Source organism: Hippocampus zosterae, chromosome 14 (assembly GCF_025434085.1).
Source record: "Hippocampus zosterae strain Florida chromosome 14, ASM2543408v3, whole genome shotgun sequence".
NCBI classification, from domain to species: Eukaryota; Metazoa; Chordata; class Actinopteri; order Syngnathiformes; family Syngnathidae; genus Hippocampus; species Hippocampus zosterae.
Window position 1 is genome coordinate 17955478 of NC_067464.1, and position 141582 is coordinate 18097059.

General features: G+C 41.5%; 10 protein-coding genes across 19 annotated transcripts; 6 read left to right on the forward strand and 4 right to left on the reverse strand.

The window, feature by feature from the left end:
• The first annotated feature begins 2595 nt into the window (after positions 1-2595).
• nrde2 (NRDE-2, necessary for RNA interference, domain containing) lies at positions 2596-14580 on the forward strand. Its single transcript, XM_052085669.1, has 19 exons — positions 2596-2700; positions 3658-3760; positions 4146-4319; positions 4453-4593; positions 4730-4989; positions 6223-6449; positions 7056-7280; positions 7384-7573; positions 8538-8671; positions 9048-9168; positions 9264-9436; positions 9544-9715; positions 10428-10648; positions 10723-11215; positions 12076-12446; positions 12536-12675; positions 12837-12978; positions 13964-14035; positions 14203-14580. Exons 1-19 carry the CDS (start codon positions 2640-2642, stop codon positions 14326-14328), a joined length of 3546 nt encoding a protein of 1181 aa, XP_051941629.1. The 5' UTR covers positions 2596-2639; the 3' UTR covers positions 14329-14580.
• Positions 14581-15988: 1408 nt separating this feature from the next.
• On the forward strand, positions 15989-24984 carry LOC127614525 (calmodulin-like). The gene is made up of 6 exons (XM_052085876.1): positions 15989-16129; positions 22594-22624; positions 24252-24395; positions 24464-24570; positions 24639-24774; positions 24869-24984. Exons 1-6 carry the CDS (start codon positions 16127-16129, stop codon positions 24895-24897), a joined length of 450 nt encoding a protein of 149 aa, XP_051941836.1. The 5' UTR covers positions 15989-16126; the 3' UTR covers positions 24898-24984.
• Positions 24985-28486: 3502 nt separating this feature from the next.
• Positions 28487-60110, reverse strand: ttc7b (tetratricopeptide repeat domain 7B). Of its 3 annotated transcripts, none has more exons than XM_052085695.1 (22): positions 59876-60110; positions 55782-55936; positions 55101-55176; positions 54912-55004; positions 50508-50671; positions 50124-50245; positions 49205-49283; positions 48803-48978; positions 48564-48627; positions 47439-47576; positions 45633-45821; positions 45422-45539; positions 44071-44128; positions 42709-42781; positions 42380-42540; positions 42167-42283; positions 41975-42072; positions 39830-40060; positions 33453-33593; positions 32688-32890; positions 31127-31200; positions 28487-30643 (listed from the first exon to the last, which is right to left on the reverse strand). In XM_052085695.1, the coding sequence occupies exons 1-22, from the start codon at positions 59994-59996 to the stop codon at positions 30496-30498; spliced, it is 2799 nt and encodes a 932-aa protein (XP_051941655.1). In that variant the 5' UTR covers positions 59997-60110; the 3' UTR covers positions 28487-30495. The 3 variants fall into 3 exon arrangements, with proteins under 3 accessions (XP_051941655.1, XP_051941656.1, XP_051941657.1); XM_052085696.1 differs by lacking the exon at positions 39830-40060 and adding an exon at positions 36516-36566 and having other exon boundaries at positions 59876-60109; XM_052085697.1 differs by lacking the exon at positions 39830-40060 and having other exon boundaries at positions 59876-60108.
• Positions 60111-61113: 1003 nt separating this feature from the next.
• On the forward strand, positions 61114-64364 carry fam177a1 (family with sequence similarity 177 member A1). The gene is made up of 5 exons (XM_052085865.1): positions 61114-61281; positions 61685-61864; positions 62089-62155; positions 63538-63635; positions 63724-64364. The coding sequence occupies exons 1-5, from the start codon at positions 61150-61152 to the stop codon at positions 63937-63939; spliced, it is 693 nt and encodes a 230-aa protein (XP_051941825.1). The 5' UTR covers positions 61114-61149; the 3' UTR covers positions 63940-64364.
• A 1030-nt stretch (positions 64365-65394) lies between these two features.
• ppp2r3c (protein phosphatase 2, regulatory subunit B'', gamma) lies at positions 65395-77083 on the reverse strand. Its single transcript, XM_052085792.1, has 13 exons — positions 76867-77083; positions 76652-76776; positions 76257-76361; positions 75714-75826; positions 74458-74555; positions 72918-72988; positions 70708-70840; positions 69817-69872; positions 69235-69310; positions 68890-69026; positions 67090-67227; positions 66888-66947; positions 65395-66813 (listed from the first exon to the last, which is right to left on the reverse strand). The coding sequence occupies exons 1-13, from the start codon at positions 76931-76933 to the stop codon at positions 66619-66621; spliced, it is 1374 nt and encodes a 457-aa protein (XP_051941752.1). The 5' UTR covers positions 76934-77083; the 3' UTR covers positions 65395-66618.
• Positions 77084-77188: 105 nt separating this feature from the next.
• On the forward strand, positions 77189-89458 carry prorp (protein only RNase P catalytic subunit). 2 transcript variants are annotated; one of them, XR_007966513.1, is made up of 11 exons: positions 77189-77898; positions 78106-78244; positions 78372-78606; positions 78734-79020; positions 81381-81428; positions 81542-81674; positions 84475-84585; positions 85822-85970; positions 86061-86259; positions 86330-87095; positions 87178-89458. XR_007966513.1 is itself a non-coding variant. In XM_052085752.1 (10 exons), the coding sequence occupies exons 1-10, from the start codon at positions 77496-77498 to the stop codon at positions 86456-86458; spliced, it is 1833 nt and encodes a 610-aa protein (XP_051941712.1). In that variant the 5' UTR covers positions 77189-77495; the 3' UTR covers positions 86459-89458. The 2 variants fall into 2 exon arrangements, 1 of the variants encoding a protein (XP_051941712.1); XM_052085752.1 differs by having other exon boundaries at positions 86330-89458.
• Positions 89447-94993, reverse strand: nfkbiab (nuclear factor of kappa light polypeptide gene enhancer in B-cells inhibitor, alpha b). Its single transcript, XM_052085841.1, has 6 exons — positions 94645-94993; positions 92865-92970; positions 92547-92757; positions 91453-91541; positions 91079-91339; positions 89447-90972 (listed from the first exon to the last, which is right to left on the reverse strand). Exons 1-6 carry the CDS (start codon positions 94893-94895, stop codon positions 90937-90939), a joined length of 954 nt encoding a protein of 317 aa, XP_051941801.1. The 5' UTR covers positions 94896-94993; the 3' UTR covers positions 89447-90936.
• Positions 94994-98936: 3943 nt separating this feature from the next.
• Positions 98937-102690, forward strand: trmt61b (tRNA methyltransferase 61B). 4 transcript variants are annotated; one of them, XM_052085770.1, is made up of 7 exons: positions 98937-99900; positions 100750-100852; positions 101494-101684; positions 101790-101881; positions 102138-102340; positions 102409-102477; positions 102567-102690. In XM_052085770.1, the coding sequence occupies exons 1-7, from the start codon at positions 99109-99111 to the stop codon at positions 102599-102601; spliced, it is 1485 nt and encodes a 494-aa protein (XP_051941730.1). In that variant the 5' UTR covers positions 98937-99108; the 3' UTR covers positions 102602-102690. The 4 variants fall into 4 exon arrangements, with proteins under 4 accessions (XP_051941730.1, XP_051941729.1, XP_051941728.1 ...); XM_052085769.1 differs by having other exon boundaries at positions 102138-102339; positions 102402-102477; XM_052085768.1 differs by lacking the exon at positions 102567-102690 and having other exon boundaries at positions 102409-102558.
• Positions 102691-103100: 410 nt separating this feature from the next.
• Positions 103101-108737, reverse strand: spdya (speedy/RINGO cell cycle regulator family member A). Of its 2 annotated transcripts, none has more exons than XM_052085849.1 (7): positions 108560-108737; positions 107052-107296; positions 106929-106987; positions 106767-106852; positions 104889-105060; positions 104424-104733; positions 103101-103546 (listed from the first exon to the last, which is right to left on the reverse strand). In XM_052085849.1, the coding sequence occupies exons 2-7, from the start codon at positions 107260-107262 to the stop codon at positions 103503-103505; spliced, it is 882 nt and encodes a 293-aa protein (XP_051941809.1). In that variant the 5' UTR covers positions 107263-107296; positions 108560-108737; the 3' UTR covers positions 103101-103502. The 2 variants fall into 2 exon arrangements, with proteins under 2 accessions (XP_051941809.1, XP_051941808.1); XM_052085848.1 differs by lacking the exon at positions 108560-108737 and adding an exon at positions 108022-108295.
• Positions 108738-110669: 1932 nt separating this feature from the next.
• Positions 110670-115976, forward strand: pcare1 (photoreceptor cilium actin regulator 1). 3 transcript variants are annotated; one of them, XR_007966498.1, is made up of 3 exons: positions 110670-114331; positions 115116-115215; positions 115438-115976. XR_007966498.1 is itself a non-coding variant. In XM_052085670.1 (2 exons), exons 1-2 carry the CDS (start codon positions 111003-111005, stop codon positions 115559-115561), a joined length of 3453 nt encoding a protein of 1150 aa, XP_051941630.1. In that variant the 5' UTR covers positions 110672-111002; the 3' UTR covers positions 115562-115976. The 3 variants fall into 3 exon arrangements, 1 of the variants encoding a protein (XP_051941630.1); XR_007966499.1 differs by having other exon boundaries at positions 115116-115210; XM_052085670.1 differs by lacking the exon at positions 115116-115215 and having other exon boundaries at positions 110672-114331.
• The last annotated feature ends 25606 nt before the right edge of the window (positions 115977-141582 follow it).

Sequence of the window (141582 nt, forward strand, 5' to 3'; positions counted from 1 at the left end):
TGTGATTTGCGGACAAACTTGATTATGGATGCTCAGTTTTCATTTATCAGCGTCAACTGGAAAAAGGATAGTTTCCACCTATCCATAGTCAAATTGAATGAAATTCTTTGGCTATATACTTATTTTATACCACTGCAGATTTGATCAGTAAATTTCATTTATCCTCCTTTAATTTCTCCATTTCCTTTTGTGATCCTCATGTGATCCTATAATGTAGACCCTCAAATACAATTACTTTCCTATACTATACTTCAAGGAATATCATACTTAGTCATGAGTCATTAAACCGCCACCATCTAGTCAAAATGTTTTCGAGGACAGTTCCATTGCAGTGGCATCGATACTGCTGGTACGCCGACACAAGGTCATTCATCTTGATCTTGGTCTTTTTAAACTCCACCTCCCAGTGTAACTTAAAAGCATGTTAGAATTAATGACGACAATGCAGGGGTTGTGGCCACAAGGTTGCCCCCAAGGACAACACAAAAGCTCTGCGGACCTGTTGTAAAAATCAGCTCACCAGGAAAGTTGTAAAGGTGATCACTTGAAAAGGTAAACATTTACAGACTTATAGAAATAGAAATAAAGTGATCTATATGATACTTATGTTTCCTAATTATTGTGATAAAACCTTTTAAGATGACTACTGTCGATATGTTAAAATCAATTTTAATAAGACACATCATAATACAACTACTAAAGGCACAGTATCAGTCAAAAGTTTGGAAGCACCCTCTAATTGTGGGACGAATAAAGGATATCTTATCTTATCTTAATTAATTGTAGATTTCTCGTAAGCCATCAGCATTATGATGAAATATTGATGGAATTATTTGGTAAACCAAAAATGTTACTCAAAGTTATGTTTTATAATTGAGATTCTTCAAAGTAAGTACAGGTATCCTTTGTCTGGATCACAGCTTTGTACATATTGGTAATATCTCAGTCAGCTTTATGATGTGGTGGATGATGCTTAATGACTGTGAATTACTTTTACTTCACAGCTGTGCATTATCAGGCCTCTTAATGTGGTTGAGACCATTTAGATTTGAAGTGATTTGTTTCCAAACTTTTTGACTAGTACTGTACTCTAATTTCAGTGTGTGTCACACCCCCTGAACTGAGAGCAAGCCAATTGCAGAGCACACATAGCGGAATCAACTAACCATTCGCACTCTCAATCACAACTAAGGACAATTAGAGTGATAAATCAACCCTTGCATGTACAAATAACTGACATCAGGAGTTTTTTTTTCTCAAGTGTTTTTATCAGTCTCTAAGCATGAAAATAAAATAATGGCAGTGGCAGTGGATGGCAACACACATACGGGTCCATATGTCTGGTTGATCCACAAGTGTAACATTAAGATGAATAAAAGAGAAAACAACATTTGATTAGCTGTCTACTCTAGTAACTGCTGCCCTCCAAATAAACCAATAAAAAATAGTACCACTGATCTAAGCTGAGCTCCAAGCCTTTTATAGTTTATTACCAATTGTTGATGAATATGTAGCAGAAAATCATAAAACATAAGGTTTATTCAAGAATTTGAAAGACAAAATGTCGTTCAATTCTAGAATGATGTGTGTGTGTGTGTGTGTATACGTATTCCGATGCGTTTTATCCTCACGTTCTGGAGCCTATCCCAGCTATCTTCCGCATTGGGCGGGGGACACCCTGAACTGGTTGCCAGCCAATCGCAAGGCAAAGACAAACAACCATCTGCACCCACACTCACACCTAGGGACAATTTAGCAAACTTTTTGGCTCGGGGGCCACATTGACTTTTAAAATTTGACAGAAGGGCCAGCACAAGCTACGGTACATTAAAAAAATGCATTTGTTGACAGTCCATATCAAAACCAACAGAACAAAAGCATGAATGTACTGTATTAACATACTTTTTTAAAAGACAACATCGTTGTTGATGACCTATTTTAGCCTGTGCATTGCTGCAGATGGGTTGTGATCAGACCAGTAGAAGTAGAGCGATACAGAGGTCCAAGGTGGTCGATAAGATCCCTCCCCCCTGGGTTCTGCAACTTCAAGTCAATGCGCCACCTGGCGGTGAAATGTCCGTCATTACAAGTCCAAATAAAATGAATGCAATCATTTACATCGAACCTTAATTGTGGACCAACCTTCGGTGGGCCGGATTAAAAAGACCAACGGGTCGGATCTGGCCCGCGGGCCGTAGTTTGCCCACCTCTGATTTATAGTGATCACTTAACGTACGATGCATGCTTTTAGAACGTTGGAGGAAACCAGAAATCCATGCAGGCACGGGTAGAAACTCCACACCGGGAGGCCGGGGCAGGAATCAAACCGTGCTCGTCTGCCCTGTGAGGTCCACACGCTAACCAGTTGATCACCGTGCCACCCCATTTCCAATTTCAATAAAAAAAAATTCTCGATTTGCTTCTCAAAGGAGCATTTTGTGCCCACGTTATGTTTCTATGAGTTCAACATTTAAATTTAAAAATTATTGACCGATCTGTGCCTTTACTTCTTCGTGTTTCATGCTGCTGCCCCGGAAGTCGACCACGGCTAAACTGAAGTTGATTGGATTTGTTTTTGTCGCGCCATAACTACGTCATTTTCCAGCGACCATACGCTCCCAATCAACACAGACCAAAATATGGCACTGTTTCCAGCCTTTGCAGGAGTAACCAACGACAAAGTTGAAGATACATCCAATGGTAATAATGTCTTCATATTCGACGAGTTACATTTGTGCATTTATATTTGTTGTTACATTATAAGAATTACTAAGTGAACGGCGAACTTTACTTTTCAGTTCAGGGTTGTGAAATGACAGTGCTGATGGGTGAAACAATTATGTCCATCTCATTGTCATATTTATACGTTGTGTTAATATTTTACCATCATATTTATTCGGTTGTGTTAATATTTTACCATGTTATGTCGATGTTAATCCATTCAAGGCACACGTTGATGTTAGTAGTACAGTAGCTGCTGGCAAGTGCAACTTTGTTTGAATTTCACCAAAAAGTACTAATACAACGTACTGTGTGTAGTATATCAATTCGCAGAGTTGGGAGTAGTCACATACTGTCTTGCAAGGCGTAAGTCTGAAGACTTAACCTTAAAATTTTGCTCAAGTCCCAAGTTCCTGTCGGGAAAATCAATCAATTCAAATCGAGGTCCCATTAAATTTGCAGCAAGACGAGTCAAGTCGTTTACTTGGGTAAGCAAGTCTTAAGTTATACAGTCATGGTCAGTCACAGCATTATTCGAACATTAGCCTCTTGGCTCAGCATTTGCATTTAGTCTTTAGCTGTACTAATAATTGTCAATCTCATCAGTTTTTGTTAATGGACCAAGTCAGTCTCTGTATTCTGTATTACTATGTCTTCTCAATTTAAAGTCATGAAGTTCAAGTCAAAGTCGTGCTGAATGTTTCGTTAGCTGTAGCCAAGCCATCCCAAATCCTAAAATGTTTAAATCTGACGATTTGGGATTCCTTCAACTCCGTCACCTAATAATTTCAGCTAATAATTTGCTGTACTAACCAGACTGATGGTTTTCAGAAAACTGTATTTTGAATTGTTTGTGATACTACACTACATGTCAATACAGAGTGATTACTTTTCGAGTCTGCTCTAACACTTTTTTTGTTTCATTTCCTCATTTAGAACTGAAATGGCTAAACAATAAGAGTTTTCAGACCAGTGATGCTCTGTCTCTTCATAGTAGCTTCTTGGAGACGAGAAATGAGGGGCTACACAAAGGCTTGAGGTAAAATTTTTGGAGCAGTTGTACGTAAAGTAAAAATGTAAGTGGTGCTGAAAAAGGATGGATGGATCATCATTAGATGTCTGTAAATAGAATACGTACTTTTGTTTTATCCTACACAATGCATTAAATTATTGTGTTTATCCCTAACTTGTAAACAAAATACATCCAAATAAAGAGCAGGTCTTTTTTATCTACAAACAAATTGTGGAAGTCGTTTGTTTCGAGTTTTAGGCAGAATGAATTTTGAAAAGTGTCCTTTTCGTTTCTGACTATTATGCAATAGCTTTATATTGTCTTCTACTTTCTCCCTTTCATCATTTTGCTGCTGTAAATTGGGAATTTCTCCATTGTGATACAAATAAAGATTATCTTATCTTATATTCAGTTTAGACAGGAAAGATGAAGACACTGTGCCATCGAAGAAGAAAAAGAAGCATGAAAAGCATGGGAAAAAAAGAAAAAAACACAGAGAAAAAGATAAAAGGTCAACAGAAAGCAGTGGATCAGACTCTGAACCAATCTTTCCAAGCGATCTCAAGCGGAAACAAGAAACAGACCGGTATGCACATCACCATTTGTGGTTTGGTTAAATTCTACGTTTTGGATGACGTCCCTTCAGTTTGAATTCAAACAATCGTCCACATTGACTGCTGACGTCTTTGTTTATGGTATGTGACTTCTTGAAAATACAGTCCACAGGCTGCTGCAATTCCAAGTTCTTTCTCATGGTTGGATGACATCCCGTCGCCCACAGCACAACCATTCTGTGTGGATTGTAAATCTGATGCGTCCAACTGGACGTACAAGTCTCTGTACAGAGGAGATGTAGCAAGGTAACGTGCACGCAAAATGTTCCAAGTTAAAGCCATTTGAACAGTAAGGCCTTGTTCTGATTGATCTGAACATTTTATTGTCAACACTGTCTTTTACAAATGACCAGAAGTTTTTCGTTCAAAACTGTTATTGCAGGTATAAGAGGAAAGGTAATTCATCACTGGGTTTGGATCCTCGCAGACAAGAAATACGCTGGGAGGACACGAAAAAGAAACATAAAGGGGGCGACAAGAAGAAAGGAACAGACAGATATTTTTTTCCGGCGTGTCGTCTGCTGCTCAGGTCTCAGCCACCTCTCCAGACATTACCAAGAGTTTGTGAAAGCAGTGATGTCACCAACTCCAATACTTTTCTCCCACTGGAAGACATTGTCGGGGAAAGAGAAGGACAGCCAGGTAAGAAATTCAGCCAAACTGTGGAGAAATATCATATGGTATCATATTTACAAAAATCATCACGGTAGTTTAATTTCCATGTAAACCTCGAAAATGGAATGATCTCAAGGTTGCACAATTCAGCAGTAACTGAAAGCGATGTAGGAAAGTGAGAAACACGTACCTCCTGGCTTCCTCACTAAGATTGCTAAGTTGACAATAGTAGTAGTAAAAAGAAGAATGGAGAACACCAGAAGGGTTTCTCACCTACAAAGGAAGAGCGGTCAGGGGATTTAAGTGAGACAGACCCCTCCTGCTGCATAGTCTCTGCATGTGAAGAGTTTTTATATACCGTGTGTATATATATATATATATAAATAACTTCTAATAATGACAGGAAATTCTGTTCTGTTTTACAATAATGTGTTGATTTCATCGTATTCATTCGTAGAATTTGTTTGGGGCCGGTTGGGCCAGCATCAGAGATCGAGTGAGCCAACACATAGTCCCGTAGTGGCCACTGTTAATATCAATCCCTGGTCATTATCAAAGTTGGGGTTGTGAACTTTTATTGTTTTTACATGACATTTTAACAGCGTCATCTGTCATTTATATTCAGTTGTTGGACAGTAAGAATAAGAATATTTGATCTTGTGCAATTTCTACACATATCCTGTACAGTTACTAAAGATTTTATGGTGGTGACTGTTGGACCTTGGAACCACTTTGTTCTATCATGTGATGTGAAAATACATTCTAAATAAAAAAGAAATTGGAGGTCCACATTTGTAGATTGCCATCTTCTTCGATAGTTGGATTATGTTCAACCTTCAAGGTTCCACTTTATGGTCAAACCTTTAAAATGGCCATTGCATTCCTGTTACTGTGCGTGATTTCATGTGGCTTCCCAGTAACATATTAGAAAGCTGCAACTATTCCCCGACACAAATTGCCTAATCTCACTCAAGGCAATATTTAGCAGATTATATGCAACAATTAATTGGGGGAAAACGGTTCTTTTAGTGTCAAATAATCTCATTGTGCAAAATCACAAATGCCTTTGAACAGCGAATGAGCCCCATCGCGAGATCAGTTTCTCAACAAGGGTAGGACAGTCCCGCAACATGTTTTCCAAGACAGGGTAAACCTACTGCACTGTTTGTTTTGTTGGTTATTTTGTTTTGCGTGTACCTGGACCATTCTGACTACATTCTCATCATCTCTCCTATGATGGGTTTCACCGTACTGCAACAGGTGGCAGAGCGCAAATCTCATCAGTGAATCCGCTTGGTGTGTACGACTCCACCACTGCCCTCTGGCTGCAGGGGAAGGGAAAGCAGGACCCGACAGATCACGACAATCACAACTCGGAGACGGGACAAGAAGCTAAACATTTGACCAGTCAGACTGAAGAGTTCAACAGGAAATTGAGAGAGCAACCCGAGGACACCCAGCTCTGGCTGAAATTCATTAGATATCAAGTAGGAAGACTCACCTTTTGAACAAACAGATTGTTTTTGTCTGGTCTGATGCTGCCGTTTGGGGTCAGAAGTTTGCATATTCTGATGATGAGCATGAATCTCATCTTCAATATCTCAAATTTATAATGATTCTTTGACACTGTTCTTCATCCAGGGTGGAATAACATGTTGTGTGAGCTTTTTTGGCAAGTTTCATTTCAACCAGACATCTTTCAAATGACTATTTTGCATCGATCCCTTTTCTTTGTTTGGCCTCCTACTTTTATGCACTTGAAGAACATTTCGTCTCTTATTGACCTCTTTATACTTCTTCCACTATTGTTTGTAAGCACAAACATACCACAACACAGCATCTGAGTCACTGGGGTGACACAAACGTAATAATTGATTAAACATTTATTTGGATTCACCGTCGTAACAGCCCTGAGGGAATCCTGAAAAACAAAGTGACCGTTGACAAAAACGAGTTTGACATCCCCGATTTAAGCCCTTAGTTCTGACAACTCACGTATTGATCTGTTTGCTCTCCTAACTAATTAAACCTTTGATCAGGTCACAGCCATGAAACATTAAATTACAAACCATATCTTGTCTGTTCTGTTATAGGATGAGTTGAGTGCCGCAGTTTTCGGAGGTGAGGAAGAGCAACAGGGCAAAGAGTTATTGGAGCGTCGCAAGTCTTCGTACAAAGCCGTGCTGGAGAAAAAGCTCAGCATTGCCGAGCGTGCCGTGGCAACTAACCCTGGCTGTGTGGCTCTGCAGCGGGAGAGGCTCAGGATCTGCCAAGAGCTTTGGGAACCATCAGCTCTGGCTAAAGAATGGAAGAAACTGGTTCGATTATTGTCCTTGCGTTGAAATATTATTCAGTGTTTTCACCTTAGAACATAGATTCTTAATAAATGAGGCAAACTCCTTTTTTAATGGTTTGTTTTAGGTCTTTCTCCACCCAAATAGTGGCCCTTTGTGGAGGGAGTATCTTCTTTTCACCCAGAGCTACTTCAGCAACTTCAGTGTGTCAAAAGTGAACTCGGCTTATGGGAAGTGTCTCAGCATGCTGAGTGCAGTCCGGGATGGCAGCATGGTGTCCCACCCAGCCCTGCCAGGGATTGAAGAGGATATGCTAGGTAACATGCTTGGACCGCTACTAACGACCCTCTGGTCGAGGATTACTACATGGTTTACTAAATAAGAATTAAAAAAAAATTGTTAGGCCTCTGGAATGCTTTGCCTCCCGTCAAATGTGAAATTAAACAATAGCCTAATGGTAACAATAGCCAGTGGTAAATTGCGCAATGTAAGCAGGCAGTGTTTTTGTTTAAAAAAAAAAAAATAGGTGGGATGAGCAGGTTAGAGTAAGCTAACAGTGTTATCTTTTCGTAAGCGAAACTTACAGTATGTGATTGCTCGATCAAGTTGTTGACATGGAGCCTGGTGGTATCAGCTGGTATGTCCATATGTCACATACAGTACATGCAGTATACTTTGGCGTATGAACTCGTGGCTGCACAATTTACAAGGCTCTCATTGGGCCTCATTCGCTAATAAATGCATTTCCAAGTGTGAGATCAAGGCAAACATGCACAATCTGCTCGTAGCGGAAAAACGGTGCATACACTATATTGGCACATAAAAATGCACTTGAACAGCATCGGGGTGAGGTGAAGGTCGTCAGACGTGTCCTTCACGGTAATATAGAACATTAGTGTAGTTATTCGAAAAGGGCAGATTGAAGTTATTGTTAAAATTGTGATTATTGATTTCATAAATGATTGCAGTTTCAATACTTGTGCATCTTGTGTAAAAAGCTCTGTGCTTGCCTTTTTTTGATGGCTGAGGCATCATTATTTGTGTGTACACATGGTCTGAGGTGGTTCTAAATTTTATTTTTAAATGTTTTTTGCAGAACATACACAAATTCAAGTACAAAGAGATCGATGAATCATAGATTTGTGCACAGGCACAGTTTATGAATGAGGCCCGGCTCATCTAGTAAATGGCCAGCTAGCATGAGATTTGCTGGTGATGTAATCATGAGTGCTTCTCTGCTCATTGGAAGTAATTGATGTATGATCCTTTGTCATCCTTCAGATATCTTCACCAAGCAGTGTCATTTCCTCCGTCAGTCCGGTCACTCCGAGAAGGCACTCGCTCTCTTTCAATCCATGATCGACTTTACGTTCTTCAAGCCTGACAGTGTACGACAACTTTCCACCAAGCAACAGGTAAACGCACAAATAAAGCACATTGCACATTAGCATGCCGGAATTAACAATACAAGCAATCTGTGTGTAACGATGGTGTCACACGTACCAGCCAGGACTGAGTTCGATCTCACACAGCACCATCCTCACTGGTTAAGAGTTGGCACACTGGCGGCATAATAAACAACACTACTCGTATTTTGCAGTGCTCCTGTTGTTTGCTTTTGCAAATAAATACTTCAGACATATCATGCCATTCCACAAAATACACCCATTTTACGCAGGATTTTTTTTTTCTATTCTGGTGCACTTTAGACCCCCACCCCATACCCATGGCACACATATTGCACATGTCAAAAACAGCCTTTGCCTTCAGTGTATGTGTTGATGTGTGCAGGCTGACTTCTTTGAACCATTTTGGGATAGCGGGGAGGCAAGAGTTGGTGAGTTTGATGCAAGAGGTTGGAAAGCGTGGATGGTCCAACAGGAGCGAGGAGGATGGGTGCAGCCCTGTCCAGGTTAATACAACACATTACATCTCACCTTGGGAAAAAGGTGGTTATGATTTGTATGCCAGCGGCATGACATCTGCTGTGTCTGTGTTTGTTCACAGTGGAAGACGAGGAAGAGGAGGAGGAAGAGGAGGAGGTGAAGGACCGCAGCCAGCCACGGTGGACCGTGTGGCTGGATGTAGAGTCATCTCGGGAAGCTGCGCATTGGTTGCCTTGGAGACCTGAAAAAGCCAAGGGCCAATCAGAAGATGACTGTGAGGACCCAGAGAGACAGGTAAGATGAATTACTGCATTCGGTCTGTCGCTAACATATTATCATATGCACCACTGAAATTACAACCGTGATAATTTTTAACTCCTGGTCTGTCTCTCAATCTGAAGGTGCTGTTCGATGACATCGGCCCTTCTCTCATTTGCCTGTCCTCACCAGAGCTTCAGCTCCGCTTCCTTCTCCATTTCCTGTCATTTCTCGGGCTTCCAGTGGACACCGTGCTATCTGCTGGCTTGTGTCATCCTGGCCTGCTCATGGAGGACCTTTCTCTGCTCACTCAGGGTGAATATACTGTATAGTTAGGTCCCGAAGTAACAAGTACTACAACTATAAATTTGAAGAAAAAAAGTGTTCAGTGTTTTTACTTTTATTCAAAAGGTTTCACAAATTGAAATACTGTATATCATTGGCCATTAATATTCACAGCATTGCACGTTTTCCACATATTATGTTCCAGCCTCATCCCAAAATTGAAGTCATTTTTTTTTTTTGGGAGGGGGGTCGCTTATTTATTAAAAACAAAAAACACCACATTTTCACATCCTTTGCACAATCCTTTGTTGATGCACCGTTAGCAGTAATTACAGCCTCAAATCTTGGGGGGATAAGATGCCACTCCTTTGACCTGTCGGAACCGTTCAAGGATGATTAGTGGAAACGTGATTACCTCAGCTCAGTTTTGAGCTTTGTGGCAAAGATTTTGAATACTTAATGTGCATGTGATTTATTAGTTTTTTTAATACATTTGCAAACATTTAAAAAGATCTATTGTCATTATGGATTATTGTGTGTAGAATTTTGAGAAACAGAAATCATTTTTTTTCCGCTTTGGAATGAGGCTTGAACATAAAACATGAGAAAAGTGAAGCGCTGTGACTACTTTTGCATAGACACTGCATCACAAAGGAAGTTGAATTCAATTGTTTTGAATGTGTGTTCCAACATGAGGAGGAAGGACACATGAATTCAACCCTGTGCCACTAATTCATTTTAGGTAGCGACTCCCGACGATCTCTGACTTTCCACAACCTGCCAAGCCTCGGGATGAACTCTGTGGGTCACATGACCACACTCCAAGGAACCAGGAAATGGGCAGGACTTGGAAAGCAGGGCGAGAAGTTTGTCAACGCAATGTTCAATATGCTCCTACCTGTTCTTCCATCTGACCAACGAGCTGTCCTGTCGCTCAGCCGGATGCAGTATGAGAAACTCAAGGTGGGGACTTTTACTTGGTGAACCTTTTGAGAATCCAATTCAATAATCGTTTCATCGCTTGATATTTGTTCCAGGTGTTTCGTTGCACGCACGGCAACAAAAAACGTTTACGCTCTCAGAGCAAAATCAGCAAGCGGATTGCCAAATCACTGCTCAAAGAACCAGAAAACCGCTCATCCTTGGCAATGTGGCGAGAATTCGCCCACTTAGAGTGGATGCTCGGCAACATCGAAGAGGCTCGGAAGGTGTTTTCTGCATCCACGGCATTGGGTGGGGCTAAGGGGCTGTGTCACCCCTCCCTTTGTGAGCTTTGCCTGCTGTGGGCTCAACTCGAGGTGGAGGATGGAGAAAGTGGGCCAGGAGGGGTTCCCACCGACAGGGGTGCATCTACCGCTGTTTGTGTGCTCACCACACTGACAGAGGGGCACGCCTTGTCGCCTTCTTCGTTATCACAGCCCGTCTCCCCGGTGGCCATCCTGAAGGCCAGGAGGTCTTACGAACAAGCTCTGACTGCCGCTTTGTCTGCATTAAATCAAGACCTCTGCAATCCTCAAGCCGACAAAAAAAGTAAGCACCCACAGAAAATTCTAAAAGATAATGGCTGTTTTTTTAACAGGACCATGTTGGATATTGAGAATTTCTCACGGTATACTTTTACAGTCCCCTCCAAATGATATTGGAACAGCATGGTCAATTCATTTGTTTTTGTTGTATACGGAAGACATTTGGGTTTCAGATCAAAAGATGAAAATGAGACAAACGTTCAAGATCCCAGTCACACTCTTTTGATCAGAGAAGAAGACAACCGCAGTCTCAGACCCAACACAGCAGACGCTTTCAAAGACATGTGAAGACTTTATTCTTTACACATTAAATAGCACTCTCCTTAGTTTGTAAAGTGTAGGCAAGGATTACATTTAGATTTTATATGCAAATGTGTAAATAATTTTAAAATTCCTTTCTTTCTAAATCTCGTTTAAGCTTAAAGTGCATTACTATATTTTTCAATACCAATTACTTGTTAAGGCTTTGTGCCTTTGTACAATCAGTGGGACCAGTTGCAATTCATATATGTGAATGATAAAAGTAAATTGCATATTTGTCTAAGGAATTCTGAGGTGCCTCATTAATTTTTTTGTAAAAGATATGTTCAACATTTTCCAAATGTCCTTGTGCTTCTTTAGATCAAAACAAAGGAAAGACATATTTTGGTTAATTATAGCAGAGTATGGTATAATTGTAATGGTCCGGCCCACTTGACATCTACCGAGCCCGTATGTGGCCCACAACGTGAAATGAGTTTGACCCTCCTGGTGTAGGTACTATAGTAGTAATCTGAAATACCAGTAAAAATGTCGACGTTCTGAAGAAAGTGCATTTTTTAAACTTTGTGTGTGACTGATGTTGTGTCATTATTACACACCAAGGTCACGTGGATGTCCAAGAAGAGAAGCTGAGATTGAAAGGGCTGCTAGGCTGCTATGCTCTGTTCCAGTACCTCACCATGGGCATCAAGGCGGCAAATGCAGTCTACAGCCAGGCCAGAGAGCGGATGGACGAACTCTACCGCACAATAACGTCTGACCAGAACTCTCGCGCTGATGCAGACCACTCTGGCAGCAACCTGTTAGTTAGCAAGTTAGCTTACGAGTGTGAGATGGTGGCGGTGCAGCAGGCGTCGTTGCTCAAGTACCACATGAGCGTGAGTGCATTTCCACTAGCGACACTGAGAGACACACTCACCTCTGCCCTTTCGACATGGCCAAGCAGTGCCCCCCTCTGGAGCATCTATGTACAGGTAAAACCATGCGAATTTCACTTGGTAAATTCTAAACAATGCTCCACCCACGTGCTTTTTCTCCTTCTTTCACATGTGACCTGTTTCAGGTGGAGAACCGTTACCATAGTGCTGGCCGGGCACGTCGCTTTTTTCACTCCGTAACAAGGGACAACGATAGTGTTGTGCCACGGCTCTTTGCTATTGTTGCTGAACAACAAAGGAAGCAACTGGTGGATGCAGCACAGAGGTAGGAGTGGAGAAAAAAATCAAGGGAAGCACGCAGGGTGTTACTTTCACTTTCCAACAACGTATTTTGAAAAAGGGCTGAATTGTCTCAGCTGATAATGACAATTTTTGAAATAATTCATTCTTTGCCCATTGTGTGTCAAATATTTATGGCAACCATAGATCCTGCGACAAAAGCGCGGCCTTGAGTCTCCTGCCAGAGAATGGTCTCAGCAACCGTATCCGTGGACTGTTCGAAAGCGCCATCGGATCCGAGAGGGGCATTCACTGTCCCTTACTTTGGAGGATGTACATTCACTACCTGGTGAGATGACAAATATTCCAAAGGCCACCTATATGAATTGGCCTAGTAAAACGGAAGGATACAGTGTCATGTTTGCGCCACAGTTTGGGGTTTGAATGTCATGGAGTTTGGATGATCTCCCCATTCTTCATGGATTTTTTTTTTCCTCCCACATCCTGAAAAAATGCACACATTAGGTTCAATCAAGGTTCTAAATTGTCCACGTGAATGTGACTTAGAATTATTGTATGTCTTTATTTTCCCTGTGATTGGCTGACAACCACTCCAGGGCCTACCCCAACACCCAAATGAGGACAAATGGTATAGAAAATGGATCGATGGATGGTTTCTTTTGTATTGAATGTATTATTCAAGAGTGGGCGGCCCGTTGGTCGAGGGGTTAGCGAGTCGACCTCACAGTACAGAGGTACCGCGTTCGATTCCAGCTGCGGCCTTCCTGTGTGGAGTTTGCATGTTCTCCCCATGCCTGTGTGGGTTTTCTCCGGGTACTCCGGTTTCCTCCCACATTCCAAAAACATGCATGGCAGGCTGATTGAACACTCTAAATTGTCCCGAGGTGTGAGTGTGGACGCAGCTGGTTGTTCGTTTCTGTGTGCCCTGCGATTGGCTGGCAACCGGTTCAGGGTGTCCCCCGCCGACTGCCCGAAGACAGCTGGGATAGGCTGCAGCATGCCCCGCGACCCTTGTGAGGATAAAGCGGATCAGAAAATGGATGTTTGGATGGATCATTCAAGAGATTTCAACGATTGGAGTGTTATGCTGGTTGAGAAGAATAAACATTTAATTTAGCAACAGTGGGTACATTTTTTGGCGATAATTTGGCTCCATCATTTTTCAAAAATGATTCAATTAACCCCCTTTCCCATTTTGGGGCGAACATTCGCGAAGGTAGCGAACGTTGCCAAACATTCTCCAGATGCTCGCCAGACATTTTAGTGAGTTGACTAAAAAGGTGTAAAATGTGTAAAATTGTGTGTATTTGTAGGTGTCAGAAGGTAAGATGGATAACGCCAAGGGGCTCTTCTACAAAGCCTTGCAGAATATTCCTTGGCTGAAGGTATGTCACAGGCAGGACCTGTCTTCTTTTTTCCTAATGCAAAGTAAAAGCAGTTGAACCAGCGTGCATTAACTCTTTCATGCACCCTGTAACCTGATAACATGATAAGCTGTCCACCGCTGTCTCTGAAAATGGTGTTATACATTGAAAAATGTTTGTTTCACCAGGGCTTGTACATGGATGCAGTGCAGCTATTTCCTGAGAATATCCAGGAGTTTGTTGACCTGATGACAGAGAAAGAGCTGCGAGTTCGATTGCCATTAGAAGAACTTGACATACTGCTGGAAGACTGAAATATACTCCCCGCCAAAACTATCATTGGATAGTCCAGCAGGAGAAAGACGTTGCATTGATTTCGCCAGATGAATGTGAATGCTAGTCTCTTCCTGGACTTGAGAGGAGTAAACTAAATTTAAAAAAAACAAAACAAAACATTTTAGCTGTTTTTTTAGTTGATATTTTCAATAAATATCATTTTGTTTATAATTTGTATATGAAGTCTTGATGTTTGAATTGATGAATTAAAGTGTGATTTTGTTTCTGAAGTCTCTTCTAAATCACTCTTATTTCCTGTCCTGTTGTGTCTCTGGTCTTGACACAAAGTAGACCGAAGTCCACAGAGTGGAACGATGTTGTCCTCCTTGGGTATGACGCTCCCCGTCCATAATTCCTCTCTTGACCGCTAGGTGCCGCCAATTTTAACCTCAACCGTTCCGCGACGAGCAGTCTTGTTAAAATGTTGAGCAGTGAAATGATTGGATTGGTCGGCAGGGGTCCAAAGAATTTAGTTTGTGTGCCTACGTAGACAAACTTCTTTGTTTTATGTAATGAAGGATTAATTCCAAATTACACTCAGGCCAGTAACTACTAAATTTACATTGGTGGTGCTATCATGGTCAGTATGTTAACCAAATGTCCATCACCTGGTAATTTAGTGAGAATTATATTACGCGTTCATGATCGTGACTTTTTTAGATTAGTCAAATTGCATATCATACTGTATATTAATCAGATATTGCTTAATATGTGTAGTATCTTTATTATTTGACCTTCAGGATCTTTATTATCAACACTTTTCGATCATTACATTTATCAGCACCATATACAATTACTTAAGTCATTTTACCTGTAAACACATACTCCCAGTGAGGACAGTGTCATGAAAAACATCACATCAGTCACACTACACTACTCACTGAATTGTCTATAAAAAGTCCATCTCCAAAAATATCTTAGCTTACACCAGAGTCGGCTGATATTAAAACAGACAATTGGATGAAGGATTTACAGGAGCTGGACCAAGAGCCTGGGGGAGAACTGGAGGTGAGCCGGGAGCCAGGCTGGAGGCAGACTGGAAGCAAGCTGAGGACAAGCTTGGGATGTGCTGGAAATGAATCAAGGTTCTGGAAAAGTGCTGATGAAGGGAACGCTATGCTGTTGCGAGGCTAAGAGAAGCAGCCTAGACCTGATCCTTGGTACAAATACCTGAACTCCAGATTTTGAAAGACATTCAGGAGCAAATGAAATTCCTTCTCTTGTGTGGTTTTTGATGTCCTTCCTTGAAGATAAATGAACACGACTTGAGTAAAAAGTTGTTTTTGTGAATTGCTAATCGGGTTTACGCCCTGGTGACCCCATAAATTCCAACAATGCCATACAGTAAATATAGCAGCCTGGCAGTGAATATGAATTAGAGTTGTGAAGATCAACAGCAGTGTGAAGGCAACGGCACAATTTATGGGCATGACGGAAGTACGGGTGGAGCAGATACACCTGCAGTTGGCAACAGCAGCAGAGGCGGAGATTAATTAAAAGTGGCTTTCAGTTGACGTTTTGCTTTGGTTTTGTTTGCTTATTTATTTGATTATTTTTTTAAATACAAGCTCGGTTGTCTTGGCTGATTCGCACTTTGTACCAGTTGGTGGCGGTAATGCACATCGTTTTCCAACCGCCGTAAAAGTCAATTAGAAGAACAGAATCAGTGCGGAGGAATACGTCCGAGTGTGGTGGAGTGATTCGACTCACCTTTCAGAGCAGACGCCCCATTTGCTCTCCGCTGCCAGACAACCACGCACAAGTGCACCGCCACCAATGGTGAGTATGAGTGAACTTTTACACTTGCGGGAACTGCGTGAATGCCGGCAAAGCCTAGCAAAGCTAACATCAAGATCTCGTTCGGGATAATGCAATAAGTTAGATAGTTTACAGCAGGGCCATTAAAAAAACGTCCTTGTTCTAGTGCAGGGGTGTCAAACTCATTTTTGGAATTACGTCTTCCCCCTGAGGGCCGTTACGACAGTGAAACCGAATAAATGTTTAATCATCACATTGTATTATTACTTGTACACACACACACACACACACACACACACACAAAACAATGGCTCATTTGTTGTGAAGTCAGTCAAACGATTTGTTCAATTAATTTTCAAGTGAGTGTAAACCGCGAAATTTGAGATTTTAGTACAGATTTAAGCAAGGGTCATGGAAGTTGACACATATGATTTGCTTTCGCGGGCCACATAAAATGATGTGGTGGGCCGGATCTGGCCCCCGGGCCTTGACTTTGATACGATTGTTCAAGTGGTATGATCTTTTGTTGTATTGACGATTTGGTCAATATCAGTGGTTGCTACTGCGCTCATGTGTGTGCACGCACACACACACACACACGCACACACACAGTGCAGCTCCTCCAGTTTTCTTGGACTCGTGTTTAAAGTATAAATAGGAACCTGCAAATCAAGGTGTCGTGATGACACTCCTTGTGTAGACTTGATGGCATTAAGGTGAAGTTGAGCATATTCAATTGTGGTACAGTATTTGAGGCGCTGCCGGTTTGAATTCCTTTTAAGCGACTAATGTTCCATGGTTTAACATACCTAAAAATGACTCCCCCCAAACCGGTTTGGTTAAAACTGGAGTAGTTTGGCAAAGCCTCTTCAAAACCAGTTGGACAAGTGCAGCAAAACTACTTTACACCGGACTGATTCTGCCTTTATGTAACTGATGTAGACTAGAATGTGTCAGATATTGATATTTTCTTTGTTGGAATTGTGTTTACACCAAATCTATTAACACACCGGATTGGTTTCATTTCTAAAAGTCTATGGTCAGTAAAACTGATTATTTTCCACTCTGTGTAATTGTCCATGAGTATTCAAGGGAATGATAATTGAGGCTCTGAAGAAAAAGATGTGAGCTATTCTAGAATGTTGCTTGATGTAAAAAGTCCCCAAGCATATAACATGAAGTGAGTAATCTTCATTCCAGGCGCAATGACTCATTGCTTGCTTTTTGTCTACTTCTTTAATGACCACTTGTAACATTATTGTATAGAACAAAACCAAAAAAAAGAGTTGTACATCAGAGATTTTAGTTCACGTTTCCTCCTTTTTTGAACAGCTTTGTACTGCTTTACGGTGTACTGGTGACACACTTGAATTTTCCCTCTGGGATCAATGAAGGATTATCTTAAAACTGTTGCAAAACCATCAAGAATGTCAGCAGTGTTTTCAATAACGTGTGGCCGTTTCAGGGTGGACCTTGCCTTCCTCCCAAAGACAGCTAGGATAGGCCCCAACACGCCTGTGATCCTTGCAAGGATGAGCCGTTCAGGGAATGGATGCTTGCATGTAGGGTGTTATATATATATAGTTTTATATATATATATATATATATATATATATATATATATATATATATATATATATATATAATAAGTCTTTCATATCAGTTGATATCAAAAAATATATAGATAGATTTTTTTTCAATCTGCAAATTAAGGCCAAGGAGGAAAAAAGGCTTCATTCTATTTTAAAATATTATAATTAATCTGAATTTGGAGGTCACCACAACTATAAGAGAGTCAAAAGAACTGGCCAATTTAAAGATTCATAAACGTCTTGAGAAACATAATGTGCTGAGCCAATCACAATCTACATATTTCATATCAATATAAAATTTTTCCCAACTTTTTAAAATAAGAAAAACAATTACATTGATTAAAGATGAAATAAATAAAAAAACCCACAGCTATTATGAGGAAAAATACCATTCAGAAAAGTTGGTCGTAAAACACACTTTTGTGCTCCAAATTTCTTCTTTGGTGCTTGTAATGGTGGCACAAATCTACCATCAAATCGTGACCTCTGCCTAGAGCACACAGAATGATGGGGTCGACGTTTGCTTCCTGATTTGAAAATAAAAAAATAGTGATATTATTTTGCATGCAATTTCTGTTGCTATTCATCAGGTGTTTAGTGAGATATACATTATTATTATTATTGTTATTATTATTGAATATATAATATAATCTATATTACCGGTATATACCCGTGGTTAGCACGTCGGCTTCACAGTGCAGAGGTACTAAGTTTGATTCCACTCCCTGTGTGGAGTTTGCATGTTCTCCCCGGGCCTGCGTGGGTTTTCTCCGGGTGCTCCGGTTTCCTCCCACATTCCAAAAACATGCATGGCAGGCTGATTGAACACTCTAAATTGTTCCCAGGTGTGAGTGTGAGCGCGGATGGTCGTTCGTCTATGTGTGCACTGTGATTGGCTGGCGACCGGTTCAGGGTGTATTCCGCCTACTGCCCGAAGACAGCTGGGATGGGCTCCAGCACCCCCCGCGAACCTTGTGAGGATAAAGTGGATCGGAAAATGGGTGGATGGATGTTTTGTAAATGTCATTTACTCCATGTTAATGTGGAAATACCGCCACCCAAGCGATGGTGATGGACTTGTCAGAATAGCTCAGCTGCACATTCGGTCATTTTTTTTACTTCTTACTATTACATTCCGTTTACGTCTCCAACTTTGTAACCAAAAAAAGAGAAGAAAAGGCGGGACTGGCTACTGGTCACCGTGTCTGGTCGAGGAAAAATGCTCATGGCTCCCTGCTGGCCATTGTAATATCATGATTCTCAATCACATAGTCCAGCACTCCCCTGCAACCCTTGTGAGGATTAAGCAGATCAGAAAATTGATGGATGGATATCGCTCAGCCAGAGATGGATGGATGTTTAACATTCCTGTCATCCATTGTGTCTGCGTGCGCGTACGTGTACGTACGCAGGTAGGAGCGAGTTAGGTCCTATATAGTACAACAAAAATGTATTTATCGACAGAGTGCACATCAGTGGTGCACCTGTGCACGTCAAATTTGATTGCGCCAGTGCATATTTGCGTACCAAGCACATTGCCGCTCACTCAGCGTGCCTGCAGTCAGGATGACATCCAGTGGGAAAGGTGAAGTCAGGCCAGCCGCCGCAACGATTATTTCAAAATAAAAGCGCTGAGATCCATTGCCCTTGTGCCAATTCGCGTGGTGGCATGGCTTCACTTGGTCACTTGCCCGGGAGTCGTCAACGAGACAGTCGTTTGCGCCGCGGCCTTGGCAGTCTCTCAAGATTTTTTTTAAGCGAAAGAATTGTGCCGTTCCACACCGCAAGTCAGGGGTGGGCGATTCTTTGCGGCCTTGCAAGACACCAAAGCTTGTCGAGGGACACACGCCTACAGTAACGTGCTATCTACGTATCCTCAATTGTGTAAACTATAAATGGTATGTCTTTTTGGAAAGCAGTAAGCCACTTTTTAATAAACCGAGCCATAAATTCATCTGTATTATAATAAACAATATCAGATATTTTGGTCTTGTAGGTTCGGCTTCTGCTAATGTAAAGACTAATGAAGCATGAATTCATATGAATAACAAGATTTTTTTTAAATCTGAGTTATTAATTTACTAAAAACTTTGAGTTCTTGACTTGGCAGTCTCTTTTTTTAAACATTTATTCTACCATTTCGCAATCTTAAAAAAAAAAAGGAAACTCACGTGCAACAAACAAACTCAACACAGAGGAAAAAATGCAAATACAATGATTATGATTATGATGCTCATAATAATGATAATAATAAATGAAGGACCAAGATGCTACATTAAAACAATAATGCCAAAATTGACTGAATCAAGACAGTATGCCACAAACGACATATTCTTACAACCGATCTGCCTCATTGATTGAATATGCGCACCATATTTATCATCATTTCTCACCCAGATCGTTTTGAAGGCTCGTGCACCGTGTCAATGTCATCGGCTCCACAACAAATGCAGAATGTGCTTTACAATGTTAAAACAAAAAACAAAAACATGTAAATTGCACTTTTAATGCGGACGCCGTATAAATAAATAAAATATTCATTTGTTTAAAAATATAAAGCTTACCCCTCTCTCTCTCTCTATCTCTCTCTCTCTCTCTCTCTCTCTCTCTCTCGGGCGATATCTTGAACCCTTTCAGAGACAGCGGTTACTAGAGTGGACATCTTGTCATCTTATCAGGTTACCGGGTGTATGAAAGGGTTAATCTGGCAACACTGTCGACATGTTGCCGCTCTTTGTTGGTTTGCATTGCTGACATGCGTGCGCATCAAAATAAAAGCAGCGCCTATTTGACATTTTAGTCTGACATGCCACAGAGACGGCTGACGGGGGGCTGATGTGGCCAGCGGGTTCTACTTTGCTCGCATGTGCACTGTGTCTTTGAGGTCGGTGGATTGGGAAAAAAAATGAGCACCAGATAAGAACTTTTGGTGCTGATTTGAGAAGCAAAACAAAATAGTTGAATTGCAATCCTGGCTCCAGCACCCCCGCGACCCTAGTGAGGATCGAGCGGCTCGGAAGATGAATGAATGAATAAATGAATGAATGAATCCTGCTTTTCGAGCACTTTGCCGGCATCCCGACCTATTTGATGTCCACCTGTCGCTCTTTTACACTCCCTTCGACCTGCGCGCGGCACAGGCGCGGCTGTGATGGGCTTTGACGGGGGCCCGAATGGACGGCGGCAGTGTCGGGTGCCCACTAGTATCGAGTTTCTTTCCGCAGCGTGTTTAGCAGCTCCGATTACCCATCAACCGATCCACTCCAGGAGATCCAACTGACGCTCATCTCTTGTGAACGGCAACACAGTTGAGACGGAGGTGACGGCTTTGACTGTGCCGTCATCCTCCGTCCAAGTTTGACGGCCACGGGCAGGTCAGATGCAGCCCAGACAGGAAAACGGCCTTTGCGCTCAAGGCCAGAAACGAGCTTCTGTCGAGCGGGCGAATGTCCGCAGAGTGGAAGGAGCAGCTATTCTGAAGAATTCCAAGTCAAGTCGGGTCTTGCAAGGATCCGGCGTTGCCATTCACTTGCCTGTCAGCCACTCTGAATGCCCAAAACTTGCCATTCGAGGATCCTTCCTGCCCTTCTTCCGACCTCATGATGCTGCCTAAAAACATCACGCTCTACCCGATAGGGGATGAGTTTGTCAGCCTGCGGTCTGTCTACAACCTCTTGGATGAGCAGCAGCACTTCTACGCGCAACTCCTCCAACAACAGGAGAGGAACTACAGGGCCTTCCTCCAGATCCTCATGGAGTGCTCGTCCGGCCGCGTGGACGCTCTGGTCCGAGAGATGCGGGACACCAGGAACGACCTGCGCGTGGCCAAAGACGAACTCGCCGAGGTGAAAAAGCAGCTGGGCCGTTCGAATAAGCGGGCGGAGTGCCTGGCCGAGAGCTTGGTGGCCACGCGGGCAGCGCTGGATGGCCTGAGCGGCAAAAGCGGAGGCGCGGGATCCAAGCCGCGGAAAGGAGGAGGCGGCTTACGACAAAGTGGCCTCGGCAAGCAAAAAAGCGAACCCAAAGCGCTGAAGTTGGTGACGGACCTCGCCGATCTGCACTTTGAGGGACTGAAGGTTGTGCTTGCTGTTTACTCGGTCACCACATATTTCATGGGAGAAAAATGTCACGGCACAACCACTTCGCAAAACAATGCAAAAAAAAAAAGTGGATATACAAGTTCATGATGTACCTTCTGTCATCTCGTTCCAAGAACATTTGATTAATCTGCCTGTTACTATATGTGGTTGTCAGAGAAAAGTGAGCTAAAAATGTTTTTTTTTTAAATTTGAATTTTTTTTCGGGGGGGGGGGGGGGTCAAAATAACTGACATTGGATAACGTCCCGCGGCACAGCTGATGATCACACAAAAATGTGCCACGGCACACACTGGTTGAGAATCACTGCTCTGGTTAGCCACGACTAATTGTTTGGCTCTGTCGGTCGGCACGATGGAAAGAAATGTTTATCACTAAACGCTGTTGCGTGCCCGCGTCTCGACGATACTCTGCGACGTATCGCCGCACCAAAAGCCTGTCTGCCCTTCTTGCTCGTTCTTGGCCTGCTCTGAATTTGGTCTGGAGAATATTTTGAGGGTCTCCACAATTTCTCATCCAAAGCCGGCTGCGATCGGCTTCGCCTTATCTGCAGTCTCGATGAAGACGAGCACAAGAGAAAACGAAAGAAACCTGTCCAACTTCAACTTCATGGCTGTTGTTTTGTAAACACCCAAACTGACAGTCGAAAAGTCCGTTTGACTTCAAAGGGTGCAGTGCGTATTGGCCTACTTGAAACCAAGATCACGTCTAGACATTGTGGGTTGAAAGTAGACGGGAATATTTTTGTGAAGGGTAATAATGGATTCATATCTCTAATGGTGCCTTTTTTTTGTAGGCTGACCAACTAACAGAGGACCAGATCGCCGGTAAGAAAGCACTCCTTTCATACATTCAAGTTTGTCAAGCTAACGACCGTATTTTCCGCACTATAAGGCGTTTCGGAGTATAAGGCACATCTTAAATGACTGGCCTAGTTTAAATTTTTTTCAAATATAGCGTGCGCCGCATTCTAAGGCACATAGAATAGAAGCTACTATAGTGGCTGCGGTTGCATTATGCCTCCACTAGATGGAGCTACGCTAAAGGGAATGCAATACAATACTTTTTTTTTAATAAAGCGCTTTCACAACCGCTGCAGTTGTAACAAAGCGCTTTACAGAACATTTAAAATACTACGTCCAAGAAATCCGAATATTGATCCATATGTAAGTCGTATCGGATTACAAGGCACACTGTCCGCTTATTGAGAAAATTGGATGTGTTTGGATACGCCTTTATAGTGAGGAAAATACAGTACTGAGTGCAAGTGAATTTGACAAAACATTTTTGGTAACAAAAAAACAAACAAAACAAACTGCTTTGACAGTGCTTTTGAAGAAATAATAAAATTAAATTGCATCTTTGTTTTTTTTTAAGCTGTCTAAAAACGCAATTACACGAGGGTGAAAAGAGCTAAACATTTTGGACAAGTGATCTCTCTCTTTCTCTTTCTTAACCAATCATTCCACCCCCCCCCCCCCCAAAAAAAATAATTTAATGAGCAAACCGCTTTTGTAAATAAATAAAACAAAGTGAATTTGGGATAGGAGAAGTGAACTAATCTCTTTTCGTCAATGGACGCTACAGCTTCGTGTTTGCTTTCAAATCTTCGCTTGTAGCAGACGTGTGCACATTTTCAGCATGACGTCTCTGATCCATTGCTGAAAGGACACTTTGATCCTCTCCTCTTATCTATAACTGCTTCAGACAACAAAGTGTATGCAGAAAAGTGGTGAAGATTGCACGATTGTCTGTGTCCTGTGTTGTGTTATTTTTGTCATTTTGACTTCAAAATGGCGCCGCGAGATTGGCTGCCTTTCCAGCAGCTCCTATATTTTGTTGTTCTACACAAATACAACACAAATCGTCAGGTGTTTAACAAAGGACATAAATACAGCTCAAAATGTGACAAACAACGATAAACATAAGCATTTTCGCAGCACCTTCGCATGCTAATTAGCTTGTTAACACCGATTTAGCATCGTCGCTACGTCGTTAGCAATACTATAAGCTAGCGAATTTCCAATAACAACAATTGAGGGAAAACAATCTCTGAAACACATTTCTAAATAATGATAAACACGAGCAGACTTTAAGCCATTGCTTTTTAAGGTGAAACGACAGGAATATAACTGTTGCAACGACCATGGTCAGACTTTCTGTAATGACTCGTCTGTTGAAACATGACGTCTGCTACCCACAATGCACCGCAATAACTAAATGAATATTCTAAACGGAATTACTATTAATGAAATGGCCCAAAACTTTTACTGTGGGCAGAACACTCGTTCTTCCTTTCAAAACTTTGCTGCTGTGAATTGGGAATGTCTCCATTGCGAGACTAATAGAGGGTTTCTTATCTTATCTTATCTTATTTCCAATGGCAAAGTATTGTGCGAACCGATGATTGGCTTTTTGAAGCGAGGTTTGACGCCTTCCTCGCCTCGTGCGCAGAGTTCAAGGAGGCCTTCTCCCTGTTCGACAAGGACGGAGATGGCACCATCACCACAAAGGAGCTCGGCACCGTCATGAGGTCGCTGGGTCAGAACCCCACAGAGGCCGAACTCCAGGATATGATCAACGAGGTGGATGCCGACGGTACGCCGCCGCCCCATGTCGCCATTTGTCTTCTTTCTTCGTTGCATCATACGTGATTTGGTGCGAAGGCAACGGGACGATCGACTTCCCCGAGTTCTTGACGATGATGGCCAGAAAGATGAAAGACACCGACAGCGAGGAGGAGATCAAGGAGGCGTTCAGGGTCTTTGACAAGGCGAGTCCGTCTTGCGCTCCTCCATCGTCTTCCGCCGCTCACGTGTGCTCGCGCGTGCGACTCGACAGGACGGCAACGGCTACATCAGCGCGGCGGAACTGCGTCATGTGATGACTAATCTGGGCGAGAAGCTGACGGATGAGGAAGTGGACGAGATGATCAGAGAAGCGGACTTGGACAGTGACGGACAGGTCAACTATGAAGGTACACTGTCCCGTTTTGCGACTCTCATTTGCGATATGGCACCAGTCTCAATTTTTGATATTGTCTTGTGGTATGTTTGTTTGTGTGTTTCCAGAGTTTGTCACGATGATGACTTCCAAATGAAGCAGATGCGCAGAAACAAAGAATATGTCGAATGTTTCACTTACCTCTTCTTGCAAAAAAATAAAAAATAAAATACATTTGCACGTACACTTCTGTATAGGCAACTTGGAAATGAGTGCCCGCATACATCAGATTTGTCCATATTTAACCAGCTCTAAAAACTGTTGGGGAGAGAGTGGCCATTCTCTTCCTTCGCGTGTTCGTTAATTTCGGATGATGAGGATGTTGGTTATCCAAATGCAGGCTGGAGTCAATGAACAGTTCCTTCAAAGGGTTTAATTTATTTTTCTGCAGTTTACGAATCGATTTGGGCTCCTGAGGTTTCCAGATTTCAGTCAGGAACCGTAGAAGAAGCACAGTCATGAGATTACATAGCGACAATATGATAATGAGAGGCGGGGAGGTACGCCTCTCATGCAAATCCCAGAAACAAAGAAAGTAACATGTCATCTGACCCGGTGTGGCTGGAAGAAGTTGGGAGTGGTGAGGTGAGACCGGACCACCACTACCAACCATGGTGCGATGGCAGGAACACAGGTACTTGAGATAACAGTTCCTCTTTTGATGTTAAACATGTCCGATGGATGGATGGGGAGGGGGGGGGGGCTAGAAGTGGTGAGGGTCGAGGGGCACTATAGGTAATTGTAAACGCAGTGAGCAGGAAATACCTTCAACAGCATTCTACATTCTTTATTTCTTTCAAATCCAACTAACAGAGAGGAATAATACCTTCACTCATTCACTCCCAAAGACGTTTTTAAACGTCTTTCCAGACTTGGTCCAGAATCGGCTGATACTGAATGAGTTAACAATCCCTCTCTTGATCACAATTGATATTGTGATCACAAAATCATCTGCGTCAATATCTATCTTGCGCAAAGCACAAGAACTGTCAAACAAATTACAACAGGAAATAACAGTCTTAGCGAAGCCTGACGCCAAACCCCACATCAATGGAGGAGTGGAGACCAAAATGACCAGTGTCATCAGTAGGATATATGTTATTGGCTCTGGGCAGCATGATAACTTTGTATTGGTTTCATATCCAGTGTCCCTCCGAACATCATTTTGAGGTTGGAGATGTTTCTCGGGTGAAAAGGTTAACTTGCAAGCATGAGGAGAAGAAGCAGGGTCTGGGCGTTCCCAGGGCTGGCATGGGAAAGTTGTGCAACATGTCCAAACATGGACAGAATACACACTTCAAAACGAAAGCGACACATGCACCGGCTTGTTGCTCCCGTCGGCCCGCTTTGTGTTTTTCATGCATGCGGCTTTCCACGGGCTAGTGGCAGGATGAGTCGGGCCACATGCACTTGAGTCATACTGGAGAAAGAATTCTTATCAGATTCTGCTTGTGGTGTTGATCGAAAAGTCGATCTGAGGTCCAAAACGTTTTGGTTCCGCTGTTTTAGGAAGTTGGCAATATTTTCACTGCAACACGTTGAACGATTTAGCATAAACGCTTGTAAGTTGGGGAAAAATCTTGTGATTTTTGTTTTTCATTTTAACGCATGTGTCGTAGATTAATTCGTTTTTATTTTTAATCTTTTTTTGGGGGGGCGGAATAAAGTTTTTTCATGTGGTCTTAAATGCTTAGTCCAGTAAAATATGGTGTCTATCCTTTCAATTTATTCCGAATGACAATACTGTACTTGTGTTTATCAATAACGCCCCCCCCACACACAAAACATGGATTTTTGAATTTTCATGGAAAATTTTAATAGAACACACACAATTGAAAAGTGCAAGCAATATAAAGTTACTGTAATATAAGGAATATAAATGATATTTTTATCTACTTTGATCCATTTAAAATATTAAATTATTGTACTTTTTCTTCCCTCGAGTTAAAAATCCTTCATTTTGATATTTTGAATTATAGTCTATGGACGGGTCATGACCGTAGGGAAATAACACCAAGTGTTACCCGAGAGTTGAGTGGGGGAGCGTGTGCGTGATTGACACCGTGGGACAAAGGCTTGTCAGTGCTGTGAAATCCTCTGATAAAAGACACACAAAGGATGACGGACACGCACGCATAGGCACAAACTCACTTGAGAGACAAAACTGCGGTCAAGCCAGCCTCCCACTCGCAAAATTGAAGTCAAGTGAGCCGCCACTGCGATTGCCAGTGTTCTGCATTACGGTGGTGTGTCGCCAGCGAGCGGCGTTGGCCACCTTCAAAATAAAAGAGCCACCACTCATGCATAAACGTCATTTGTTCGGGTTAAAATAAATTAATATACGTGTAAAATAAGCAATTTCTTGGCTGTCAGCACAAAAAGTGTTCTCAAGTGGAGATAGAAAATAAAGTCAATGGTAATTACACATCAATTTCATCTGATATGTTGACATTTTCGGCCGTTTTGAAAAAATTCCTAAAAATCGAAAATTTGGTATTCCGTGAGGGCTGTAGGTCTGGGGATAACCACAGCTCGCCGGCTTTCCAACGTGATACCTCCCGTCCGGATCTGATTATGCATTTGGGAATAAGAGGCCTCTAAAATGTGTCAAGGTCACCTGGGTCCCAACAAGTTGATGTGAACATGTTGATATTTTCGGCCGTTTTGAAAAAATTCCTAAAAATTGAAAGTTTGTTATCCCGTGAGGGCTCTAAGTCTGGTTATAACTATATATAACTACAGCTCTCCGGCTTTCCAACGTGACACCTCCCGTCCAAATCTGATTATGCATTTGAGAATAAGAGGCCTGGGTCCCTTGCCACATTTCAGAGGCCTCTTATTCCTTAATGCATAATCATTCCCTAACGCTTGAATGAAGTGTTTTTATTCAAAGAGTAGAACAGTCAGGGTATGTGTTATTTATACTGGGAAAAACAAAAAAGCATATGATATACATTTCTGAATTATTGTTTTAGTGCAGTAGTTTCTTAATGTGAAGTAAATCAACACTCAACAGGCATGACATGGCACGGAACACAAGTTGAGCATAGAAGTCAATCACTGAGTGCAGAAAAAGCGGTAATCTCTGCAGTGATAATTTTACCGGCAGTGAGTCCCAGGGACTCGCTGATCAGAAAAGTATGAGTCCCATTATGCATTGAGAGTCCCAAATTTCAAATAAGTAGACCATTTCAGACTTTTTTGCGAGTGGAGGCTGGCTTGACCGCAGTGATACATTCATTCATTCATCTTCCGAGCCGCTTGATCCTCACTAGGGTCGCGGGGGGTGCTGGAGCCTATCCCAGCTGTCTTCGGGCAGTAGGCGGGGGACACCCAGAATCGGTTGCCAGCCAATCGCAGGGCACACAGAAACAAACTACCATTCACACTCACACTCACACCTAGGGACAATTTAGAGTGTTCAATCAGCCTGCCATGCATGTTTTTGGAATGTGGGAGGAAACCGGAGCACCCGGAGAAAACCCACGCAGGCCCGGGGAGAATATGCAAACTCCACACAGGGAGGCCGGAGCTGGAATCAAACCCGCTACCTCTGCACTGTGAAGCCGACGTGCTAACCACTGGACTACCTGGCTGCCCGCAGTGATACAAACCCTTCAAAATGAATTCAACATTAAAACACTTCAAAATGAATTCACTGACTCAAAAACACTCAAGAGACCAACTTGACTTTTATACGTTTATCGTTCCTCATTCATGAAAGCATAAAGGGCACAACACTGAGCCACAAGCCGAATTCGTACACATTCCTCTTACATCAATCATCTGAGTAAAATCACGCTCTGTGAAGAAAATAGAATTTGAATTTACTTTTGAAAATAATAATACACATGGCACTATACAATATACAACCATTATACATTGTTGTGAAAACAAAAACCGAACGACGTTTACAGCAGGTGCAGTGGTTGCATGACGACTTTGACATTTTCCCCCAAAACTTTTAAGTTGTCACTCCATTTAGTGACTGCTGTGACCAACTATTAAAAATAAACAACAAATCAAAATAAATGTAAAAGAATGACGCACACCGTGATCCTCATTTTAACACCATTCTTATTTCTCAGTGTTGGTAATCAGCACTGGTAATGATTTGTGTTCCTAAAAACATAATTGTGGGTTGTGCTCACAATGTCAGCACACTTAAATAAGATAAAAAAAAATTGTGTGTGATTTGCTTGGTACGCAAATGTTCAGTGCCAATCAAATTTTGTGTACACTACGAGCATCCATGTTTATTTACACCACGAGAACATAAATGTTGCTTCTGTGATCAACCGGTGATATGAAACTCGGGCCTGTAACGTAGCTGTGCACAGGGTAGGCACGTTGCCATCGGCTGGAGCTTCAGGTCGAGTTCCGGTTTAATCTCATTTTAATCTTGGCAAATAAATGCAACTACCTTATTGCTGTAAAGTGAGACGAATGGCAAAGGGAAGATGAACAACATACAAGGAACATTTGTATCAAACAACTGGGAAATGTAAACGTGATTATGCTTAAAAAAATTCTAGGTACGGTGAGGTCTTAACTTTTGAGTTTGATATCTTCCATGACTACGCTTTTATCTGACATCGCAAATCATCTTTCCCCACTGAAATAAATGGAAATGCCAATAATGTTTCAAGCCCTGACCACACACACACAAAAAGGGGTTTCAACGAGAAAAATGGCACTTTACAGCATCGACATAATTAAATAGATTGTAACGAAAGAGGTTCAGCATCAAGACATCATGCCTGCATTCAATGGGCCCCCTTTCTGGTGTGCGGCCTTGGCCACGAGGGGGCGCGCAGAATAAATACAGTACTGTACTGTACAGAAAATGACGGCCACAACTAATGCTTAGTTCGAGGAAGGCGGTCAAAATTTTGCGACCTCAAACCGGAGGCAAAGACCGTGGAACGCAAAATATAATTTACAAGACTATGAACATATATTTTGCTTTATTTATTTAATATCTCATTAATCCAGTTATTCAAAATAACTTCAGGGAACATGGAACTTGGATTTTGAGAGGGAATAATTAATCATTCTCCCATCCATTTTCTAAACCGTTTATCCTCCTGAGCAAAACGCTGCTTGCTACCAATTTTCGCCGCGACTGAAGAAAAAAATAAAAATAAATTGGCTGATCGATGTATGTCAAAACACTGCTTAATCAGGTCACTTGTATGTGGAAGGACTTGCGTTGCAATACCGTGAAAAAGCAATGTGTCGTGTAAATGCAAATTGGATTCAAGCCAGCTCTCAGTGGCAAGCAGCATGTGAATATCTGTGCGCATGCGTGTTTACGCGCATGCATGGCCTGATGTATCAAATCGCTTGGCGTGGAAACTGGTGTCAACAAGACATACACACTTGTGTTCCTTGTATTTGCTGTCAGTGCTTCAACTATTTCAAGTACAGCATGTGAATGACCTAAACACCATTTCAAGTCTTGTTCTTCATGTAGGAAATGTCAGAGTCAAAATGCACCAGAAACAAGACCACAAACACAAGACAAAACAGCATCACCAGAGGTGGTCACAGCAAGGCATGATGGGAAGGGGGAGACCTGGTCATTTGCCTCGAATGTGTGTGTGTGTGTGAGATGCAGGCGTACTGCGTGTTTGGTGTGTTTCTCAGAGGTCCATTTTTGTGTTCCAGTATGCTACCACTGTGTGTGTATGTTTTATAGTGCTCTTGGAATGATGGTGAAGGGGAGGATGGGGCTGCTGGCCTCCAGCTCCAAAGCGGTGAGGAAACACTCGGTGGCGGCGGCGGCGTTCCCTTGAGCCTGCAACACCTCACCAAGGCTGTTCCACACGTCATGAGCCGTACTGAGTACAAAAAGAGATATGTCAAGTAGTAGAGAAAATGACATATCGATGTTTAGAACGATGTACAGCGGTAACCTTAAAATTTGAATCAAATGGTCATGGCTGAACTGAAATTGGACAGGAAACAAAAACTGACTCGGTTGTGTAATTTACCAGGCTTGAAACTTAAATAACATTCAGCAACAATCAAACAACCGCCACTACACGGAGTATCCCACCCAATGACATGATCAGAAAGGCTGGGTGATGATGCTGAGCCACTTTACAAGTGATGGCCGACGTGTGGCCGCCTGAAAACACAATCATGCGGACACAGCTGGAGATAAGTCCTTTAGCGCCATCTTGTGGTATTTCTGAGTACAGTCTAAAACCTCTGTTTGGCAGAGCGTCAATTCCTGTCAGAATTTAGTGGCACGGCTTGGGCTTGGTCATTATCCCGGGAGACAGAAGTGCTTCCCTGGACACCGACATGCAGACACCTACCTGTTGACCTGCACGGCATCCCTCAGGACTTTTTCCGACAGACTGTAGCGTTGCAGCTGGTGGAGAATAAGACCCTGAGGATGGCAGAAAATGTGCATATTGACTTTGTCACATCTGCGATATGCATACATGTTAAGTACCATATTTCTTGCTGGGGATGTTTATCTACTCAACTTACAGGCTTTATTTTAAGTGTCACACTATTTATATTCATCAGCGTGGGGGATAATCAGTCTGTAGCAGACCTAACCTGATCCAAGTGTAACACATGGCGGTTAAAATAAATAAATAATTAAATAATAATAATTACAGCTAACCGGTGGCACGAGCTGCTATTTTTTTTGCCACGGCGTTTATTTGAAGTGAAGCGTATTTGTTTGAGAGGGAGACACATCCGTGCATCAATTGAGGCGACACACCCAATCTAGTTATGCTTGTTATGAAAATCAAAAGCTAGTCAACTGATTCCCGCCAAGCTTGTGTACGGGGCCACTGCCCAAACATTTGCGAGAGATATCTTTATCATGGTTGTCGACAACAAATGGAGGGTAATAGATGATCACATTAAGATAAGATAAGAAAACCTTTATTAGTCTCGCAATGGAGAAATTCTTGATTCACAGCAGCAAAGTTATGAAAGGAAGAAGTAGAACAACAAAATATAGGAGCTGCTGGAAAGGCAGCCACTCACGCGGCGAACACAACATTACCAAGTATACAAGCATTCATACTTACAGTAGGAATGGTTGGTATTTAACCTACAGGAAGTGAAAAGTTTTCAATGAATCTGACATGCTTGTTTTTGAAATCCTCAAAACTCACTTGTATTCTTTGGCGTTTGACTCAGCATGACTTAGATTTGCTATTGGTTTTACTGCTTGGTGCTTTCTACCGCCTTATTACTTATTACTTATTACTGATTCGTCTTACTGTTTATTGTATATGTTAAATCGCTCCATGTACAGCACTTTGTATGCAGCGATGGCTGTTTGAAAGTGCTCTATAAATACTGTTGACTTGACTTGACTTGACTTGAAATGAGGGAGAAAGCCAGAGTATCCAGAGGACAACGAGCAGGGGCAAGAACACCGTTTCCCGCCGTTTCCAAACTAAGCTGGGAGTGGACCCTACCACGATCTATCTGCATGATTGTTTGTTGCCCTTGCCGTTCAACACGGTGGCTAACTGGGATGAAACTTAAAAAGTATGGCAGCAATTGTAACGTCGTGTTTCACAGCAGCTGGAAGGTTCATGGTTTAGGTCTCGGCCCCCTTTCAGGAATCCTGATGCATCTTTGAGCGACATAATCAATCTCAGTTGCTCTGAGTGCCGGATTGTAATTATGAGGAAGAGCTGGTGGGGAGTTCTCCCAATTGTATACAGCTCTATCCCTCGGTGAATGAGACAATCTTTTAAAGACTCCCACAGGATGCAGGCTAAATTACATAGGGGCCTGCAGACACTTCAGACAAAAACGGGACACACACATGAACACTAGTTAAAGACAGTAGCGCAATCGAGTGTGTGTGTGTGTGTGTGTGTGTGTGCAAACATATCTTACCAGTCTCTGCATGGTTTTGACATGCGTGGGGTTGATGGACAGCGCTTCTTCATACCAGCGCTTCGCCTCGTCTATGTTGCCCCTCAGCTCTGCAATCTGCCCCCTCATAAACAGGACGTTATGCGATGTGGGAAAGAGGTTGGCGGCTTCTTGAGTGCAGGCTGATGCCTCGGCGGGCTTCGACATGCCGATGTAGACCTCAGCTGTTGGAGACAAAGATGGGAAGGAATTTTAAAATGTGACTTTAAACAGCGAGCAGTAAGGCTAACATTCCAATTCAGTCTTGTCTTGGATCAAGTTTATTTTTCTGTTTCGCCCACGTTAGGGTTCGTTATGGCTGTTGCTCTTCGTGGCATACGTGTGCATGTATGTGCGTCTCTCTCTCTCTCTCTCTCTACACCAGTGGTGGCCAACCAGTCAGAGACGAAGAGCCATTTTTTTTACTGAGTTACAGCAAAGAGCCACATCATACCCCTTCCTCGCGCACACACACACACTTTTTTGGCCAAAGATCGACTTTTGAAGCGACCAACTTCTCACGAACGACCTGATCGCCCACGTGCAAGCATATACACACACACGCGCGCGCACGCACACGCACACTTTTTAAACCAAAGAAATCCTTGAAAAAACGAGTATGAATCTCCAATAAGTATTTTCCACGAAAAACTAAATCTGTTACTAAGTGAATCCACAGGTGCTGAACGGTGAGTTTGTGGGGGGGTCCACTGGAGTGTGACATCAAGTAACAGTAGATGTAAGTACCTGCATGCAGCCAGATCTGAGCCAGAGTCAACCAGGGGTGCAGGGGACCGTGCTTAGGGGCACTACTCTGCAAGGAGGAAGCCACCTCAGACAATGCCTGCTCCACACGACTTGCCGCTATGGATGTAGCATGCACAGAACCTGGAAGGAGGCGGTTAGATACAATTATCACAAGAGATTCTTTCTTCAAATTAAGGAGAAGGCAATTTAATGAAGTCGCTATGTGCCATGGTTTTACTCAAAATTCCAACCCAAGTGTACTGCCAATGTTTTAAAAACATATTAGTGGGGGAAACGGAAATAGTTTGTTTGAATAATATCACCATGGCACACAGTTTCCTATTTGTGAACTTACAGCCTTTCATCAGTACACAGCATTTCACACTCTGCAACACACACCTCAGTGTTAAGATGAAGTGAGCTAATTTCTGCACCCCACCATGCAGCCACACCAAATACATTGTACAGAGAATAGTAGGTGAAACAAGTGCTCTTTTGTTACAGCAGGTGAGATTGCATTAGGCACACAAAGTAGCCGCCAGCGCACAGGCGACTGGTGAAAGCCCCGAAGAACCATTTTAAACATTCAGTGGCGTTTAAAAAAACACAACTAAATCTCGTCGTAGTTTTGGTGGCCCTTTTTAGGAGAGGATAACAGTGATAGGAGAACAGTATTATGAGAATCAAACAGAATTACACTCTAAGCAGAAAAGATTACGCTGTTGGACTTTTGTTCAGCTTTACCAAATTCTTCCATCGTGCCAGTTGGGGATGGTTGCCAGTAGCCCCGTGACTGATCAACGTTGACGAAGCAATCTTTAGCGCAACTACTGCTTTTTATGTTGGCAGGTTATACCTTTCCCATACCCGCTGACTTGAGAGGAACATACTGTTGCCTACTTGTTGCATACAAAGGAGTTTGAGTTGGGCCTTGTGTGACTGTTGTTGTGTCTCAGTCTATTGGTTTACCCTCTTCGACAAGGAACACAAAGTGAGGGTGACGCTCGCTTTGTTTTCAAGTTGCATTACATGAGTGTTTTTTGGTTTTTTTAATACTTGTGTAACAGTTGCTGTTAAAAAAATGTTCGTGGTTAATTGATGATTCTTCCTATCCTGGAGCTACGCACACTTTCGTTTGTGACGAATTGAGGTTTCCAGATGCATTTCTATACTTTCCAGTTGACACCATTTCGTCCTTTGCATTTCCAAACAGTGACACTTGTGGCACAGACTCACACGTAAATGTTTGCGGCTAACACAAAAACACATGCAAAAGCTGCTAAATCAATTAAAGGAATACACTGACTCGGGGAAAAAAAATTGGATAGTTTTGGTTTAGTGTCTTTTTTGCAGTGAAATGTATTTAAATAGATGGTTGAAAGCATAACAAATCATTTTCATATTCATATCCAATGCATGGGTTGAATTCCAAATTCCTCAACAATCTTAAAACACTGGATTGTTGAAAATCAAGATAGAATTGCTCATCAATTAAAAAAAAAAAAACATTTTTCATTTGGTTCTGTTAGAAACATAGTATTTCTGTTAGAAACATAGTATCATGTAGAGCGACATCTTTCTGAATCAGATCCTCCATTAAGATCTGAATGCATCTTTCACCACAATCTAAGAAAATCTGAAAAAATAAAAAATAAAAAATCACTCACAAGTGCTACACCATACAGGCATGAACGATAGAGTGTTCGACACAGTTTTTTTTCCATAACAACATCAAAAAATTACATCAACGCATTTAGTAATTGGATCGTGCTTTTTTGTTTTTAAATCAATAAGTCACTGTATTCCTTTAAAACAAATACAACTACTGTAACTGAATCTGCACAAGACCTCTCGTTGTGCAGCAACCAGCTGAGAGCAAGTAAAAGCTGATGATGTGGACACAACAGCCACTTTATTTGGTACACATGTTTAACTGCTTCTCGCATCAAAATTGTCATCAGCCAATCTCATGACTAAAGCTGAGTGCATTCAAACTGCACTGTTCAACGAACTGGTACTTTGGCCATAATTGACGAGAACTTACTCATACCGCAGAAGAGTGGCCAAGCAAGTAGATCGACAGTGTATAAGTTTGAAGAAAATAATCTTGAACAACTTAGAAAATGTTGTTCATTCTCTAGGCCAGAGATCGGCAACCCAAAATGTTGGAAGAGCCATATAGGACAAAAAAAAAACAAATATGTCTGCAGCCACAAAAAATTTAAAAGCCTTCTATAAAACTTACAATGAGGGATGCACATGTCGTATGTATGTAGGAGACGCGGAATTGTTTGTTATTCATTCCTTTGGTGTGTGTTCACAAACGCCCACATCGAATTTATTTTGTGATTCCCTCGCTTGATTTTTTTGTTTTGGTGCATTATTTTCGCTTTTCTTAGAGTCAGTGAAGTGATCATTAATTTCCATTTTTCGGATACTGTCTTTGAACGCCTCTCAAGTCGAACGAGAAGAGAGAAGGCACAGAGTCGGACGCAGACGTGTCTGTGTTTGTCGAGACCGTTAAAAGCATAAATAAAGTGTACGTTTTAAAAAAACAACACCACAGCTCTCCTTTTTTGGAGCTCTATTAGCCGACTTTCAAAATCTTTTTCCATTTTAAATTTTTTTTGGTAAAGCTCCAGGGATCCACTAGATGTCGCTAAAGAGCCGCATGGGGCTCTGGAGCCGTGTGTTGCCGACCCCCGCTCTTGTCCAACCTTGAAGTAGAAGAGACTACTGTTTGAGAGAAATTGAGTTGTCCCTCAAGTCTCATGACAACATTGATGTGATAGGGGTCAGAATTTGGTTGCCGAGAACCGAATTATCCATTCTTGTTTGTATGAACCCCGAAATAAAAAAAGGATCGAAATCTCTGGAGAATGGTGCCATGAAAATAACGCTGCCGACAACCATGCATTTACAAAGTGTACCTGATAAAGTCACCATGTGGACAGGAATGACAATCTCACCAGAGGAAAAAAATGAGGTAACTACAACAAAGGATGGAAAGTAAGCAATAAATGGAAAAACATAAGGTCAGATGGAGGTTACTTGGCTACTTACAAACAGAAAACATGGAAGAAAAACCAAGCATTTTAGCGTCCTGAAGGCCGCCTTAAAAAAAAGAAAAAAGAAACAAAGGGATGGAGGGAAAAAAACAGAAATGCAGTTGTTAATGATTAAAAGAGAGAAACGAGGTCAAGCACAGACAAATCATTGTGGAGCAAAAGAAAACCTAAAAGTTCATCAGAGTGTTTTTTTTCTTTACAAGGGCCTCAAGACACTAGCCTTACGTTCATTTAATCTGATAAACACACACATTGCACTAATTGGCTAACATTTGCTATAAACAAAAAAATCAGGTCAAAACGTAAAAAGAGAGAAATGCTCAAGACTTCATACAATGCTCAAAAAACAAAGTGCCATATCTTCAAATGTGTTAAGTTCTTATCAACACTGAGCATGCCTGTGAGGTTGAAATAAGCAAGTGGTCAGTCAGGATCCCTCACTGGAGCACATTCACTTTTTGAGGCTTCACTTTTCAAATCAACGTTTAAATAAAAGACATCGTATGTATGGGAAACTGTTGAATCCAGTGCACCATGCTGCCTCATAGTGTTATGCTAATTGGGGACATCAAGTGTCAATTTAACAAGCCGGCCTAATTATTACTGAGAGGCAGACCGGAACTGCAATGGTAATTTTCACAAGTGGGAGACTACAAAACTTTTTTCCCCAACTAATGAATGAAATCACAAGAAATCTCACTGCATTATTTGGGTAAGGCCACAAGGTATATCTTGAAGCTATCGTGATCCCAATGTGGGGTTTTCCATCTACAATAATTTAAACATCATCCATTTTCCGATGCGCTTTCTCCTCACAAGGGTCATCATTTGAAAAATTTGATTTGATCAACTACAGCGTACCAAATGTAGTTTCGAAGCAAAGCATTCATTCATGGGTGGGTACAAATAACACAAGCACAATTAACTGCTGACTAAACGAAGGAAGAAGGAGACAAGCAAGACTTCAAAGGATATTTAGCCCCTTGTGGATGTGAGCATACAAAGTATGTGTGCCGTTTTGTTGAATCAATTGTCTTCATAACGTTTGGCTTTCATTTATTGTTTTGCAATGCCATTTGTATTTTTATGTTTCATGTCGGTGTTCGTGACCATTTGTCAAGGAATAACCCCTGTATTTTTATGGACTTTTGTGTTGTGCTTCATGCTACATCCTGAGGGAGCTACATATAGATCAATATTCAGATTTCTTGGATGTAGTATTTTAAATGTTCTGTAAAGCACTTTGTTACAGTTGCAGCGGTTGTGAAGGCGCTATTCTAAAGGCTTCATTGTATTGTATTCCCTGTAGCGTAGTGCCATCGAGTGGATGCATAATGCAACCGTAGACACTATTGTAGCTTCTATTCTATACGCCTTATAATGCAGAGCGCCCTATACTTGAAAACCGTTTTAATATAGGCCATTCATTGAAGATGTGCCTTATAATCCGAAGCGCCTTCTCATGCAGAAAAAACGGTATAGATATCTCATTCTCTTCAACTGCGAACTAGCTGACTTCCTTCACCAGTGAGTCACTCTGTTGTCATTCTATTGCTTTTGTATTTCCTAATTTTTCTCCAATCAATGTTGGAATGTTAAGGAGCTTTCGCACTGGAATGATCCACGGCATGCTGTCGGCATTGAACAAACGACTCAATTTGTCGACTTTATGACTCCACAATGACGTTAAGGGCGCAATGTCAACTTGTCGCTGATTATGTGTTTTGGGCTGGAGGAGGAGGCAGCTTTGCTTGCGGCAATAGATGAGTTTGCATTCATTACAGTAATCGCTCGTGGTTAATGCGGACCAAAACCACCCGCAATAAACGAAAATCCGCAAAGTAGCGTCCAATTAACATAAACGGGTAAAAATAAATAAATAAATAAATAAAAATTTATAGTCCGCAAACGGTTCGCGAGAAGCTGCAAAACATCAGTGAGTCACATAAAGCAACATATACAGTACTGCAATCCATGTATATTATTTAATAAGTAAATAAATAAATTATATGTTTGGAAAAATCCGCAATGCAATGAACCCGCGATAAACACACTGCGAAGTAGCGAGGGATCACTGTACCGGTATTCTAATTGTCTTCGACAGTATTTTGAATGCACGGCTTAAGAAGGTGAAGAAAAATGAAGGGAGTGGGGGGAAAAAGCCACAGCCCAGCAGGATTTTCAAGAACTTTTTATCAGTGATGACTCTACCGTATTTTGCGCACTAAAAGGCACAGCGCGCCTTAAAATATGATGCACCTTGTGTATGGTCATTACGGTAATATGTCAACCCCAAAATGGCTCCTTGCTAGAGACATGCAGAGTTCAAACTTAAGGCGATCGATTTTGCAGTTTAACACGGCAATAGAGCAGCGGCAAGAGAGTTCAACGTTAATGAGTCAATGTTAGAACTTGCTGTTGGTTAAGTGAACTGTGTCGCTGCTTTATTAAATACGTTTTACTGACATCTGATTATCGCTATATAAATCAGGGTGGAGTGTGCTGTTCTGTCGGCATTTCCTTGACCGTAGCTCCATTTAGTGGATGCATTGTAAATTGCGTCTTAGAATGCGGTGCGTCCAATATCTGAAAAAAAAAAGACAAAATAGACCATTCATTGAGGTGCACCTCATAATCCAGTGCGCCTTTTAGTGTGGAATACGGTATGAGTGTCACATTTTAAAAAAAATACTCAGAAGACACACAACCCTTACAGATTAGTTCTCTCGGCTGAAATGTTATAGTTAATAGCAGCTTTACAGATGCCACGTCTGGTGTATTGGCTGTGTGTTGTAAATAGGTCTGCCATCCAGCCCGTTTGTATTGGTCATGAGGAAGGTAAATATCGCCACTAATATAGAACGTTATTGGGTAAACGCAGCTGACAATCATACAGGGTCCCTAAACTAACCCCTGAAATGCTTTCTATCCTTCCATAAGAGTGGGGGCCACTTTTTGAGTCAACTGACACTAACCGAGCAATGAAACAGAATGTATATGCGACAGGGAATGACACTACCGCCTTCCGACTTCTTTCCTTGTTTTAAGAGACTGTCTTGTTGCATCAGTTTTTGGGCGAGTTCGTTTTCTGTCAGTACTGTTTCGAGAAGTTTGCAATCCGTCCGTTTGCTATTCGGCGTGAGCTACTGAACTCTCTTATTTTTGTATTTGAACAAAATTGCACAGAGCACCAGAGAATCAGGTTTGACAAGATAAGAGATGATCTACGCTTAAATGCAATGTGCTCTTTTGGGGGCATCACAGTCCACACCATGCTAGAAAGCTCAAGTGAAGCGAGTAGCACGTTACAGCTGGAGGAAAGCTGACGAAGAGCGATGTGGTTCGAAAAGGAGTGAGTCCTGGCTTTGGTAGTCATCATGGGAGGAGGCAAGGAGCAAGATTTTTTGGGTGGAGGAGGAGGCTGAAAGGTGAAAACTGGAGAGGAAGGGGAGAACTGTGGGGAGGAGAGCGTGGATACAGTGGAGGGGGAAGTGGGGGAGACTGGTTCTGAACCAGTGTGCGAGGAGGAAGAACCCGAGGCTAAAACAGAAACAGTAAAAAAAATAAGCAAACCAATGGAAGCAATTCCTAAAGGAAAGGAACACAAAATAATTGTCAATCCAAAGACTGAAATTGAAAACAAAAAAAAAAATCTTCACAGACTTTGTCACTTTCAAACTTTGTGCCAACTACTGTGAACTCTTTCAAGGGACCAAACAGGTGAAAATCTGAAGGGGCAAGGTCTGGGCTCTAAGGGCGGATGAGGGAGCAGTTCCCAACACAGCACGTTGATGGTCCGCTCCGTTTGGGCTACGGTGTGAGGCTTTGCGTTGTCATGATGCAAGATGACCCCTTTAGACTGATGACACTTGCGTTTGTTCTTGATGTCTTTCTTGTCCTGCCTCAGCAGTTCACGGTAGTTGGCACGAAGTTTGGAAGTGACGATGAAGTCAAAAGTGTTGTGAGCGACTGGTTGAGAAGTCAGTCCAAAGATTTTTACGCTGAGGAAGCTTGTGCACAGATGGGAAAAGTGTGTGACAGTGCTGGGAGACTACGTTGATATTTTAAATATTTTTTAAGTAAGCTTCTATCATTATTACAAGTCCTTGTACCAAAAAAAAATTCACCGTATTTATTGAATGACTCTCGTAGATAAGGAGGGATGATGAGTGTTATCTGAAAATGGCTTTCTGAAGTGTTCCTGTGTCCATGTGGCACACAACGATGCCGCCTTAAGAAATCAAAGGTCACAAGTATTCAATGTTCACCTGTGAAATGTTGCAATCAGGTGCTTTTTTTTTAAAAAACAATATTATTATTATTACTATTATTATTATTAGTTTTTTAAGTATTCCTCAACTTTTTTTGTCCAAGCTTTTTTGGAATGTGCGGTAAGCATCAAATTCAAAATGAGAGATTATTTACAAAAGAATACATCAATAAATGCATATAACTTTCATCAGTTTCAACATTAAATATTCTTCTTCGGTTATTAAACTGAATATAACTTGAAAAGTATTTGCATACCATTATATTCAGTTTTTATTTCACATTTTACATGTCCTACCTTCACTGGAATTGGAGTTTGTCATGATTTTGGTGAAAGTTAATGAAATCCAGGCATTGCTATTTTGTGGTATAACAGAAATATTCTTCTTAAATAACTAATGAAACTTGCTTGCTTAATTTTCTCACTGTAACAATTTCCGTAACTGTCAATTAGACTTCTCCATCTGGCGACAGGTGTTCTGTCCAAATTTTTCTGCACCCTTCACCAAATTTGTGCCTCGAGACGATCCTGCTCTGAATATACCACAGGTGGACTCCAATTAAGATACAGGAACCTCTAAAGGATGATGATGAGTGGAAACATGATGCACCTGATCTCAATTTTGAGCTTCATGGGAAAGGCTGTGAAGGTATGCATTTGTGATTTGTTGTTAATTGTTTATTCTCAATAACTGTACTAAAAAAATAATGTTCTCATTATGAGGTGTTCTGTATCGAATTTTGAGGGGAGGGGGAAATGTATTCTATATTGGAATTAGGTTATTATCAGACAAAAAAAGTGGAAAAAGAAGTGCTGTAAATAATTTCTGTATGCACTATAATTGAACCTAACACAAATTCAAAACACTCTGTGCTGGTATTAGCAGAGCAGCCCCAGCACATAACCAATCCTCCTCCATGTTTTACAGAGGGTGCAATGTCTTCTTTCCTTCTGTGAACTCTGATCTAAAGCCTAATGAACATTTACGGAAGGAGTTGAAACATACAATCTCGAGGAGGCACTTTCAAATTTGTAACAACAATTTAGATTACGAGTGAATATAGTTTAGTTTAAATTTACAAAAATGAAAAACATTGCAAAGAATACATTAAAAATCAAGACCATTGAATTTGTGTATGTGAGTGTGTGTGTGTGCGCGCGTGCGCGCGTGTCTGTGCACCTACCTGTATCTGGGTCACTGAAGTCTGGCAGAGTCATTGCATTTAGCTGTCGTCTGTCAGCTACAGCCCTATCCAACAAACTGCTACCACGCCCCGAATCACTGCCACAACAAACCACACAAACACACACTGGGTGTTCCATTTGACCACAATATTCAACCAGTCAAGATTCATGATGGACGCGTGTGTGCATACCTGGGATTGGTAAGGTTGTAAAAGCTTTTCCAGATCTGCAGCATGTGTTTGCAGGTGAGCAAAGCTTCTTCTGATCCTCTGCACATACTCTCCAACTTGACCTTGGTATAGAGCAAGCTAAAGGATGCCCAGCACATCCATAAACACAAGGTCAGATTGTGGCTTGAATGGGATGCATCATGCGAGTGTGGGTATTGTGTGGGTGTGCCTCACTTGAAGTTCTCTGGATACTCAGATAGGGCCATTTCTATAATATTGAGACCATCCTGGTAGTGTTTCTGTGCTGAGAGAAGCAGGGCCAGCAGGTGAAGGGAGTGAACATCATCTCCTTGAAGCTGCAAGGCTTGTCGAACATAGCCGAGCGCCTCAGGAATCTACACCCACACACGAATGCGCACATGGACACACACAGAGACTACAGGTTTTCTCTACATTTGAGGGACACACAACTGTTTTTCATGTACATCCCTGACTTCATGACTCACATTCCTATATCAAAGGTCAATGGTATGTGTGTGTTTACTTTAAACGGGTTCAGTTACCTGTCTGGACACAGCAAGCTGCAGTGCAAGGTAGAAAGCTGCCAGATGGTCTGTTGGAGACAAACTCTGCGCTCTGTCAACACACAGGAAGTTTGTATGTTCAAAAATATCATTCAAACGATTATTAAATGACAGATTTTTAGAAAGAATCCAATAGCGTTGTTCAAATTCCGAGTCGCGGTGGAAAAAGTTTGTTCTGACCATTTTATGGTCACCCATGTCTTCAGTCATGAGAGTAAGAAAACAAAATGAATAAATATAGGGGCATCTGGAAAATTGTCTCTTGATAAATACAAATAGTACTTTATGGTTGACTGTCCACTTATCAAGTGTAAAATGTAATGACCAAGTAAATGTTTTAGCTGGCTATATCCAAAAATGATGTACCATGTAAACTAGGTACTGTATTTTGAATTTTGTATTAATTTACACAAGCCCGGAGCAGTGTTTCTCCACCCATCACGTCAAAGTCCAAAAGTAAGCAGAGCTGCAGTATTTAGACTGGCAAACCGTTAGCTTCTGATAAATCGGCACATACAGGGGCGCCTTGAGAAACAAGTGCATTGACTAAAAGGTTTGAGATACAAGACGTCACATGACCATTTTTTTCATCTTGAGATGTGAGCAAAATCTGAGCTTGATGAACGCGGTCTACATCCCCACCGCTAGAAGGGGATCTGATATTTACCAAATACAGCCACCATTAATTCACAATATTGGTTACCTTGCACTTAAGGACAATAACACTTATATTGTCGACTGCCAACAGACTCTATGGCAGAAGGACAAAGATTAAGGTAAGGGGTGTTTTGGGAGACAGAAACAGATTTCCATTTATTACAATAGAGTAAGATGATTTGGGATACAAATGTTTAGAAGTACGAGTGTGATCACGGATCACTGTACTGTACTTTAATATTCAGAGAGGTTGTCAACATAGGAGCAGGGTTTTTGTGTTTATTTATGTGCCACATGCACATATTTGCACAGTAAGTGTCATTTGGTGCTTTGGTGCCTGATTCCACTGGTGAAAATACACTTTGAATTGGTCTTCATGGGGCCTGCCTGTTATTTTTCAGACTCGGGGCAACTTGATAAAAAGTATCGCTTCGCTCCTCCCCAGGTCATCATGGTTCAGAAAGTCAAACCAGTAACCGAATCATAATTTGGCTGTGGAGTAGTTAAGTTTTTAATTTTACACCAAATTCATGTGATCAATATCGGCTAATCACACTCGCAGATGATCGTATCAGTATCAGCAGCATGTAACCCTGATCAGAACACCCCAACTGAAAACCATTCTGAAGTAGACGTGGGTAGAAAAGAAGAAGCAGAAAAAGAAGGGAAAAAAAGACACCAAACCTCTGGAAGGCTCCCAAAGCTTTTCTTTGATACTCTTCCTGTGTGCTTCGCAATGATGCTATGGAGAAACGGACAGTAGGAGAAAAAAAAAGCAGTCAGCTGCATTGCAAAATACAACAATGGGTTTTATTCACCAATAAATGTTCCTTTCTCTGTGCACAAGTTGAATGGGTGGCACTGACATGTGCACTGGCCGATTTTTTTCACACCACCGTGTGTAGGTTAAAGAATCAGTATTGATTCAATGTAATCGCTTGTGAGACTGGCGCTACAATTTCCATTACCGCGCACCGATTTCTCCATACAAAGGCATTTGTCAACAGGATATATCATGAAATGTTCCAGATTTGTAGCGTGTATGTGTACTTGATCGATACAGATAAACGTACAATACCGACTGCAGTTCCAAGCATTCGAGCACATGGGTCAAAGTGATGAGAAGTGTCCTTAGATTTGTTCTTGATTTTACTGTTTGGTGCTTTCTATCGCCTTTATTACCGATTTGTCTTACTGTTTATTGTGCATGTTAAATCGCTCTATGTACAGCACTTTGTATGCAGCGATGGCTGTTTGAAAGTGCTCTATAAATACTGTTGACTTGACTTTCATGGTTCTTTGGGACATTAGTCAACTTATTAGCAAAATCATGATTAAAGTTGGGCGGCCCTGTAGTCCAGTGGTTAACACGTTGGCTTCACAGTGCAGAGGTACCGGGTTCGATTCCAGCTCCGGCCTCCCTGTGTGGAGTTGGCATGTTCTCCCCGGGCCTACGTGGGTTTTCTCCGGGTGCTCCGGTTTCCTCCCACATTCCAAAAACATGCATGGCAGGTTGATTGGACGCTTTAAATTGTCCCTAGGTGCGAGTGTGGGCGTGGATGGTTGTTCGTCTCTGTGTGCCCTGCGATTGGCTGGCAACTGATTTAGGGTGTCCCCCGCCTACTGCCCGAAGACAGCTGGGATAGGCTCCAGCACAACCCCGCGACCCTAGTGAGGATCAAGCGGTTCGGATAATGGATGGATGGATGATTAAAGTTATGATCGTCAAGATTATTCGTTTGTACGGATGACTGTAGTTTCAATACAGTGCGCATGTTGCGTAAAAGATTTGTGTTGGACTTTTTTTTTTTGGAACGCAATGTGTGTCGGCATTGTCTTCAGAGGTCCTACAATTTTTCACAGAACACACACACGGTCAAATACAAACATAACGATGAGTCACAGATTTGTATGTCAAACGTGCATATGGACGATCTAAGCACAAATCTGTGTTAATTAGTAAGTGAAAAAAAAATTGTACATGAGGGCTAGAGTCTCAGACCTGCGGGACACATGAACGCACACACAGACTTACCATCCGTGGCTTTGAGGCTGTAAACCAGTCCAATTGCCAAGTGGCCTTTGGCTCTAAACTCGGCTGCTTTCTCCCCCATGTCGATCACCATTTTGGCAAAGCACTCACCCTCATCCAGCTAGGATGAATTTAATGAGGGAAAAATCACCGATGATTTAGAAAGCAGACCTGGATGACGCTTCAGAGTTTGCGGCTTGAGCGCAGCTGTTACCCAGTGCAGGGGTCCAATGCAAAGTTTGACGGCCAGCAGCGGAATGGTGGGGTCATCTGGCTTTAGACGGATACACTCCTTCAAAACTTTAACTGCGCGAGCCGATTTCCCAGCAGCCATTAAAGAAAGTGCAAGCTGGTACCATAAGTGGAACTCCTCAAAGGCAAACTTCATGGCTCGCTCCAAACACTGAATAAAAAACACAAAGAGATATTTAGATGGAGCAATTGACAATGTAGCGGTTCACATATTGCAGCTAATTTTCATGCGGCTGGCACAGGCTTGATTCAGTCAATGGCTGTTTACGAGCACACTGTGAGGCAACCAGTACGTTGCAATGAGCGATGCTGGGGTAACTGTGTGCTAACTGGCGATGGTAGATTAAAAACACGTTAGCCACGCAGTTGAGCATCATGGTGGATTGCTGCCTTTTACATAGACCACAGTTCAAATCCCAGTTAAGAACATGCACATTCGACTGCAGTGGTGTCAAACATACGGCCCGCGGGCCGGAACTGGCCCGCAAGGAGGTTCGATCAGGCCCGCAGGATAATTTAAAAGTGAAAAAAGTGCCTAAAAGACACGGAATTAATATTTTTCGTGAGGTGCAATTCATGGAGTATCCGCTAGGGGACACACTGTTTTGATCAGATTAGAAAACAACATTGTTTTGATCAGAGAAGACAACAGCAGCCTCAGTCCATCCCTGAGACAGACCCGACACAGCAGACGCTATCAAGGACGTGTGAATACTTTATTCTTTACACATTTAATAGCACTCTCCTTAGTTTGTAAGGTGTAGGCAGGGATTACATTTAGATTTTATATGCACGTGTAAATGGTTTAAAACATCCTTTCTTTATATATCTCGTTTAATCTTCAAGTGCATTACTGTATTTTTCAATATCTTGTTAAAGTTTGTACAATCAGTGGGATCAGTTTCAATGCATATGTGAATGATAAAAGTAAATTGCCTATTTGTCGAAGGAAATGTAAGGTGCTTCATGAAATGTTTTGTAAAAGATACGTTCATTGAATTTCAACATTTTCCGAATGTTCTTGTGCTTCTTTAGACCAAAACAAAGAAAAGATATATTATTTTGATTATTTATAGCAAAGTACGGTATAATTTTAATGGTCCGGCCCACTTGACAACTACCGAGGTCGTATGTGGCCCACCATTTGAAATGAGTTTGACACCAGTAGACCGTAATTTCAAGACAGTGTCTGTGTTAAAACGAGTGGGATGTATCAGGAAGGGCATCCAGTGTCAAAACTGTGCCAAACAATAAATTCATAGTGGCGACACATTGACTCGAGAAGTCGTGAGTTCTTCAAAGATGATTGTCCGGCGTGGTGAAGAAGGAGCTCGGCTGAAAGGCGAAAATCTCAATTTACTGATCAATCTACAGGTATGTTCTTCCCTTCACCACATGGGCACGAGCTGCAGGTCGTGACCGAAAGATTACGATCCCAGATACAAGCGGCCGAAATGAGTTTACTCCGCCGGGTGTCCGGCCTCTCCGTTAGCGATAGGGTGAGAAGCTCAGTCATCCGGGAGGGATTTAGACACGATCCCCTTGTAAGAGTTGGAAAAAGTGGTTCCGGAAAGGGAAGTTCTGGGCTTATTGCTAAAGCCTCTGACTACGCGAGTTCAGTTTTCTACTAAATGTCATTTCACATATTTCACAGCTGTGTCTTATCAACATTTGGTGGATTTTTGGACAGTCTGTGAATGTGGCTTTTTCATTCAGCAATCAGGATTACTGGTATATACAGTAGACTGAGGACTGGATTATTACTTGCCTCTGATAGCATCTCATACTGTCCTCTCCTGCCTAAAGCGATAGTCAGCAGGTCGTACACCACAGAGGCAGACTGTAGACTAATGATTCGATCATTATTGTGTTCCGGAATCCTGCTTAGGACAGCATCACGGTTAGCCTGAAATAATAGAAACAATTGTAAAGTTACACTAAGAATGTATTACCGTATTTTCTAAAAGTCTTCCATTTTCTTAAAACCTCACAACCGCGCCTTAAAATCCGGTGCGCCTTGTGTATGATCATTATGGTAATATGTCGACCCCAAAATGGCTCCTTGCTGGAGACATGCTTACAATGTTATAACTTGCTGTTGGTTCAGTGAACTGTCGCTGCTTTATTAATTAAGTTTTTGTTGCAGCTCTGAAAAAAGGAGAGCTGTGGTGTTGTTTTTTTATAACACACGCTTTATTAATGGTTTTCACAGTCTCAACAAATATAGGTACATCTTTGTAAGTCTCCGTGCCTTCTCTTCTTCCGTTCGACTCGAGAGGCATTCATGACTGCCTCCAAAAAACGTAAATTAACGATTCCTTCAATTAAACTACGAAAATTGAAAATAATGCATCAAAACAGAAAATCAAGCAAGGAAATCACAAAACGAATTCCATAGCCTCCCTACAGAATGCATTTTGTTTGTTTGTATGTTTTCCTCGTTTGTGAATACTGTACATAACAAAGGAATAAATAGCAAATCCTTCTGAGACAGTCCAGTCTCCTACATTTTCCTGATATGTGATTGTTCTGTTGGAACTCCGCTCAAGGAAATGCCAAAATAAATTCTGTCGGGGGGCTACAGCATTTATTTTGTGATTTCCTTACTTGATTTTCTGTTTTGATGCATTATATTCAATTTTCATAGTTTCTTAAAGGAATCGTTAATTTACGTTTTTCTCGGTCATGAACGCATCTCAAGTTGAACGGAAGGAGCACATTTCCATCTAGTGGACGCATTGTAGATTGCATTTTATAATCTAGTGCGTCCAATATATGAAAAACATTTACAAAATAGGCCATTCTTCAAAGGTGCGCCTTATAATCCAGTGCGCATTTTAGTGCGGAAAATACGGTACTTTGGAGCAGTGTATGTCAATGGCACACGTCTTACCATGGACTCACTAATGAGGAGCAGCAATAATGCTTCTTCTGTGTTCTCCTGGGGACAAAAAAAACTGAGGGAGAGAAATGAGTAAAGAGATTCGAAAAGGGTGAGGGGAAAAAGAGAACAGAAAGATGAGCACATTGAGGACATTGCAACATCGACAATAGATTATTTTGAACAGCTGATATTGCTCCACTCTCCTCCTACTTATTCTCTCCATTCACCACAAAAACATGATTACTTACTTCTCTCCCGAGTACACGCGTGGGCGTCGGCTTAAGCTGTACTTCTTGCTTTGGACGTGTCCTTGTCGCGTGGGATCGTCCAGCGGTGACACAGTGGGCGGGTCTTCCACAGGAGACCAATAACTCTGTTCACACATTCCTCGGAGCAAGATCTCGGCAAGCTGTCTTGCTATAGTCTGAACATACACACGTGTGCATAGAGACACACACAAATACACTTATTTTCTGGCACCAAAGATCAGTCGAAGTCTCTCTCGCCATTTCTAATGTACTTCTTGTTTTAACCCGACTGTAATGTATTTCTAGAGCGCTTAAGAAAACAACAAGTGATGTAGAGTTCAACGGGAAGCCTAAACAAAGTCTGTCACCTAACAAAAGCCAACCTTCCAGCCTGCTCCATACCATGCGCAGGTTCTGTGTCGTCCTGGTCTCAACAGCTCGAAGAATTTCTCGAAATCGCCCGACACCTTGCGTCAGGTTACTTAAGCATGAAAAAGAAACATGCGTGAGGGGCAATCTCAGAAAAAAAAAGCTATTTAAAAAATGTAATTATGCAGATTTCTGTTTGTGCGTGAGCGAAAAGGGGAACGAATCACACACACGCAAAATCTTTTCTTGCACCAGTTTTCAACATGGCACATTCAGTCATCATTCATTTTCTGCCGAACTGAGCCATTTTTAAGAAAAATGCATTTAAGAACAACAGCTCGCATTTTAGTGGTTCAACATTATCAAAACTGCATATTCACAGATTTTATTTAAGGGCGTGGGGGAGGAACTTTTCCTCCGTTATAATTTTCTCCACTTAGTATGTAGAATCTCAGCGAGTATTCACACCATAAAAGTGCTTTGGTCAACTAGTCACCAAAAGCGCATAAGTTACAGTATTTAATTTGATTGATTCAATCAATCAACGACTCGTAAATAATGATGTCAATGTGTGCCCAGCATCGATGTGCACTAGTCCAGCGGCGAGCGACGTAGCTGGATGGCAGGTCAGACACATCGATTAAATAGATATTTTGTTCACACCCCGAATATTTTAGCACAAAAAATTATTTCATTGAAAAGAGCTTCTACATACTGGCGTACCAAGTAAAGAAACACACCAAAAATATTTGGGGAATTACCTATGTTCATGGAAATAAAATATAGCATCAACCTGACATTGGGTTGCGGCCTATATTTTTTAAAGGTAATTTACTGCATCCTCAGATAATTAAGTTCCCGTGTGAGTTTAAAAGGACATACAACTGTTATTGGCATCAGTCATTACTTGTCAGCACACACATGGCAATGTAATAGCAGGCTGCTGTCTTACCCGTTCTTGAAGTGAATGACATGGGCTCTCTGCAAGCCAGTCTCAAGGAAGTAACCCAGTTCCTGGTCCTGCGAAGTCGGGCCAGGCTTCGGGCTGCGATTTTGAATTCCAGCTGACAATGCCTGAGAAAAAAAATAGGAATTGTACACAATCATCACTCCAAAAGCATCACAAAGTTATAGGAGGTTGCAATGATGGAATTCCTCGTTGTCATGCAGCATTCCAGAGCCAGTCATTTTTTGAATCTCATCATTTTGTTCTCCAATAGAATTTTGTTTTTAATTGCCCGAAAAGCACATGAACACAAAATTGCTACTCTAATTATCCTAACAAAACCTTGACCGCTGACTTCAAAACACCTCAACACAGTCCACAAACACACACCTTCTCAGCCTCCTGCAAGTACAGCAGAGCAATGTCTCCAGATTTTTCATAGCATGTGATGATTTCTTGCTCTTGCTCAGTTTTGTTGCGATTAGAGGAGGGAGAACCGCTGTTCTTATTGGACAGCAGCGGAGAAGCGGCCGGGACTTTCTCTAGACACAAGCCTGAGGGAGAGAGACGACACAGTGAGACAGGATGACAAAAATAAAATTTTAAACCTGAGTTTCTTCGACACTTCACACAAATCTAGTGGCATTCCTACTCCCTCCATCTCTGATCTCAAAATCACCTACTGCCACCAAATTACAGATGATCCCTTGGGGAAAGGTTTGTCTCAAAACTATTCACACAAATATTTTGGTGATTTTCACGTGTTTTGAAGATCCACAAATTTATGCCAAATTTACATGTTTGTTAATGTCATTTTCCAATATTAAAACTAGAAACGGGAGATGGCTCGCTCCTGTTAAATAAGGCAAGGGAGCCAGCGACCACGAGGGACCCAGTGATGACGGCGAGAGAGCGAGCGACGACAGCGAGGGAACCAACAACGGCCGTGAGGGAGCCATCAACGACCGCGTGGGAGCGGGAAATTCACATCCCAAAAACATGAACTTCCAACCCTTTGAAGATATTGACTATAAGCCATTCGATTCCGAGAACAATTTGGACCCAGACAATAACTTCTTCAACAACAAACAAAGGGTAACAAACTCTGACCATTACCTGGATGAACAATTCAACACTAATATAAAATTGGAAAATGCACTTTCGGTAATACACTTAAACAGTAGAAGTCTCTATAAAAACTTCACAAAAATTAAAGAATACCTGACTAAATTCAATAAATTTAAAATAATTGCCATATCAGAAACTTGGCTTGATGAAGATAAAACAACTGAAATGGAAATAGAAGGTTATGAAATGTTTGCAACTAATACGGAAAACTAAAAAGGAGGGGCGGGGGTTGCAATATATGTAGACAAAGCACTTAAATGCAGTAAAATCGAGAGATTGACAAACACAATAGAAAACCTAATGGAATGTCTAACCATTGAAATACACAATAAAAAGGCATCAAATATCATCATAAGTTGCATCTATAGGACACCAGGAACATGTATTGACACATTCAAAAAAAAACTAACAGATATGCTCAGTTACTACAACGATAAGAAAACACGAATAATATGTGGTGACTTTAACATTGACTTATTAAACCCAAATAGACACAAAAAAACAACTGATTTCATAAATGCTATGTACAGCAACAGCTTTTTCCCAGTAATCCTGAAACTTAGCAGAATAACAGTTGACACAGCCACATTAATAGATAACATATTTATAAATAAGATTGATCATAAAATGGAAAGTGGACTTCTCATTAATGACATAAGTGACCACCTACCTGTTTTTGCAGTTTTTCATAATTATTTCGATAGAAAAGCTAAATCAACAACTCGTATAACAGAAATAAGACTAAGAACCCAACGTTCCATCGATGCCTTTAAGCAAGACCTAGAAAAACAAAACTGGACCGAGGTCTACTCAAACGAAGACCCAAATACAGCGTTTGAAGTATTTCAGTCTACCATAATCTCCTTATATGATAAACATTTTCCATTAACTAAAGTCTCCAAAAAGTATAATGACCCAAGTAAGCCATGGATAACGAAAGGTATAGAAAACGCATGTAAAAAGAAAAACAATTTATATAAATTTTTTGTAAAATTCAGAACTGAAGAAGCAGAAAAAAAATATAAGACCTGTAAAAATAAACTAGTAAATATTATAAGAACCAGTAAAGGAGATCATTATCATGCACTATTAGAGCAGAATAAAGGTAACACACAAGAAATATGGAAAATACTTAACCAAGAAATCAGAAATAGTCCTAAAAAATGGATTATCCAGAGTATTTTATCAAAGGCAAAAATACTATTTTGGAAAAAACTGCAGAAATAGCAACTTAATTTAATGAGTATTTTGTCAACATCGGCAGTAACCTAGCAAAACAAATTCCTGATCCAACAAACTTGTTTGAAATAGATAGATGCGTAGAAAAAAACTCCTCCACGATGTTCCTTACTGCTGTAAAACAAGAAGAAGTATCAGATATTATAAAAACCTTTAAAAATAAAAAGTCAACTGAATGCTTTAATATAGATATGACAATAACAAAGCAGATTATGAATATGTAGTTTCACGCACATATGCAACCTGTCATTCAAAGCTGGTATCTTTCCATCAAAAATGAAAATTGCTAAAGTTATTCCAATCTATAAAAGTGGAGAAAGACATCTGTTTACAAATTATAGAGCAATATCACTACTACCACAATTTTCAAAAATATTAGAAAAACTATTTTCTCGCAGACTTGATAGCTTTATACAAAAGCATGCGCTGTTAAGTGAGAATCAATATGGCTTCAGGGAAAAACGGACCACCTCAATGGCAGTTATGGAGTTTGTGCAAGCAATAGCCACTAATATAGACAACAAAGAATTTACTGTTGGGGTTTTCCTAGATCTAAAAAAAGCTTTTGACAAAATAGATCACAGCATATTATTGAAAAAACTAGAAAGATATGGCATTAGAGGTGTAGCTTATAAATGGATAAAAAGTTATTTAGAAAACAGATATCAGTACTTGCAACTCAACAATAAAAAAACGAATCAACTGAAAATCACTCACAGAGTTCCTCAGGGGTCAGTGCTTGGTCCAAAACTATTCATCTTATATATAAATGATATCTGCAAGGTCTCAAAACTATTTAAATGTGTCCTATTTGCTGATGATACAACTTTCTACTGTTCTGGAATAAATCTGAAACAGCTCCTGACAACCGTAGAAAACGAATTAAACAAATTAAAAAACTGGTTCGACAGAAATAAATTGTCACTTAACCTGAAAAAATCTAAGTTAATTGTTTTTGGCACAAGACCAATCAAACACCAAGCTAAAATTATGGTAAACTCAATTGAAATAGAAAGAGCGTATGAAACCAAGTTTCTCGGATTAGTAATAGACTCAAAACTATGTTGGAAACCACATATCGATAACGTAAGAAGAAAAATAGCCAAGACCGTAGGGATCCTCTACAAAACCAAGGAAGTGCTAAATAAGAGATCTTTGTACACATTATACACTTCATTATTATTACCATATATGACCTACTGTGTGGAAATATGGGGAAATGCCTGCAAAACAAACACACTCCCTATTCTCAAACTACAAAAAAAAAGCAATTTGAATTATTAATAGATCAAAATATAGGGAACCCACAAATCCACTATTCATCAAATTAAATACGATGAAATTTTATGACCTGGTTGACTTTAAAATCGCCCAATTAATGTACAAAGCACACAATAACCTGCTCTGCCAAAACATTCAGAAGTTTTTCGAAATTCGAGAAAGCAACTATGAATTAAGAGGTACCAACTTATTCAAAAAACTCAAAACAAGAACAAACATCAAGCAAAGAAGTGTATCTAGCAAAGGTGTTAATCTGTGGAATAATCTCAAAACGGACCTAAAAATGAGTAAATCGCATGCCGAGTTCAAAAACAAATTAAAAAAAAATAGTACAAACAACCTACATCAATCAGAGTTAAAATGATAAATTCTAAACATTAAATATAATGATAAATCAGAACTAAGTTGATAAATAGAGAAAGGTATTGAAATATCCATTATGAATACAAGAGAAAATTGACACACATTGCGAGACTAATAAAGGTTTTCTTAATCTTAATCTTAAGAGTGCCAGGGTGAGGATGTATATAATCCCGATACAAACCAAAAGTTGTAAAAATATCACGGTTAAGGGTAAAGTATGAGCCTTAATGGAGACTTCTTCTTACTTTTTCTTTACTGATTGATATAAAAATGATTCAGTAGATATAAACACATAACGGGGTAGGACTAGATAAGTTTTTTACTTCATCCTACTCCCTTGAACATAATAACTGTGTTGAATGAAGACTGATTTCTTTCTTTTTACTTTTTTATCTACCTCATTTTCTGTCAAATTATTACTGTATATGTTTTATGTTCAATAAACAAACAAACAAAATAGCAACAGGAACACTGCCACTAGGCGGATGGAGGTGGAATGGTCTTTACACGCGTGAATATCTGAGACCTGTGTATATGAATACTGTATGGTGAAACAGAGTGACGTCTGTCTCAATCATAAACGTGCATGTCCAAAAACGCACATTCAACACTTCACACACACAGAATTAGAATGAAATCTTTACAAATTGCGTGTTTAACATACGTGGCCAATAAAGATGATTCGGATTCTTGTTCTGAGGTCGGTGCAAATTCTAGTGCTTTGCACACCCACTTTAGGCTGCAGCAAGTCAAACAATGCATGTCTTTCTGTTTTATGTGTACCTTTCGTGGCATAGGCTTCTGCTATCATAGACAGCCTATACACTGGAGCTCCGACCAGCTGCATGTCGTCCAGATTTACCCTGTTATAGTGACCTGCAAAGAATCAACTCTATTATTTTACAACTCGGGGCATTGTCATTAAAAACGACAATATGTGATCAATTAATCTGAAAGTTAGCAGGGTGTTACCCAAAGCGTCTGTGTATTCTGCCTCAACATAACTAAGTTTGGCCATGAGCAGACTTGCTTCCTGGAGGTAATCAGCCTGCAAAGCAGACAATAAACATTAAAAAGATCAAAGAGTGGTAAACTGGATGCTTCAAATATCACAACACATAGCAACAAAAAGAAACTGCCTCCAAAGTCTACAGCAGTGGTTCTGAACCTGGGTTCGATCGAGCCCTAGGCGTTCGGTGAATCGGTCTCAGGGGTTCGACGGAGCTTCTGCCATGGAGGTCAATAAATCCCGAAAACATGTCAATTAGTTATGACACACCTGCTTGACCATCACTGGCTGCAGATGATCACATTACATTACTTGTCCAATCAGCCTGCGGAAAATTTAGTCACTCGGTAGTCAACGTGCGACTGCTGTGATAGTACGTCATAAAATGAAAAACAAAACAAACAAACTTATATGCATGTCTTGAAATGTTATTTAATTTGTTTTCAGTTTTTAATACATGTGTTTTTTTAGGTCTTGAATTTGTAAAAAGTCATATTTTTGTTTTTCACGAATGAAGGGTTCTGTGAATGTGCATATGAACTGGTTGGGTTTGGCACCTCTCACAAGGTTAAGAACCACTGGTCGACGGTGTATATAGGTCTATGGTGTGTCCATTTGTGTGCCATGTGGCCTTGGGTGGTTACCTTGAGGTTTCCTCTGTCCAAAGCAGCAGTGAGGTGCTTCCTGACCTCCACCAGTTTTGGTCGTGGGCCTCTTGGACTCGCACCCTGTTTGATTGGATTCTCCTTCAGGTACGTCAGAAGCTTGCATTCCCCCAACAACAGCTCTCCGAGGTCATCTGTACACATGGAAATATTTGTTTGGAAGAAAAAAATAAGTTCATCATCATCATCATACACTCTGCTTGATTGGATTGAATTATGGTGAAAATCGTGATATGTTCAATCAATCTGCCAAATCTTCAATCTATTTAAAATGAATCAATGATCAGAGCAACATATGGTTTCCAGTTGCAAATAAGGAGTACCGGATATGTCAATAATCAACTAATCTGTTGATTATTTTGTTGAAAAATCAATGAATAAGATTTTTCTTAATGTTTTAATTTCCATGCCTTTCGTCAAAAACAGGACATTATTTCAAAATGACAGCTCTGATATTACACAAATAACTTAATTATAATTCAGTTACCGATTTGGTTTGTAATATGTCAAAGAAATATATTTTTTGATTTAGCACAAAGAATTAGTCCAAGCATTCCAAGTAGTTGGACAAATTTAAATGACACAAGTAAATGAGTTATCCGTTAATAAATAAATTGAATACCAATTAATTTGATAATTGATTAGTTGAGGATAATTGTTGCACCTCTCATATGATTAATTCATGTTTAAGAACATTCAAAAGTGGAGGTTGTAACAAATTTGAATCACTGTGGACTAAAGGGGTGTTCACACGGCAAGATTTGGTCCGGTGCTGCGCCGGGGCTGCCCCAGTAGGGCGTTCACACGTGCAAATTAGCTCCGGCGTAGCCCCGGAAAAAGGCTTACACCGGACCAAATTTGATCCGCCTCAGGGAGGTGGTTTAAAAATTTGCTCCGGAGCAAATGCTCGTTTGCGAAGCAGCACCGATGTAAATTTGCACGTGTGAACGCAACTGGGTTAAATTTGCTCCTGAGCAAATGCTTGTGAAGAGTAGTATGGCTAGAATGCGTTGCTTTCGTGCTCTGTCGGACTTCCGTTATGTGTTTGTTTAATAACGACACAAGAATTGGCTGGTAACATCTTTCCTTTTGTAGGAGACTGGGCTGTCTCTGAGTTGTTTGTTCGTTCACAACCCCATATAATTTATTTTGTGATTTCCTCTCTTGATTTTCTGTTTGGTGTATTAGTGTTTGCTTTTCTGAGTGTCATTGAAGTCATTGTTGATTTACGTTTTCGTGGGCGGTCACTCTCGAGCAGAAGGCACGGAGACCGAGAAGAAGAATGTGCCTGTCCAATAGTCGCTTGAGTTGTGTATATACTAGTGATGGGAATTCCGGCTCCTTTTAGAGAGCCGGCTCTTTTGGATCGGCTCCCTAAAAAGAGACGGCTCTTTCGGCTCCCAAATGGCTCCTCATTTTTTTGTTGCTTAATTTAATACCAAAAATAACGTAATATTATGTGTAAAATGAAGTACTAATGCAAAAAATAGACACTATATCAAATATTTATTATTTATATGGCTTTATTTATATTCTTCTGAACATACTCAACATGGAGTGCTACAAAAATAAAAACAAAGTACAAAGACCCATCTCAAAACAAGGTCGTCAAAAAGTTCCAATCTCTGAATGTGTATATTTATAAGCTTTTAACTATTTACAGTAAAATATAAGTAAGCTTTGAATACCACACAACAAATTATAAATTAAAATTTGTAAAACAAAAAAAAAATCAGCATCCAGGTAAAGGTTTTAGCTTGTCTTTAGCGAAGATTGGCATGAAGAAAAACCAAGTGCCTCAGCTTTGAGGGGTTGATCCTCTTTCTCCTCTCTGTTAATATTTGCGCTGTTTTAGAGAAGATTCTCTCTGATGGGGACAGCTGTTGCGACAACACACAGCCAACACAAAATGGATGAAAATCCCTGGCAATCATTTTACCCAGTTCCTCGTCAATTGTGTTCAGTTTTGCTGGTTTTATAGCTTTTTGCATAAAGTTGCTCATAGAGCTCTGGGTTGTACCTCTAGGCAGTTGTGACATTGCAGCAGCAGCAACAGTTGCAGACACACTAGCACCTTCATTAATAGCTGGTTCCCTTGTTTTGTTCTTTTTTTGCTGTTTTTGTCTTTTGTTTTGTCACATGTTGTTTGTTGTTTCATTGTGTGGACCTGATATGGACTGTTTTCAGCGTTTTTTGGCCACGACATTCGTCAAAGGAGCAGTATCTGTGCTTGGTGGTTGCGCCTTCTCGGCAGCACGCCTGTACCAGCACAGATTTTGATTGGTAGGAATGTCGGCGCCATTGACTGTCGGTGCTGGACAGACCTGGGGCGCTTGTGTTTTTTGCGCCAGTAATGGGCAGCATTTTTCACAACCCCAATTTGTTCAGTGGCTATGTCAGCGCTGTTGGACAGTTGGCGTTGGTGCGGCTGGATTGATGGCCGCTGAAGTTGAGGATGAGGAGAGAGGAGCGTTGGCGAAGAGCGCCGATGCGTATTTGGAACCGTGAGTCGCCGCTTGGAATTGAAATGGATTTCCATGGGACAGGAGAAGTGAACCAATCTCTTTTTTCGTCAATGGATGCTACAGCTTCTTGTTGACTTTGAAACTTAGCTTGTAGCCGACGTGTGCACATTTTGAGCATGACATCTCTGATCCACTGGTTAAAGGACACTTTGATTCTCTCCTCTTTCATCTCAAACTGCTTCAAACAACAAAGCGTGTGACGGAAAAGTGGTTAGGACTGCACGACTGTCCGTGTTTTATGTTATGTGTTGTGTTTATTATTTTACTTTATGTTAACTGTTTTGTAAAGCGCTTTGTTACAGCTGCCGCTGTTGTGAAAGCGCTATATAAATCAGCATGTATTGTATTGTATTGTATTGTAAATTGTACTGATGGGTGGACATTTCTGATATGCCTGTGCAGGTTCCCTCCCCCTTCTCTAAACTGCAGCGCGCGCGTGTGCGCGTGCGTGTGTGTGTGTGACCCTCCCCTTCCGGCTGCCAATGAGGTGGGAGCCGGCTCCCATCGTTCACTTCAAAGAGCCGGCTCTGGGAGCCGGCTCGTTCGCGAACGACACATCACTAGTCTATACAGTACATTTTAAAAAGAACCAAGACGACAGCTCATTTGTTTTCTGTCGTTTTGCTCCCCTGCAGAAACTGCCGCGTGAACACAAGTTGGGCTGCACCGACGCTGTGCCGATGCGGTCACGCTCAGCGGCTTTGTACGTGTGAACGCTCCACACAATTTGCTGTGGTGCAAAATATATCGCAACAAAATACATCGGTGCAGCACCGGAGCAAATGTGTGCCGTGTGAACACCCCTTAAGATTAAACGAGATGTCCATGACAGCAACCAACTGTTCGTACACACATACCAAACAGAATTATGACAAGTAATCCTATTGCTGATCCCAGTCGGTGACCAGCGCTCGTAGTTATTAAGTAAATAAAGGCAGCATTTTTAAAAGACATTGACACAGGCACATCTCCAGGATTTCCTTTCCTCCCGGTGGGCGTCACCAATACATATATCTAAAATATAAACTAGAAACGGTGGAGGATCTTAAATGGGCTACACATATCTGACGGCGCTATTGCACCTCCTCGACCCGATTTAGCGACGTCCCTGCCTTTGATATTGTTTGAGAATAACCTATAAAGACGTTTTGCCATTTTCAGTTGGGCCACTGTGGTTTCACTTCTTTACGTGTACAAGATATTTTCGATAGACGCAAATTTGACAGTGGCGTATAGTATTACAGTGAAAATAACATTTAAAACATATACTGTTTCGCAGATCATACGTTCGTAACTAAATTGAAGTGGCGGGGAGTCTGCTGCATGGGGCAGTAAATCTGGGTCCGTTTGTCATTATTTAGGTGACATTTACATGATATTTTTTTCACGGGACTATCAAATATTGTTTTGGTTTCCATGAGTCAAGCACGAGTCATAATGTCGAGGTGTCGAATTACCCCACGTACGTTTCCTGATTCAGGAAGTCCTGAGGATTCCAATAGAGAGGAAGGCCGCGTGTACGTTTGACGGATTAAATATACATCTTACCGTTTGAAATCAATTTAGCTGAGAGCTGTCGAACTAACTCCGGTATCTTATCCCATTGCCCCTCTGAACGGCACCGCTCTATCTCGGTCTCCAGTCGTGAGCCAGACTTCTTGGCCGTCATTTCGGTGAGCTGCTTCGGCTTGGACCAAAACAGAAACACCAAAGAATCGCTCTTGACGTGAGCGGTCAAGCTCAGTATACAGACAATTGCGCTTCCGGTTATGAATTTCAAATGAAAGCACCCCCCTCCCCCCCCACACACACACACTACTCGCAGTTCATTAATTGCAACAAATTCCGCTGAGAGGAACTGTTGGGAACTATTTCAGCAGAGTTCTTTTTATCTGCATGAAGAATATGGAGAAACTCAGGAAATAATGTATTGTGATATCGGAAATATGAACGTCCTGTAATTTGGAGTAATTTTCTCTTTCTCTCAGAACTGGTGCCACATCGCACAGTACCGCTCTGTTAAGTGGTGGTTACTACACCACATATTATCGGAGTGCAACTCACACCACTCTTCATAGTGGCGCTGGTGATGGCCACAATTTTATAAAGTGCTGGATAAGGGCCACGTATCTGACAAGAGAATGACCCATAGGAGCGCAATCTGTAGTCGGTGAGCTCGAAGGACAACATTGACATTTCCATATTATTTATGTTCAACGGGTAGCGGTATTGAAAAGTTCATATCGTTTGGTCACAATCAAAAAGAAGAAGAAGAAGAAGAAGAAGAAGAAGAAGAAGAAGATGAAGCAGTAGAAGAAGAAGAAGAAGGCGGAGCGTACCCATAGACAAAATTTTCCAGTAAATTACCCTTTGCCTCTGAATTGTACGTTAACGGCGCCGCCCTTTTGAATGTGGCAATGTTTTGATGGATACAAATGACCCATTTCTTGCTGGTGTTGACCAACCTTGTGTGCGTGTTTGAGAAAGAGAGAGAGACCGACAGCGAGAGAGAGAGAGATGAACTGTACTGTGTAGACTGTTGCTGTATGAAGTTAGGTACATTTGCTGTCAATATAACAGTTGTCCCAAAACACATTTGTGGTACAGCTATATCGTTCAAAATAAATAAATAAATAGCTAAATAGATAGATAAATAAATTAATAAATAAAAGATTTTTTCGGCGCATATATGCCTCAAATATACGTTATGAACTAAGCCCCTCACTCTTCCCATGAATGGTTGCGGACCAATGTTTTTCGAGACAGTTTTGCCACAACAAATATGGCGGAGGTGCTTGAATCCAACTTGCATCTACTTGAATATGATATCTGTGTTTTCAATAAACAGTAACAACATCGAGGTTGCTCGAAGAACATTTCGTGATATGGCAGACTTGTCATTGTATTTAACTAATATAAACGTTTCATTGGGACGTACTATGGAAGGTAATAAGGTGAGTCCACGCAAGGCTTCGTTTTATGTTGTGGTTTCGTTTTTGATCGAAGTTGTTGTGTTTGTTGAAGATGTTGTGATTCACTTCCTTAGCTTGCGTTAGCCGTGTGAAAGCGTCCCGAATAATGTATATTGATCGTTTTAATGCCAGTTTGGGATGATTCGTCGTAAGTACAATTAATTCAAACCGTCATGACGTTTTTCCCCTCAGCTTTTTGTTGTGTTTTTGATTTTGCTTTGGTTTCGTTCTAGCCTACGTGGGCATATAACAAAGTGTTGCATATTTGAAACGTGGGACATAATGTCATCTGAGATTATTACAGTGAAATAAAAAGCTATTGCCATTGGTACCATAATAAAAGATAAACAGTACATAAATGGGGCTTGTGCATGTGCTTGTTAAGAGTCAAGACGTGGTGGAAGACTTCGAGAGAGTGGAGATGGGGGACTCAGGTGCGAGGCAGGGAAGGTTTAAGCTTCCCCGCAGGACCATCTACTTTGCTAGTGGCGAAACAATGGAGGAGTACAGTACTGACGAAGAGGAAGAGGAGCCTGTGGAGAAAAGGGTGGTTAATGTGGATACGGTAAGTCAGTACATGTCAATAAATTGCACTAAATGCATGTTGTTTGTGACACAACCACTGCTCTCTGTGCTTAGTTTTAGTCTGATTTGCCTCATAACATAAATGAATCGTATGCCATTGACTTGACATTTTTTTCTGTTTGTCTCTACTGGTGATCTTGTGAAAAAAAAGAAAACAGCCTAATGCCACTTTGTTCTAAGATTGTCCCCACGTTTGTTTTCCAGTCGAAACTGACATGGGGCCCATATTTTTGGTTCCACATGTGGAGAATGGCCACCTCAACTATCTCAGGTAACACGCCCCTTAAATAATGTCCACATGGACCTTTACATTTAACTACCATACTAGCAATCTGTACAGGGTGGATATACAAAAAGTTTACAGACCCCTGTTAGCCAGGTTTTAGTGGTAGTAAAAATGAAATAAAATAAATCAATTCATCATCAATTGAGGAAAACATGGCACAACAATGACATTGCTAAGAACTGGATGTACAATGCTAAGGAATTATTCCGCTAGAAGTAGTAGTAGAACACTGTTGAGGATGAAGTTTAGATCATATTTCCCCTTGGTTAATTAACAGCCCCCCAAGGGTTTTCTTGCCTCCACCACCTCGTAAAAGTCCCTGAAGGCTGTCAAGTGCCCTCGAAGAGGAACCCTAATCTCAAGATTTGTGGCCAGCAGCAGTGGTCTGTACTTTGTCATCATGTCAAGATCGAACTTTGCTTGACTTTCTTTGTTTCTGATTTTTACATAAGGGGAAGGACTGCCCGTCCCTAATTAACATACTATGCCTATATATATGTGTGACTGCATTTTTTCTACGCTTCCTGATGAAATCTGAGACTCACAGGAGCCCGAATCGATTCGTGTTGCTCTGTGATAAACTGAAGAAAAGACAACGTGGTGTTGGGCCTTCTTCCACCTTATAGAGAGATAAAAGAACCTGTGTCCAGGACCAAAAGCAAATTGACGGCTCCCATTCCTCAACAATAACCAAAATGATGAAACCCCACTCCCCCTTTTTTTTTTAACAAGGAGTGTGCATTGTATTGTATTGTATTGTATTGTATTGTATTTACATAAAAAGTGGCCACACTGATAGAATCCTCCCCTCCAAAAACTGAGTGTTGTCATAAAAACTGCGTGAAACAAAGTATTAGTTTGAGGGTGTGCATACATATGCAGTCGGATTATTGGTATGCTTTTTATATTTTCTTTTCAATGATTAGATTTTTTTTCATTTGAGTTGTGCAGAATGAAGGTTACATTCATGATGGATTTATATTATGATGATGATGATTATTAAAGGATTTATCTTGGTCTCATTTTTAAAATATTCCAAAAATGTGGAATTTGAACAGGGGTGGTTTGACTTTATATCCACTGTAACTATCTTAAGGTTCTTTCTCTGCAAACCTCCTCAAGTTTGGAGGTGTTGGAATGTCAGTGCTGGATGAAAGATTTGGGTCCGCACTGTCTGAGAATATAAATCTCCCAGTTTAGCCTTGTTGTATTGTGGAATTATTTTCAAAAAAAATGTTGCTTTAAAAAAATAGTTTTTAGAATGGTCAAAACGCGAACTAGAATCACCCTATTTCTGTCAAATCACAACCAGATGACTCTGAGACAATTTAGTCATATTTGTTTTGTGTTGTGTGTGTGTCCTTCAGTGTGTGACTACATGGGAGAGAAACTTGCTTCTCTTTTTGGTATTACCGCTCCTAAATACCAGTACGCCATCGACGAGTACTACCGTATTAAGAAAGAGGTAGGTGAAATCCACGTCAGACTTGTTATTGTTGGGTGACTAGCCTCACAGCGATTGAAGTATTTTACACGATGATGTGGTCCTGCAGCAGGAGGAAGAAGAGGAGGAGAACCGTCTGGCTGATGAGGCAGAGCATCAATTTGCAGAGCAACGAAAGAGTGAGAAGAAGGACCCGACTCCGGCAACCATTGAGCAGCCTGAAGCAATAGGAGCTTCTTTTGTCAATGTTTCTTTTGACCACGAGCCTGAAGCAGCTCTCAACACTTCGGACAACAACAGAGCACCTTGTCCTCTCCCCTCCTGACAACCGAAAACCTCTTTACTTGCGACGAGGATGAATGCTAATCTACTTATTTGTAATAATTATTCATTAATAATAATGTTATTTTTTTATGCTCGCATTTTGTTCAAACAGGATTCCGTTAACACGGTAGGAAAACTGGTTGATCTTACTGCATTGGCATCAGCGATTTGTCTAGAGCTTGATTTCTAAAAAAATAAAAATACATTTACCAACGGACTTTATTGACAAGGATAGCAGCAGCAGCAGGGTCTTTTAACACTATTCAAAGCAGCTGCAAAAATCCAGATTTGTTCTGTTTCAGATATTTCAGTGCCTATATGTTGTCTATGCATCTTGACTATATGATGTCATCCATTCATCCAATCCAGAGGATTTCAGTTTTTCCATCAGATTTTCATTTCAACATAATAAAACTGCTTCTGTCACTATTGTGTTCATCGTTTTGCCTCTAGTGACTGATAAAAAGCAATCGCAGTCCAATAATAGACTAAGGTAAGAAAACCATTATTTGTCTCAATGGAGAATTTCCCAATTTACAGCAGCAAAGTAATGAAAGGAAGAAAGTAGAAGAACAAAAAGTATAGGAGTTGCTGTAAAGGCAGCTACTCTCACGGCGCCAACTTTTAAGTCCTAACAAAATAATACAACACAACACAGACACAGTCATTCAATCTTAACCACTTTCACTAGTAGAGATTATGCCATTCTCTTAGGCTGCTGGATCTTTGATAAATGCGTTGAGCGTGAAATTAAGATAACGTGACGTGCATTATTTCAATTAACAAAAGACATGTATTTTATCAGGATTTAAAATGGCATTTTTCTCATACATCTGTTTGTGTTTGGCCCTGTTAGGCCCTCCTTCATTTAAGTTCCCATTCGTGCATTACAATATGAGAGCTTTCAAATTAATGCTATTTTCACTTTTTAGTTTTTATCCAAAAAAGTGGTGGATTTTAGATTTTATTTCACTGAAATATATGAAAGCTGGTGCTCCAGGTATTCTCCAGGCCTTCTCTTCATGACAAAATGGACCCTCTCAAATGATCATTTTTAAACCAAGGTAACCCTTTGATCAATCACATCTTGATCTTGATTTTAGATTGAAAGACATGGCTGAAAAAAAAGTTCACATTTGACACAAGTGATATTTCAAATGTTCAAACTGATTTTCAGAGCCAGCTCCACTGTCATCGTCCTCATTGACGTGCAGATGGTAGTCCTAGGTTTCGTAGTTTGTTTCAAGTGACCTTGAAGCTGTCCTCTCCCTCGCGGATACTTAACTGCCATAAGAGCTTGATTGAACTTCCATTTTTTGCTGCTACTAAGTCTGCCCGGTGCTGTTTGGTAATCATCAACTTGAAGCACAAGCACACAGATTGGGACTTTTCTCACCAGCACACATACATCGACCCATTCAGAGAGTGAACTTGATTTATACTTAAAAGACTGCAGCATTGTCAAGAAGGATATTTATTTAGGTAAATTCAGAAAGTGCATGTACTTTTATACAGTGAAAATGAGAAATATAGCTCAAGATCTAAATACATCTTGCCCAGAAGGATCAGAAGCCACAAAGCATTGAGGAGTGCAAACATCTAACACAGTTGTCCCCAACCATTGGTGTGCGGCACAGAGACAAAGAAAAAAAAAAGTTTCATTTTTTTGCAGCGCCTATATGTTAGTCTGTCGATGACCTCCCAAAGGTCAATACTGTATACGTAGGACTGGATTATTATGTGATTGAGAATCATGATATTACAGTGGCCAGCAGGGAGCCATGAGCATTTTTACTTGACCAGACACAGTGACCAGTAGCCAGTCCCGCTTGTTCTTCTTTTTTTTTTTTGGTTACAAAGTTGGAGACGTAAACAGAATGTAATAGTAAGAAGTAAAAAAATGACCGAATGTGCAGCTGAGCTATTCTGACAAGTCCATCACCATCGCTTGGGTGGCGGTTTTTCCACATTAACATGGAGTAAATGACATTTACAAAACATCTATCCACCCATTTTCCAATCCACTTTATCCTCACAAGGTTCGCGGGGGATGCTGGAGCCTATCCCAGCTGTCCTCGGGCAGTAGGCGGGGGACACCCTGAACCGGTTGCCAGCCAATCGCAGGGCACACAGAGACGAACAACCATCCACGCTCACAATCACACCTAGGGACAATTAAGAGTGTTCAATCAGCCTGCCATGCATGTTTTTGCAATGTGGGAGGAAACCGGAGTACCCGGAGAAAACCCACACAGCCCGGGGAGAACATGCAAACTCCACACAGGGAGGCGGGAGCTGGAATTGAACCGCTGCACTGTGAGGTCTACGCGCTAACCACTGGGCCGCCATTTATAAAACATTTCTTGGCAAATTCATTATTCCTATTCGGGCAATTTTCCCTGCCTTATTTCGTAAACTACATTTGTTGTACTGTTAAGTAGTAAATTGAAACCATTTTGTCTTTTCATCCTTTCCATTTTTTTTTTAAAAAGTAGTTAACGCACATAAAATGTTTAAGTACTCGAGTTACCTTCGTTTTCAGTTCATATGTTTTAAAACTGGTGATTTAAATGCAATAAAATGGCAGAGATGTTTTTTTAATAGCGTCACCCCTGTGGGAAAACATTCATTTGTGTGAACCATGGCAGAAATAAAGGCTGAGGACCAGTGATCATTTTGTTTAGGAGTCATCATTATTGGCTGTGTTTGTGCTGTCGCAGTCATTGGCAACAGGTGCCTCTCTGTTCTCATATGTCCAGAAACCATTGAGGTCAATCAGGATACTGGTGACCGTGTCACCCTGAGAACTGTTTACCAAGTCCTGGAGTGTGATCTTATAGGGGTCTTTAGGCTTCACCATGTCAAAGATCTCATCCTGGACAGAAAGTACTGTCAGAAATTCATTGACAGGAGCCAAAAAAAATGTTTGGGTTGTGTGTGAGACTTTACCTTGACATCCTGGAAGGAGACAGGCACTTGACAGTGCACTCTCATCTGATCCTGGATGGCCTAGCAACAAAACAAACAAGAAATGATCGTCTAAAATGCATGTTCACCAAATGAGATATGTGCAGATTTTGATAAATAGCATTTATATAAATAACATATTAACCATAAACGTTATTTGATTGCATTAGATTTTTTTTTTTACCCTGAAGAAATAGTTGAGGGAGAAGACATTGAGGTATCCTTGATTGTCCATGTCTAAAAGTTTAAAAATATACTGCAGCGCTGCTGGCTCCTTCTTGTTTTCCAAGGCCAGCACAAAATCTAAATATGTCTTGTAATCCTGATAAAAGAAAAAAAGTTGAACAAAACAATAACCAAGAAATTAGAATAATTCAAAATTCATCGTCATGCACAATTCAAGTTTTTCATATTGAAATGTGCTTACAAAGCAACCTGTCAAAGAAACCACGAACGAAGATTATGTTGATGAGGAGAGTTTAAATGTTTTGCGTTCCCTCGCAAACTTTGCATGGTAACGCAAAGTTTTTTTTTTCTTTTTTGCAAGGGACTGTAGCCTTCAGCGCAGTGGTTCTTAACTCATTCATCCCAGCCATTTTCACTGGAGCAACCGCCTCAATCACAGCATTCTTCTGGATTTTGACCGCTCTTGCAAGGCCCACAGAATATTTGGTTCTAATGCTATATAAACACGGAGCCTACCAAAATAAAGTTTGGACTCTCTTCTTTCAGCAGAAAAAAATGTTTTTCCATCCTTCAGCAATTGGCATTACAAAATGGCTAAGTTTCATGAAAATGGTGATTCCTGGGCAAAAAACTGAGAAAAAGAGCTTTTTGTAAAAGCATGCATTTCAAGCACGTGAGGCACCACTGCCACCTACTGGTCGCTTTTTTAAAACATGATTTACAATGCAAACGGCTAATTATCATTCACAGATTGCACCAGACCCTTCACCTCTCTATGACGCAAAAAAAAAAAAAGACTTGGACGTACAAGTATGTCCTTGGTAGGCAGGGCGGGCCTAATTTTAAAAAGACATACAAGTACGTCTTGTGTAATGAAAAAGTTAACCTGGGTTCGATTGAACCCCAGGGGTCCGGTGAATCGGTCTCAGGGGTTCAACGAAGCCTCTGCCATGGAGGTTACGACACACCCAACTCAACATGTCATTTAGTTATGACACACCCGCTTGGCCATCACTGGCTGCAGATGATCAAATTACATGGCTTGTCCAATCAGTGCTGCAGAAAATTTTGTTCGCTCAGTAGTCAACGTGTGAGTATCGTGATAGTACGTCATGTGATTAAAAAAAAAAAGTCTTAATACATGCTAACCATGTCTAGCAAAGAAAGAAAGTGGCCAGGCGAATCTGTACAACATGGATTCACATGCGTCATGGAACGTGATGGGACTCAGCATGATTTATCTGCATGATTTGTCATGCAAGTTGAGCAACTCTAGTCTCGCACCGGCAAAACTAAAGGAACTTTCTTGAATCAGATTTTTATTTTTCAGTCATGAAGGGTTCGGTGAATGTGCATATGAACTGGTTGGGTTCGGTACCTCTAACAAGGTTAAGAACCACTGCTCTAGCGCGTGCCGGTATGAGGGATGACAGTCCGCTTCAGATGTCTTTTGCTTATTTGAAACCCGTGCTTAATATCTAGAGCAGATTTTATGTCTTTGGCCAATTTCAAAATAAAATTCAGTTAAACTCACCCATGGGTGAAAAAAATGTTCTATCTTTGTTACTTTCATTTACCCGCACGATGAACTGGAAGTACAGAAATGAGCGTTGCAAAAAAAAAAAAAAAAAAAAAAAAAAAGTTTTACGTGGGAACGCAAAAATATGTGAGCGGCGGCAAGACTTTGCGAGGGAACGGAAAGTTTTTTTTTCATGTCACTTTAGGAGCTCTATACTTTAATGTGTATGAATGGCCCAATAAATAAATACATACATAAATAAGAGTCCAAGAAATGTACCATTTCTCCATCGTAAGTGAGGCATTCCTGAAACACTCGCTCAAGGAAGACTGAGGTGAGCGTGGCTGTGCCATAGCGTGACAGCTCCTCCTTGCTCAGCATCCCGTTATGGTCCTTATCCAGGTTGAGGTACTGCCCTGTCACACAAAGACAAAAATGACAGTGAATATAGGCATAAAAGCCAGGATGTATATTGACCTGATTCTCCACCATAACATCGAAACGACTTTGTTTTGAAAGGCCACTGAATACAATGTAATGCATACATACTGTATTTCCATACAAAATTCAAACATCGGACATAAATAATTTGTGAGATAATAAAAAACGCAGATGCTCACTCACCGTACACTCTAAGAGCTGAAGGTGCCGAGAACCAGTTGGAGTCTTGACTCTCTTTCGACAACTCCTCATCTCTTAACTGGAAAGACAGAAGGACAGGCAAGTGAAACCGCAATTCGTGAGAAAAATATACACATTGCAAGAAAAACGAGCCAGAATCAGTTGGACTTCTACATGTGCTGTCACCTTCATCTCAGTCATAACAATTGACAGACTACTCTGACACGATTTCCAGGCTTTTTACGGAACAAACATTGTCAACATGATTAGCATTGTCAAAATCAGCCATCGCAATTTGTTTTGTGTTTCATATCTCACATTGCAAATGCTAAAGATATCTGTTTTACAAACGAATTTTTTAAATTTATTATATTCACATTTATTTATTTATTTTTTCACATGCAAACCTTCCGTAAATCAGACCATTGGGAGTTTTGAGTTGTCTATTGCATTGACTAATGTTAACCATGAATCCCCCGCAGTTAAGATTTGTGAGCTTGCGTGAAGCTGAAAAACACCCTGACTTGGTTGCCAACCAATCGCAGGGCACACACAAAAATTAAAAAGAAAAAAAACCCAGTTTACCTCTAATAAATCATCCAGAAAACTGCAAGCCAAGATGTCCTGGATTTTAATCTTTCCTGAAAAAGAAAAATATCAGTACCTTGAGGATAGAAAGAAAACACACGGGTTTTCTTCATTTCAATTGTTGTTTCAGTTAGCTCTTAAAGGGAATATATTTGTGATGTTTTAGTCCTCCTGGTAAATTATTTTAAAAACATGATCGCTATTGCATCAACGTATTTCTTTTACTGTATAATGTTCTGCTGCAGTTGCTTCAAAAGACAGGGAAGCTTCTTTTTCTTTGCTTTAATTGTTCATTTTTACACTTTCATGTACCATATTTTCCACACTATAAGGCGCACCTAAAAGCATTCAATTTTCTCAAAACCCAACAGTGCACCCTATAATCCGATGCACCTAATATAAAGAGATGCATTTTATGGCCGGTGCGACTTTTACTCATGAGCGACTTCGAGTCTGGAAAGTACGCTATGTGCCGTGTATGTGATGTGGTAGCACATTCTTCAAAGCCGTTTGGCCCTAGTGTAGCTGGACAGAATCGGGCCTACGTACACAATCTGTATTGACTTTTTGTGTAATTGCGTGGCGAAAAGAGCTCAGCTAACATTTGGCACGACTCTCGTATCCTCGTTTAGCAAATGTTTAGTGCATCTTGTCAACAATGGAGCTATTTCCGTGTTTGTTCAAACATGCCTGCCTCCGGGTTGCATCTGTGATTGGCTGGAAATTTCACAGAACTTACCGGTATACTGAGCGATGAAAGCTATTTTGAATTAAATAGATAGATAAATAGGAAATTCTATATATGACACATATTGTAGCGACAGTTTTATAAATGATTCAAATTAAGTTTCTGATGATACATATATCTGGCTAAAAATAGTGTCTCACCAGTACGAAGCGGGTCAAGGAAAAAGAAAAACTTGCGGACAGCAGTACAGACATAAAAAGAGTAAAAAGACTTCTCCAGTCCATCCAGCTGAGGTAGTGTGGGGATCAACTCCAAAATATAGTTCTCCAGATCCTACAAAAATAAATAATAAGTAATAAATCAACCAATCAATAAAAAAATCAGTCTTTTTATATTATTATTATTATTATTATTACTACTATTATCCATCCATTCAATTCTTCATGGCTTATTAGGGTCGCAGGTTAACTCAAGCCTCACATTCACACCTAGACAATTTAGAGCAGGGATGTGATGGATTGATGATTTTTAGTAATCATACATTCACATATTATTGATTATTGAATGATTATGCTTCCAAAGAAGAACACTTATGCTTGCAATCATTAATTGACTGCGCCTACAATGAAGAACGCTTCTGCTTTTAATAAAGATATATTCTTCATTATGTACTCACGTTTTCTCTATTATTTACTCACTTTTATAATCAAGAATACTTGGTATACTGTGTGGAAGGTTAGGGACGCAACCACCTTTCCGAGGACGTGGTTGGGAAGAGATAAGTGTTAAGACTAAACAGTGAGCAAGGGTGAACAGTGAATGGAGCCATTGACACCAGCTGCGATGTGATGTTTTTGTGACAATTGCACATATGTACGTAATTTGCACTCACATACACACACATAGTCAAACAAGTTCAGTGTGTGTTCAACAGCCCCCACCCTTTAGGTTGGACACACCTATGTAGTAGTTTTCCCAATAAATGAGGAGGTGAAGGGGGAGATCGTTAGGGTGACGTGCCGAGAATTGAAACCGAACGCTTCTCCTCGTTCCCTCCTGGTACCAGAATTGAGTCTCCTGTCTCCTCGTTGTGTTTTATTCCTGAGTGTCAAATTGGACCAACCTGACAGGGTGTCAAACTCATTTTGGTCCTGGGCCACATTGTAGTTACGGTTTCACTGAGAGGGCCATGATGAATTTAATCTAAAACCGTAAAAAAAGGTTAATCGCATCCACATATTACATGTTTGGTATATTAAGATATTTTGTGATGTTTCCTTTAACCAATGTATATCTTCTCAGAGGTAAACTCTTGAACCTGCTTTGGAATGATTGCAAGTGAGATAAACCCTTTGGCTTGAACCTGCTTTGGAATAATTGCAAGTAAAGGATTACAAATAAGATAAACCCTTTGGAATGCTTTTAAATGATCACAAGTGAGATAAACTCTTGAACCTGCTTTGGAATAATTGCAAGTAAATAATTACAAGTCCGTGCCACTTGGTTACATAACAAACAGTGTGGCGTAGGAAGGGATGAGAATGGCCACTCACCCCTCCCGATGCACACACTTTAGAGGATAAAAGGATGGGAGCGATGCTACTTCATCAGAGTCGGCTACGGGTTTACGTACGAACGCCTAGCTCGTATTGAAGCTCACTCTGCTGAGGGTGTTGGCTCTCCACCCTACTGGCACACGGTAAGAGTTCTTTAGCTTCATACAACTTGTTTGAACTGTGTTATCATTTCTGTGTGGGACCAATAAAGTGCCTATTGTTGGTAGCCAGAAGTGTCTTGTCGTTATTTCTGAGTGCCTATCTCCGACGATCCTTTATAAAACTTGATATTCATTCAAATTGAGTATCAGAAGTGTTTCAAAACAATGTTCAGTGCACAATTAATTGGTGAATATCTAGTTTTGAAATCAAAGATCAATCCCAGATACTTGTTTTTTTCCCAAGACTTAAGGTAAAAAAAAAAAGAAAAGAAAAGGGGGTCTAGAATTGGCTGGTACTGAATGAGTTAAGAACCACTGTTCTATGTTATGATGGATTACATTTGACAATTTGAAATTTTGGTCCAGACTTGAGCAAGCATCATGGACAAGTTGACATGCTCGATTTGCTCTCATGGGCCACACAAAATGATATGGTGGGCCAGATCTGGCCCCCGGGCCTTGAGTTTGACACCTGTGATTTATAGTCTTCAATTAACCTAATGTACATGTTTTGGGAATGTGGAAGGAAACCTGGAGAAGACCCATGCAAGCACAGGAAGAACATGCAAACTCCACACAGGAAGGCTGGAGCGGAGATTTGAACTCAGCCACCGCACTGCCTATGATTGTTGTCATTATGTTTTAATGGTAATAGACCGCTCTATCACTAAGAATTAAAGAGGAAATACTTACAGACTCTCTGAGGAAGCCCTGTCCCGCCACATCATAGAGACTCAGGCCAATCCGGGTCTGATGAAGCCACACTGGACACAATTTGGTGATTTAGTTCTTCCATTCAATGATCCACACAATAAGGATATATCAAGTTGGGTCTTAACCTATCATACAATCACTAACTTAAACGACAGAAGCAGTTATTTTGTTTGTGAAGCTACTTTCCATAAATTATGGATGAAGACACATGAGATGGACTCAAAGACTGCTGACACAGTAGGACATTTCAAACCCGGACACGAAAAAAACTCAATCAAAATATAGTAAACGTTAACTACAATTATCTGAATAATGTGGACTTTCGATTAATCTAAAGCTGAACTTTGTGAAGAAGAATAATGAGGGTGAAATCACTTTGTTATTTTACTGTTTTCGAGAAAAAGTACTCTGAACATTTTTTGGGGGGGTTGCTACTTTGTCAGGATTAAAAAAAAAAATCATCTTCTGGAAATGAAGTTATATTTTTCAGTTTAGCACGAAATTTAAAAAAAAAAATACTGTGGGGGGGGGGGGGGGGAGAGAGAGAGAGAGAGAGAGAGAGAGAGAGAGAGAGAGAGAGAGAGAGAGAGAGAGAGAGAGAGAGAGAGAGAGAGAGAGAGAGAGAGAGAGAGAGAGAGAGAGAGAGAGAGAGAGAGAGAGAGAGAGAGAGAGAGAGAGAGAGAGAGAGAGAGATAGATAGATAACGGCGGCCCAGTAGTCCAGTGGTTAGCACGTCGACTTCACAGTGCAGAGGTACCGGGTTCAATTCTAGCTCCGGCCTCCCTGTGTGTTGCGGGCCTGCGTGGGTTTTCTCCAGGTACTCCGTTTTCCTCCCACATTCCAAAAACATGCGTGGCAGGCTGATTGAACACTCTAAAATTGTCCCTAGGTGTGGATGTGAGCGTGGATGGTTGTTTGTCTCTGCGTGCCCTGCGATTGGCTGGCAACCGATTCAGGGTGTCCCCTGCCTCCTGCCCAAAGACAGCTGGGATAGGCTCCAGCGACGCTCGTGAGGATCAAGCGGTTCAGAAAATGGATGGTTGGATATATATATATAACGAATTATTATGCCTTCCATCCTGGAAATGACACCTTTATTCTCTCAAAAAAGGAGTATTAAGGTTCTTGGTCTTGAAAAAAAAAAAATTGAAATTTATTCATGAGCTTTTCCTTGGCCCAAAGCTAAGGTAGTCTCCATGTGTACATATACGCTACATTTTTTTCTTTATTGTTTTTACACGATCGATCATAAAAATATATTGCAAATTATTTGGACCACAATTTGACAACCACTGAATCAAGAAAGATAGAAACAAATATTGACCAATGCATACGTATGCTCTTATGGAGGGATGAGGAAGCCTGGAAGCTATCAGCGATGTTACTTTAGGCAGATTATAGGTACACTGTTGTCACGCTGCATTAAAATGACTAAAAGATTTCATTGTTTTTGTTCCTGGCAGCAACATCAACATCTAAGAATTGAAAACAAATTGAAGTCATGATGAGAAACTTATACCTTTCCTCATGATGTAATTGAAGAACTGCATGATCGAGATCCTGCCGTAGGGGTCGCTGTGGAGCAGTTTGGCATACACTCTGGCTGTGAAGAATTTGCTGATGGAAAAAAAAAGGGGGCAATTGATTATTTATTCTTGGTGCAATGATCTTAGGTATCCTGCTTGTAGGGAAAATTTTATTACTCCAGCTAAACATTAGCAGAGATGTTCAGGTAAACACTGAATATAAAACAAATGAGACATACAATACTATACGAGGTCTGAGGCTAACACTTGCTTTGCAGTTTTAATAACCCTTTTCAAAGCAGTTTTTGACATAGGGAAAAAATAATACTGTAACAATTAGCTGGAATATGCCCGTCCACCAAAAAAAAAAAAAAAAAGAGCAAGGAAGTCTCCAAAACAATTTTCATGAGACAGAGGATGTGGATCAAAGTGTATATATATATATATATATATATATATATATATATATATATATATATATATATATATATATATATATATATATATATATATATATATATATATATATATATATATATATATAAAATAAACAGACATTTATTTTCACTGTTTGAGTCACTATGGCAAGAAGTAGAACAGTCAATCCCCTGACATTTACAAGTCAACAACAACAGTCAACAGTGTTTATAGAGCACTTTCAAACAGCCATCGCTGCATACAAAGTGCTGTACATGGAGCGATTTAACATACACAATAAACAGTAAGACGAAATGGTACAAAGCACCAAGCAGTAAAATCATGCTGAGTCGAACGCCAAAGAATACAAGTGGGTTTTGAGGAGGGCTTTAAAGATGGGCAGCGAGGAGACTTGCCGAATGTAATGTATCGCCATCTAGTTAGAGGAAAATTGATTCTGCAAATTTTTGTTTAATTTTATTTATATTAAAATACGTCTTGGGCCATAAATGTGCTTGATTAGTCCAGCTAGTTTCCACATTAGTAGTATTTATTGCACTTCAGATTAAGTCAATGAATCCCAATGTTTGTGTGCGATAAGTAGGACAGTTAAATGTGTGTCTTGGCTCAATAAATGTTCGACACCAACATAATTCAAACCAACCAAATACAAGAGCTGTATCAAAAACTGTCTGTATATTGAATTAACAATAGCTTCATAACAGTTAATAAGAGAGTGTTTTTTTTTAACCTTAGTTAAAAAAAAAAAAAATGAATTAACACAGGTCCATGCTTGTCAGCTGCTACTTAACTACTGTTTCCTTGAACTTACTTGCACTTGGGCCCAGCCAGGTCACCCACCTCGAGATAGGCTTCGTAACTGATCATGGCCTCTTCACTATTCACTGGAGGCACTTGGTGCTTCTCAAGCAGAAACCACAAATTCTACAGAGAGACAGGTGGGCAAACAGAGGAATTTTAAAAAATGGGTATAACTTTTATGTATCAATTTTAAGGGAATGCATGGTGTACAGTCAGACAAAAAAAAAATATGTTCTATTTTTTTAGCATGACTGTAGACTTAAATTTGATTGAAAAAAAATCATCCACATGCATTGGAAGCAGTGTAGCCAAAAGAAACAATACGAAATAAAAAAAAATACACTGTTAGTTAGTTTTAGAATTTAAGTTCAAGGTTTGGGGAAAATGCCAGGGCGTGTTGATAAGACTTTTTGTAACAGCCCATTATTTTATAAGAGTGAGTTCAGTTTGAAATGCCTGTTTTATTACAAGTGGTCTAAATATATGCATTTCGGATTGTAAATATTGGCCATTTGAAATGTTTTTAGAAGCAATGTGAGTCAATGTGTACTACCTGGAGTTCCTCATGGTCCAACAGTTCTCTGCTCTTCCTCTGCAGGAAGACCGCTCTAGACTCTTCTCTCAGTTTCTGGAGTAAAACTTCATCTTCAGCTGGTAGCTGTCAATTAACACCAAAACTCGTTTTTAAAATAAAATTGCAATGTGTCCTAGTTAGTAATAATGTAGTAATTAAGTCATATATAAATCAGGATGTATTGTATTGTATAATTAAGAATGAAACATATAACTCATTATCTGAGCTCCTATGTAAGAATCCAAGTTAAAGGTATTTAAACGTGCATCTGCCACCTCTCCCTAAAAAATAAAGAAATAATTTCCCGCGGATGAACATTTTTTCATATTAGATAGACGTCCACGAATACAATTGTGAGCAAGGTGATTTGATACCCTAAAGTAGAATCGAGGAATGTTCTTGTAGGATTTGTTTTTGTCACTTCCGCCCTTCCATTCAGAATAATATTTGCTGAACAGATCCATTTCTTCAGATTTCTTTTCTTCTTGGCTCCTTTCATCTGGACAGCAACAAAAACAGTCGAGAAAAATTAAATTGATCGTTCACCGAAATGAAACATAAACTAGCCTAAGTTAGCATTATCACTTACCTCGGTTTGCGTTTGCTAGCCTCCTTTTTAAAATATCCGACCAATCAGCCCAATTTTTTTTCGCCATGATTGTTTTCAAAAGTTTGCAAAACTACATCCAGATTTTCTTTAACAATTCAGTAGTCGAAATCATCGTATTCAGAAATTTGCAAGAGGACATCAGGAGATGAGTTGTATTTAACTGTGCTTCCTGATAAGTTACGTTTTTCAAAATAAATGTACATTTTCAAGTACAGTACTGTATTACTAAAGCTAGGGAATTGAGAAGTTCTTGTTTTGAAAATCTTTGGAAGCTGACATGCTTCCGTTGAGTGACCTTTGCTGTCGAATGTTGATTGCGTCAGATATGCGACAAAGCTCACAGTTTTGCTGTTGTGCAGAAGCTGAAAATAGTACAATTCCAATTTGAGTAGAGAGTTCACGTGTATGTCGGACATATGTATGTTTAAAAACAACATATTTATTCGGTTTGTCTCCTTTTCTGTTTGTTTATTGATATGCGGTGGCTATGTGCTGAGCTATGTGGGGGAATTTGCATTCATACAGATTGTTTACAGAAAGAATTATTGTAAATATTGGAATTTGAAGGCCGTTCTTCAGTTCTAAGCATAACAGGAGCGACATTGGCCATGGGGTCCAGTGTGATATTAAGCCTTAAGCGGTGCCTGAGGTCTGCATTACCGTTTATTAATCAAGGATCTTTAGCGTTTCTCGCGTTGCGTAACACGGCACACATTAAGTGCTCCATGGAGTGGAGCTCCGGCCCAAAATTGAGCAGAAACAACAATAGGCAGACACATTTGCAGAGCAAATCAAAAAATAGCACCGTCAGGCAAACGAAAAATGAGTTGTGGGACAGCGTGGCAGATGGCGAGGGCAAGGACTTTTTTCTTCGGAAAAATCCTATCCCCAAATACGTGTTCGCTGCTGGTACGGCGAAAAGGACGGCAGAAATGCTGAAGAGGAAGGCGAGATTTCCCCCAGAAGAGAATCATCACGAGGAGACTGCGGAGAGCACATCCGTGAGGAAAGGTAGTGATTAATTCAATTTTCAAGAATCAAAGTATTACCTTGCTGTTATACATTGTTTAATTACCGGTTAAAGGGCGTGTGTGGGTGTAAGCTTGTTTTTTTTTTGAGCTTGCAGTTATAGAATGTGTTTGCTATGTTATGTTTTTTAAAAAATGTATATATATAATTAAGAAATGTGTATTTAATCAAGGCTGATGTGTTTTACAGGAAAACTGCAACCTCCTGACCAGCCGTTATCTGTTGAGGAATGGAAGAAACTGAAGGAGTCTCTTGGAAGTCCGGAACGATTTGACATTAGCATGTTGTCTACTCTATTAAAATCTGGGGCAGAGTTGGATATTGCCAAGTAAGAGGACTTAAAGGGTTGCTATGTGACTTATAAGCTCTTGCGTTATTTTTTTTAAGTGCTGCTGTCATTCGTACTCGGGTTTAGTGATTAATTGCAAATTCTTGTATGTTCTGCTTTGCCATAGGTCTCTGCTGTCATTTGTCGCCACTGAAACAGGAACACTTTCCTATAAAATCCTATTGCAGTATCTGGCACTATGCGTGAATGGCAATCATGACAAAGAAGTATTTGACGTCTACGATATTATGCGAGAAAGCTTCCCCTCTTTGGATACCGGCGCTTATAGCCTCTTCATCAAGTCTTTCAGCCGCACAGCAAGGTGGCGAGAGGCGATCAGCCTCTTACAAGACCTCAAGAAGGTGAATAAACTCTGGGTTGTTTAATAGCAGTTTCTTACACATTTTCATCAATCCGCAGCAAGGTGGAGGTTAGTGCTGTCACAGCGACTGTATTGTCATATATTTTGATTGATTGTCATCCTGACAGGTTGTTATCCCATCATCTCGCAGTTATGGCAATATAATTGCGGCAGCCATGCTAAACGGTGATCCAACCACTGCCTGGGCTCTTTATGAGGAATTATTGGCAAAAGGTCTGAGCCCACAACATGAGACTTGGACATGTCTTTTTAAGACAGTGGGCATGGAGGACGAAGAGACCATGTTGCTGGGCGAGCAGCGAGAGAGGCTGCTGGGAATTCTGCTGTACATGAGGAACAACCAAGTTTACCCACAGCTGAGTCTGGCTAACAGTATCAAGACCTGGTTTGAAAGGTACAAGACAGTGATGAAGATGACGGGTTAAAGAAATTGTGAGTTTAAGGAGCAGATTTTTGTGCTTGATAAGCAGTCCTACAAAAGTACTGTACTGCCACGTGCTGTCAACACAAATTGATGTCACGGTGCCCAGGGGCTACTCTGCGACTGTCATGCCTCACCTGTTTTCTGGAGTTCATGGGGCGTTCGGCAGCAGGTGGCAGTACAGAACAAATGGCAACCCTGTGGGATGGATTTAAAACTGGTAAATGTTTCTGTTTAATTCATATTGCACAAATGCAATAACATGAACAATCATTGCAAAGAAAAGGTTTGACTTGAGTTTAGCATTGAGAATTCACCATGACTTTTTTCATGTTATTATAGCATATTGTACACTAATCGGAGATTTCCAGCCCAAATCACCAGTGCCTTTGCGTCAAAACATGAATGATTTACCAAAAAATTAACAAATGTTCAGATTAAATTTCTAAAAATAAATATTTTTGCTTAAATAATTAGGACGTACTTGCTCATATTAAATTAGATGGAAAAAAAGAAAACGTTGACACCTTAATTAGCGCCTGATTCAGTCTGAGATTTTTACATACTAAAAGCAAATATGAATAATGAACTTAGTGGAGAATCTCACTCGCACCTAGTTAAGCAACTTGAGTGAAAATCACTAAATATAATTTAGACTTTTGTAGATTCTCATTGAAAAAAAATTTACACACGGAATTTAGTCACATTCTGACTTGATTACTAAAAGGCAGTGGTGGGAAACACTGGTCCTTGTCACGTTCTGCTCGAGGCGATATCAGATCGCCTCGTGCAGAACAAGGAAAAGGGTTGGATCCCAGAAAAGCAGACAACGAAAAAATCTTGTCAAACAAAAAGGTGTCTTTAATGACAAAAAAAAACAGAAAGAGCCCGACAGGGAAAAACGGTAACAGAAAACGCTGATCAAATAAGGATCAGGAATAAACAAAGAAGGAAATCAACTGAAAACGCTCGCGGAAAACAAAACGCGAGGAGGGCCTGAATTGGCGAAGAAAAATACAACAATACACAATTTAGAGCTTTAACGCGTATAACGAAAGTAACGGCCGTAAGGCAAGAAGGCAAAGAGTCAATTGCAATAGCGAAAATGGAGCACGAGAGAAATATGGCACGGCGTGGAATTCTCCGGCAGAGAATGAGCTGCCAGAGCCACTTAAAGGCCTGGTAATCACCCTGGAATTAAGAACAGGTGTGCAGTAGGCAGAGGGAAAAACCCGCCACCTGCTGGCAGGCACGGAACGTGACAGTCCTTGACGCCCACCATTCTGCATGTTTTCGATGTTTCCCTCGTCCAACATACCTGACTCCAAGGATCAGCTCATCTGCAAGCTAATCAGGTATGTTGGTGTTGTGAAACATCTAAAACAGGGGTGTCCAAACTTTTTGTCAAGGGGGCCAGATTTTATGTGGTAAAATGTCGGGGGGCCGATCTTGGCTGACATTCTTTACATTGAACAACAATATTGTTCAACAAATTTTAGTAAGCCAGTCTGTTTCACATTTCCATTTTTATTTTAATTTCAACAATCTTAAGAATTTCTTTTGGTTCATTTGAAACAGGTATATCACATGCAACTGCTTATTCACTTGACTTTTTCTTAACCAGAAGTCTCCTGAGTGCAAATTGATTGATTTGAAACATAAAATGTATTACCATGACTTTTCAATGGTCACAAAACCTTTGACTCGAACAACAGGGAAATGAACAAGCAATACACATATCCACAACTGCAAGGATCATTTAAAATATGACATATCAGTCAATATAAACACGGAATGATGTCTTGTTAAGCCCTGCGATTGGCTGGCAACCGATTCAGGGTGTCCCCCGCCTACTGCCCGAAGACAGCTGGGATGGGCTCCAGCATCCCCCGCGACCCTAGTGAGGATCAAGCGGCTCTGAAGATGAATGAATGAATGAATGAATGTCTTGTTAACTCGTGAGTGATGTCTCGTAGAGTGCTACTGCCCTCTAGTGTCTAAATGCTATTACTCATTTAGTGAATGCTATTACTCATTAAGTGAATGCTATTACTCATTCAGCCACTAGAGGGAAGCAGTATTCTATGAAACATCACTCACCAGTCTACGAGATCTCAGTCAATGCAACACGTGTTCCATTGCGACCAACCTGCGGGCCAGACAACACTGATTTTATGACAGGGGCCGAGGGCCGGATGAAATTCGACCGCGGGCCGGATTTGGCCCCCAGGCTGGACTTTGGACATGCCTGATCTAAAACATGCAAGATAATCATGGCCCTCAAGGACCAGAGTTTGTCACCCCAACTCTCATGCTCTCTTCACCGTTTTCAGTATTCCACGACAGAAGTGGAGAGGAACTTGGAGCAGTGCCTCGCCAAAGTAAGTAATTTAACTGAAACACACTCAGAACAAATATTTGTCTTGATTTTCTTGTAGCATGAACTAAAAAAACTGTTTATTGTTACTATATATTTGTATTGCTGTGAGTGTAGGGGTGTGTGCAACAGTTGTGGAACAGAGTTGGAATCCATTCAGCTGACTGCGGAGGAGTACCAACAGCTGAGAAAAAGAGTCATGACTGACATCATCCAGGGACGTGATGTTTTCAACAAGACCACGCCAGAGGTCAGTCATGTTGATTGTACAGGTATTGGATGTCATTTTTAAGCAGTGCCCTACTATATTTATTTGTGTTTTTTTTAACAGGAGAACGGTACTATTGTCTTTTTTTAAAAATGTGTATCACGTGTCATTACTTTTCAAAGTAAAATATTTAAATCCGATCAAGAGTGCCTTGCTTGACAACCCAACACAGCAACTGGTCATGCTCCTTTCTTCTGCTAGATGGCGTCTTTCGCCCATCTACAGCTGCAGTTGCTTCAGATTCGTTAGTATATGATTTTTTTTAATTGCAAGGGTAGTTTTGTTGTTGTTTTTCATTTAGGTTATATGTATTATATGTATTACTTCACCTGCCAGGTGGCTTTCACCTTGGGTAACTCCAAAGTGGAAGAGGGTCCAACCCCTCTCGAGAAGAGTGGTATCACAGTCCAAGCTGTATGTGGAGGCACGTCTGACTAGATCTATTCTTGTCTACCTTCCCTGCCAGAGAGGTGACATCCCACCTCCCTAGAGACAGATTCTGTAGCAGGGGATCAGACCGCATTTGGTCGCCGCCCTGCTCACACTACCCAACCCATTTGGCCCCTCCCACAGGTGGTCAGCCAATGGGAAGGGGGGGTTCCACGTTTTTCTTTTGGGCTGAAGCCAACCAAGCCTCATGGGTGCAGGCCTGGCCACCAGGAACTCACCTTCAAGATCCACGTACAGGCCTGCATCCAGAAGTGGGTCCGAGTGACCCGCCTCCTGGCAAGGAAAAAACAATGTCCAGGTCTGTTCATTGAACTTATGCGGCCAGGATGGCCATTTTTCTTTCAGAGACTCTTTTTGTATTTTTTTTTATCACAAAAATAAAATTAGCTTGCATTTTCAATTTTCTATTTTGTAACTCCTCTTTTTCCTCCAGTATCAACAACCCCCAGATTTCGGTTGTTGATGCTGAGGGTGGCCCAACCAGTTATTAGTTCTAGAGGGCAGTACCTTTTCACACGGCCTCAAGACTTTTATTCCCCTTAATAATTAAAATGATGCATTTTATGTATATTTGCGTTTGATTTGATATTTCCAACTCCCAATTCCAATGAAATTGGGACGTTGTGTAAAGCGCAAATAAAAACTATATTCTCTTGAAGACTGCTGTCAGGCTCTTGAATAGACAGACCTGAAAACCTGGACGCACCCCCACTCACCCATTTTTAATATTCTTTTATATATTATATTTATATTTTATTTTTATATTTATTTATATACTTGTTGTCTTTTCCTTTCTCCCTTTTATAATTTTGCTGCTGAAAATTGGGAATTCCTCAATCGTGTGACAAATAAAGGGTTTCTTCAGACATTTCAAAGATAAGATAAGATGTTCAAACTGATCTTCATTGTTTGTTTTTTTAGGAAGACCATGTACAGCTTCAGTTGCTAAAGACACCAGGGTCTATGTTTTGTTTATTTGACATTTTATTATTTATTTATTGCTTTGATAAGCGCCGCATTTTCAGTGGGAGACAGGTCTGGACTGATGGCTGAGCAGTCTCGTACTTATTCACTCTTTAACTACAAAGCCACGCTGTTTGAACCCATGCCGAATGCGCCTTGGCATTGTCTTGCCGACATACGCAGGCCTTTACTAAGACATTGTTATATTCAAAAAAAGCAAAATCGAATCCATGTACTGTATTGTAATGCTAAAGAGTGTAGTATTCTTTCTGAAATCACAGCATAAGATGGATGCGTGTGTAAATGTATTCAGGATTGTGTGTATGAACGTGTGTTGGAAGCTGTCATATTACCCACTGCGGCACAATGAGCTGGTCTCACATATCAACTGTGGAAAGTCCCTGGATAATTACACTGGGAGTAGACTGACTGTCTCTGGTCTTCCCTCCTCTGTCTTACTTCCCTTTTTAGTTGATATATTTACACCCAAGCAATAAGATATGTTCCAGTCTGAGCTAGACGCACTCCCAAGTTGAAAGTTGGAAGAGTCTTTCTCGTGTGTGTTCAGTGTTTATTCAACATACATATAGAAAGAGCTTTGGGGCCGTGGTTTTTCTGCTTCTGTTCCTGGATCAATACAAGCTTTCACTTTCTCAGGCTACATTTTGATTACGCGTGCATGTAAGAGTGCGCACAGCTTGACGTCCAGGGGAATTCACAGAAGTCTATTTCTACGCTGCTGCACATCTAAAAGTGAAAACACACACAATGTTCCCTGGCTGGATCACAACATGTTGTTTCTGCTCGCCACAAAGCCGGACCTCAGTGTTTACAGTAGAATTGGACATGCAGGTGCCTGAGAGAGTTTCATTGGTCTCTAGCAGTATGTTGTATGTCTTTTTTGGTTACCGCAGACTTCCTCCTTGCTTGAGTGGCAGCTCAACCATTTGCTGTTTTTCGGAAAATGCTAGTTTATTGTTAAAATAGATGATCATAGCCTTGTTTTGTTTAGTTATATATATATCAAAGCAAAACATGTTTCCAGTGAGGGTTTTTAAAAATTCTTTTTTCTCAAACACTATTTCAGTATTGAATACGGTCGGGATGGTTCATTTTGCAGACTGTCGTCTGGCATTACACATTTGTATTTAGGGATGGAAGGAACAACCAGGTACACTTTTATGTTTTATATTACAGGCCGGTGATCATTTAAATTCCATAATTTGAACTGCAATACTTCCAGATGGAGCTCAGGCTCAACTTCAAACCACAAAAAACAACAAACCTCTGAATTTTAAAAGAAAGCTTTGTTCAATACCATAAAAAATATCTAATCTTTTGCATGATCAACATATTTGTGTCTCCTCAGGAGTTGGATAGTTTCAAGGCATTTGTGAGGATGAAGCCAGCGTTTGATGTAGTCGTGGACGGTCTTAATGTGGCAAATATCAACAAGGACAGAAGCAAGCAATCGGAGATGGTAAGGACACATAAAACAAAGAATTTCATGCACGGGAAGCCATTTTAATTCCACAAGCACAGTTTTACCATTTTTGGGGGTATCTCCATACTCTGGGCTTTTTTTGCAGGTCGCACAATGACTAATGAGTCATTGCATCAACATAAGTGTGTGGGAGGTGCCTCTTAAAACACACTGTTTTAAACACCACCTTGCCTTCCCACATCCTTCTATTCGATTGTGACAGGCGTATCGTATGTGATCTTTCGCACATTGACTTTACGTACAAAGATTTTTAGAATGATGATTTTTAGAAAGCGATATTTCCATCCATTTTCGATACTGCATTATCTAATGAGGTTTGAGGGTGAGCTGGACCCGATCCCAAATGACTTGACTCATTCACCAGTCGGTTGCAGGACACATTTAGTTACGAACTGAAGTACCCTTTATTCACTTTTATTTTAAATCATTCAGCGAAAATTGCCTTTTTGTTTATGATATTTTAATCTTCACTGTGGTATGGCATGTCTGACAATACCTCAACCCATACAAAGAATATAATTTGGTTATAAGAGCTATTTGGTGTACACATCTTCCTGTAATTGATCTGGTGTAAAAGATCATCATGTTCTTTATTAGCCAAATAAATGAAAAAACTTGAAATGAATTTGTCTCCAGTACTATGGGCCAAAGTAGTATTGCAATAACGAGCAACTATAACAAGAATATTTAGGACGTAATACGTAAGTATAGAGAATCTTTATGTAATGTGTGTGTAACAATGGTAGCTGTGCAAATGATGCAGAGAGTCCGAGCTACAACAGTCGATATTGTAATACTGTCACACAGGGATGTGCAAAAATTGTTTCTGGGAAGAGGGGAGAAGCAATTGAAATGTCTGCTGCCGAAGGCACTGGCAAAGAATGAGAACATGGAGGGCCTGGAGAAGTATTTTGTTCACGTGAGCTACGATAGTGATGATCATGCATTTAACACGCTGCAAAAGTGCGACCCATGCCTCCGCATCAGGTCTCTCATGAAGGTAGGCAGGGATTTGCTTTTCACAAAATCTTGTATCTACTTTATTTTCTGTTTCGTTCATGTTAGGGGGCCTTTATGGCTGTTGCTCATTATGGCATGCGTGCACGTGCAGTAACGGTCGATCGCAGAAGGTTGGTTGGCTTGAAAAGTAGATCTTCGGTCAAGAAAGGTTGGCCACACTTGTCCCATGGGTTTTTTTTGCATGTGTTTCAGTTGCTGGCAGTGGTGTCGGAGCTCAACCGACAGGGCTTGACTGTTCTGGTGCTAGGGAGGAAACACATGTTGCGACCCTCGAGATCTTGGGACAGACACAACATGAACCTTATCCAGCAGAAAGCTCATTGCTTTTTCACTGACAACATGTAAGGAATATAGTAAATGATAGACACACATTGCTACAAAGCGCTTTATTTAGAGCTACTCATTTTCATTTCCCCAACCCCTTCCATCAGTTCTGAAGACGATCCCTTCTTGCTGTATGCCACTTTGCATTCGGGTAACCATTGTCGGTTCGTGAGTAAGGACCTGATGAGGGACCACAAGGCTTGCTTGCCCGATGAGGCCACCAGGCGACTCTTCTTCAAATGGCAGAGGGGCCATCAGCTGGTTGTGCATGGACATATCGTGGCAGGGAGGAGTGTCCGATTTCAGGTAAGATGGAGAAGCAAGGACACGAGAGAGAATGTGAAGATGCTTATTTAAAATGTTTTTGTGTGTTCAGGGCATTCCCAACTGTGACACCATTGTGCAGACATCGGGAGATACCTGGCACATCCCTTATGATGACACAGAAGACCGGAGCACTTATGAAGTACCACAGAAATGGTTGTGCCTTGCCAGAATGCCCTGAAAACGTACCCAATCCCTGCAATTGGCTTGCATCCGGTCAAGGTTGTACCTTGTTCGGGCCGGCATTAGCTCCTGTTATCAGCCACCTTAATAAATTCATCGTGTCTGTACTTTTGAATACAAATATTCAAAGACCCTGCTTTTCGATATACTTTGATAGCCTTTGGAGCAAATGATGATTTTTATCAAGACCTTGCTTCAATTTGATAAGGTTTAAATAAAATACGACCCAGATGTTGCTGGAGCTTTCCATTTGGCAAAGCACTTCAGTGGAAGATGCGTTTATATTTTGAAAGTATATTATTGCCATTTATGTTTAGTGTTTAGGTGCAGGTTTTAAGGCGAAAACTTGCCCAGGAGTAACAGAAATTAAACAAATTCAAGCATGTTTATGCAAATGAGGTTTTGATAATTACAACACTGTTGAGATGAGTACACTGTGATGCAGACGTGGCCGTCATGCGTGAAAGATTTACAGCATTTTAAACGCCTGACTTTCAATGAGGCGAGTAAATAGTCTTTTTTTCTGTATGCAATTCATCAGAGGATGCATTCAAGGCTATCAGCCAAGGAGAAGCGACCTCCAAAGCAAGCAGAGGAAGGACTGTGCTGGGGTCACCACCGAGAAGTACATCCCAGTCAGTATATGGACAAGGTCACATGAAGCATTAAGCTCATACATCACTAGTCTTGCTTAGTTCTTTGTGATGTGTTCTTCAGAATAAGCGCCAAGACGTTAAGACAGTCACATCTATTCATTCAAATGGCAGAGAACGTCGGCGGTGTCGTGATAAGCATGACGGTCAAGCCGGCTATAAACACGGGATCAAGATTCCTTGCAGTTCCAGTTTGTTATCTTTAAAATTTACGGAGTGTGATCACTCCCCACTGACCCCCCACGGCCTTTTAGAAGAAGATGACTGTTTCTTATAGAGGGAAGTTTATGTAGTTGGTGACATTACAGTACAGTTTCCAGAAGGGTAACTAAGTAATGAGAATGTATCAGATGATATACTGATATAAGATTTTTCATTAGTACCATATTGACTTTTTTTTTAATGTATCCAATCCATGCAGTCGCCTGTTGACCTCTAAGGCTGACCTCGGGTCTCAGGTGCAGTGGACGCACGATAAAGATGCAAACTGAATGTACAATTAAAGCCATGAGATCCCCGTTGGCAACGCTTGACTGACATCTCTCAACTCCACACGCAGGATGCTGAGATGAAAACGCAAGCTGTGATCAGTATCAAAGGCAGGAATTCTTCCCCCATAATTTCAAACAGTTTCTCAGTGCCAGTTCCTTGTTATACTTGCCTACCTACACACCCACTCCAGGCGTGATGACGGTAGGAGTGCATGAGGAATTGGGTGTGTCACTGTTTGAGTGTGATCAGTCGAACACTTTCTTGGTAAGGTCACCACTGCAGAATTCAAGCTGGCAGGTGTCGAATGTGAGATTCGGGTAGAGCACTGTGGTTTTCCTCTTAGCCGTGGACCAGCACTACATCCTTGGTAGTGTGCTTGAGTGGCCGTATGAAAACAGTCTAAATGTGCTTTGTGAACCTGCAGAAGGTTTTCAACTGTCCCTCGGGGACCTTGTGGAGTCTGCTACAGGAGTGTGATTTACCAGACCTCCTAATATGAGCTGTTCAGTCCCTGTACAATTGGTGTCAAGAGTTTGGCCTGCATTGTCAAATTAGTTTCAAGCCAGAGTTGCATTCAGACATTGATTTTGTTCATAACCTTGATTGACAGAATTTCTAGGCACAGCATAGGCGGTTGTGGGGCTCTGGTTTGGTGACCTCAGTATTGCATCTAATTTTTGCTGATGGTGTGCTTCTTTGGCTTCACCAAGCTACAACCTTCAAATTTCACTGCAGTGGTTCATATCTTTGTGTGAAGTGGTTAGATTAAATCAGCATCTCTAAATTTTAGACCATGTTCCTCAGTCAGGAAATGGTTAAGTGCCCTGTTGGTGATGATATCCTGCCCCGATTGGAGGAGTTCCAAGTATTTTGGGGTTTTGTTCAGGAGTGAGGGGAAAAATTGAGTTGGAGATGAAGAGGCATGCAGACTCTTCACGGTCGGTTATGGTGAAGGAGCCGAGTCAAAAGACAAACCTTTTGATTAACTGGTCGATCTGTTTCTACCATCATCTATGGTCATGACAAAAACAACAAGACCCTGAATACAAGCGGCCAGAATAAGTGACCTCTACGGGGTTCCCAGCTATCCCTAAGAACAGGGGTGGGGAATTCTGGTCCTCAAAAGCCAGTATCCTTGATTTTTTATGTGTCCCTGCCCTAACTCACCTGATTTTCTTTATGGCGAATACAGAAGCAAAGATACGGGCCTCTAAGTATGGACAGCAGTCATTTTGAATATGTGCATATTCAAGTGTGTGTGTGTGTGTGTGTGTGTGTGTGTTCGGATTGATTTATTTTGATGTCCCAAAGGTACAGTACTTCCATATGAAAGGGTACCTTTGCATCACAATGTATCATCACTGGTAAGCTATTTTTAGAACAGGCCTGCAGGCTACCAGTGTTGTGTCCAAGGACCGACAACCTGAGACCAAGGCCAAGGCCAAGGACTTGGCTCCGAGGCATAACACTGCAGGCTACTCATGTAGTCCAAGGGTTACACCAGATGCCTGCGAGCACCATGTTGGTGATTCCAACACAGTATATAAAATGTCACAATTTTTATGTAATGGGAATTCGACATCTCACAGTGCAAAAATGTAAGAAACTGTTCGTACCATTGAATGTTGACCAGTTATTTTGCAGATAAGCAACGTTGCCTGCTCATGCACTAGACTGCATTCTGTGTAGCCGCTCAAAATGCTGATTGTGCTGACCTTAACCTTCCCCAAAGAGAAGAAAACGAGATAAAAAGACGGGGTCGGGGGGCAGGGAGAAGGGTCCCTTGACAGATCTGTGAATGGTGTCTCTCCAGGTTTATTTTCTTTGTCAAATAAATCTCATTGTTTCATACATACTCGTCTTGGTTTCCCTGGACAAAACATTTATAATAGTTTTATCTTTGTTCTATGCAAACTTTGCTCAGGTAAGAATACTGATGATGATATTATTTAACCCTTTTCATGCAACCTGTAACCTGATAACATGATGAGCTGTCCACTGTCATGACCACCGTCCCTGAAAGGGTTAAATTGATTTAAACGTTTTTGGATGTTAAAAGTGTTCCAAAACATTACATGCACAATAACCAATGCTTCTTTGTTTTAATATGTAAGACTACGAGCGATATTTCTCCTAAAACTATCATGACATATTTAAAACGGGTATTGAACATCATTTCCTATTGAATGAGAATACGGGTATAGAAAATGGATGGATAAATTGTTGTCTTTCTTAAAATAAAAATGGAGTTTAGATATAAAAAGATGACGAGTACCACTGAATGCAGGGGTGTCTAAACTCGGTTCTCAAAGGCTGACGCCCTGCCTGTTTTCCCATCCCGCCCTGGTGAAACATGTTATTCAAAGGATGAGCAAGCTGTAAAGAAGCAAGATGACTAACCTGATCATTTGAATCAGGTGTGTTGAGGACACACCTGACTTAATGAAACAGCGCAGTATACAGATTGCTATCAGATGTGAAATTACGTCACTCTGTTGAAGTGAAACTGTTGAAACTCCATTTCCTTATCTTGACTGAAACAGCCTGTTGGGCAGAGATTCCCTTCTTTGGTGCAAGAGAGGACGGAATGTGATGTACAGCAGAGTGCTCTGGGGAATTTCCTGTTGGCCCACACATACCCCAAAGCTTCCTGGCTGATGTGGCCTCATTCTGCAGACAAAATTCCCCGAGCATCTTGTACAAGTGTGGCAAGTTCCTCATTCCTAGTCGGCCTTCACATATCTTATGCAATAATGAAGCACAAAAACGCACCTGACATTATTCAGGTCAAGAAAACTTCCAGCTAAATGTCATTTCCTCTATTACTGCTGCTTTGGTTGTATTCCGTTGCATTATAGTGTTGCCTTTATTCTCCGGAGCCACAAACACAGTTTTGTTTTTCTCGGTTAAATTTGAGCATTTTAATTTAAATGGAGTGTCGCTGTCAAACATTTACAACCTTTTCTACTGTACACAGACACAGCTTCCATAGAAAATACATCTTTGTATACACAGGATTTACAATATCATACAAGAGAGCTGCTTATGTGGATGGATGCGTTTGTGAATGATTGGCAAGCCATAAAAAAGCAAGCCGCATGCTCACATGGTACGTTCCCGCAGTGCTGCAGGTTGATTCGCCTGCCAGTCTGTTTGATAAGCTTCGACAGCTGCCCGTTAGCTTCTCTCGCTCTCTTCGCTGACCACCGTTTGGGTCACAAGACCTCCTTTCCCATCTGTGTGGCTTCAGCCACGCCAAGAGCCAGGCGATAGACATGGCAAGTCCTTTTCTCTTAACTTCATCCTCTGGGTCACATTTCATCTCCTCCTGCTAGTGGCCGTTCCACTGGATGTCATCATAACCCACCTGAAAAACACAACAGCGTTAAAGCATGGGGATTGCGCACACAAGTGTGTGTATATATATATATATATATATACACATGTTTTTTTTTACTGTAATGTGCACCCACCTCCTCGTCCCACTGCCCATCCTCCTCATCCTCGCTGTCATCCGTTTCGCTGTCAGGCAGTTCCCTCAAGTCGGGACGAGTCAATGCAAACAGTTCCTTTTTGATCTCGTCGTCGGCGCGACCGTGGGTTAGGTGGAAGGGGGTGTGGCCTCCGAATGTCAAGAGATTGGGGTCAGCTCCCTTTTTCAGCAACAGTTTGACCAACGACAGATTCTGCTGGTCGACGGCCAGGTGCAGCCCACTGCGGCCGTTGCGCTGCTCCTAGGGAATGGGAAGAAAAAAACTGATGCATTTTCCCCTAGGAATTTAGAAATGAGTGAAAACTTCCAATACACCCAGAAAAAAAAAGCATGCTGCACAAGTCCGTGCTATACCTTTGAGTTAACGTCAGCTCCTAGATCCACAAGATTCTCCACCAGCGAGAGGAAACCGTAAACTGAGGCCAAGTGGAGGCAGTTCTGACCTGTTGAAGACATCAGAGAAGTGGCTTAACATCCGACACCATGACAGACAGACAGGCGGTCACTTTGACTGAGCAACAAGTTAAGCGGAAGCCTTCACTTGCAAATGACACAAGTGTAAGTTGCCTGAAGCTTGTGTAGAAGATATGTGAAACCATCAGAGTAACATCAAATCAACTTACATTCAGTTTACTAAATGTTTGAGAGTGACATTGTCTTAGTGTTGAGCTTTCATTAGTACCGTTCGATCAGGTGATGCTTTACAACTTTGTAATTGGGGAACTCGTAAATCAAGGGACCACACTGTATGAAGATGATGAAGCAAATCTACACAAATGGCCAATCTCGATTCTCCAGCACACTAAAAACCAAGGTTATTGCAGTAAAATAAAATGAATAAAATAAATAGAACTAAAATTGAAAAGAAAAATGTAAACAGAATCAAACAAAAATGCCTTTAAAAAATGAAAACTAACTGAAACTACATTTTACGTTTCTAGAAACACACTAATCATCGGGAAAATGTCCTTTATTTTTGTTTCTGTCAATTAATATCATGCAGAAGCCTTTGGGTTCATTTTAAATATATTTATTTTCGCATTGCTGTACTGAGGAAGGAAGGTTCAACAGTGGTTTGAGAATTGTACTTTGTTATACAATACCTGGAGATTTTTTTAAATAAACCTAGCACTTGACAAATATACCATATATCACCATCTAGAATTTCTAAAAACTAAAGCTAATAAAAAATAAACTGTCATGAAGCATTTTCATGGAAAAAAAATGAACCAAACACAAAAGTTAAAGTTAAGTTGAAACAATCCATCCATCTTCTAATTGAATTAAAAGTCAAAACGAAATAAAAACTAACTATGAAGAAAAATCAAAAGACTATTATAACCCCGCTAAAAAGTCAAAATGAAATAAAAACTGAAGAAAAATCAAAAGACTATTATAACCCCGCTAAAAACAACAACAACAAAAATGATGCTTTGTTAAAAGCTTACCTTGGTAGTTGCATGCCGACGTCATCGTTTGGAGATGCTCCGGACGACAAAACTGTGTCAGGACACTGAAGCACAGCAGGTTGCCATGTCGACATGCGATGTGGACGGGCATGTCCCCGCTGTCGTCCACCAGCGTGGGGTCGCAGCCAGCGGCCAAAAGGCGCTGGCACACATCTGATTGGTTTGTTATGACTGCTAAATGAAGAGCCGTCTAAAGTGGGATACAGAGAGAGAGAGAGAGAGAAAGACAAATGAACGTCCACTCGATGGTTCTGTGGAGGGGGGCGTCGAGAGCGAAACAAGGTTCAGCTCACACACCTGTCGCTGGTCATTTTGGACGTCGAGGAAGTCTGTGTTCTTGGAGAGCTCGATCATCATGTTGATGTAGTCCGTTGCCTCGTGAATAATAGCCAAGTGCAGTAGCCTGGAGACAGACAATGAGAAGCTGTTACAATATGCACAGCCAAAACTCTTAATAACAAAACACTCCCATGGAAAAAAGGATAAATAAATAAAATAAAATGATATGTTATTGGTCATCATGGTGAAATGATGCTGTAATCAACTTGGCAATCAATAAATTTGTCGACCAAGAGGGTTTTTTTTTTACGTTTGAAGAAGTTAAATTTGTGACTATACCAGGATAATTTGTACTCCATTGCTATAAAGTAGGGGCCGCCCGGTAGTCCACTGGTTAGCACGCCGGCTTCACAGTGCAGAGGTACCGGGTTCGATTCCAGCTCCGGCCTCCCTGTGTGGAGTTTGCATGTTCTCCCCGGGCCTGTGTGGGTTTTCTCCGGGTACTCCGGTTTCCTCCCACATTCCAAAAACATGCATGGCAGGCTGATTGAACAATCTAAATTGTCGCTAGGTGTGAGTGCAAATGGTTGTTTGTCTCTGTGTGACCTGCGATTGGCTGGCAACCGATTCGGGGTGTCCCCCGCCTACTGCCCGGAGCCGGCTGGGATAGGCTCCAGCACCTCCCGTGACCCTAGTGAGGATCAAGCGGTTCGGAAAATGGATGGATGCTATAAAGTAGGCGCTGGTCTCATTAAAACATATCATAGATGCCATAGAGTTTCACAATTCTTTGAAAGTGCAATTCAGTGCAGTCAATTAATCCATCAACGTCTATTTGATGTGTTTCCAGATGATGACAATGGAAAGAATAGAGCTTGTGTAACCACATGTTTTAGATACAAAGTACATGACTTGTTTCCCGTAGAGGGTAGAAAGGTAACGACTGTAGTTTTCCTTTTGCTACTGTTCAACAGCCTTCCATGTTACCACCTTTGAGCAGATTTGTCGAATATTTTGTGGCTCATAGCACATCTAAAGGCAGTGACTCTTAACAGCACACTTTGTCATGATCAGGTACTATACAAGTTCACTTGATTGGTCCGAAGAGTATTACAGTGACTTATCACGGTTACTCGTGACCAGCTTACAATATAATGCAACACTATCGTGTAAACATTTTCCTAATTCTTATAAGTACGTAATTTAAGAAGCCTCCTGGCCCGCACTTAAACGTGATGTAATTCACCACCGATCTTGGCGAAGGTTTCACTAAACGTTGCAATGACAAATCTCCTTGGCACCTACAGCTTTGTACTCAAACCGGCCCCCGTGCTTTTTCAAACTGTGCGACTTCTGGTTCTTTTCGGCCACTCGCGGCCACTTGTCGTTTGGACCGGAGGGAGCGCGTGCCGGTTGGGATTGTTCGGCGGCGCGCAGGGGACTTTCCCACTCTGACCCGCGGCCATAGTAGATTCCTGCTGATAATAGCCTTTTGTTGACACGCAACCCCGCTGTTTCAAGGCCGCAGCCAAACCGGTGATTAGAAACCGAAAAACTTCCATTGTGGTGCCCAAGCAGCATCACCTTACTTTAAGGGAGAGGAGGAGAGGAAAAATAGGCTCTGGCTGAATTCTGACATACATTTTGATGGCAAGTTCGGAAGAAAACGGAAAACGTTCCCCGCAGGAAGGGGATCGAATTACCTCGCAGACAGGCCTGGTCAAACGACTTGGCGAGCAAATCTAGTTCAAGCGAGTGGATTGTGCCCGCCGCTAGCGCCATTCGTGGTGCAACTTACGTGTCTCCGTCCTCGGTGATTTGTGTTTTCCATTCTTGTATCTCGGCGGTGGCACAAGCTGGAAGTTGCTTGTTTTGCGACGGCTGACACTCGAGCTGCAGGCGCCATAGCTCTTCTGCTACCGCCTGGTAGTCCTCCTCTTTAAGCGAGTCGACGCCACTATCCAGACGCTCGTCTGTCGACGGTTTCCCTTCTTTGGACTCCCGGTTGTAATCCATTTGGTTGGTTATAGTGGTCCTGTGGAGGGCCATGGTCGCGCCTGCTTGCTTGTTGTTAGCTTGGATGTGCGCTCGGTTTGTTCGCGTCCACTGTGTGCTTGTGTTGCTGGACGCCAAGGGCGGAGCTTAAACCACTAGGTGGGGGATTTCCAGCAAACTGTCACTTAAAATAACGCCGGCTTTCATCGCTGGCGACGAGTGGGGATTTCTAATGCGGCTCGAGAACGAAGTACCGTGACACATTTGTATGTCATATATGCAAACTGACAGACAGTCATTACAATTTTTAGATCGCTACCCGGAGTGCATGTATCGATGATCATGTGGCTCTGTAACAAAATGTTGCGCTTTCTAGGTAGACTAAAATGCTTCATTTAAAAAGTTAAACGTTGCTTCATTTCTGATCAGTCGTCATCAAAATTCATGTGCACATCTCTACTCATGCCCACTTTAACCGATGAAAATAGAACGATTGGTAGAATTATATTTGATACATGCATTTTCATTATGTAACTCATTCTTTATATTACATTAAATAATCTGTAACAAATTTGATACTGCAGGTTTAAAATATGATTTTCCCCAAATTTTCTTTTTCAGATGTAATCTACATGATGCTTATAAATGGAATGTGACAAATCTCTAAAACAACATGATATGGCAAAAATATTTTTGTGGATTTTGTTACAAGAGTTAATGAATATCTCAGTTCCCCCAAAATCAGATTTTAATGGCTATTCCTTGATGGGTCATGCACTAAAGGGCCTTTTCCTCTCCATAGGCACTCACTATAGGTTAAAAGATTAACGTCACAAGATCATAAAACTACAGAGCATTTTTGGGTATAAGTAAATCATTTTTGTTCAATTCCATCTGGGTCCATGTTTGGAGAGTCTGATTCTCTTACGGACTGTGGTATATGGTTTTTGCTGCTTCGCTGGTCTTCAAAAAACACTCGGTGATCGGTGGCTGTTTCCCGACGAATGAGCACTTCAGGGACCACGGCTGATTGGGAAAAGATTTTATTCAACCAATGTCAGAGTGAAGTCTTTCCAAAAAGTTGAGTGGCCCGAGGCATGGATGTAAAAAAGCCCCCCTCCCCTGTCAGGCCCGTATCTTTTATACCTGGCAAGGGGCTGATGTCATGGCTTTGTGCACCAGCTGCGGTTTTCAATCTACTAGTTTACTTCAGTCCTAAAAAAGGAGATCTTGACCAGTGCTGTTGGTGATGGACGACAACAGCCACTTTACCTTATTATAGGATTGCACACACTGCTGAAACTGGATTCTCCCTGACCAGCAAATATAGAATAGAATCGTGTTACTGACGCCAAGTGGACATTCTAAGGCCACCTACAGGAATAGAGAGGGAATTCCAAATTACACTTCAGGACCATTCCTGAACAGTAACAGACCCAAAAGAGGAGCATTATAGCAAATGGATGAATCAGTTTGCGATGGTAATGAAGCTCATGATTTATGCGTTCTTTGCTATGGGAAAAATGAAATCGAACAAAAAGGATGCTCCCTCGTAATAAATGATACATCAAAGCCATCCTGTTCTTGGAGGAGTAGTTCAGTTGAACTGTTCTAGAACATACAGCATGCTAATAAATCTCTGCATAAGATGTAATTTATTCTTCACTGTATCATTTCAGAAGTACTTGTAGTGAACAAGTATTAGTATTCATTAGCAGATGACTCAACATATTCTCAACAAGGCCATGTGACTTAACCACCTTTGAGCTACATACAGTACACTGTAAAAACAAGCAATGTTCTGAAAGTGGGAAACTCCTACCAATATCAGTGGGACCAGTTAGACAAGACGTCATGCAACTGTTAAATGAGTATACAGTATTTGCATTTTGGTTGCAGAATACTCACAAATGCACTTCCTGTGTTTTTTACATTTTGAAAGAAGATCAGATTGAGTGTATATCAAAAGCTACAGAACACCTGGAGAGAGTTGGCTGCTGGTCTCACTCAACTTTGAGTGCACAGTGAAAACAAGACCTCTGTATGACCCTTTGTACGGTGGCATGAATAGAGGGGAGGAATGAAGTCAGCTGAATAAGTTTCACTGTCATGAAAAAGAATGTCACACTTAGATCGAGCTTGGCTATATTAGGAGAGCATTCATCTTCTTTATTTATAAATGGGTGACTCTTGTCATTTTATGCTTCTGATTAATAAAAAACAAAGTTTTGTATCGCGTGAAGAAATGATGTAGGACTCATCAATCAGTCATGTCAAGTCGCTTGAGTTCTGAGAAATCATTACATTGAACCTTACCAGCACAAAAACAAATGTGGATAGAACAGACGTGTGTGCTCAAGTGACCAGGGATTATCAGTGAACTGTTGCATCATCATCGCGTTTAATGGAGTGTTGAGAGAGAAATCTATGAACAAAATTGTATCATGTTTAAAATTTCTGTTAATTTGGGCATGTCTGGACATACTCAGCGCAGAGGTGTCGGCTGTTTGGGCAGAGGGCCTTTTCTTGAGTCATCAGGTCAAAGCAAGGGGGGCGAACGGATGGAAAAAGGTTTGACTCAATCACAGGAATAAACGAATTGGGAACAAAGAGTTATTGAATACCGAAAGACGGTTTGGGAACAGCTGTCGCACCCAGGTGGACATTTGTCATCCGCAAAGTCTGTGACTTGTGTATTTGAGTAGATCAGATCACTACCGTGGGGCGCAGTATGCAAATCTCGGGGGCAGTGTTTTTCTTGTATTTTGCAATAAAAATTGGAACCGGCGGAGAGGGAGGGGAGTGTGTGATCATCGGGGCAACTATCATCGTTCGCTCTCAGAGTTCCTCCCGCCGATATTGAAGACAATTTTCGGTGTGTGCCGAGTCATTTCTTTAACTTTGTCTGAGAAAAACTCTGACAAGTGTTTACGAATAGGAAAAGCAAAAACAAGTGCACTCATCCAACTGTCTTCTCAATCATACTTGATGTTTTTAAACTCTAGTTTTGGAGAGGAGGAGATTACCTAAATACCAGTCAGCAAATAACTCAGATTGTCGACACTCTATTGCTGTTTCACAAAATTTCTGCACAAAAAAATATATTGGGATATATATTAATTTTTTGGCGTCATAATTCAGATTGCAGGGTATTTTGAACTGTTTATGTTTCATTTTAAGGCAGGGCAGCTTGATTTATATAGCACATTTCATACACGAGCTAACTGTGCTAATGTGCTGCATGTAATTCAAAGTACCGGTACAACTTTTAAAAGCAAATTAAGATTAAAGACACTGAAAAGCAACGTAAAGAAGTAAAAAAAGCTTTATAAAATTCTGAAAGAACATAAAGTGCAAGAACAATATTTAGGGGAAAATAAACTTTAAATACCGGTACTTTAATCATACGTATGGGTAAAAATCTGAGTTTTTAACCTACACTTGCACAAATTGACAGCGATGAAAAGCCACATTGTGGAAACAATATTTGGTGTGTTCCAGAAACCCAAAATAAAATGTGTAGCGACAGATTGTGAACCACCACCACCTCCTCCCCTTTGTCGCGTACCGTCAGGCGGGTGGGCGGCGGGGTGTGTGATCCCTGCGCTGGCCACCAGCTGGGGATCGGCTCTCTGCCAGTGTTATACATACATTTAAATTCCAAATTGGTTCATATCGAAATATACTGATCGAAAAAAAATAAAAGGAACACTTAAACAGCACAATGTAGCTCCGAGTTTTCGCTTGACGTTTTTGAGCAGTTTATATATTTTTTCTACATTTATTATTTTGTTCTGATTTCGCGAGCAGCCCGTGTTCAGAGAGTGGTCAGTTTCTCTTACTGCTCATTTTTAAAGGGTAGAAAAAATATGGTATTGTATCAGAAGGTTGCAATAACTACTTCTGACCAGCAGAAAGCAGCGCTCACTCTTTGCTGTGCATGGCCAATGAGTTGTCTCGCATTTCAGGACCAAAACAGGCTCTTGCCGGTCTCAACTGCAACACCGCCCTCTGCTGGATGTATTCGATTAAACGACTGTCGCGCATTTATGACGCCAACAAATTGCGTTTTCAAGCATGGCGACCTTCAAAACAAGTATGCCTCGGAGTAATACCTATTGCCTATTTCCTCTCTGATCGCTGATATTTTAGCAAGATACGTCGTTATGGTCAATGTAAAATGCTTTATTTGACCACATTTAGTGATTTAGGTGAGACAAAATCTACATCTTAATTCATAGTTTTTAAGTTAATCTAGTTTGACGTAATGGCATTACAAATACCCCGTGATGGACTTCTTATTTTGTCCACACTGGTACGTATTCACACAGCTCCGTTTGCGCATCACAAACACAGATACATTTTTGTAAAATTTAATTCCAGTAGACCGGGAATGAAAACGTTTTCAACAGGCTGTGTGAAATATAGCAATGATGTCAGAGATAGCTCTCAAACAAAACTCCTGAACGCCACGACCGTTGCTCGGCAATCGCAATTGTCCAGGAGGAGATCTCTGTCTCCCCTGGAGAGGATAAGCACCATGCTACCACAGGATGCACTGAGCCCTGAAGTGATGCAACTGAGAGAAGAGAACCAGCCACACGAAGAGGAAACATGTGTGGAAGAAGAACACAGTGCAACGATGTCCAAACAACAACAAAATCCTGTTTTGGATGCATGTAACGAAGCATCTTTGAAAGAATATAATTCAAACACATGCACTGTTGTGGCTGCACAGTCCGACACATCAAAGTGCCATTTTGATGCAGCACGACGGATGTTACCCGCTCTCCCACAAAAGACCACGATTGCTTACGGGGAGTTGCTAGTGGCCGAGTATCATCGAAAAGGGCGTGTGGAGTTCAAGAAGATGTTCCAGCTTCAGAATGGAACACGTTTGATGAGCAGCTGGGGGATTATCCTGCATGATGATGTTGTTGAGCAGCCTGCAGGTCACTTCCAGAGAACAAGCAGAGGGATCCCCATCTTCATACGACGTGCCAGTCTGGATGATTATGTGCTGTATATGAAGAGGGGCCCTGCTATCTCCTACCCAAAGGTATATACAAAATAAATAAATAAAAAACGGAATGTGTTACTTTTTGCTTACATGATACCAGTGGCGACTGGTCAATGTGTTCAATATTCTACCAATTGCAGCTGGTCAACAGAGCCCGCTAAGGTGCTGCTCAGAAGTCACATCGGACAAAAAGAATGAATATGATGTTAAAATAAATATTTTGCAAGTCTTATTTTTCCCCCTCGATGAGCGGGATAAATAGTGTATTTTTATCAATGAGTAAAAATGTTTCCTTTACCTCTGATTTAAGTGAAAGGTAAAATATTCAAAATTATCTATATCTATATCAGAGCTGTCAAAAGATTAAAATATTTAATCTAATTAAAAATGCAACTGTCATAATTAACTCAAATGGACTAAAAAAATTAATCGTGATTACTCACACATTTTTTATCGTTTCTGAATTTCCTTTTACATTTTTTGTCCTCTTTTCCCCCATTTTAATGCTCTCATCAACATGGAATAATGAATCAGTTCTTTATGTGCTAAATGCAAATATTTACTGAAATAACAATTTCGATTTTCAATTTTACATGAACATTTTTCACTTTTTCTCAAATTTGCTTTGAACACAGCAGTCTGTTTCTGTATGTTAGTTGAAGAATAACGAGACACCAGACACCAGTGTTCATTATGTGCCGCTGTATTCAAAACTGCCCGCCGTACAAAAAAGCGCACGCTAAACTGACAGCTCTACTATATCACTAAAGCCTAGAATTTGAACAGAGTTGTGTGTAGACTTTTCACAGTATATCGACTATATTTGCAGATGTTAAGTTGTGGATCAGACTGCTCACAGGTTGGGTGCAATCTGCTTCTAACACACAGGACGCTAGCGCAATGCTGATGATGATGGACGTCACAGAGGGAGACTGTGTGCTGGAGGCAGGCTCTGGGTCTGGAGCCATGTCTCTGTTTTTGTCTCGGGCAGGTATGCACCCACCACTGAGTCATTATTTTATGATAACATTGAGAGGGAGAGGTCGTGTCCTCCACACGCAGTGGAAAGAAGGAAGCGGTGACCGCTATTCATTGTTTGGAACATACTCACCGAAGGACCGATTTTATCATACATAACATATCCAAAGAAAAATTTGAGCTGTCCTGCTGTGGTGGAGCTCAGATGCTAGCCCGCTGCACATAAGTAAGTTTCACGACACAAATCGCCCACAGATTTACTATTTAAAACCATATTAACAATAAAAACAACAAAACTTGGCACAGAGAATAAAAGTGGTATTTCATGGCGACGTCATGGATCATCAGCGTAATTTTATTTCAGTTCAAAAAGTGAAGCTCATATTCATTGAATGCACATGAGTTTAACCACTGAAATATATTTTAACAGTTATCTCCAATATTCTAAATGATTTTATGGAGCTGGACCTGTACAATTTAGTTCTATTTCACTTTTGAGTGCAATACATTTTAATTTAATCTTGAACTCTTTTTTAAAAAACTTTTACATTGATACAATTTTTACTTATTTACGATGCATTTACAAGGGCAGTATATCTGTATTTTTTTCGATGTTATTTTCTATAAAATATAAAAGGTTGACATTTTCCTCAGTGGGCTCGAGGGGCAGCGTGCTGAGTGTTGATGTCAGAGACGATCATCTCAGAAGAGCGATGCTCAACTACCAGCGCTGGAGGGATTCGTGGCGAGCGCGGCAAGGGGAGGAGTGGCCTGATAATATCGATTTCCATCACGCTGACCTTTGTACGGCTTCATCTCTTCTCGCCCACCGGACATTTGATGCGGTAAGTGTTAAGTGTTAGAAGTGGCAGCGGTGTTTTTGAAGCAACGCTGCAGGTGCAGGTTGGGTGACGGCAAGCGTTTTACTGATTGGATTACATCCGTTGCAGGTTGCTCTTGATCTGATCAATCCACAGCTTGTTTTGCCCAATGTGATTCCACATCTGCAGCCCGGAGCCGTATGTGCCGTCTACCTCGCCAAGTGCGTACTGTATTTTTCTTCAAGAAAACCACGAGTCCACCGTGATGCACCCCATTCTCTGTTGGTCTAATTGTATTGTGTTGCACATTCATTTTGATTTTGTTCGTCATCGAACTTCACTTTTCCACATTTCTTAATCAATTATTAATTATCAATAATTGGGACTCTTGTTTACTGTCTGCCTCAACAGATTTTGTACACAGGTCACACTTTGTTCATGTTTTTTTTTGTTCCTGACCCCCCTGTGCCCTCTCAGTATAACACAAGTGATCGACCTGCTGGAAGGGCTTCGATGCTCAGCGCTCCCTTTGCTGTGCGAACGCATCTTTGAGGTTCCGATCCGGGACTGGCTTGTTGGTCCTGCCCTTCTTAAAGATGGGCGGTATTGCTCAAAGAAAGTGCCAACCCTCAATGAAGCCCCGAGCGAAGAGGGGGACACTTCAGATGAGGCAGAACAAGGTGACTTTACTGTGTTTGATTCTTATGAAATTCACAAGTCAGGTGACACCACCTGTATTCTGTTCCAGAGGAACATCCGGCCTTTGGGAGTATCCCGTACATTGCCAGACCTCACCCACAACAGTTGAGCCACTCAGGTGGGGCCGTTTTATCAGGATTTAAATTTTTTGTTATTTATTATTATTATTGATTTATAAACACGTGTTTGTTATCTTGTATTTTCCAGCATTCCTGGTGAAACTGAGGAAGTTTGTGAAATAGTTGCTCAGGTTGTTGGGAGAAGAAAATACGGGAGATCATTTTTGTTTCTGTATATGTTTGGATTGTGTAAAATAAAGAAACTGACTGAATACTTTTGGTATCTTTGGTTATTGTTCCATTACTATTATTGCAAAATATCTGGATTTGAATAATTGCAGCTATTATTTACATAGTGCCTTTCAAGGAACAAGGATGAAACAGGAGAAAGGAGAAAAATCAACGATAAGCACACTGGTCGCACACTTGACAAGAATTGCACTCACAATGCAGACATTTCCCAAAGCTGAAAAAGAGTCATTTCAATCAGTCTCAAATTGTACATCATTTGTCGAATGCAACCTCATGCGTGTGAAATCCACCCACCTACCCACTTCTGATTTAATCATTATTCATCAGTTACTTGAAAATTTGCTTTATCTCCCAAAGCCAACAAATTGGAAAAATAAAATAATCATCAAATATGCGGAAAGCTGCGAACAATTCCAAGCATAATCAAAAATACAGAATCTCAGATAGTCTTTATTGACGGTTCAAAACAGCAACATCTTAAGTATGTGACACCAACTTGAGGAATCGTGGCTTGAATTCTCTCAAACACAGGGATAATGTGTAGATATTGATGGTTGTCAAATATAATGCTGGAATCATTTAAATAAATAAATAAGATCGATAAATAGCAAGAACAGTGTAAGGAATAAATATGTTTTTCAATCATATTTGTTGTTGTTTTACAGACAACAGTTATCTTAAATGTTAAACACAATTCCAATAGTAATTCATCCACCGAATTCTATTTGTGGGCGTTGTTGGTAAACGAAGTCTGCGTCAAAGTAGAAATGCCAACACGGTGGGAGTTTGAAACAGGAAGTTGAGAACTATGCCGATGTGATCGGACACTGGACTATTCATTGATCCAGTCCGTGGAAGAGTTGGAGGATGAATTGCCTACCGGAGAGGACAGAAACATGTCAACTAATCATTGATTATATTAGGAGATAAAAATATATCACAGACTGATGGTAGTTGACAGTTTTTTCTGCTGCTTTATTTTGCTTTGGGACAACTGTGTCAAGACTCAACTGCTGTCTAAATCAAGTAAGTCCTTTTTTTATTGCACTTAAATGTATTACTGAACTGCTTCCACTTATGACTGTTGTAAATTATTCTTTATCAGATTTGTTGTTACTGCACAATAAAAGAAAAAGTCCAAAGTAGCTCAAGTTACAGGATAATAGTACAAAATCAAGGATGTCTAGGATTCATGCTACAAAATACTATGGGAACAAAACATAAAATAGCATATGATGTTTTAGTCGCTATCCATCCATGCTAAGTAACCCAAATTTTGGCAATGAATCTCTATGTGATAAAGTAGACATCTACACAAACTATTTTATTGGAGCTTGTACGTGTGTACCTAATGCGCCTGTAAAATTTACAGTAAAAAATAAATAATACCACTGTTAATCCTGTTGCAGGTCAAAGCAAAGCGGGAACCTATTTTGGCACACTTAGTAGGAGAGGGAGGCAGGATAGAGTACACCCTGGACTGATAGTTTATGTTGATATATACAGTGCAATAACTAATCCGACTAATACATGGACATGCAGCTCTGAATTCCCACTTTACGTGTTACAAAGTTCACCTGCTCTTTGATTCCAGGGAAGGAGCAATGGGCATTTTAGCTGCCTCACTAATAGAAGCTGCCTAATGTTAATTTACACTACATTAAGTTGGATATTATTATAAGATGCCTTTTTCATAGTATGCCAGCTGTATGTTAACACAAATAACAAGAGTGGCTCTGGTTAGTATACCTACCTGGTTCCTCAGGGAAGCCCAAAGAATGCTGGATTTTGTCACGAGTCTCAATGCTCTCCCTGCAAGTGGTAATGGACCTGGGTGGAGTGTTCTCCAAATTCAGCTGAGTGGCCAAAGTGCCGGGGGATTGAAGAGTGTGCCGGAGCCGCTGATTAAATGTGCTTTTGCGGTTACAGAGGGTACAAGGGACTGGAGAGGCTGTCGGTCCGCGAGGAAACCAGACTGTTAGGTCATCATCCCTGCGAGTGCCACTGTGTTGCTCTGAGCGCTCACGTTGCCACACAAAGTGAGATGGCACGATTGCCATCACCTATAAGTACAAAAACCTTCATTGAACGAGACAAGAGAAAAGGGAATCGAGGGTTGACAGCGCTTATCGTATGACATTAAATTAAAAACAGTTAATGGAAAATTTCAGACAGGAACATCATTTGAAGGTCTTGTCTGTCAATTCTGCTTGCTTACCTCTTCACAGCAGCGCTTGCTGACAGCCGCTCTGAACTTTGTGCGCACCCAGAGCTTGTCCCTCTGCTTGAGGAAATGTTTAAACTTCTTTCTCCAGGTCTTACCCAGCGCCCAAGGAAATATCTCATATTTATGTTCCTCGTCCTCTTCCTCCATGGTGTTGGCAAGATACCTACAATGTCAGGATATCAGCTGATTGTTGGGGTTCCAGCTTGCTCAGAAGTAATTTGTGGTAACATTGGGGCATACAGCTCAGACATTAAAATCACGAGGGTATCGTGTGACTTGCGTAAAGGGGGAAATTAAGGACCTGAACGTGAATGTCTGCGGGGGGAAAAAAATGTATGTACGAGGTTAATGGTCTCAGATGCCCACCTGACCTCCCACACTAATTTCGCTGAGCTGCCTCAAATATTGTAGATGTATTGTGCATAACAGCGGCCCGGTGGTCGACTGGTTAGCATGTCGGCCTCACAGTGTGAAGGTGCAGGGATTGATTCGGGCTGCAGCCTTCCTGTGTGGAGTTTGCATGTTCTCCCCATACCTGCGTGGGTTTTCTCCGGGTGCTCCGATTTCCTCCCACATTCCAAAAACATGCATGGCAGGTTAATGGAACACTCTAAATCAGGGTGCACTACGTCGATCCTGATCTACCGGTAGATCTAAGAATAGGTCCCAAGTAGATCCGAGGAGTGTCGAGGACAAAAAAAAAAAACCAACCATTTGTGACTTTGTACATGTTAGAATTTTTTTTTGTTAATGTACGCTGCACCCTAATCATCCTATCAGTCTCATTTTCACCAAAAAATATTTAAAAAATAAAATAAAGCAGGTAAATCTTGAATTTACGGTGGCACGTGATTACGTCACCGGAAGTTGTTAACGCTCAGCAGTCTGCGATCGCAGCTTGTGATCAGAGCTGTTGCGCTCTAACTTTTATCGTCATTATTCTCATTCAGAGTTTGCTTCGTGTACAACTCAACGAGGGAACGGGCAAAGAATAGGAATCTAGGAGGGCCCAGGGAAGCACTTCAAAACGGTACGTGTGAGCTACGATAGTTAACAGGCTGCAAAAGTGCATCGCATGCCTCAGTTTCTGGCTGTTTCTCATCATGGCGTGTGTGTGTGTGTGTGTGGGTGTCGGTAAGGGTAGATCCCGGGAGGTTAGTTGATCAAAAAGTAGATCGTCGGTCCAAAACGTTTGGGCACCCCTGCTCTAAATTGTTCCTATGTGCGAGTGTGAGCGCTGACGAATGTTCGTCTCTGTGTGCCCTGCGATTGGCTGGCAACCATTTCAGGGTGTCCCCGCCTATTGCGCGAGGACAGCTGGGATTGCCTGCAGCACCCCCCCCCCCTACCCTTGTGAGGATAAGCGGATCAGAAAATGGATGGATGGATGATGCACACCGATGTTAGGTTAGATTTCTTTGACACAAATAACGAGATAGATGGCGTGAGCTAGGCCGTTGTTGTGATCTTTCTTCCGGCTCAGCATCTTCCTATCTGTCTGCACTCCGACAGAGCTATCTAGTTGGAAGTAGTTAAGACCATCACATCGGCAGAGCTGCCCTCCTGCGTGTGTGTGGCTCAGCCATTATAAAGAAGAGGGACTATTTTGGACAGTTTAAACCCTCTTCCGCATTTTCAGAATAAGGCTCCATAGCTGTGCCTCGATCTTCCTGGCGTTCATTAAATAGATCAACTGAGAAAATGCCATCTTCTGGTAGTGACTGTTACTACAATACAGTATTGGGAACATTAAAGATAAAAGGACCAAGTGCAGGGTTCCTACAGAAATGTTCACAGGCAAAATCACTTTTGATTGTGCAGTTGTACCCAATTTAGTGTCTGGAGCCTGGTAACTTTCTGTGAACTTACAGTGCAATAAAAAAGTTCTTCTTGGTGTATTCTGCAATGGTCAAACTTGATCTTTTGAAGTAGACAAAAACCATGGCCAGAAGATACTGAAAAATAGATTTGAAAAGCCATGAGTTGGGCCTTTAAGATCACTATATTCTTCAGAAAAGTAGATGCTTATACCTTGTCGCTCATTTTACAGCAACAGTCCATCAATAAAAAGTCATGGATTAGATCATCATCTGAAATGAAGTTCATAATGATTCATTCGAGGATGCAATGAAGAGCAATGTGAATGTTCCTCACCAAAAAGATTTAAGTATGATGTCATTTCCTCTTGCTGAACAACAATGGTTGGTAACGGAGACCTCCCAAGGCGATACATTCCACTCCTGCAGTTGCTCTTCTTTGGTGGACACTGTTCTTCATGGTTGTTTTGGGCCCGGAGTGGGGTCTCTCTGGAGGTTATTCCACAGGAGGTGGTGATTCGGCACCACTCGGCTCTCCGTTTCATCATGCGTCTGTCTGGGTCACTCAAGATGAAAGCCAGTCTGTTGTGATAAGGACAGGAAATATTTGATGTCAATTTACATGATGAACAGTTCAGTACCATTCAAATGTGATTCACTCACAAGACGCAATAGTTTTTACATAGTGAAAATTTTTAAAAGTCTTTCACAATAATCAACATTCAATACCATTTTCAAGCAATTCTTTAAACTTGAACCCGTGATATGACATTTACAGTAATACTCATGGTTCTTGGTCAGGCTGTTTTGATTTTGTAAAACAAATTGCTAATTTACAAAACAGATGATGAAGGAATAAAGTTGGATTCCCATGTGACCTGTTCTTTTTCACCTTTATTTCAAGAACAATATAGAACCGAACCGTAGCTACATATAAAACATTTATGAACAATGCAACTTTACAGTACAGTAGCAATGTGATGTGGCCAGAAAAGGACAGCTTCCATATCTGTAACACAAGTAGTCGTCAGTGGTTACTTTCAAGCAAGTATCACTGTACTTAAATTAACCGTATTTGACATGCTAGGTTACCTCATTACCAAAATGTGCTATGTAGCAGAAAGCAGATAGATTAAGAGATAGATTACCGGTATGTTTTTGGTAGAATCTACACCGTGGATACTCCAATTAGAAGCTGCATGTTGAATCAATTTCCTCACATAACGAAATACACTACTTGCGATTTATTTGATTTTAGCAGCTAACGTTAGCTTGAAGCTAACCAAAAATTGAAGGTGTAGGTTTACCTTTCACACTTGTCAGTTTGAGACAGAATATACAGTATATTAATGAATAGAATCTATATTAGGAGAGCGGAAAGACAGACCGTTTGTTGAGCAAATCTTGATAGCCAGCACTTTTTCCAACACTGTCTTCGTACGATTGGGAATTACTGCAGTGACATCGGAGGTTTCCGCGCCACGCAGCTCGAAGGTGAGCCAGGATGCGCGCTTTGCTTGCTTTGGTGCTGGATTAAAGTAAATAGATAAATAGGGAAAGAAAGGAATTCTGACCGTTTGTAATATGAATATTGTATTGGTTAATACAATGTACAACCCCCCCCACACACACACACACACAAACAAAACAGTAAAGCAAATAAGACTCGTGACCTAAGCCCGGTACAAAATTACCAAAAAATCACATTAACAAAATAATTTTTTTAATGTCTGTCCTCTAAACGTGATTTAAATAATGACAGTCGTTATAATACTGTACTCCAGAGTGTGTATGTACAGTGTATACGATACATCCTATCAGAGAAAGCTTGTTTCTTGTCCCCACCTTAAATTCGTTCTTTTCGCTGGTTCGTTTTGACTTCTTTATAACTTCAGCCTTCGACTGCCATGGACTGATTTGAAAAGGTAAGTTACATTTTATTTCAAAATGAATGTGAATACATTGTTGGTAGTCGTCTATTGGGCTCGGGAACGCGTCATCATTACATCATGATGGAGGTCGGTTTGGCAAATGTAAACATAACAGAAGGTTTACGGTAAAATTGCTGTATACTGTATTTGTCGCATTTTTTGCAAGTCAAAAACATTTTAAAGGTAATGACATGTTTGCTTGACATGATTTGTTTAGTTATAAGAGACATAACTGTAATATAAATATTTCGAAAATATCAAAATTCACACCTTTTGTCGTATATTTATTTGCATGTACGCTGCCATGTTTTCGTTGAGCAAGGCATTCTGAGATGATGACGTAATATGGTTGCTGCCCACATAACTGCCTTCTGCTGAGCAAAGCAAAACAATTGCGAACTCCTACAAGCATCGGCGAATGGAGTCAAAATGGCACACTGCATCATTAAAATTATATAAATATTTGATAATATTTTACATTTTCCTAAAATAATTGTATTTCTATGCACAAAGAGAAAACCGACATCCGTAATATTGACTCTCTTCCTATATTCAAAACTCATCTCAAAACCCACCTATTTAAAGTTGCATATTTAGTTTAACTCATTGCTTTTTATTATTTATCTGTGGTTTTATTGCTCTTTTTGGACTGTAAACTGTCCTTGGGTGTTTTGAAAGGCGCTTATTAATAAAATGTATTATTATAAAACGGCTAATTTTATTTACAGTAATTATGCAATGGTTTTAATGATCCGTCCCTCTTGACATGAAATTGTGCACTGTGACCCTGAACTACATTGAGTTTGACACCCCTCTATCAATGAATGAATGAATGAATCAATCAATCACACTTTATTTATAAAACACACCAACACAATAAAATGCAACTCAAAATGCTTTGCATTGTAAAGATCAGGCTCATCCTGCCACTCGTCCACACAGACACACACACACATGCACACATAAAAGTGCAGTAAAAACAATAACTTCATGATATCTGGATGGGCACAGAGAATGAAAGTGAGGAAACACCATCTCAGGGAACTTTCTTTTTACCGTCTAACCTAAATAAGATCCCAGCTGACACTGGGTGAGAGTCAGGGTACCCCTTGAGCTGATCACCAGATGATTGCAGGGCACATACAGACAAACAAGCATTCACAGTTACTTTCACCTCTACAGACAATTAAGAATTGTTAAATCAGCTACTGGAATGTACTTGTATGTGTAGTCCACACAGAAAAGCCTTGTCAGTCCACCAACATGCCTCCCCCTACCAAACCAATGTTTCTTATAACAATGATGATAAATGTCAAAGATAAATAATAATTAAAACGCGTTTTCCATGGAGCCCCCATGACTACGATGAAATATTTACCCAATGCAAAGAGAGAACCAATAGGTACTCAGGGAAAATCCATTCATCCATTTACTATCCCTGGTGTGCTGCAGCCTATCCCAGCTGACTTTGGGTAAGAGGTGGCGTATATCCTGGAACTTGTCACTAGCCAATCGTAAGGCATCAGGGAAAATCCTGTAAGATTGACAGCATCTGAGTCACGACCGCCTACACTTCCTTCCTTCTCGCTGGCGCTGTAGAGCCCTGCACATCAGAAGTACATGACTTACTCTTTAACACCTGCTTAAACATCTGACCAGCATGATCACTTTTCAGCATTTCACATTATTTCAAAAATAATGATGGCATCACAACTCTTCATTTCCGGTTTTCTGTGTTATTTGTTTCTTGTAGATGTGTTTAAGTGTCGACTCTACTGCATGTAGAACTGTGTCTCACGAGGGACACTGCAGCAAAAAGCAGTTCCTTGTGTGTACTTTACATGATTGGCCAATATTTGTTATTTAACATTATTCCCTGGATTTTGTTGATTTCGCTGTGCAAATGCTTCAATCTGAAAGATATTTTTGTATGGCCTATACAAAGCTAGCTGAGGCCAACACTCATTACCCAAATGAGCTTATGTGCTTACAAGTAGGTGAGATTTATATGCTTTAACGTGACATATGTACTTGCTGCGAGGTTCACTGCAAGCCTCACTAATCCTTTCAGCTCCTTGTCCTTTGTCAGACACAGAGATGTGTACAAGAGCATGCAACAAGACTTTTCTTCAACATACCAGCGAGCTCTGGATTTATTTTTCCCATCTATGACTGCTGGAAAGGATATGTCAAAATTGACATTCATTGGATTTAACGATGTCTGTGTCATCTGAAGGAAACAGATACAGCAGAAGGCTGAAGACCTTGGATATTCTTTGGATCATTCCCCACTTGGTATACTTTTGTGATGTCATCAAGATGATGTCTGAGTAAGCTGATCATTATCAATATCCAGAATGGGATGCTCACCATCCAAAGGAAACAATTTGGTGGCTCTGGGCTCTTTGAGGCGGGGAAGAATGTTGCCCTCTGCACCCGAAGAGCAGCCCAGAGAAGCGCATTTTAAAAATGGAGATCATCATAAGTGTACTGGAGCTACTGATGGCGACACTAAAGACAAAAAGACAAGTGGACATAAACAGGTATTTCATAAGGATTTAAATATGCCACCCCAAGAAGATACATATGCAACTGTGCCTGTCCCGGAGATACTTGATAAGGACAAATTGAAGAGTCAAAGAATGGAGAACAGCACAGTGATGCAGAAAAAAGACAAAACTAGGGCCAAGCAGGGAGACCCGGACAGAAAGTTGGGAAAAAAAACAAGAAGAAGTTCCAGAGGTGTGAAAGCGCTGAAAAATAAAGAAAAGGAAATGCCGAAAATTGATTTCCCCGAGCCTCTGGTAAAAGCTCACCAAGCTGCTTATGCTTTTTTAAATCCCAGCATAAACAAATATGACATTATACTTGGTCTGCTGGAACAAGCAACTCAAACCCAAACATTTCTGCAGCCAATGGTTTCATTCATGGCTTTGCGTTTTGAAGAAATCATTCAAGCCCTGGAAGAAATTGTTGAGGAAGGAGAAAAAATGCTCAAAGAAAATGGAGAACATCTTGCTTGGCCAAGTCAATTGAAAAAGCTCTCATTTGCTGCACCTTTCAAATCTGGCACAGCTATTGAACACCCGCCTGATTTGTTGCAGCAGCTGCTTCAATACACCACACAGAGAATGCAGAATGTGAGTCAGACAGTTGGAGGAATTGGGGACTCTGCCCTGGAAGAGGCGGTGGAATACTTTGCTTCAGTCTCAGAACTTTTAGAGGAGAAGCTGAGAGTCAAGCGTGTAGTTGAGACAAGGATAATGCGACTCACATCTCGCATTGAATTGGCATCTCTTCGCAAACTTGGGCCTGAGGACTCTGCGCTCTTTAGTGAGGATAGTGGTATTGGGGCTGAAAGTGAATCTCTCACCGGATCGGAAAAGCACCATAGGCGTGTGAGTTGTGAATCTGGTGGCACGAATAGAACCGCTCCCTTCAGCCCGATGGAATCTACCTCAGTCACAGGAGGGTCGGTGAAAAAGCTTGCAAATCAAATAAGTCCAAGTGTTTCCCTCACTTCGTTGAACTCATTAGCTTCTATGTGCACAATGATGGCCAATGTGCAGGGGGACTCATTCCTGGGATCAGTCTCTTTGGATGATGGCGAGGAAGAAGATGATGAGAATTATAAGATGGATGGAGAAACTGGAAAAGGGCAACTCAGGATGAGAAAACAATCAAATTCTTCACTTGTCAATTGTGAGCAACAGAAGCCAGGGCGTCTACCCTCCAAGCGCGTAGAAAATGCGAAAAATGTAGAAATGACGATCAAAATGAAAAATGCAATAGGTGGCAAAATGCAGTTTGTTCACCCAGCAAGTGCTAGTCCCAAACCAAAAGTAGCAGGTAGTCCAAAAACGGGTAGAGGCCAAAGGACTGATGAAAAGGGAACATCTCTAAAGCGATCTCAAACAACTACTCGAAGAAGTGGGGTGAAAACAACACCCCTGGCGAAAGAGAGGCGTTCCCGTTCTGCAGAATTCTTGCGCAGCAAAGGGGAAGACCCTCCTTTGCCTGAACTGGAAAGGTCTCAGAAAAAAATAGGCCAGAAATTGCAGAAAATAAACAAAAGCAAGGAAATCACAAAGGGAGCCACAAGGACGTTATCATCTACACAAGACCAGAGAATTTCACAAGCTGCTTCTCCAAAAATGAACCCAAAATGTTCATCTTTGGAGAACGATGGCAATTTACGCGAAAGGGTAGCCCCGATGAAGTGCATTACCAAAACCTCTGGATCAACCACTAATACGGAGGAAGATGACAAGCAAAAAGATAAGGACACACAGAAAGGCCTTGTTAAAGCAACACCACCTCCCAGCCCCCCTTTGTCACCAAGGCCATCTTCAGGCCTGTGTAGAGGCAGGAATTCGGTCAAAAAACTCATAGATACCTTCAGTCAAGGGATAGAAGAGATGGACAGCCTAAAAGTTCTGGGGCCACTGAGGGGGGTACGGAAGTGTGGTGTTCCAGTGTTGCCAGGTTTAGGAAATGTCACAGCTTTCCTTAGCACTGGGAAGACGAGCTGTAGACCTCAGAGTACTTCATCTGAAAAGACGGATCCTTTAGACCTGGATAGTCTACCTCCACCCCCATTAGAAGTTTTAATGGACAATTCATTTGAAAGCATTGTTTCAGGCAGTGGAGGAGCTGAAGCGGCGATAAAATCGGTGAAATCGCCGATGGTAAAAAGGGCTGGTCTGTCCCAGCGACTGCGAGCATCAGTTAAATCTGGACCAGTGTTACCTAGCAAAGGAGGTGTGCCTAATTGTTCTAAGGGAATTTTTCCTGGTGACTTTGATAATCAAGTCACAACGACCCAGGCCATTGTCAGTCAACCTGATGTTAAGACAGACATTGACAATGTAAAAGAAAAAAAATCCTCTCTGTTGCAAGCCAGAAGAAACAGGTACTTAAAACACTCTTCAGATACACGTTCAGAGAAATCTTCAACAAATTATGAAGCGGCATGCCAATCTGCTAGTCAAGAGGACTCAACAGCTCTTCGGGAGATTGACAACCTCTTAATGGCTGGACTAAACACTACAGTCCCTCAAGTGCCTCCCTCATCTGAAACCAGTTGTCATCCACTTGCCACTTCACTGCTGTATAAGGGGCGAATTTTGCCATCTACACCGACTACTTCAAAGTCTTCCCATAGAAGACTTCCAAGTCCCCACAATTTTAAAAAGTCACCAACACCACCATCTTCAGCCACTCCCCCAGTTAACAGGAACCTCACTACTCCACCAGAAGGTCAACAAAGCCTCCCCAGTCCACCAGTTTTGCGGCATAATGTTTTCAACTCTTCATACCCTTTGAAAGCACCGTCTCCACCCGCTTCCCCAAAAGTGCAACGGTGGTCAAGAGAAAACAGCACGGAAGAATCTGCTCGGTTGACGAGTAATGCACGTTCTGTTTTCTGCCCGATTTCTGCATCCCTGTTCAAGGCCCAGCCCTTTATACCCTCTCATCTGTCTGAAGCCTGGACCACTGTTGGAGGCCCTCTTCTCTCAAATACCTGCGGCAAACGTGGCAGGTCTTCCGCGTCAGTCCGAGGACCGCAACCTTCTATTCGCCGAAGTCTTTCAGAAAGAAGACCAAGTTTGAACTTTCCACCTCAATCCCCTGTCCTCTCAGTGGCTGAGACCTGCGGAAGTGAGCCTGCAATATGCACACAGGGGTGAGATTTATTTTTATATTTTTATCTATCCATTCATTATCCGAGCTGCTTTTCTTCATGAAGGTCACAAGCATGCTGGAGCCTATCCCAGCCATCTTCGGGCACTAGTCCGGAAGACCCTAAATTGGTTGCCAGCTAGTCGCAGAATTTTTGTTTTAATCATTTTGTTATGTTTCACATACCAAATCTGGCAGTTCAGTGGTTAGCGTGTTGGCCTTACAAATGAAATGTTTACAGTTCAAATCTCATAGGTAGGTTCATTTAAGACTCTAAATTGTCCATGGATGTGAATGTTTGTGTGAGTGCGAGTTTGTCTGGATGTGGAATTAGATTAACTGATGATTAGGGTTGAGAAACGAAAACTGTTTGTTTACTTACCTAAAGATTGCATTTATCCATTCCTCTTACATCACAAATGAGTGATTTTGTCACAGGCCAGGAAGCATATTTTTAGTATCAACTTTTCCAGTGTGGACATCAAGGCAGAGGTACTCAAACATTGGCTATATTTCACATTAAAAGGTAATCCTGGAGCTGCTTGCAACACATGCAAAGCTTAAATTTCTACAGAGGGGAATACTGTACTTCCAATGGTGAGCTCTGTGTTGTAATTATAGATATTATAGTGTGATATAAAATAAAGATAGTCGCTGATGGTGTTGTGTTACACTCGCCGGACTTCTGTGCGGGCAGCATGGGATCCATTCCCACTCAGTGATGGTGTGGATGTGGTTGTGAATGGTCATTTGTCTCTACATGTCCCCTACGACTGACTGGCGACCAGTTCATGGTGTAGTCTGCCTTCCACCTGAAGTCAGCTGGTACAGGCTCCAGCAACTCCCCGCGACCCTGTTCAGGATAAATGGATGGATAAAATGAGTTGAGTAAGTCGACAAACGTCTATTGTATAATAAAAAACCCTCTATAGTTTTTATATTTTGATGTGTGGTGGTAATGGGTTAACTCTGTTACTACACTCATGTAGCGTTCGAGCACAACAAAGAGTTGCCTTTCTATTACATTGTCCTTGTGCCTCACTATCCAGGCATATAAATATTTTATTATATGTTGCAATAATACTGTATATTTTCCTCTTGTTGTTACAGACTGGATGATGAACCAGCCAGAAAAGAAGAATCATGGGGTAGCCAATCAGACCTCAGGGGAACGCCACGTTCTGCATCCCACCCAGATCTTTACATTGTTGGACAGGCCTTGCACACAGACTAAATTGGCCTGTGAAATGCCAGCAGGATTATAGATTAACAGGTTTTAGAAAGGATTTAAGATGTCGCTTCAGTGGAGTGACTAACCTTGCTGCTACTTCGACAATGTTTGCGTACATTATTTAAGCAAATGCCATTTGAGCATGATGTGCTCTTTATGTTTGAGCAAAAATCCAATTCATCAGCAACTTTTCGAAGCGAGGCTTCTTATTCATTTTAGCTCATAATACAGAAGCATCTTCGAAATGCAATGTACATTCATTTCCAATTAATTGACTTATTTTTTTAATGATTGAAAATAATGCTTAAAATCATTTTCATATACAGTACATATTCAAAATGGTTTTGATTTTAATTTTACTAATCATCTTGAGTCTATTGTACTGTGTTTATCAATAAAAATGTGCGCAATGGTCCGACCCCATCTTGATTATCTGCAGTGCCCTCCACTTGCAGATCTCCGGGTCATGCGGTGCATAATGGGTAAGGGAGTCTTTCGCTGCCAACTTTTCCTTTGCACTGTCAAAAATGTGGAGTAATATTTACTTGAAAAAAAAACCCCAACAAAACTATCGGACAGTTTTTTTTCCCACTTATAAATAGAGTTTTGAGTAAATTTGAAATGTTTCTTAAAATACTTTACAAAAGGGTTGAGGCACTGTCAGAGTTAGCAATTAGACATTCATGATAAAGACCCAATGAGGAGAGGAGACACCTGATTCTGGTGCCAATCACTCGAGGGGGGGAACGAGGAGAAGCTCTAGGTCAGGGGTGTCCAAACTTTTTGCCAAGGGGGCCAGATTTTATGTGGTAAAATGTCGGGGAGGCGACCTTGGCTGACATTCTTTACATTGAACAACAATATTGTTCAACAAATTTTAGTAAGCCAGTCTGTTTCACATTTCCATTTTTATTTTAATTTCAACAATCTTAAGAATTTCTTTTGGTTCATTTGAAACAGGTATATCACATGCAACTGCTTATTCACTTGACTTTTTCTTAAACAGAAGTCTCCTGAGTGCAAATTGATTGATTTGAAACATAAAATGTATCACCATGACTTTTCAATAGTCACAAAACCTTTGACTCGAACAACAGGGAAATGAACAAGCAATACACATATCCACAACTGCAAGGATCATTTGAAATATGACATATCAGTCAATATAAACACGGAATGATGTCTTGTTAACTCGTGAGTGATGTCTCGTAGAGTGCTACTGCCCTCTAGTGTCTAAATGCTATTACTCATTTAGTGAATGCTATTACTCATTTAGCCACTAGAGGGAAGCAGTACTCTATGAAACATCACTCACCAATCTACGAGACCTCAGTCAATGCAACACGTGTTCCATTGCGACCAACCTGCGGGCCAGACGGCACTGATTTTATGACAGGGGCCGAGGGCCGGATGAAATTCGACCGCGGGCCGGAGTTGGCCCCCGGGCCGGACTTTGGACATGCCTGCTCTAGGTCAATTCTCTGCACGTCTCCCCGCTCGCCCTCCCATTTATTTCTCATGGCGAATCTAGTACTGTACATGAATGAGTCCAACCTAAAGGGTGAGGGCTATTGAAGACACACTGAACTTGTTTGACTCTGTGTGTGTATGTGAGTGAAAAATACGTACATGTGTGCAATCATTACAAAAACAATAAGTTGCAGCTGGTGTTGACAGCTCCATCAACGTCCGACCTTGCTCTCGTTTAGTCTTAATCACTTTCCAACCACTTTCTCGGAAAGATTGTTGTGTCCCTCAACTGTCACACAGTGCACAAAGCATTCTTTATTATAAATGTGAGCATATCTTTATGAAAAGTATGATATAATTATTACAAGCATAAGCGTTCTTCGTTGCAAGCATAATCAATATATCACTGCAGGCATAAGTGTTCTTTATTGCAAGCATAATCCATTCATCATTAATAATATGCAAATGTATGATAAGTAAAAACAATCAACAGGAACAAACTCATAACCTTCAGATTGGGAAATGGCCACTCGAGCACCTGAGACCTGCCACTCCTGGTGTGTGTAAGTAGTATCCTGCTGGTGTCAGGCGGAAGCTTCGGACTCCCAAGAGCAATCATTTTTAGTCTCCTTTTGAAGACACAATGATTTACTGGTACACAGTATGAGTAGTACGGCTCCCGACCTGAAAATTTGTTGCAGCCCTAAAGTAACTTTTTTTTTTTTTAATAAATGTAAAATGTACTCCAAAACTCTCCTTGCAAAATGCCCTCAGCCCTCAAGTAACTTTTTTTAAAATAAATGTAAAATGTACTCCAAAACTCTCCTTGCAAAATAGTTTTTTTTCCAATCAAATAATATATATTTTTCGTGTAGCGTAAAAAAAAAACCAACAACAACATTCAAAGGCACTTTACATAGTAACAGACAAAAAAAAACCCCTGGAAAAATAAGGCAATCATAAAAAAAACGATATACATGCCAGTGTGTGGAAAAACAAAGACAAAAAGAATTTATGTTGCGAGATTATATTGGGCAAATGATGGTGCATTAGAGGTTAAAAGCAGATCTGGACAGGTGGGTTTCAACAAATGGTCTGGACTGGAGTGTGGATCCCATAAACGCAGACTCAGATAAATGACGATAACAAAAGAGATTATTTAAAGAAAAACGAGAGACTGACAAAGTAGACAACAACAAGCGCTGACGACAAAAAGCCAGGAAAACCAAATGGGAACAGAAAGCCAAAAACCTTGCCAATTCCAAGGACAGAATGATCACCGAGACATACGCAAAAGGAAATGAGGTTAGTTCAATCACACGAAACCAAATTGAGTGATTTAACAAATCATCACAAACCAAAATATTCTATGATGAGGAGAGTGATTAGGAACAAGAACGTGAGATCTATCACATAGAACTTGGGCAATAGCAGTGAACTAGTGATGGGTCCATGAGGCCTCATGAGGTGTGTCGACACACTGACACACTGTGTTGATACTGTGTCACTGACCACTGCCACCTGCTGGACCTTCAAGATCCGGGCAGCCAACCCACTTAACAGACTGAACTGACTGATAAATTGTTTTGTATATTGAACATATAAAATATACAATTCGGTAATAAATTGGCAAAAGGTGAAGGTAAGATATAAAAAAAGGAAAAGAAAATAGTCGTCATCACAAATATGTGTTCAGAGGAGTAGAAAGAAGCAACAAACCTACCCCGAGTCCTACCCCTTCTTATATATGAATTGATCATTTTTCTAAATAGGAAAGAAAGTCTAAATATCAACAAATGCTTTTACCCTTATGTATGCTGTACTAATACATTTTTACATTAGGTTTGTATATACAGTACATACTCTTTAGAGCACATGTATATGTCGATTTTCTCATTCATAATGGATGCTACATTTCATTAATATATTAAATAATCTCATCAATGTATTTCTGATGTATTGCTATATTTCATGAGTGTATCGAATTTATCAGCTTAATTCTGATTTGTGTAGTTGTCTTGTACTACTCTCGAATTCATTTTTAATCTCAGCAAGAGAGTTCTTCATTTTACTGGTCCGTTTCTGAATCATTCCACAGATTTACACCTATTACAGATACACTCCATTGTGTGATGTTCGTTCGTGTTTTGGATTTTTTTGTATAGATTAGTACCCCCTAAATTATGACAACTTTCTCGAATTTTAAAAAGCTTCTGGATCTTTTGGCAAAGGTTATTGTGTGCTTTGTACATTAATTGGGCGATTTTGAAGTCAATCAGGTCATGAGATTTCATTGTTTAATTTGATAAACAGTGGATTTGTGGGTTCCGTTTGTTCCATTTGGAACCAGTGATTGTTCCAAAGATGGAATTCAGTATGGTATTACAAAAAGGATACCACTTTATTCCTTATAAACAGTAGAACTTGTAAAACGTATTTAAGCCCTTTCACAATTGGGTTTTGTGCAAAGAAAATGTAAACAATTTGGCACCTGAGACTCACAGCTGTTGCTATAGTGTAAACACAAACAGACTATTCTCACTGAGTGTCTTATATGAAATATATACACAGATATATATATATATATATATACATATATATGAATCTATAGCGCAAGATGTCCACCCATCCACTGTAAGTGCAACTCTTTGCGCACTGTTCAGCGACACAGTAATCTCACTTTGTTGTACACATCGGGAATATGTTTGTAAGTGAACACAGACCTGTCTGGTATTTTATACCTGGGTTCCAAAACGTGCACGAGCTGTCTGAAACCCTCGTTGTCCACCACGCTAAGGCTGGAGGTCTTTGCATATGAAATAAGCAGTGGCCTTAGTTATAGCCATTCCGCGGTCACAGTCAGTTGCAAGGGGACTCCCAAAATAAGAGGCAATTTTTTTCTGATCCTGACCTGGTTTACCAAGAGTTTCTCCGGTGTCCGACGAGGAACTGGGCGGGGAAGCGGGGGAGCGGGAGGGAAACTTGTCGGTGATCTGGTGCCATCGTTTTAAGTGGGTCTGCATATTTGTGGTGCTGCCGTTGTATGGCTTCTTAGTGCGACATTCCTTGCAAATTACGGAGGTTTTATCAAGCTTTCCGTCTTTCTTTTCGAAGCCGTCGTATTTCCAAACATAAGATTTGAATGTTGCGGCTGCATTAAATATAGTAGTTTCCTCGCTGCTGCTTGCGCTAACTTCCATAATGTTTCGCTAGTTGTGTACTGGACTGTATGTGACGCACGGCTACCGTCCGTATTCAACACAAAACGCAAAGCAATGATGGTGCATTCATTGCGCCTAGGAAAGGGCAGATAGGTGACGTTTAACATGAATAAAACGGCGCTTGAATCGGATTTTACCGATACCCATCAATGCATCGTGATGAATCGCGATTTCACCCGTCAATCGCGTCGTAGCCAGTGAATGAGCCGATGCACTCGCATCGCGCACGTGCGCATCGATGTATCGATTAATATCGATTATTTTCCACACCCTTAGTGTCTACCCCGGTCCGGCGTTTGGTTGGGATGGGAGCGGTGAGGAAGTTGACGTTGGCAGATCTCAGATTGCAGGTTGGGGTCAGGTAGTGAAGGAGGTCAGTGAGGTAGGAGGAGGCAAGGTTGTGAAGGGCCTTAAAGGTGATGACAAGAATTTAAGATAAGATAAGATATCCTTTATTCGTCCCACAATGGGGAAATTTACAGCCTCCAGCAGCAAGAATGTATGTAGAAAGAAGAAAGGAGAAAGAGAAAAAATTTAGACTGGAATTGAGCACGGGTAGATGTTGGAGGACTGGGGTGATGTGATTTCCATATGTTAGTTGTTCCATGTACAGCACTTTGTATATTACACTTTTGTATATTTGGATGTATCAATGTTTTTTTAGGGTTTTTGGCGGGAAAGCCGTAAAAGATGTTTTTGCAGTAGTCGAATCTTGAGGTGATAAAGGCGTGAATCAATGTTTCAGTGTGCTGAGGGGCAGTGATAGGAGCGAAATATTACTCCATATATTTTTTATGGTGTAGAACGATTGTGAAACAGCGTAGAAAGTGGCAATTTGCACCATTTAACTGCTGGACGTCAAGTTAGCAAGTCCACCTCATAGTGCAGAGGTGCGGGGTTTGATTCCAGCCTTCCTGTATGGAGCGTGCATGTTCTCCTCCTGCCTGCGTGGGTTTTCACGGGGTACTCCGGTTTCCTCCCTCATTCCAGAACCATGCATGACCGGTTAATGAATCACTCTACACCTGTTATGTCAATTTGTTTACCAGTAGAGGCTGCTACAAACATGATCTAACACAGTGGTTCTTCACCTTTGTTCTATTGAACCCTAGGGGTTCGGTGAATCGCTCTCAGGGGTTCGATGGAGCCTCTGCCATGGAGAGTAAGACACACCCAACTCAACACGTCAATTATTTATGACACACCCGTTTGGCCATCACTGGCTGCAGATGATCACATTACATTGCTTGTTCAATCAGTGCTGCAAGAAATTTAGTTCGCTCAGTAGTCAACATGTGACTCTCGTGATAGTACGTCGTTCAATTATTTACTTATTTCTGTTTTTAATAAATGTTTTTTAATATCTTGAATAAAAAAAGTATATAGTGTATAATTGATTTATTTTTCAGTAATGAAGGGTTCAGTCAATGTGCATATTAACTGGTTGGTTTCGGTGCCTCCAAGAAGGTTAAGAACCACTGATCTAACAGTTTGCAAAACGTTCTCTGGCTTTTGCTTTGCATACTATAGTTTTAAGTTGCAAGTACAGATGTAGGGCCAAACTATTTACTGACATTGGTTTTCTCACCCCAGTCTTCCTCACCCCATGTGGTGATGTCCTTACTTACAACAATGATTTTTATTTATTAATTTATTTATTTAAATGTAATGCTGTCTGAGGGATCAAAGGTCAAAGGCATTCAATGTTGGCTTTCGGCATTCAATGTTGGTGTCACATTTCGGTTTTTCGGTCTGGCCAGCAGGTGGCAGGAGCGGTCTCGCTAGCACACCTGCTGGCAATCATTAATCAATAGAGACACTATTTAAGGACTCCTACGTTCGACACCTGTTGTGGGAGTATTGTTTATGGCATTGCTTACCTCGTTGCTCATTGACTAGTGGCTTTTGACCTCGTCGTGTTTTCGCGTGTAGTCTCGGTACCAAGTTTGTGTGTAAGTACCATTTTGTTTTGATGATCTGGCTTTTCTCGCGTGTACAAAGTGTTACATAGTTTTTCGTTCGTAGTTTGTGGCTTTACTTTCCTTTTCTTGCTCTTTTGTGCAACCTCCTTTTGTTAGTTGTTTTTGATTTACCTCCTGGTCCTCATTGTGGACCAGCGCTTTATGTTCTCGCTTATTTCCGATTCGATTTGGACATTAAATTGTCTTTACATCGGAGACCTTGTTTTTGTCTACGTTTTTATTGATCCCCCTCCCTAACTCGGTTTACCCGAGTCCGTAACAGAATACTCCCACCAAAATGGATCCTGTAGACATAAACAAGATCATGACCGCCTTGACCAGCCAGGGGCAATTAGTGGGCCAGCAACAACAGGAGCTCACGGAGCTCCGGGAGGCAGTCGCCGTCCTAGCCCAGCGGCTGGAAATATTGTGTTCCCAAGGGGAACACGCGACCCCCCGAGAAACGCCACCCCCAAGGGTCCCGGCGGCTTCATCCGGGACACCCTCTTCCCTGATCATGGGGCGAGAGCCCAATCTCCCCCATCCCCCTCGCTACGGGGGAGAGCAGGCTCTCTGCAAGCAATTTTTACACCAGTGCTCTCTAATATTCGACCAACAACCAGCTACGTACGAAAGAGATAGCACGAAGGTGGCGTTTATTATGAGCCTGTTGACTGGTCAGGCGGCGTCTTGGGCAGTAGAGATCAGCAATGCTCAACCCGGGCTTCGGTCTTCCTACCCATAGTTTGTCGCCGCGTTCCGTCGCGTATTTCAACGTTCGGTTATGGGAAGGGAGGCCGAAGGTCGGCTATTAGCTATTCGGCAAGGACGACAATCCGTTGCCGAATATTCCATCTCATTTCGCATTTTGGCCGCCCGTAGCGGTTACGGGGACCGCGCCCTGTGTGGTTTGTTTCGCCGCGGGTTAAGTGCTGCGTTAAAGGACGAACTGGCAACCCGCGACGATAGCAACAACTTGGAGCTCATCGATTTGGCCCTCATTGTGGACAACCGCATGCGAGAGCGTGAGAGGGAACGTATGGAAGAGCGAGGAACTACCCGTGTTCCACCCCGACGTACGGGTCGTCGGCCGGCTGAGCACGAGTCCTGGCGACCACCCGGACCCGAGCGTCATTCGTGTTCCGATCCAGCCGACGCAGAGGAGGAGCCCATGCAGCTGGGAGGCGGACGCCTGGGACCAGCGGAGAGAGAGCAGCGGATTCGGGATCGAGCCAGCTTCTACTGCGGCCAACCTGGACACCGGGTTTCCAACTATTCCTCGACACCGGCCCACACTTCCGGGCGCCCCGAAAACTGTGAGTTTGTGCCCGATACTGCGTCACGTGAGTCGAGACGGGAGGAGGTCCATCCTGGACATCCACCAAGACTCGAGCTGGACGGAACTCTTTATGGTCCGTTACGGGTCATTTCTGTTCGGGCCTTGGTGGACTCTGGGGCGGACAATTGTTTTGTAGACCCCAGCCTAGCTAAGGAACTGGGTTGCCAGGTTGAGGTCCTAAGAGAGACAAAGCGGGTTCACGATCTTGACGGGCGACTCCTGGCGGAAGTGAAAGAGATCACAGCGCCGGTGAAACTAAAATTATCAGGCAATCACATTGAATACCGTAGATTCTATCTCATGCGGTCTCGATCGGTACCGTTAGTGTTGGGGTTGCCGTGGCTGCGCGAACACAACCCTGTCATTTCCTGGGAACGTCCGGCAATCGAGAGTTGGAGCGCATTTTGCTATACTCACTGTTTGCGCTCGGCGGCAGAAAAGAGAGGGCCGACCCGTAACGAGCCACCAGAAATTATTTGTTTGGACAAAGTTCCGCGTATTTACCATGACATGCGCCCAGTGTTTAGTAAAGACCGTGCCCAGTCATTGCCGCCTCACCGGCCGTACGACTGCGCCATCGACCTGATAGATAACGCCCCACTCCCGAATTCCCGTTTATATCAGGTCTCTCAGCCGGAACAAGAGGCGCTGAGAGAATATATTGATAGTTCACTCGCGGCTGGCCTCATTCGGCCGTCTAAATCCCCACTGGGGGCCGGATTCTTCTTTATTGAGAAGAAAGACAAGACGTTACGCCCGTGTGTTGATTATCGGGGCCTGAACGAAATCACCATCAAGAACAAATACCCACTTCCGTTATTAGATTCAGCGTTCGCCCCCCTCCAATCCGCCACTATATTCTCCAAACTCGATTTACGAAGCGCTTACCATCTGGTCCGTATTCGTGAGGGGGACGAATGGAAAACAGCATTCAAGACCCCATTAGGGCACTTCGAATACCTGGTCATGCCATTTGGGCTAACGAACGCGCCCGCGGTATTTCAGTGTCTCATTAATGACGTATTAAGAGATTTTCTGAACCTGTTTTGTTTATTTAGATGACATCTTAATTTTTTCTCGGACTCTAGCAGAACATCAACACCATGTCAGGCTGGTTTTGCAGCGTCTACTAGAAAACCGGTTATTCGTAAAAGCAGAAAAGTGCGAGTTTCACGTTGAGTCCATCTCTTTTCTGGGTTTTATTATCGAGAAGGGTCAGCTGAGAGCTGACGAAGCCAAAGTGAAGGCCGTAGTAGACTGGCCCACTCCGACCAATCGAAAGCAGTTGCAACGTTTCCTAGGTTTCGCTAATTTTTATCGTCGCTTCATTCGCAACTACAGCCAGAAAGCCCTGCCTCTGACCCGGTTAACCTCTGTCAAGATCCCCTTTAGGTGGGACACTGATGCTGACCACGCGTTCTCCGAATTAAAGAAAGCCTTCACGAACCCTCCAGTATTACAGCATCCTAACCCCTCCTATCCGTTCGTCGTTGAGGTGGACGCGTCGGAGTCCGGCGTGGGGGCCGTCTTATCGCAGCGATCCCCAGTCAACCAAAGACTTCACCCCTGCGCCTTTTTCTCTCGTCGCCTCAGCCCAGCAGAAGCCAACTACGACGTGGGGAACCGTGAACTGCTAGCCGTCGTATTGGCATTGCAAGAATGGCGACATTGGCTCGAAGGCACTGAAGAGCCATTCATGGTGTACACTGATCACAAGAACCTTGCCTACATCCGGTCAGCCAAGAGGCTAAACTCCCGCCAAGCACGGTGGGCGCTTCTCCTCACTCGCTTCAACTTCGCGCTCACCTACTGCCCGGGCTCTAAGAACATTAGACCGGATGCTCTCTCCCGCATCCATGACCCTGCGGAGAAGGACAACGAACCCCAAAGCATTGTTCCGGACCATTGTATCGTGGGGGCACTGAGGTGGGCCGTCGAATGTAAGGTCAAGGAGGCCCAGAACGGAGTTCAAGTCCCTGCTGGTTGTCCGACCGGGAGACTGTTTGTGCCCCCACCTCTGCGCGCAGAGGTGTTACAGTGGGGGCACACTTCTATGGTGGCATGCCATCCAGGGGTGAACCGGACCTTGGACCTCGTGTCGCAGCGGTTTTGGTGGCCGGAGCTACGCAAGGATACCCAGGACTATATCAAGGCCTGTTCCACCTGCGCATGCAGTAAGGCGTCCCACCAACTGCCGGCTGGTTTGCTGCAACCGCTGCCTACCCCTTCTCGACCATGGTCCCACATTTCCCTGGATTTTGTCACCGGCCTGCCTCCTTCCCGGGGAAAATCCGTCATACTCACCATAGTTGACCGCTTCTCTAAATCTGCCCATTTTGTTGCGTTGTCCAAACTGCCCTCTGCTCAGGAAACCGCCGACCTCCTAGTGAGACACGTCTTCCGTCTTCATGGAATTCTAGTGGACATTGTGTCAGACCGGGGCCCTCAATTCATCTCCAGGGTATGGAAACGTTTCTGCCAGGCCATGGGGGCCACGGCGAGTCTGTCTTCCGGATACCACCCACAGTCCAATGGTCAAACGGAGCGCATGAACCAAGATTTGGAGGCAGCTCTGCGCTGCGTTTGCCTCGATCGCCCCTCCTCGTGGTCGGTCCACCTGCCTTGGGTGGAATACGCCCACAACACCCTCGTCTCATCAGCGACCGGTCGGTCTCCTTTCATGGCAGCATATGGTTATCAACCTCCTCTGTTTCCTTCTCAGGAGGGTCAGGTGGAACTCCCTTCCATACAGCTGCATCTACAACGGGCCCATCGCGTATGGAAGGAGACCAGAGCAGCACTCTCACGCACGGCTCAGCGGAACCGGCAGATCGCTGACCGTCGCCGACGCCCAGCACCCAGCTATCAGGTGGGACAGAAGGTGTGGCTGGCAACTAAGGATCTACGACTCGCAGGTACATCTCGCAAGTTGGGGCCACGCTTCACTGGACCGTTCGAGGTGGAATCGGTCCTCAGCCCCGTCTCCGTCAAGCTCCGACTGCCGCCCACCATGAAGGTCCACCCCATGTTCCACGTTTCCCTGTTGAAGCCGGTGGCCACCAGTCCCCTGGCTCCTCCGCCCACGTCGCCGCCTCCTCCACAAATCGTTGACGGTGAACCAGTGTACACCGTGCGTGAAATCTTGGACTCTCGGCGCAGGGGTAGGGGTTTTCAGTATTTGGTTGACTGGGAAGGCTACGGCCCAGAGGATCGGCAGTGGGTCCCCGGCTCCTGGATCTTAGACCCGTCCCTGCTTCGGGCATTCCATGCAGCGCACCCGTCGAAGCCGGGTGGTCCGCCAGGAGGCGTCCGTTGAGGGGGGGGTACTGTCACATTTCGGTTTTTCGGTCTGGCCAGCAGGTGGCAGGAGCGGTCTCGCTAGCACACCTGCTGGCAATCATTAATCAATAGAGACACTATTTAAGGACTCCTACGTTCGACACCTGTTGTGGGAGTATTGTTTATGGCATTGCTTACCTCGTTGCTCATTGAATAGTGGCTTTTGACCTCGTCGTGTTTTCGCGTGTAGTCTCGGTACCAAGTTTGTGTGTAAGTACCATTTTGTTTTGATGATCTGGCTTTTCTCGCGTGTACAAAGTGTTACATAGTTTTTCGTTCGTAGTTTGTGGCTTTACTTTCCTTTTCTTGCTCTTTTGTGCAAGCTCCTTTTGTTAGTCGTTTTTGATTTACCTCCTGGTCCTCATTGTGGACCAGCGCTTTATGTTCTCGCTTATTTCCGATTCGATTTGGACATTAAATTGTCTTTACATCGGAGACCTTGTTTTTGTCTACGTTTTTTGGATCCCCCTCCCTAACTCGGTTTACCCGAGTCCGTAACAGTTGGTTTTCGGCTTTCATGCAGTGATTTCACAAGCTATCGATTGATCGATAGATAGATAGACAGATAGAGTCTCCAGGTCATTTGACTTGAGCTGTACACTTGTACGGATTTTGTTTTTAGTCATTATTCTCTTTTTAGCTGCCACCATTTTCTTTTACCCATTATTTCATGATTGCATTGCATGTTTGTTCAGCCAGCAAATATTTCATTCGCTGCAGCTTTTCAGACCACGTATACCAACAACTAGATATGTATTAGGAACTGCTCAGAGCACATCAGTTTGTTTACAATTGCAGGCAGGTGTCAAAGATACAGCGCCAATTTTTTCTGACACAACCATTATTCTGTGTTACTCCGATTGTCATGCATAATGCATGGCCTGGGAGAGAAAATGCAAAGCCTAATAAATCTAAACATCCACAGCTGCAAAAGTGAGAGTGCGACTGAATGACCAATGTGGGCAATTTTAAACATGCATTGTTTTGTTCGGAGCATATTTTCCTGACATATTTTGATGTCAGATTACGTTAAAATACTGCCGCTGGATCATTTCAATTGTACTGGATGACAATTGCAACACCATTAGCGGCACTTTTGCATTAGACAAATTTTGCACAGCAAAACACAGCAGCAATTGAACTCCACAGGTGAATCAAAATATTGCATAAATTTCCCATCTCCCTATGATGGGCCCCTATTCCATTCATGACTTTGTTTCATGCCATATATGCAGCCAAACTCCTCTGGATTACTACTGAACCCTTTGGTCTACCGGTACAGATTAAAAATAAACAAATCAATCAATAAATAGATATATAGATAGATATCCGCATTCACAGTCACAGTGAGGGACAATTCAGAGTGTTCACTCAGCCTGCCATGCATGTTTTAGTAATGTGGGAGGAAACCGTAGTACCCAGAGAAAATCCAAGTCGGCACGGGGAGACATTGCAAACTCCACACAGGAAGGCCGGAGCTGGAATCGAACCCTGCACCTCTGCGCTGTAAGGCAGACGTGCTGACCAGTCGATCACAGGCGCGCTTATGTACATTTACTGTATATACAAGATAAATAAAAATTGCAGAAAAATGACAATATTGTTAAGTTTAGTCAAGGATTTGGATCTTTAAGATGAGAGCGGCCATCACATCCAAATTCCAATCCATAAACATAAGATGTCTGTTTGTTATACAGACCAAGCTACAGTATTAGTCTAGACCATGTGAATATGTCAAGTCTTTGAAGGCATCGGAAGACGTCCTCGCATGGTTGTAGCATGCTCTGCATTTAAATAACAGCATTGAAATTCAAGGTCTGTAAATTCTGAGCAAAAAGCAGTTTAATTTTGCCACACATTTCATACAATGCTTTATTCACGTCAGTTCAAAATAATAGCTTTCGTGACTCTTCTATTGGCAGAGACTATCATTACGAGTTTGTAATAGAGCTCAAACTAAGTTCACCCCCCCCACCCCACACACACACATAGTGGCATGATATTGCATTAAAATGTGTGTAATAAATTGTATGTACACAGGATGGCACTGTTAGCAAATATGTTTTTCCTCACTCGCTCTTACCTATTTTATTTTTGATTTAATTTTTTTTAAAGTATTTTTTATTGTATTTATTTTATTCTCTCTCTCTCTCTCTCTCTCTCTCTCTCTCTATATATATATATATATATATATATATATATATATATATGAGAGAGAGAGAGAGAGAGAGAGTATATTCACGTATTTGATGGACAATGCCACAATGATGCAAACCCGAGTTTTGCAAGTGAATCAAAAAACATGAACATGGCAATAGCATTCTCACACTGCATGTGACAAGGCCGTATTGCAACTTCTATTGTTTCTGAGTACTTTTCCAAGACATAGTAGGTGGAGTCTTTGTGAAAGGTCAGATAAGCAGCTGTGATATTGTTGTGCTCGCCAAATGTCACAATGTCTCAGGGGTCGATCTGACTGACAAAGGACCTTATCTTGCGGGATAAAACTTGTGGAGAACCATGCAGAGGATCGAAGGTCATGGTGGCTTGGTGATAACATACTGGAGTGGTCAAGTTGATGAAACTACCATGATAAGAATTTCAACCATTTCGGTCAAATTTAAAAACAAGGCTCGATTCAGTATGCACTGTATGCATTTCTCTGGTCAAAAGTTGCAAAAGATCTCCAAATAACCACTGCAGAGGGACGGCGAGCCAAATGAGTAGTGACAGCCACTTCACAGAGAATCATCACTTAGCTTGCTCTTAGATGTAAACTAAAAAATGCAAATTAGAAGGCATATAAAATGCCCTCTAATGTTCTGTCAAGCAAGCGTGTAAGGATACATACCGTATTGTTTATTGGTTTGTTAGTTGGCCACTTTGCACAAAACAATACAAGCATAGTTTTCATCATCCATCTATCAATCCACCAATATTCAACACCGCTTTTCCTGAAATGGGTCGCAGAGAGTAGCTGGAGCCTATCCCTGCTGACTTCGGGCGGAAGGCAGATTACACCCTGAACTGATTGCCAGTCAGTCGCAGAGCACATACAGAGACAAATAACCATTCACACCCACATTCACACCGTCACCGAGTTGGTTTTCATCACACTTTGTGTAATTCTAATACTAAGATGTGGTGTCAAAAACGATGAGTTCATTTGGGGAGAATCTGGATAAAGGTGCCGATAAATTAGTTTTTTTTGCTCATTTGAGTTAAATTGTGAGCATTTGCTTCTCTTAACTACCGGCAAACAGTAAACTTGCATCCTGCCAAGAAACTGGATATTTGGTATTTTTACACTTTTTTTTTGTATCACCTCCCTGTTGGTCACATCTTATATCATAAACTTTAGCCTGTTATTTTGGATTTTGTGGACATTTAGTTTACACTGTATTGGGCTTCTTCAAATTTGTTGACCAGTTTAATTTTCGGATATTAAGTGACATGAGCTTTTTTTCTCTTTCGTGAAGGGTCTATGAACAGGAAAAATGTATGTACATCTATCGATCGCTCTCTCTCTCTACATATACAGTATATATATATATATATATATATATATATATATATATATATATATATACACACACACACACAGTATATTATTATCATTCATGCTACACCATCAGACCGAAAAAAAGATTCTTATTCTAAAAGTGGGGGTATAATGTAAGCAGCATTGTGACAATTTAACTTTAGCTTGATATACCCCATCTCTGGCTTTTAACAAGAAACATTAACTGATGCAATAAGAAAAGAGTGCATCCTTAATTGTTTAAACGAACAAGCAGATTGCCTACTTCTAACCGTAATCCTTGATCCCCCATAATGTCTGAATTTTGACAGGAAAGATCTCTGAAAGCCCCAATGAAATTAGAATTGCTGGTCATTATCTTTTTATTCAGTATGCAATATTGATAACCTCTCGGGGCTCTGTGGCTGCAAATTATTTCATTATCAAGGGTTTAATGACATCTGTCCCAAATTCCTTTTTCTTCACTAGATATTCTGTCTTTAGCATTCCTGGTGAACCTGAACAACCTTCTACAGCGTGTTCACGTTAATATTGTGGACAAACTGTTTTAGTTGTCTCTTGTGTGTTTGAGTGTGTGTGTGACTAGGATATTCCTAATGTGAAATAGTAATGATTGCAACAGAACTAATGATAAAAACTAAAAACCCAACCATTCTATTGCCAAAAGCAACACTCATCAAAGGGGTGCTACCCTTTACGCTTTAACGTTTTCAATAGTGAAGTAACAGTAAATATTTTTATACCAATTTATACAAACGAATAATGCTGCAGAGTTGCCTAAAATATTACGAGCACAGTATTTAACAGTGTTATAATGGCACACATTTTGTGTTATGGGGAAAATTAATGAAAATTAATGTTGCTTTCAAACCCAATGTTTAATTAAAGTCCTCTCGAGCCAGCCCACTCACTGAATTGTTTCCCCCGTTTGACCGTTGATGTAGCTGCCAGCCATTAATTTTACCCATATACCTCTCACCTGTTTGTCATCAGTAAAGGAATAACCCCAATACTGGGAACTTCTACAACTGTTCTCATTGTACACTTCCATGCCGTATTGTTGCGGCCCTGTGTAATGTTCAGCATTTGGAACTGAGAAAATAATATAAACTGAAAAATCAGAAGGAAGAAACAAGGTCACCCAAAAGGTCCATGATTGTGTTGCCCTGTTTAGTTAAATCAACCTGTTCCATGTGCAATCTCATTCTAACCCGATTGTTCGACAGTCGTCCATTCCGACGCCAACAGGGGATATCCGATATGGAACAGCTGCATGGACACAATATGTATGAAGTAATCTTTGCATCCATCTGTTGTATGTTTTATAAATGATCCAATACGCTCTCCAGTTAATTGCTAACTTCAGCTGACTCGTTTGGTGCTGTGAAGGTCATGCACAGTGTGCTTTGATTCAAGCGATAGCAACTTACTGACTGATCTTGGAGTAGAAATGCTCACTTGTATTCTAATCTAATTAGCAAGTCACCAGTCAGCCGATAGACAAACAACTACACACAATCCCATTCATACCTATAGGCAGTTGATATTCTTAAAATAACCTAGAGCCGATTTTCCATTGTACTGGTTCCACACCGAAACAGTCATATTCAGCAGAGGGTCACGTTTCCGTTTTTTTGAGGCATACGGTTACAATGAACCTCTTCCAAGATGGTTCTAAAGCGCAGCTGAGCGGGGCTGTGACGTTAATGTTATCTTATTGGCTGACAGATGTCGGCCTTTCTTAAGCCAGTGGTCGGGAACTGTGCTTCCTTTACAGTCATCTTCTGCCTGATCTCTCTCTAATTCATAGGTGATAAAACTCAGGTCCTGGAGGGACCAGATCATCAGCAAGCTCTGCGCAAGCCTGACATTGAACCTGTTCATTTGAATCAGGTGTGTTGCAACAGAGAGACTTGGAAAACATGCAGGGCAGCGGTCCTCCAGGGCCTGAGTTTGACACCTAATTCAACACACCAGATTCAAAAATCAGCTAATTAGCAACCTCTGTAGAAGTAGAACAACGATCATGGTCAAGTGATTCTGGTGTGTTTGAGATGGGAGGCATCTAAAAAATGCAGGATTTGGTTCTCAAAGAACCCTACCCTTGTCTTAAGCGATGTGGCAAGGAACTCCGCTGCACATGCCCATTTCCTGGTACAACATTTTGTCGGTCCGTCATTTATCATCTGTCAAGCGGCCTGGGCACCCGTCCGTAATTGTCAGTTCATCATTATTTTCAAGCTGAACCAAACTGTAATTATCAGTCGGTCAATCCGTCATGTTATTTTAACGACGCTTTCATCATTGCTTCCACCAGTAAATTTCATCCGTCTGTCAGTCAGACCGCGCCCCCTCAAAAAACACGTCACAGTTCAACAGATGAAAAATCCAATGTGACCTATAAACGTATCTACATCCTACGATGTCTTTCCAAAAAGCAATACACGCACATACTCTCACATACATTTCCCATACACTTATTTGACAATCTATTGAACTGTAAGTACAGTCAGCAGGAGCATGCTGGTGGCTGCCTGCAGCGAATTTAACTCCTATAACACCACCACAAGTTTTAATTTAAAGTTTAAAATGGCATACCTTAACCAGACTCAAGCTCTGCGTTGTGGCCATGGGTAAAATTCAATCCAATTAGCTTGCAGACCTACTCCTGTCTTTCAATGCTTGTCGTCTGCTTCTTCTAATTCTTATTGTTATTATTTTTATTGGTTCATTGGTGGATTAAGCTCTTTGGGGCGGCCACCACCTACTACACAGGAAGCACAAAACGTTTCCAAATATAGTCAAGGGAAGCAACCCTGCTCGTGTTCAATTCAGCCCCGTGAAGACACAAGACAGGCTTAACTAGAAATAACAAAATTATCATAAAACCACAACCATCAAGGTTTGGATGTAAATAAATCACCTATATGAAACAAAAATTGTAGTTTTGTATTGTCATAGCAGAGTGAAGTGACATCATCTGGTTCCACCTCCTTAGCCAATCACAGCCAGCTATCACAGTGCCCGCAGAGATCCAATTGGAAATTGGAGCACTCATTCTCACACATATATAGTTAATGCAATCCTCTCCCAAGAAACCCCCACGAACAAACAAAACAGATAAGTGGGGCGTTTTTGTTGATCATCGGCAAAACAGATGTCCGTCAGTGATGGACTGAGCAGTCCGTCAATACTTGACCCACCCGTTCATGACGATTACAATGGTGCATAAAAATCCACTTCACCAGTGCTTTGTCCGTCATGTTTTTTTGTAGTTTCTTGTCATTTGTCAATCGACTGCAAAACAGGCATCCATCAGTGACGGATTGCCGGGCCTTCCATCAGTATTGACAGAACACCCACCCTTGGTAATTATACTTTCAATTGGTAATTGACAAGGTCCCATATATGGGACCAGTGTCCCATTTCTGTCCCATATATGGGACCAGTGTGTTGAGGACGTAGTTCTTGTGGGAGCATTTTGTTTTTCCTGTCTACAATGACAGCAATTGCCCAGAAGAGAATTGTGCATGCAGGTTGTCAGGCAAGCACTGAGACATTGGTAAACACTACGGCACACAATCCTGGCTTTAGAGGCTGGCATGTTTCTGAAATCGCTCATGTGGACATGATGTCATGTGGATGAGAAGTGAGGTATTCTGCTCACTGCAGAAAAGCCAACTTCACCATTTAAAATTCCTGGAATTGAAACGGAAAACCAATTTATTATGTTGTGATGAAATCGCTCAAGAACAACCAACTAAATTACTTTGTACGATGTCTGATACAGTTTATTGGATATTTATGCAATAAGACTACTTGGGTAAAAGACAATACTTTTGCTCACAGAAAAAGGTGTTATCTTCTAAAGCGTATATCTGATGTGAATATATTGAAATGAAAACAGAAATATTAATATATTGGTGTCATATTGATCTTATGATGTCAAAACCTAATGTATCTGTCTACAGAAAAATAAAATGAATGCGCCTTTGTGTTCCAATGCATATCAAGGAGAGTGTGTGTGTCCTGTGGCTGGATTGCAGCCCAGAGTCCAGACTGGAATCTCAAACAATCCCCACTTGAGGTGGGCAATATTAATTACAAATAACATGCTTCAACTCTCATTTTGGCACCATGGACAGGGACTGTCAAGCACTGATGGTGAGAACTGCCAACATGACTCCTGGTGTGACTTTATGAGAACACCTCTTGGCATTACACTATGAGTATATGACAACATAAAACGTGACATATTTATACTGCGTAAAACATTTATTTTACAACCAACCAGTGTCAAGTTTCTACCAATGTTGCCATAAATTAACAGCATTGGTGTGCACTACACCACCTTTACAGAAACCACAAAGGTTTCTTGAAAGGTTAATGCAACAGTAAATTGTAGAATTGTTTTTAATTCTGAAATGAATTATCCATTAATTCTGAAATTCAAAATAAAAATAACTCTTAAGAAAGATAACTCTGATAAAATCACCACTTGTGTGAACCCAAATGAAAAGATGAACAATAAGGTCCTCTCTACTAACGCTTTCAAGCCAAGGGTTTGCCTATTCCCACTCTCGTCTAGATTTTTGTCGCAGTTTCCTCTTTTGAGGACGCAGTGGAGTCTCAGGAGGATATACTGTAGTCGACATGTTTAAAACCCGCGGTGCAGCCTGTTGTGTAGCGTGTAGTGAGTGCATTACTAGGCAACGATCATGACAGGCAGCGCAAAGGGGCCGTGCAGGCAGGCAGACAGAGGATTTGGCACAGAGCAGAGAACGCACCAGACGACGGCTACATTCGCGTACCTCCTGCCAATATTTTTAATATTTAATTTAATTTTAATTTCTCCTTTCTTATATTTTGTTCATTATTGTTCAATTCATTGTTCACGTTTGTGTGTGAGAGATGCATGAGACAATTAGGAAAATGTGAAAGAAACCGTGACCCGTATTGAACCAATACAGGATGTAACATTTCATTCCATAATAAAGGACAATTCTGTATTTTACAGGACAGATGGCAGCCTTAGATGTCATGCCACTTCTATTCTTGTCACATTGCGTGGTGGTGGTGGACCCCAAAAAGCAGGCAGAAGGGAGGAGCAGGTTGTACTTGAAGTGTATTGAAACAGAAAAAACTAAATCCAAAGTAGCAAACAAAAATCACAACTGGAGCTAAAACAGAACCGTGACCAAAACATGACCGAAATAAACCTGACAGCAGCAGCCACTAATTACCAAACGACCAACAGGTGTGCAGCTGCAGGGAAAAGCCCCACAGTGCCACCTGTTGGTCACAAACCAAAACATGACAATTGTATAACGTTTTTTTTATAGACCATGGTAGAGCTGGGTGATATGACGATATAAATTGCGATGACAAGAGATGGCATTTTTCGACAACGGTTTCCATCGTCATTTGTTCGGCAAAATGCATGTAGTAAGAACATCAGCGATTGGATTCACTTCAGGGGTGTTGAACCCCTAAAAATGGGCTTGACATCGCTATGATTCTGATAATGCAATTGCAATTTCTGATCTGTATAGCATTATTTAATTTCAAACTGTATGATTGAGGTGCCATTTCCTGTAGTGGCTGGTAGTTATACCGAAACTTGGTGCCCTCCGTCATCTGCTAGCAATGCAGAATACCTTTGCAAAAATGTTGCCTATTCTCAGAAAACGTCACATCACCGCTTTCTTCGGCAGCTCCCCGTTGCTTACAGAAATCCAATTTAGTCTCAGAGCGCTATGTGGTCAAACGTCTTCATATGTCACTGACCTTTATCGACTCCTATGCTTTTGCCGCTCCCTTTGGTCTACTAGTCTTCATTTATTTTCTGTCCTTCACCCTAAGCTTATCGTCCACCTTGGTCAGTGCTGTCAGAGTGCAGTGCATCAATCTTTTTTGTTTGCATCATGTACTTAAGTCATGTTTTACTAAATGCAGCCACACTTTTGTGTTTGTTGTGACTCTTCTCTTACTTTGGCGTTGACTATTCCTCACTGGACTAATCCAAAGTCCAATTCCACTTGAGTTGGGCTGTAGTGTTAAAAGTAAATAAAAATATGCAAAATCCTTTTTACCTTTTATTCAGTTGAATCCACAGCAGGTAATAGATATTTCATGTTCAAACTGATTTCATGATCAAACTGATTTTTTTTCCCTTAAAGATTCACCAAATTTAAATTTGATGCCTGCATCAATGTCCCAAAAAGTGGTGTGTGTGTGTGTGTGTGTGCGTGGTGTTTGTAGCACGGGAAAGAGTGTTCTCAGTTGTCGTGTTGGGACTTTATGCACGACACATTTTCTGAGGGGGCAGGTCTGGGCTGTTGGCGGTCCAGTCTAACACTAACAGGGCCAAATTCCCAAAAGGATTGTGGGACTTTTGCGTGGTGCTATCCAGGAAAAATGGAGCAAACGGATAGCGTCTAATCCACAAAGAACACGCAGATGGTGAAATGCGTCACCAGCTGAGATATACCAAGCAGAATGCGTCTCGGTGCGCTGGTGGTATTTGTGCCTATTCAAATGAGCTAATTTGCATATATTTGAGAAAGAAATTGCACACCTCTATGCAAATCAGCCTTATTGATAAACAAAGTCTAATTGTAATAGCCACACACAGTTTGAGTGACGCAAATAACACTGAGAAAAAAAGCGGTTAAAAATTTACACTAGTCAATCAAGCCTCTTTTGAGCGATGTGAGGGAACGTTCCGGCATAATACACGTCGTCCAAATTAGACCCCCCGCACCCTCCCCAACACACACACACACACACACACACAAGCAATCACACTAACACACCCACCCCCAGTCGACCAAATAATTTCTTGTCAAAAGATGGCAGTTGGGCATGGGCCGGTCGGATAAAAGTACTTTTTGCACCTCCTCGGTCAGAACCTCCAAGGTCACACTCTGATCATCATCATCACCATCATCATAGCCAAAAGCATTTTATTTGAAGGCGTCTTTCTTGGCACTGAAGGACACCATACAATATTACATTGCTTTTAATAAAAGAATAAAAAAATGGAATCAGACAAATAAATCTAAAAAAATTAAATAAAACAGAAAGGGGCAGATCAAAATGACATTTTGAGTTGGCAGTTTTAACTAGGTGCATTTTGAGTGACATGAATAGAGTGAATGAAACTCTTCCTGGGTGGCATCAGGATTTACTGGTTAGCACATCTGCCTCACAGTGCAGAGGTACAGGGTTCGATTCCGGCTCCGCCCTTCCTGTGTGGCACTTTTAGTGTGGCACAATTAGAAAATAAATGGATGGATGGATGATAACATAAATTTTAAAAAACTGGAGAGGTCATTTCATATCTCTACTTTTGTTCATGATAACTATTTAATTGCTGGCAGCCATTTATGCAAGATCAACCCAGCATCTTCACAATGCAAATGGAATGGTATATGGAGAGCAGTGTTGGGACCGTCGATGTTTGAAACCCCACATTTTAGGGTTTCACCACCCAGAATGTGGACTTGGACTGTGTAACTAAAATATTTAAGTGGACAGGAGAAAGCGGGAAGGCGTGACCTTTCTGATTTCCGCATATTGGAGAATATGGGCCTTCAGTGCAATGGATAATATGCTCTCTCAACTGTTGGAAATGTTCACCTTAGGAACATCATTTTGTTGGTATGCAAAAGACAGGTACATTATTATATGTTACAGCCAGTTTATATCTGTAATTTGCTTCATTTATGCGGAAGAACCAACCATTATCATTCAAAAAAGAGGCAGATACAGTAACAGTGGCCACCATCCCTGGCCTGAACCTCTATGAATGAAAAAGGGCTATAGTTGAGCAACTCAAACTCATAACTCTTTTGGAGGATGTTGTGACATTGACAGAAGTGAAATTTGCACTACTTTGGTAAGAGAGAAAGGAGGCGAGATAAGCTGCTGCAGAAATAAGCTAAAATGAGGAGAACTGAGTGTTGGTTGAAAATAGATTTCTTTAGAGTAGCGTCCGATTTGAGGAGGGATAGGTGTTTTGTCCTTGGCTTCAAGGAGGAGTTGATAGTAACTGTCAAAGGGTTGAGCAGTGGTCTCTGGACAGAAATAAGGGGACATAGAAAGGAGTGCAGATGGGTCAGCAACAAGCAGAAATGAATGACCTTTGGATGTACTTGAGTGGAGTGAGTGCTTTGGTAGTCTGTGAAAATGCATCCATTTGTCAGAACAAGGGCAATGTTGCTTTGAAAGAAATTTGAAACGTGATGCAACCACTGTTAAAATACAGTTGCAAGATTGTATTGAAGGTACTTGGCTGGTGATACAGGCAAATGCATTTTCATGACACTGTGAAAAAGCACTAGGCTGCTTAAGACTGCTGATGTCCCATCTGTGGGATGACTGTGTTGTGTGCAAGCATGTTTTGAGGAGATTACGCCTGTCTCAAGAGTTTTAAAAATGTGCCGTGTAATGTTGTCCAACATTTCCTTGAGTGGGATTTGAAATGTCAAAAATGTAAAATCATTTATTAGACTCAAGTCTGTCTCTCTGTATTATGCTGAACTTCTCTAAATTCCAGCCTGTTTAGATGAGCGCATTTCCTGATGCCTGATTACGATACTCACCATTTGAATCAGATGTGTTGGAGGAGGGAGCGATCTAAAACAGGCAGGATTGGGTTTCTCGAGGACCGGACTTGGGCATCGCTGCTTTACCCAAATAACCTCTACTGTCAGAATTACAATAGAAAAAAGGAAGCTAAACGAAATGTTAAAAAAACACTCTTATGATGTATTAACCCTTTAATGCACCAATAATAATAATAACCTGTAACCTGACATTACGTTCATTTGTCACATAAAACAACACCTGTGCAAATATTCAAAATGAATGTCACCACTAGGCAGCAACAACATGTGGCAGCAACTAAGTGAGTTATCAGAATCAGAATCAGAATCAGAATCAGAATCAGAATCATCTTTATTGGCCAAGTATGTAGAACACACAAGGAATTTGTCTCCGGTATAACACGCTGCACTAGTATCATCGTAAACAACAAAATCATTGAACCATTTTAGAGTAACCACTAGTTTTGAAGTACCATTTTGTGGTGCAAGAAGAGTGACTTTCAGTGACTGTTTAAGGAGTTAATGGCTAGAGGGAAGAAGCTGTTTAAGTGTCTACTGGATTTGGTGCGCATGGATCTGTAGCATCTGCCTGAGGGGAGTGGCTGAAAAAGGTGGTGGGCAGGGTGCGGGGGATCCAGGAGGATTTTCCGTGCCCTTGTCTTGATTCTTGCAGTGTGCAAGTCCTCAAGAGTGGGTAGGGCGGTGCCAACGATTTTTTCTGCCGTCCTAACTGTCCGTTGAAGTCGGATTTTGTCCTTTTTTGTGGCGGCCCCAAACCAAACCGTGATGGAAGAACACAGGATTGATTCGATGACTGCAGTGTAGAACTGTCGTAGCACCTCCTGTGGCAGGCCATGCTTCCTCAGCAGCCTCAGGAAGTACATCCGCTGCCGGGCCCTTTTCAGGATGGAGGTGGTGTTGACTTCCCACTTCATGTCCTGGGAGACTGTGATTCCCAGGAACTTGAAGGTCTCGACGGTTGACACAGGGCAGTTGGATAGTGTGAGGGGCAACTGAGGAGAAGAATGTTTCCTGAAGTCCACGATCATCTCTACAGTTTTGAGCGTGTTCAGCCCGAGGTTGTGTCGGCCGCACCAAAGCTCCAGGTGCTCCACTTGTTGGCGGTACGCAGACTCGTCGCCGTCTTTGATGAGACCGATGACCGTGGTGTCGTCTGCGAACTTTATGAGTTTGACAGCTGGATCTGTTGAGGTGCAATCGTTTGTGTAGAGAGAGAAGAGCAGTGGCGAGAGGACACATCCCTGTGGGGCACCAGTGCTGGTAGTGCGTATTGATGATGTTGTTGCTCCCAGTCTCACCTGTTGTGTCTGTCCCGTCAGGAAGCTGAGGATCCACTGGCAGATCGTAGGGGACACACCGAGGTGGAGTAGTTTGGGGGTGAGGAGTTCCGGGATGATGGTGTTGAACGCAGAGCTGAAATCCACAAACAGAATCCTTGCGTAGGTCCCTGTGCTGTCGAAGTGCTCGAGGATGTAGTGCAGACCTATGTTGACTGCGTCTTCCACAGACCTGTTTGCCCGGTAGGCAAACTGGAGAGGGTCCAGCAGGGGTCCAGTGACGTTCTTTAGGTGATTCAGCACAAGGCGTTCAAAGGACTTCATGACCACAGACGTCAGGGCGACAGGCCTGTAGTCGTTCAGTTCCGATGTTGCCGATTTCTTGGGAACTGGGATGATGGTAGACTGTTTGAAGCAGGATGGGACCTCACACAGCTCCAGGGATCTGTTGAAGATTTGTGTGAAGACCGGAGCCAGCTGGTCAGCGCAGACTTTCAGGCAGGAGGGGGACACTTTGTCGGGCCCCGGAGCTTTCTTGATCTTTTGCTGCTTGAAGAGCCGTCTCACGTCCTGTTCGTGGATCTGTAGTGGAGAAAAAGAGGGTGGGGGGCTAGGTAGAGTGGTTTCTGGTAGAGGTGGGTGTGTGTGGGAAATGGGGGTGTCCTTTTCAAATCGGCAGAAAAACATGTTTAGTTCATTAGCAAGACCCTTATTGTTCACTGTTTGGGGGGATGGCATTCTATAGTTAGTGATTGCTTTCAGGCCATTCCATACAGATGCAGAGTCGTTAGCAGAGAACTGGTTTTTCAGCCTCTCTGCATAGCTTCTCTTTGCGATGTTAATTTCCTTTGTCAATTGGTTTCGGGCATGTTTGTACAGTGCCCGATCTCCACTTCTAAATGCGGCCTCTTTCTCTTTCCTGAGTTGCCTGAGTTTGGGAGTAAACCATGACTTGTTATTGTTGAAGGAGCAGAACGACTTCGTTGGTACACACATGTCCTCACAGAAACTGATGTATGATGTTACAGTGTCTGTGTATTCATCCAGTGTGCCCGTTGAAGTTTCAAAGACGCCCCAATCAGTGCAGTCTAAGCATTCTTGTAGAGCTAGCTTTGCTTCATCTGTGCATTTTTTCACAGTCTTAACAACCGGTTTAACACATTTGAGTTTCTGTCTGTATGTAGGTATTAAGTGGATTAAATTGTGGTCAGAAAGACCCAATGCTGCGCGGGCGACCGATCGCTAT

Coding starts and splice junctions, on each gene's coding strand:
- nrde2 (XM_052085669.1), top strand. CDS start 2,640: ATGGCACTGTTTCCAGCCTTTGCAGGAGTAACCAACGACAAAGTTGAA. Junction 6,450..7,055: donor TGAAATTCATTAGATATCAA/GTAGGAAGACTC, acceptor GTTCTGTTATAG/GATGAGTTGAGTGCCGCAGT. Junction 12,979..13,963: donor GGATGTACATTCACTACCTG/GTGAGATGACAA, acceptor GTGTATTTGTAG/GTGTCAGAAGGTAAGATGGA.
- LOC127614525 (XM_052085876.1), top strand. Junction 22,625..24,251: donor AACAGAGGACCAGATCGCCG/GTAAGAAAGCAC, acceptor CCTCGTGCGCAG/AGTTCAAGGAGGCCTTCTCC. Junction 24,396..24,463: donor CAACGAGGTGGATGCCGACG/GTACGCCGCCGC, acceptor TTTGGTGCGAAG/GCAACGGGACGATCGACTTC.
- ttc7b (XM_052085695.1), bottom strand. CDS start 59,996: ATGACGGCCAAGAAGTCTGGCTCACGACTGGAGACCGAGATAGAGCGG. Junction 48,979..49,204: donor CGACACAGAACCTGCGCATG/GTATGGAGCAGG, acceptor GTGTATGTTCAG/ACTATAGCAAGACAGCTTGC. Junction 33,594..39,829: donor TCGTCAGCTTTCCTCCAGCT/GTAACGTGCTAC, acceptor GCCTCCTTCCAG/GTTCTGTGCATGCTACATCC.
- fam177a1 (XM_052085865.1), top strand. CDS start 61,150: ATGATATCTGTGTTTTCAATAAACAGTAACAACATCGAGGTTGCTCGA. Junction 61,865..62,088: donor GGGTGGTTAATGTGGATACG/GTAAGTCAGTAC, acceptor TTTGTTTTCCAG/TCGAAACTGACATGGGGCCC. Junction 62,156..63,537: donor GGCCACCTCAACTATCTCAG/GTAACACGCCCC, acceptor TGTGTCCTTCAG/TGTGTGACTACATGGGAGAG.
- ppp2r3c (XM_052085792.1), bottom strand. CDS start 76,933: ATGGCGAAAAAAAATTGGGCTGATTGGTCGGATATTTTAAAAAGGAGG. Junction 75,827..76,256: donor TGGACCATGAGGAACTCCAG/GTAGTACACATT, acceptor GTCTCTCTGTAG/AATTTGTGGTTTCTGCTTGA. Junction 66,948..67,089: donor CCCTCAACTATTTCTTCAGG/GTAAAAAAAAAA, acceptor TTTTGTTGCTAG/GCCATCCAGGATCAGATGAG.
- prorp (XM_052085752.1), top strand. CDS start 77,496: ATGGGGTCCAGTGTGATATTAAGCCTTAAGCGGTGCCTGAGGTCTGCA. Junction 84,586..85,821: donor GAAGCAAGCAATCGGAGATG/GTAAGGACACAT, acceptor CATGTGTTTCAG/TTGCTGGCAGTGGTGTCGGA. Junction 85,971..86,060: donor TGCTTTTTCACTGACAACAT/GTAAGGAATATA, acceptor CCCTTCCATCAG/TTCTGAAGACGATCCCTTCT.
- nfkbiab (XM_052085841.1), bottom strand. CDS start 94,895: ATGGCCCTCCACAGGACCACTATAACCAACCAAATGGATTACAACCGG. Junction 91,542..92,546: donor GTCGGCATGCAACTACCAAG/GTAAGCTTTTAA, acceptor TGTCTTCAACAG/GTCAGAACTGCCTCCACTTG. Junction 91,340..91,452: donor GAGCTGACGTTAACTCAAAG/GTATAGCACGGA, acceptor CCCATTCCCTAG/GAGCAGCGCAACGGCCGCAG.
- trmt61b (XM_052085767.1), top strand. CDS start 99,109: ATGGCATTACAAATACCCCGTGATGGACTTCTTATTTTGTCCACACTG. Junction 99,901..100,749: donor CTGCTATCTCCTACCCAAAG/GTATATACAAAA, acceptor TCTAACACACAG/GACGCTAGCGCAATGCTGAT. Junction 100,853..101,493: donor TCTGTTTTTGTCTCGGGCAG/GTATGCACCCAC, acceptor CATTTTCCTCAG/TGGGCTCGAGGGGCAGCGTG.
- spdya (XM_052085849.1), bottom strand. CDS start 107,262: ATGATGAAACGGAGAGCCGAGTGGTGCCGAATCACCACCTCCTGTGGA. Junction 105,061..106,766: donor AAGAACTTTTTTATTGCACT/GTAAGTTCACAG, acceptor CTGACATTGTAG/GTATCTTGCCAACACCATGG. Junction 103,547..104,423: donor GGGCTTCCCTGAGGAACCAG/GTAGGTATACTA, acceptor CCTCTCCGGTAG/GCAATTCATCCTCCAACTCT.
- pcare1 (XM_052085670.1), top strand. CDS start 111,003: ATGGGATGCTCACCATCCAAAGGAAACAATTTGGTGGCTCTGGGCTCT. Junction 114,332..115,437: donor CCTGCAATATGCACACAGGG/GTGAGATTTATT, acceptor TTGTTGTTACAG/ACTGGATGATGAACCAGCCA.